This window comes from Centropristis striata, chromosome 6 (assembly GCF_030273125.1).
Source record: "Centropristis striata isolate RG_2023a ecotype Rhode Island chromosome 6, C.striata_1.0, whole genome shotgun sequence".
NCBI lineage: Eukaryota > Metazoa > Chordata > Actinopteri > Perciformes > Serranidae > Centropristis > Centropristis striata.
The window spans coordinates 27912991-28056781 of NC_081522.1; the positions used below are offsets into that span (position 1 = coordinate 27912991).

Consider the following 143791-nt stretch of genomic DNA (forward strand, 5'->3'; position numbering starts at 1 on the left):
TGTGTTTCCAATGTTCTGGACTGTTCTCATGAGTTTTTAGTACATCACTGCAATTTTTCCAGTCGTTTAGTCCATCACTGATTAGCTTATATGTTTTCTGTGAGAAGAGCTTGCAACAGAAGCAGTATAAACTGTTGTTTTTAATGGAATATACCATCCAACTTCTCTTGATCTTTTCTCCATTGATTAACTGTCTATGGAAGTAGTGGTGATGGCAACTTCTCCCATCTTCTTTTTTCGGGAATTCAAAGTCAGATTTTAGCTGATATGGCCCTCTGTGTACTAACTCTACCCTCACCTTATCAGACAGGGAAGGCCAGTCAGCAGGGTCTAATGGTGCTGCCCTGAGAGATTTTTCATGGACTTCAGGATGTGTTGACGGGCCTGGGGTGTCCTCAGGCTGTGGAACAGTACACGCTGTGCTTGTCCCTTCACCTGCAAGAAAATCAAACACACATGCAAATATAGATATTAATCCTTCAGTATTAGTAAAGTCACACAATGATTTACAAATTACAGGACATCAGGCAATAAATACATCTGAAGTATAAATTAGGAATAACAGTTGTATTGTTCAGTAATGTGACTGCAACATTTAATTACAGAACTCACCTGCTTCATGCTGACTTGCAGAGGTTGGTGGTGTGGTTGACGTGACGCTGCTGCTGCATGATGCCTGACTTGTAGCTGTATTTAAACAGAGTACATCCATACTGTCACACCACTGCATTAAGTTTGTTGTGTCAATCTATTTCACTTAATAAATCACTTAATTTTAATTGACTAAAAATTACATTTACTGGCATTACTAACAAGGTTGTACCATTCAGTAACAACAATAACAATAGTAGTGTGTCAGAGACCACAAACAATTGGATAAACTTACATGCTTCAGAGAGTGGTGTTTCTGTGGATGTGTGATCTGAAAGCCCCTCTCCAGAAGCTGTTTGAGGTGACTGTAAATATTTTCTGAGTACATCTAGACAGACAGTAAATGTATTACATTACAAGCAAAAACAAGTAATAAGAAGAAAAATTAAAAAAAATAATACTTTAATAAAATAATAATAACCTGCAGCTTGCATTTTCATCACCTGGCTACTGATTTTCAGCACAATATCAAACGTGATAAGACAGTAGGAGAACTAAGCACCAGCAGCAGCAACTGTGTCAGTCAAATTAATTTAGGCTACTACTCGACCAAACATAATGATGACGTGATGAAACTGAAATAAAATACCAAATCAGACGGGACATACAGGCAGAGATGATAACTGTGTAGAAAACTAATGAAAACTCATCACAAACATAAACAGCGCCGATGCACCGCGCATTTCACATTAAACACGATATAGCTAGCAAGCAGAAATATGTGCTAGCGAGCTAGCATAAATAAAACGTCTACACACAAAACGGCAGAATTTAAAAAAATGGTACAAGCTAATGTTACCTTTATATTGCAAATTCCTCTTCTCTTCCTCCTTTCTTCTCTTTCTGTTCTGCGCACCCGAGGGCTTGGACAGCCTTTTCATCACGTAACGTTAAATAGGTAACGAAACCACCACCTGTCTGTGACCTGACCTCTGATCCCTCTGACCCCACTGCGCACCCGTCATGTGATTCAGGCAGTAGCAGCACATTTTAGGAACATCATTGTTTATTCATTTGTTAATATTTATCATTTTCAAGAGAGAACACACAAAGGAGGGCGACTGGGCATAGAAAATAATCTAAATTTTTATTGTTTTAAAAAAAAAAAAAAAATTCCCTCGAGGCCAAGGGACGCTGGCGGCGCCCCTCCAGCAGATGGCGCTCTAGGCGACCGCCTATATCGCCTATGCCAAGAGCCGGCCCTGCATGGACACTCCACGTGATATAATCAAATTGCGTTGCACCGAAAATGTATTTGTATTGTCGGCGAAATTCACAATACAATGCCCTTGTATATTCATTCATTCAGCCTCTCTGCTTATCCGGACTCGGGCCGCGGGGGGCTGGAGCCGATCACAGCTGACGTTGGGGGAGAAGCGGGGTACACACTGAGCAGGAGCCGCTGAACTGGCGACCCTCTTGCTGTGAGGCAAGAGTGCTAACCACCACACCACCGTGTAGCCCAGTAAATATTACATTACATTAAAAAATAATCTGTTTCCAATCAATAATTCCAGTCTAATACCGGAGGACCTTGGGTCTTCTCACTCACAAACTCGCAGAACGTGTCTATGTGGAATATCAGAATAAAATGCCCTTTGATATTTACTGTACAGTAATTATCCAAGCGCATTTTATTATGAATTTCGCCGACACAACAAATACATTTTTGGCGCGTCGCAATTTGATTATATCACGTGGAGTGTCCATGTAAAGTTAACACTTCATCTCCTCTCTGCAGGTAAGAGTTTTATACTGCAAAGTGAAAAAGAATGACAGTAAAGTGTTTATCCTTCATGTCAGCTCGCTCTGGACCAGCTCAATGAATTTACCATAAATATCACGGGCGCACATGGGCGACTGGTTTTTACTATGGAGAAGTGAATGACGACAGGAACCAATCAGGAGGAGGATCAGTGTCCAATATGTACCTACCAATTGCTGGCGTGTTGTGTGAAATGCTGGCGTGTTGTGGTGAATTGCTGGCGTGCTGTGTGAATTGCTGGCGTGTTGTGGCGAATTGCTGGCGTGTTGTGTGAATTGCTGGTGTGTTGTGTTTCATTACTGTGATGAGGACGGAAACCAGATTGAAACTTTTCATTGAGGGAATTGTGGGTGAGATGTTTATGAACCTGTGCAGCAACAACTTTCTCTAGTTTTATATGACATTGATATATGAAATGAACCATTTTCATTTTATATGTTGATTACAAGCAGAAAAAGCTTCATCCCATAAAAAAAACTTTTTATTAATCCATTTTAGAATTTTAAACTGAAATGGGTATTCCATAGTTTAGTTAGGGTGGGTTAGGTTTAACAGGTTAGGCTTAAAAAACACTTCCAGAATAGAAGTTACAACAACAGGACACGATCATTGTTCTCCAGCTTGACAGGGTTTTAACCCATCCACCACACCTCCCACCCATCTGACAGCCAATCTATGTGGCTTTGAACGTTACATTGCTTTGTCACCAGTAAAAATGTTATGCCATGCATGGTAATGTCCTAGTGATTTTAGCAACACTGTGTGAAGAGTTTCAAAGAATGGTGTTTTGAACAAAACAAAAATATCCAGCCTCGTCGTATTGATGGAGAAATGCCTTGTTGATTTGGAAAATGGCAAGGTTCACATGAGGCAGGCTACAAGTATGCAAATAACAGGCCAGCACAATAGCGTAGTGATTAATGACTTTGGAATGTGCAGTATAGGTCATTTAATTTCAGCACCACAGACAGCTCTGGAAGCAGCAAAGCCCAACGCTGTTAATGTCAAATTTTCTATCTTTTTATTTTCCCCAAATTCAGCCTTGCAATGTGGCTTTTGTCACACCTTTGTTCACATGACACCTCCTTTTCAAACAAAAGTTTTTGCATGAATAATGTATAAAGAAAGGTGACATACTGTGTGATTACCAATCTTTTGGCCTGTTTCATTATTTACTGCCCCTGTGTCTGGCATAACTGATGATTGCATGGTAATATTCAGCTACAATAACGAATGATCCCATTGGTGAATTCTTTGTTTCTTTAAAAAACAGCAAATGACTCACGTCTGAAATAAGGTCCGTGTCTGCCATAAACAACTCTTATTTCCTGTCTGAGAGTGGTATTGTATTTCTGATTCGGGTTGAAATGCCCTGGGCACTAATTATTCTGGAGATAAGGAGCTTATGCATAAGTCTTTTTTTGCATGTGGCACCCCATTGCTCAAAGGTAATAGTGTACTTCTGAGAATTTAAGCCTTTTCTTTAAATATGATTTTTTTTTTAACCATTCTGCAGCTCAACAAGCTTTATATACCACATTGACATATTATTAAACTAGCAAACTGCCAGCAAGCAGTTGCTAATTTACACATCCAGTAGGCATGGCTTGATTAATATTCATATGGACTCATGTATCTTTCCACCTGATGAATATAAGTCCAATATTCACTCTGCTTTTAGGTCTTTTTTGTCTCAATCAACTCTAAAGAGAAATATCTTTAGCTGCTGAATCCTCAACTCAAACTGTGCTGGGCAGGCAGCACACAGTTGGTTGCTGTTGGAAACAAAGAAAATGAGAACTTTGAGACTGAGCCTTGATATTTAAGTTTGTGGGCGGTAAAACAAAACACTGCTGAAAGATGCTAAACTGGCTGAAACAAACAGTTGAGGGAACTGTAGAACCTGATGACAACTCTCAGTCAGAGAACTTCCACTTGAGAACTGTATCCGTGTTTCCATCAAGGTTGAAGCAAATTTTGAAGCGATCAACTGGTTTAGAGCAGGCGGCAATCTCCAAGGAGGCCAACCAGGAAGTGCATTAAGCCTGCAATTCACCGAAAATTCCAGTAGGGGGTGCTAAGTTTGGCTGCAAAAAAATCTGCCCATTCATTTCAGTGCAAAATTTGAAAACTTCTCACTTGATTTATTACCTCAGAACATTTTTTCAGGACATTATGGTTTCAATCGCTAGTAAAAAATCATCTTCAAGACAATTTGATGTCAATAGTTCTAATAATGGCCCCATTTAGAAGAAAATAGAAGATAATGAATCATATGATTTGGGGCGTGGCTACAGGTCACTGACAAGGCGAGCCGTCACCAGGAGAGAAGCAGAGCAATGCGTATCAACGGCAACGTGTCAATAAAGTTATATATAACATTATATAGATAGAAAAGAGGACGTTTACCAATTTGGTCTCATAACTTTGACCCTTTCACACTGTATTTTCACTCAATGACAGTTTATTTGAACGTTTTGTTCAGTAAAAATGTCTTGTTCAGCGTTTGGTTGGACTAACAGACACTCCAAGGAGTCGCTGCTCAGTTTTCTGAGGTAAGAAAGATACATTTTGTTTTTGTTTTTTTGCTAGCCAAAACTAACATCCCAGTTAATGCTCCAATTAATGCTAACATGAATTAGCAGTGGCTTCTCTCAGTCGGGTTGCCGGTGTAGAGAGGCTGTAGTCAGTGTCGTCAGATCCCTCGCGCTCCGCCACAGTCCAAATATGGTCTGCTCCACGTTGTATCGGAAACAAGATGGCGACGCGAGATGGCGACGCGAGATGGGGAGGAGTATAACGCTGAACTCGAGGCTTCCAACGGGCAGTCCACAAACCAATGGGTGACGCCACGGTGACTACGTCCATTATTTATATACAGTCTATGGTTTAGAGCGAATAAACAAAACTGCATAAACGTACTTTGGTCAGAAGATGGCAGTGTAATGTACTGCTGTAGGCTAATCCGTCAGTAAACAGTAGAAGGAGTAGAGATTGCGCGAGAGAGAAGAAACAACAACAAAATCTGACAACTTTTTTAAAATATTTTTTGGGTATTTTTCATGCTTTTATTGAAAGTGACAGATGGGGGTGACAGAGGGGAGGACATGCGGCAAAGGGAGCTCAGGCCGGATTCGAACCCGGCTCCGCCGCAGCAAGGACTCAGCCTTAATGGTAAGCGGTGTGAGCCACCGGGACGTAACCAGTGTGAGCCACCGGGACACCCCACAAAATCGGACAACTTTGACCATGAGAGAAAATGGGGAGAAGTCTTCAGGGAGTATATTCAATTGGGCAACTTCTAACTGTTCTTTCAAATCATCTCACCTTGACCAAGCAGAGTGGAAACAGCTGATCAGTCTGTTCACTACGTCAGAGCTTATTCAGAAAAATGTTTCTATCTCCCATTTAGGGAGGGCATTTAATATCTTTTTAGAAAAAGACAAAAACCACCTCAAGCAAGTGTAAAAACTTGTATGTCGAAAGTTTTATCAATTTTTGGCGTTTCCATCAAGCTTTTCTCATGTCATTCTTAAAACCATGCATGGAAATTTGTTCATGGGAACATGACTAGTGAGAATGAACCAAAACAGTAAAATTTGCAAGCTGGAAAACCAAAACAAAGCTGAAAGATGCTAAAAGCACTGAGCTATGGGGAACTGGGTTGAGTGATAAGTTGAGTGACTGCATCAAAACAAACAGAACCCTGTGGGGGCTGAGAGATCAAAGCTGTTCAAACTGGCCAGCTTATAGGCTTGTCCTCATCAACCCATCAGCTCAGATTTGCCAGCTCACTAACGACCTGCAGAAGTGGAGGAGAAAAAATCAACAGCAGACACATAGGAGGGTTCATCACCTGGAATAAGTGGTTTTCACATTTGCCAGCAAGAACTGTCAATAACAGGCTATGAGAGATGACAAGACGTGACAGGTTGAAAACATTCAGCATTCTTTTGGGAAGTCTACATTATTAACTCATATTTATTGGAGGCTTTATGAAAAGACAGGTGAGACAGTAGATGATATGTCTTGCATCGTAAACCTGTTTAGAAAAATAGGCTACATATTGATATGCTTGCATAAAATTGCTTAGAAAAGTTCTCTCTTTGAAGGATTAACCTAGTTGTAGTCTTGTTATGTTTGGTCCAATTACATCTTCACTAGCGGATGCAAATGTGGAGGAGACTAATTTGCTTTGAAATATAAAGGAATGGAAAGGGTAAAGTTACTGACAGTGGAAATGCTACAGTGCATTTCACTTGAATTAAACCTAATTAATTTCTATACCTGGGGTTGACTTGGCATTCACCTTGGCTTGCTGCACCAGGGAGCGTTCTGGTAATTAAATTTTTAAGAGTGGAACCACGGGAAGTCAGACGACCCACAGAGTGAGAGAGAGATGGATGAAGTGGAAGAGAGAGGGAGAGAACAGAGAAGGTCAGAGAGCATTTGTGAAACAATACTAGGAACAAGGCACTTTGGCACACAGCAGATATTGTACATGTAACCGTATTAAATGGGAAAGATAAGGTGAATTAGACTGAATCGGATGCGTAGAGAAGAGTATAGAGGGTAGAGTAAGTCTGTAGTGGACTGACCAACCAACAGATCAACATTTCTATCTCCAGATCCAGAAATATCTGTCTGATCTGCCCACAAAACCTAAACAATGATGCATTGGTATACAGATTCTTCCACATCCACTGGAGTCATATACTCATGCTTGTTTTATCTTTACTAGTTTCTTAATTTTCCCTCTTTCCTCCTGTACAATCCCATGTATCTCCTCCATCCTCCTACCATATCCATCTTGCCTTTAGCCCATCTATCTATGTCACTTTCCTTTGCTTGGTGCTGTTACACCTTACTGTGTCTATGATCTTTAACTCAGCCAGATTAATGTGCATAATTTGTCTGGATTGCTACACAAGGTATGATCAACATTTTAGCAGCAGGGTCCACTGCTGAATTGTTTACTCAATATGGATTAATAACACTGTCAAAACATGATGATTATATCATCGACATTCAGCTATTCAGTAAAAAAGTGCCAAGGTTCAAGGAGGGTGCTAGGTGTAGCAGGTGTCACTCATGTTGTGTTGATTTTTTAAAATTATTTTGTGGACACAACAACGACAGGATAGTTGTTTATTCTGCCAGCCCCTTCTCTTCACTCTTTGTTCTAAAGATCCCAAAACTAACAGAGCGAGTACAACGCGGAAAAATAACTTATGTCCACAACAGGAAAATCCATTTCTTCAACTTTTTACAAGGGCAAAATACTAACTTAAACGTATTAAATTTAATTACCTCTGCTTACAAAAAAATGATACAGAAGATATTTTCACAGCAAATTAGCATGACAGTCCTTTGTAAAAATATTTTATTTTTTACAAAGGACTGTGATGTTAATTAAACAGGAAGAACAGGAAAAATAAAATAAAAAACAGGAAGTCACCCCTCACAAATGCAAAATCCAACATGCTCAGTTTGCTCCTTCAAAAGTTCTCCACACTTTCCTAATTAAAATCAAAATAAAAGTTTATAATATAGTGTAACAGCATATCTCTGCTACATAAGCATTATGTCACCATACATCTGTCTAGATACTGTGAAACTTTGCCACCATGACCACGCCCAGCCCAATCAAAACTTCATTCATGTATACGTTATCCTTCCCCACTTATCTGATTTCAGGCCGTTTTGGGCTGGAGCCGATCCCAGCTGACATTGGGCAAGTACACCCTGGAAAGGTTGCCGTACTATCATAGCGCTGACACATAGAGACAGACAATCATTCACACTCTCACAGACTATTTTTGCTCCAAAGGGCAATGTAGAGTCACCACTTAAACCTAAGCTGCATGTTTTTGGACTGTGGGAGGAACTGGAGGACCCGGAGACAACCCAAGCTGACACGAGGAGAACATGCAAACTCCACAGAAAAGCCACGAGCTGGATTCAAACCTGTTGCTGTGAGGTAAGAGTGCTAACCAATACAACCACAAATGGTGGTGATAAATCCCAGCCCCATTTAATACCACTGCAATGCCCATTCCTTTGTTGATCCCCAACAACACAAACGTTAGCTTAAATGTCACACATTTGTCGGGTTTTGTCGCACATACATTTACATGGTGTTTTATTGTGTTGAAGCTAAGCTAGCTATCTGACCTGCAAACATGACATCAGCTGTGCACCTCAAATGTTTGTTGGTTGCTTGTTCAGCAAGCACATTGTGGTCATGTGTGTCAGTAAGAGAGGAAAGAGGCTTTAGCTAGTCCTTATGTAAGTCTGGCTCTTGGGCGTCCCGGTGGCACACACTGGTAGAGCGCATACAATGAAGGCCGATCCCTTCTTGCTGCGGCGAACCTGGGTTCGAATCGGGCCTGAGGTCCTTTTGCTGCATGTCTTCCCCTCTGTCTCCCCCTTTCTATCTGTCACTATCTAATAAAGCATTAAAATTTTCATGTTATAACGTGATATGTAGCGTTAATGATTAGCGGCTTATGTTAGCATGCTATCGATCGGCCACTAACGTTAGCACGCTATGATCATTTTAACATTGAAATTATTATTATCTTGTAATAATGTGATAATTTTACAAGCATGTCCAGGCATGTGCATCACTTTTAAGTGTCCTCTGGAAACACTTCTGTTGTGTTGTGGTCTTTGCAGCGCTTTTACTTATTGTGTTGTGTTGTGGTCTTTGCAGCGCATTTTCTAAACGATGCGTCTGTGTTTTAATTGATGAAGATGTTTTCTCAACTTGCCAGTGTTTTACTGCGGTGAAGTTAGTTTGACGTTGGATATTCGACAGACATTCGCTTACGGGTAAATCTCTGTTTTGCTACTGCAGTCTAGCCAACTGCGTTCATGCCAGCGGTCTCTTCTTTTTGCTTGGTCAAGTCAGCCGCTCCTACATTTCGAGTGCGCCCGTATTGCAAGTTAATCGGTAGAGACGGCGTTATCGCTGAGAAAGTACAGTGCGTAACAACTTCCGCTTTTCAAAATAAAGTGTTGAGAAATGAACAACAATAAAAATAAATGTCAGTGTGATCCAACACTGGTTATGAGAAATTACGCCATATGAAATGTGTTTTTTAAAAATAATATAGAATATGGACAATGTTAAACTGTGTCCCATTCAGCCAGTGTAGTGTACTATGAGCCAACACTGATTTTGGGTCATTAGGTCACATGACCTGGGAGCTATTGAAAATACATTTTTGACATTAAAAGATTAATATAAAATATGAAGAGTATTAAGCTGCAATAAAAAGAGGTGTGTCTCATGCTGCCAGTGGAGTACTATGATCCAACACTGATGTTTAGTCAATTGATGACATGACCTGGAATCTATTGAGCTAAAATGCTAATATTTAGATATAAAAATTAATAAAAAAAATATGAACAGATTTCAAATGTAAAAAGAAGAGGCGTGTCTCATTCTGCCAGTGGAGTACTATGTTCCAACACTGATGTTGAGTCATTAGGTCACATGACCTCGAATCTATTGAGCAAAAATACTAATATTTATATATAGAAATTAATATAAAATATGAATAGACTTAAAATATTAAAACATGTGGCCAGTGGAGTCCATCAGGGTGCTATTAAGTACGACCATCCTCATTGTGTATCCACCACATAGTCCAGGGGCCAGACCAGATTTTGGTACCACTCAAGGTGGCAAAATCTAGTAATATTTTTTGAAAAGGCACATGTCCATAGATGACATTTCGGTTTGAATGCGTAACTTAATGACAGTTATCAGCACATAAAGTTATACACCCCCTGCAATAAATATTCCTCTAAATGCAGGGGGCATATCCTGTTTTGTGCTCATTTGAAGATCTTTACTCATATGTTATGAGGGCATGTTTGCTGTACAATGCTAGCTTTCATTGAGACCTAGTTTTGTGCCCATCTTAAAAAAAAATAGAAAGGTCACAGGTCAAAGGTCAAACTGCCAGTTTGGACAGTTGCTGTTGGGGGTGCATCGGTGCATCACATCTAGCCTGTGAGGAGTATTGTGAGGTGAGTGGCCAACAGACACATTTTTCTTGACAAATGTTGATATATTAGTTATAAATTGCCTTTTGTCAATGTTTATCTGTTTTCAATACATACTGGGATTGCCTCCATCAGATATAATGCAATTTCTTTGCTTAGCTAAATGTTTGTTCTTTCTAGGTGGCTCAATATGTGGTAAATTGAATCCTAAAATGAGCCACTTACACAATTTACTTTTGATGTTTTCTCTTATTAAAATCATTAATATATGAACTTGTGAATATGTCGTCTACCTCTTAAAAGTTCCCTCCTAATTATGTAGCCCCAATATTTGTATGTACAGTATTGAAGCTTCAGTGCAGGACGCAGCGTCAGCTAAGCACACACATGCACACACACACACAGACACAGAGATTCTGTGCTGCTGTTTGATGTCAGGTGCAGGTGCTACGTTACCTGTCCACCACCCTACAACTTGACTCATTCACAGACAAAACACTAACACAGGCACGCAGGGACACACAGGCACACACACACACACACACAAACATTAGGGCAAAATACAAATATTTGTATGTACAGTATTGAAGCTTCAGTGCAGGACGCAGCGTCAGCTAAGCACACACATGCACAAACACACACACACACACACAGACACAGAGATTCTGTGCTGCTGTTTGATGTCAGGTGCAGGTGCTACGTTACCTGTCCACCACCCTACAACTTGACTCATTCACAGACAAAACACTAACACAGGCACACAGGGACACACAGGCACACACACACACACACACACACACACACACAAACATTAGGGCAATATCATTAAAAGGGAACACAGACACACAAATGCATGAAATCTGTACATCACAGCAGTGTTGAACTCATTAGATGTATTTATTGTGTTTGCAGGGGATGCACATCACAGAATAGAAAAGTATGGCAGAACAAAGTGAGACACAGCCAAAGTGTCCCGTGACAGAATGTGTCATACACTGTTCAAATGATAATTCAAAGCTTGTGCCCCCAGCTCCAATGGCTGTCAGAGCTCATGGCATGCAAGTGTGTAAAGACCTGTAGGCTTCCAGGCTGTTCCTGCCTCACCAACAACTTGAAGTGCACAGAAATGTGCATACTTCAAAAATGCACAAACCAGAGGGTGGAGGAGGATGAAAAAGTTACCTTCACCTTGGACTATGATGATGATGGTGATAATGATTAGGGCAAAACTAAATAAAAGCTCTTTGAGAAATACCAAAGAATTAGTAGTTATTGACAGTTCTCGCCTGGGCCCATGTTCCACTTTGAGACAGATATTCATCCCTCATAGTAGGATCTTATGGGAAGATTATACATTTCCTGAATTGTTACAGTCCTGTGAGTATTTTAGTTTTTGTTATTTGTGTCAGTGCTGTTACTACATTTCACAGTGCTATAAAAAAGGCAACAGTTTAGGCGAAAATAGTTTTAAAATAGTTGTTAAATAATTTGACCTTTGACCTGTGACCTTTATATTTTTTAGATAGGCACAAAACTAGGTCTAAATGAAAGCTAGCATTGCACACTTTAAAATGATATCAAACATGCCCTCATAACATATGAGTAAAGATCTTCAAATGAGCACAAAACAGGATATGCCCCCTGCGTTGTGCCCCTATGCTGATAACTGTCATAAAGCTACCACTTAGGATGGGCTATCATACCAAAATATTATCTATGGACATGTGCCTTTTCAAAAAATATTACTAGATTTTGCCACCTTGAGTGGTACCAAAATCTGTTCTGGCCCATAGACTATGTGGTGGATACACGATGAGGATGGTCGTACTTAATAGCACCCTGATGGACTCCACTGGCCACATGTTTTAATATTTTAAGTCTATTCATATTTTATATTAATTTCTATATATAAATATTAGCATTTTTGCTCAATAGATTCAAGGTCATGTGACCTAATGACTCAAAATCAGTGTTGGAACATAGTACTCCACTGGCAGAATGAGACACGCCTCTTCTTTTTACATTTGAAGTCTGTTCATATTTTTTAAATTAATTTTTATATCTAAATATTGGCATTTTAGCTCAATAGATTCCAGGTCATGTCATCAATTGACTAAACATCAGTGTTGGATCATAGTACTCCACTGGCAGCAAGAGACACACCTCTTTTTATTGCAGCTTAATGCTCTTCATATTTTATATTAATCTTTTAATGTCAAAAAATGTATTTTCAATAGCTCCCAGGTCATGTGACCTAATGACCCAAATCAGTGTTGGATCATAGTACACTACACTGGCTAAATGGGACACAGTTTAACATTGTCCATATTCTATATTCTTTTTTTAATGTAAAAAACACATTTCATATGACGTAATTTCTCATAACCAGTGTTGGATCACACTGACATCTATTTTTATTGTTGTTCACTTCTCAACATTTTATTTTGAAAAGCGGAAGTTGTTACACACTGTACTTTCTCAGCGATAACGCCGTCTCTACCGATTAACTTGCAATACGGGCGCACTCGAAATGTAGGAGCGGCTGACTTGACCAAGCAAAAAAAAGAGACCGCTGGCATGAACGCAGTTGGCTAGACTGCAGTAGCAAAACAGAGATTTACCCGTAAGCGAATGTCTGTCGAATATCCAACGTCAAACTAACTTCACCGCAGTAAAACACTGGCAAGTTGAGAAAACATCTTCATCAATTAAAACACAGACGCATCGTTTAGAAAATGCGCTGCATTACCCGTAAGCGAATGTCTGTCGAATATCCAACGTCCAACTTCACCGCGGTTGTGTACCGTGTATTTGCATGTGTTTTCTAATGTTGCAGCACTGTGAGCTCTCAGGGCCACCGTAGACGTGCCAACTCTTTGACTACTGTTTGGCATTTTGTCCATAACCATGTTGATTTTCAGGTAAATCCTAACGCTAATTAGCTTGCCGTGTTAGCAAGTTGTAAAAATGAACAGCCAACTCCTCAAATGTTTATTGATAACCTTCTTAAAGTGTTTTAGTAACAACATTCTTGAGAGCATTACGACATTCTTAAGGCAATTCATTTCAAATTTTTCTTCATTCTTTCATTCAATTTTGCTTGTTTGTTTCCCAGAACGTTCTTCTTTAAGGTGAGATAACAGTCTCCTTATTAAAATAATTCTAAAAACGTTTGGTGATAACCCTCATTAAATTTAAAAAAAATATTTTAACATTATTACAACTTCTAGGTAATGTTAGCAAATGTATTGGGGTTTGGGGAATGTTCCCTGTTAACTGGGGTGTCTTTTACTGAACGCTGAAAAATACATTATTATGTGACTAAAATGTTAACATTTACTTTCATGAACTGAAAACACACTGTGAAGAGGTTCAAGTTCAAGAAAACAGACAAATCCCCAAATCAGACAACACTGTAGTAGAGCCTTCTCTGTCACAAAGTGGCCACGCCCAAAAGTAAACCCTGCTTTATCGTCTATTTTACTCTATATGGGACCATAGTTTGGAAAAATGAACATCATGCTGTATTGAAGAAAACTTGAAACTAGCAACTGAGACTATTATCTCTCTCGGAAATGCATTTTCTCATCGATTTCTATACAATTGGACTTCTTTTTTTGCAACCAGTGGTTGGTTGTGGGCTGCTGGCCATTACAAAGAATGTAGGCTAAAAGCTTTGGCTTCACTTTTGTTTGTGTAGCTGCTGACAGAACGCTGACATTACTGCTTTGTGCAAGATTTGATTAACTGCATTGATATAAGGTGTCCATCTGCATAGAAGGGAACAGGAACTGTCGAATTAACACCCAAAAGGGGGTGCTATTATGAAAATATATATTTCTCATACATTTCTGTTTTTTTCTCACCTTATCCTTGGCTTCATCATAACAGTGAACAAATCTGCATTAGTACGTTTTAGATAAAAACATCCATATAAACAGCGAAATCATATCTTTCAACACCATGTTCATGTAGTAGTAAGCACCTCTTTCAAATTTCTGTTTTGTCAACTAAACCACCACCAAACCTCTGTATATTTACACTCCATTCTGTGCATATTTATTGTTAACTCTTGCTTGTTTTAAAAAATGCAGAAATTCCCAATTGTGACACTGAAAACCTCATTTAATTACTTGATGACCTCGATGAAAGACTTATGCCAGGTGAGAAAAGAGGTACATTTGTATTGTAAAGACTGTTGTATGATTTCTCCTTTTTGGTTTCTGTTTCTTGTTACAGGACGAGTAATTGAGTGTGAGTGACTGTGTCTTTTTTCCACTTTCTGTCCTCCACACCATTCAACCTCTACAGAGTCAGCTGGCATTAAAACCTCATCATCTGCCAGAAACAAAGACTGGCAGGAAAGGTCAGTGATGATGTCAGATTCCCAAGAAATCACTCACTCAAACAAACACACACACACACACACACACATCCAATTACATCCACACAAATACACTTTCATAAATGTAAACACATGTACTACCATGACCTCATCATAACAGTAAACACATTTGCAGTACAGTACATATTACATAAAAACATGCATAATCAAACTGAATGGCATCCATATAAACATAGGTTAAAAATGTACACACACACACACACACACACACACACTCACACAAACACGCACTCAAAGAAAAACAAACGGGAATACAGAAGTAAATATGAGCAAACATGGACACATATTGTATTCATGCTCATAGGTACAGACTCAAGTAGAAACCCTTCCATCCAACTGCACACACACACACACACACACACACACACAGAGAGAGAAAGCTCTTGGGATTATTGCTGTCAGTCCTGAAAGTGAACCCAATCGGATGTCTTGCTGAGACTCTATGGATATTTTATAGGTCTCTTCCACAAATTATAATGAATCTTTCATGAGGTTACATCTCATTGTGTGTGTGTGTGTGTGTGTGTGTGTGTGTGTGTGTGTGTGTGTAGTGTGCAGCATTACAAAGTTGTGGTTAAGAGTAATTTGATCAGATATAACAAGACAAAATCCTTAACTTACCTTACCTTTCAACAGGTACGTACTCTCTAAACACCAATGCTCTGTATTGGGGTAAATGAAATACAACCAGGGAACAGTCAAAATGCACAACTCCTCCACACTATAGGACCCCATATGTTGCTCTAATGCAATAGACGGGAGCATTTCTAAAATTATCCAAGATAGCATCCAACATCAAAATACTTAAATACATACATGGTGGTGTAGTGGTTAGCACTCTTGCCTCGCAGCAAAGAGGGTCACCGGTCGCCTCCAGAGGCAAGGCCAGAATCCTTCCTATCACCGCTATAACACACAAATGGAACAGCCTGCGTCATTGCATAATTGGACGTTCTGCTTAAATTCAGCGCTGCATTTTCAAAATCAGTTCACAACCTGGATGTGGATTTGGCATCAGCACATATTTGTGAAAATGGAAGAAGATCCTCTAAGGTTGAATCTCCACAATTTAGCAAGTAAAAGCCACAAAGTGGATTCAGCCTGAATATTTCACTGATCCTGATGGAAATGTGTTCTGTGATTTTTTAATTTTATTTTACAGTACAGTACAATTACAGTTATTTATAAATAACAATAACTGATGATAGCGGACTGTCAGTCTGTTAACACAATAAACAAATGTATAACTTTCTGAATGGCATAGCTATATATACTTTACACATAGTAAATCGTCATCTGACGACACTGGCATCTCTTTATGCATATGTTTTTGCTTGACTTTGAATACAAGTTTTGTAATAACATATAAGTTGTGATAACAAATATCCAGCATAAACTGAAAATACTATATTTAAATTCATATTGCGCCGCCAGTGTCGCTGTTTCTTTGCTCACCATTTCTAAATCTCCCGGTAGACAGCTGTGCGCAAGGCTTTATGGGTACTCGGGGCGCACGGAGGATACACACATGCATCCTTGGAATTTGGGCAAAAGAAGGACTCTGTCCTCCGGAGGATCCTGGACATTGGGACAGTCCTTTGGCGGATGTCAATGATGTAGTATCCTTCAAACTCAGCTGTTTGAATTTCCTTGACTTTGGGATACAGCCAGTGTGATTGTTTGTCTCTATGTGTCGTCCCTGTGATAGTCTGGCAATCTGTCCAGGTGTACCCCGGCTCTTGCCCAGTGTCAGCTGGGATAGGCTTGTAAAACCTGATAATGTAACAAATTCCCGATAATGTAATAACTCCGATAATGTAATAAAAATCTGCACTTGAGTCCATTGAAAATGTAATTAAAACTGATAATGTAATAACTTCCTGATAATGTAATTAAGTGCATTTCCCAATAATGTAATACACTTTTTACCAATAATATAATAAAGTATAACACCAAGCACATTTAGATTTCAAGAAGCTGTTGAATGCATTCGTGTGTCATGGATACTTTGTTTGTGAAAAACGGATGAACGGGTCAAATGTTAATAAACATTCAACTTTGACCTGTTGGTGGCGCTAGAGCTCTTGAGCTAGTGTTGCCTACACAGTATCACCACTTGAACCCAAGTAATGGGTGGTCTGCTGTTAAATTATTACAATATTGGGGAATTATTACATTATCAGGACTTGCAAAATGAAGGCTAACCTGATAATGTAATAACTTCCCATTAATGTTATACTTTATTACATTATTGGGAAATGCACTTTATTACATTATCAGGAAGTTTACATTTTCAATGGACTCAAGTGCAGATTTTTATAACATTATCGGGGTTATTACATTATCAGGAATTTATTACATTATCAGGTTCTACAAGGCTACAGCCCCCCACGACCTGAGTGTGTATAAGTGGTTAAGGATAATGAATGATGGTTTACCTTTTAAACATGCCATCAGCATTGTGATTCAGTCAAAGTTTTGGTTCTGTCAACAAAAGACCATGCTTAATGTAAGTGCAATAAGTACATGGTGAGTATTACAAAAGATAGCTTTAGGAGTAAGATAATGCACATAACTGCTGGAAGTGAGGTAATAACATTAGTGACGGAAAGCGTGATGCACTGAAGTAAACTTTGCTTAAAACACCATTATTTACATCTGTGTTTATTTGACACATCCACCACCACTTTTCCTCCCTCCCTAAGTGAACCTTGTCATTTGTTATGATCAGTATCCTTTGCTACAAGGCGCGTCATTACTGTTGCTTTGGTGTCCTTCATAATTACTACGCCAACGAGACGTTCTGCTAACTGCAAACATAAATATGGGTTGTAATACGCTGCTATACAAACAACTCATTGTGTTGTATTTTGAGGAGGATGATTCACATCTCAGGACACTGTGACCACATTTGTCTCGCAGCAGTGGCACTTTTTTACTCATTACATCAAGACCTGAAACAGCACTAACAGCAGGCAGCATTACAATATTTATCATGTATTTATTATGTATTTAGCATAAACCAAGATCCCATTTAAACACAAAGGTATTTGTAGTTTACTTGGGTATTTCCATATGTAACTTTGAATGATTACACATGTTAAAAAGCAGTGGATTAAGTAGTTAAATAAGCCCAACCTTGACGTCAATAATAAATGCATCAATATTAATAAACTAATAATATATTTGGAATATATAAAACAATCTGAGTGGGGAATACTTTTACTTTTGATACTTTAATTACACTTTGATGTTGATACTTTTGTACTTTTACTTACAATATGAATGCGGGACTTTTACTTGTAGTGTAGTCATTTCACAGTGTTGTCTTAGTACTTTACTTAACCCTCTTGTTGTGTTGTGGGTAAAATTGACCCATTTCAAAGTTTAAAAAAATAGTTTAAAGTATTTTTTTCATAAAAACAAAAAAATTAAAAATGTAAAACCATTGTATTTTATATGTAGATCTTTCCAATGTACATAAAAAAAAAGTTTTAAAATGCATTTTTTATGAAAAAACGAGTGAGTTATCCTTATTAAACCATGATCTGTGAGAGGTAAAGAACACAATTGCACTAACTACTGATTGAAATGGTTAGTAATAGAGTTATTAATGAAATAGAAACAATGTTTATTGGGATTGTTTAGTTTCTGACACTTTTGGATAATTAAACATGCCCCGGGTGAAATTTACCCAAGAATGATATTGCTGTTCCTGAGAAATTAACATAACAGGAAGGTTAAATAAGGGATGTGAATACTTCTTCCACCAGATATGGTGATATGTAGTAGTATTCTTCTTGTGATGTGGCTCCATCTAATGGAGAAACCTGGTAAAATGCACAGTCCTGGTGACAAAAGATAGGATACTAAAGATCACAACAGTAAATGTAAAATAATGGGGAATATTGTATGTTGCTTTGTCTTATCCTCTATTATCCTTGCCCTGTTCACATAAAGTTGCTTCTCTAAGCAAAGCTCTGTGTTTGATATGCACCAGATCTAGTACAGTGCTGAAAGCTGACAACCAGATGTTGTCTGTCATAACAAGAAAGCCCAGGAAACAGACCCAGGTGGCTCTAAAAAGAACCAGATGGAGATTAAAGCTGTCATCCAACAGCAGCAAACCAGGAATTATCTATAATGGCAGTGACAACTTTTTGGACCTAAATCAGTCAGAGTATCATCTGGATCACCACAAATGGTAATAAGGCCACAATCCACACTGCCAGAATCTTCAGACTTACATTCTATAGTCAAGTGTGTTCAGTTTCTATTTTAACATATCTCTATTGAGACTAGTTAAGCCTTCAGTCTCCCCACTCAAACTAATCGCTGCTTTGGGAGGCTATGGTGATATTAGATAATAACATGTCTTTCACAATATAGTCTAGAATTAGGAGCAAATAAAGTACAAGGCAGACATAAAATATTTGCTTTGTGGCGATATAATATCATGTCAAAATAAAGCCTATAATCCTGCCAGTGGAAACACCCTTTGTGTCTCGCAAGATAATCCAAATACTCGTCTTGTGAAGTTTTAGTGTGTTATAGGTAGGTTTTCGCATGTAAATATGACCAAGTGTGTGTGTGTAGTACTGATTCAGTTCTTGTATACAGCTTAGTTAACAACTTGTTGCTCTCTGTGTGAACTGAGGACGTGTCAGTGAGCCATCTGGAGAGTATTACAATACAAAAATGCAGGATCGAAAAGAAGGGCATGAACTGTATTGGTTAATTCTAGTGTTCTCTCTCTCTCTCTCTCTCTCTCTCTCTCTCTCTCTCTCTTTCTCTCTCTCTCTCTCTCTCTCTCTCTCTCTCTCTCTCTCTCTCTCTCTCTCTCTCACTCACTCTCTTTTGGCTTTCTTTCTCATACCTCAGCTCCAGAAAGGTGAAGAGAGAGACTGGGAGAGAGAGAGAGAGGGGCTGGGAGGGACTGTGGGTGAGGCGCACTTGGCTCCACTGGAGCAACAACTGTTTAGAGAAACAAGACAGAACATTCTGGAGCTGCAACTGTCACTGGACTGAAACGCTTACAGGAGAGAAAAAAGAAGAATATTCAGGCATTAAAGCACCATTAATGGTTTCTTTCAACTCAGTTTTTTAAACTGAGACTGAAGCCATATGGATTGATCCTTTTTTCCTTTGGCTGATTTTCAGTGTGGTTTGAGTGGGCTGTGCTCTGCAGGAGAACATACAGGAAACGCTCTCACCGACTTCTCACACACAGAGAAGCTGTTACTGCAGCAGCAGGAGTTTTAGCTGTGACTTGTCGACCGAAGTAATGATGTCAGGCAGAGTGGTTCCTTTCCTTCTCCTGTCTCTCTATGTGACTGTGGGTTCAGTCCTGGGCCAAGGTTCCTCTCAGGATACCTTTATAATCCAGTACCTGGAGAGGAGACTTTCTCAGATGGAGGTAGGTGTTTGCTGAACTTTTTGTGACATTAGGTGGCTGCAGCTGTCAGGAGACATCAGAGCACTATGAGCTCCATCCTCACAGTTAGAAACATCAGACCTTAAGATGAGTTACAGAATATGTTAACATGGACAGACAAATGGATGGATGGATGGATGGATGGATGGATAGATAGATAGATAGATAGATAGATAGATAGATAGATAGATAGATAGATAGATAGATAGATAGATAGATAGATAGATAGATAGATAGATAGATAGATAGATAGATAGATAGATAGATAGATAGATAGATAGATAGGGGGAAGAGAGAGGGAAAGAGAGAGGAAGATAGATACACTGCAAAAAGGGGGTGTATAATTATCTTGCTGCATGGACAGATAATTTCACTTGACAAGATTTCTAAATATTAAGAAAATTAATTAATTGTTAAATCTAGAAATAAGCATGCTGTACGCTTGAAATAAGAAATTAACTCTTATAACAAGAAATTATCTGTCTATGCAGCAAGATCATTTCCCTCAGATTTTGTGTTTTTATCTTGTTTTTAGATTTTTTTGGAGTGTAGAGAGGAAGAGAAATAGATAGATGGAGAGAGGAAAAGATAGAGAGAGAAAGAGAAAGTAGGAGATGGATGGATAGATGGATGGAGCTCCTGCATGTGTGTACTTTGACACTCTGGCAGAAAGCCCTGAAGGGTTAGAATTGGGCTAATTCTCCCAGTTATAAATTACTTTGAACCAGGGGATTGCCATACGCGTCTCATGTGAAAGTTATTTTTCATTACCTACACCCCTTTAACTCATGTAATGTAATAAATTATAAGCAAGTTACGTAATGTTACGTTACAATCATACTTACCAAAGCAAAATCTTAAACCATGATCTTCTTCCAAACCAAGTAGTTGTGGTGCCTCAGGCTAAGACTGAACTTTGTAAAACACTTTGTGTAACTTGTCTGTTCAACAAGAATTAACTGGGACCCTACAGTAACCAGTGGTGGACTGTAACTCAGTCCATTTACTTAAGTACTGTACTTAAGTACACTTTTGACACATTTGTACTTTAGTTGTACACCATATTCTTCTTCACCATTACATTTAGTGAGACTAATAACAATATATTATTTTACAGATTTTAGATTATGACTACACAATAACAATTTTTCTGTGTCAATGACATCAGGAGCGTCTGAATCAATGCGAGCAAAAGACAGTGACTGTCACCCAGAAGACCTATGACATTTCCTCTGAAGTCAGAGGTTATGTGTCCACTCTAAATGCTCTGAGGTAAGTCTATCTGAAAATCTACTGCCTTAATGAACTAGAGTAGTTACGTACTTTACGTAGGTTGGTGAGAACTGTGAGAATTAAACTGTTCTGCTCTGTAGATCAGAGGTGAAGAACCAGGTGGACAGTGTGTCTTCACGTGTAGAGCGGGTGGAGAGAGAGTTGGAGTATCTTGAAAACAAGATCCCCACCCAGACTGACATCGAGATGGAAGAGGCACTGCTGGAACAACAGATAAAGGCTGCTGAGCTGGACCTGCTCAAAAACAAAGCCAAGATCCTAGTGGACAATGGTAGGAAGTGGGCTGGTACAGTGTGTGTGTGTGTGTGTGTGTGTGTGTGTGTGTGTGTGTGTGTGTGTGTATTTGGATGGCAGGGTGGTTACCAAATGTTATGTTACCTGCTAATGCTAACAGTAGCTAGCATGGTTTGCAAGTTGTTTCCGTATGCCATGAAAACTGTGATATTAATTGGACTGCTAATTTTGGCTATGACTCAGTTGGTAGAGTGGTCACCCACTGATCGGGGGGTTGGTGGTTCGCTCCCTTACAATGGCAGCCTACATGTCGAAGTATCCTTGGGCAAGATACTGAACCCCAAATGGCTCCCGATGCTGCGTCCAACGGTGTGTGAATGAATTCCCAATGGTGGCAGTTGGCACCGTTTAGGGTAGCCTCGACCACCAGTATGAATGTGAGTGTGACCGGGTGAATGTCCACAGTCTGTAGTGTGAAGCGCTTTGGATAAAAGCGCTATATAAGTGCTTACCATTTACCAAAACATATTAGGCATGTTTCCATTGAGCACTTTTTGAGTATTTTTTGGAAAGCGCCCACTAGTTAGTTCCCCTCAGCCTCTGTTCCCATACAGGTACTTTTGTAGCGGCTAACCAACGGAGTTCAAATGTGATGTAAATAGTTCTGCGAGACTTACGTGATTATTCACTGACAATTTTGACCGTGACGTCAGTGACGCAACGCTGAAAACAGGCAGACACGGCAAGTCCAAACAGTCGAGACATTCTTTTTCCTTTATATCATCTTCTCTCTTTTTTGGTTTCTCGTTCTCAATTCTCTTGTCTCAGTCTGCTCTGCTTATTTCTTTTAACAATGGCGCTGTTATGTTGTGGTTGTGTCGAGTTCTACTCACGTCATATCCCGTCTAAACCATATCCAATCAGCATTGATTAGTTAGTAGCGGCTCAGAAAAGTACCTACCCGAGGCAGGTACTGTCTGAGCCGCTATGTGAGCCGCTAACCGGTGAAGTTGGGCGGATCCTCTCTCCCAAGCAACACCCATAGCAACTCACTAGAGGGAAAAGTACCTAATGGAAACGTGCCCTAATGTATATAACAGGAAAAATAAACAGTGTCTTTTAGTACAAATGATGGCCAAACAAGTAATTTAAGCAACCAAAATGTTACAATTAATGAACAATAGACATAAGACCATAGATATTCATTACCAAGTTGCAATCCTGACACTGTCACTGTGGCAGCGACTTGTCAATCACAAGTTCGCCATTCCTTAAAGCATACCCTTCGCTTTATCACCTATTTTCCTCTTAATGGGACCATCATTATACAAAATTACTATCATACTATATTGAAGAAGACTTAAATTGAGACCATGAACTCATTAGAAAAATGTTTACTGAAGTAATAAACCAAATGAGAAGAAGGGTAATTTCTCATAGATGTCTATACAATCTCATTAGACTATACAATCAGACTTATTTTTGCAACTTATGGAGTCTGTGTTGCCCCCCAGTGGCCATTGAAAGCATTTCTGCACTTTCATACAGTCCATGAGTGGCACTGACAAAGATTACAACCTTTATCTGTTGAGTCTGTTAAGTCAGTAGAAGCAAAGAGATAAAAGAAAAGAACAATTACAAAGTGTACTGAACGGGACATTGTGATACACTTCATTCAGTCTTCTCTCCAATGCCACAGACTGCAGCACAGCCCTGAGTCAAATCAAGTCTCTCAAGATTGTGAAGAGGGCAGGAGACGCCTACGGTTCCTGGTTCAAGGACCCCTCGGAAGGATCAGCAAAGGTCTGGTCTTTTCAAAGATGACATAACTACAATAATAAAAGACTGTTTACAGTTGGAGGGACAGCTGGGCAGCAGACTGTGCTTATCTTTCTCTGGGTGGGGCTGCTGGATCTAATTTAATTGTACTGTTCTGGGGTAATGCACCCAATGACATTCATCAGCAAGGAAAAAAATGTTTTTTAAAAAAAGGGAAAAAAGGGCAAGTTGCCAACAGCATGAATACCACAGATCAATATCATTATACAGTCGTGGAAAAAAATATTAGACCAGCCTTGTTTTCTTCAATTTCTAGTTCATTTTAATGCCTGGTACTGGTATTTGTACCTGGTATTTATTTAAGAGCTGATATCTAGCCATTTTCCATGGTTTTCTTGATAATGATTTTGGTTATTATCAAGAAAACCTTCGAAAATGTCTAGATGTCAGCTTTTAAATTATATAACTCTTATTGGCTATTTTTGTAGTTATCATTATATTTGTCCAAACAAATGTACCTTTAGTTGTACCAGGCATTAAAATGAACAAGAAATTGAAGAAAAGGAGTGGTCAAATGTTTTTTTCCATGACTGTATTTAAACTAGGAGTGAAAATCAAACCCGAATTGCAAAAAAAAGTTTTTAACTCACTTTTAATCACTAACCCTAAACTGGTCAAAACTCTTCCAGGTCTACCTGCTCAGTGGAATCCGTAACAGCACCCTGCTGGAGTATGTTTCTCTGCAGAGTTTCACAGAGAGGACCACAACAGCACCAGTCAGGGTGGTGGAGCTGCCTTTCCCCTGGCAGGGGACGGGTCAGGTGGTCTACAATGGATACCTCTACTACCACAAGGCAGACACTACCAACCAGATACTGAAGGTGTGTGATACAAGCAAAAAAATCAAATTCTAATATTGTGTACTCGTGTTTCTCATCAGTGCATTTCCTTGTTGATTTGCACCATGTGTGTACAATATAAGACATTAAATAGAACAGTTCATTCTGCGGTCACACTGAAGGATCACATTGCTTGGCAACAGTTGCTGAGAATGGTTTGTCACTGCTGATTGCAATTCACTGATTGAGACTTTGGTGTTGTTGATGTTAAACTGGTGTGCAGCTTTTGGCTGGACTTTATATCGATTCAAAGGAGTTTAGTTTTGGATTGATGATTTTGTCCTATTTTCTGTTCGCTGAGGTTAGTGAGCAGACCATGCCAAAAGACAGTTCCAGGGAAATGACTTGTCCCAAGATACTCACAGTGGTTTGGAGCAGATGTACTTGCTACATAAAGTTTACTGGGTGAAGGGTATGTTAAAAATATAACAGATAAATAACACAATTGAAACTACAATATAATGCCATATACAAAAAAACATTTTTAATTTCAAGTTAATTTTAAAAACCATTGTCTGAAATATCAACTCCTTGATGGATTGCCACAAAATTTTGTACAGACGAATATTATCCCCTATCTTTTCATACAGCACCATGATCAGGTCAAAATTCTCATTTGCAGTAATACTTTGGTTTATGGCCATATAAAGTGCTGCAGGGACAATGTATTTTTTGGAGGTTAGCGTTGCACTGACTGCCTCGACAAAAAGCCCAGATGAATCATACTGAATTTTGCATTATTGCAGGAAATAAGCTCTGTTGTAGACAAAGATGTACGATACTAAGTCTTTTAGCAAGATGATATTCAGATATGAACACCACTTTTATGATTCTTGAATTGTAAATGCAACTGCCAGAAGTAACATGAACCCCACCATGGTCACACGACTACGATTTCGGTAGTTGATGCAAAATAACAACATTAATTTAGGATTACATCTGGGGCACGGTCTCTTCTCCGTGTCTTCTTTTCCCACCCATCCTAAGTGGATCTTGGTGCTGTCAATATCATATTTGTTTAAAAATGATGGTGGGTTTACTTTGTAGCTAATGGAAAGCCTGGTGCATCTCATACAGAAGCTTAAGGGTGTACTATGGATGTCTGATGCCAAGGGCCTTGACGAAGCAACAGTATCTGATGAGTTGGGAGTGAGACCTTGCTGAAAAACCCATCAACTTTTATATAAGGGAACAAGAAGTGCAAAAATGCTCACTCATACCTGGGTTTTAGAACTTATTCATGTACTTATTCCTTCCCATCAGCCTCAGCTGTTATCAATGGCAATAGCAAATGACAGCATGCTAACAAGCTTAACTGAGATGATTAACATGATAAACACTACTGGCTTAATATCCACATGGTGGCATTTTCATTATGTGCATGTTCGCATTCTGCCATTACCATTTAGCTAAAAGCAACAGCGTGTATATGGACAGCCTAACACTAGTCTGATCCAGTGGTAGAATGAAACTAAGTACATTTACTCAAGTACTGTACTTAAGTACAATTTGGAGGTACTTGTACTTTACTTGGGTATTTCCATTTTATGTAACTTTATACTTTCTACTTCACTACATTTTGAGGCAAATATTGTACTTTTTATACTACATTTAGCTGCCAGCTGCTTAACATGAAGAAATCAAACAATTTAAAATGATTACACATGTTTATAAATTAAACTACATAACAGTGTATCAAGTAGTTAAACAAGTCCTACCTTGGCATCATTGATAAATGCATCAATATAAGTAATCTAATAATATATTTGCAATGTATAAAACAAGAGGCACCATTCTGCATAGGGAATACTTTTACTTTTGATACTTTGAGTTCATTTTCATGCTGATACTTTTGTACTTTTACTTAAGTAAAATATGAATGTAGGACTTTTACTTGTAGTGGAGTAAGTGTGGTAGCTGTACTTTTACTTAAGTAAGGGATCTGAATACTTCTTCCACCACTGGTTTGATCCAATTCTTTGGTTTAAAACAACTGAAAATAGATCAAAACTATAATGACAGAATTTTTTAACTTTTCTATTTCCATCTGTTTCCATCACACAAAGGTGGAACTTTTGAATGGTACAGTGATGGACAGCACACTGCTACCAGGAGCAGGCCGTATCCCAGTCTACAGTCTGAACCCCAACACCTACCTGGACATGGCTGTGGATGAACTCGGCCTCTGGGTCATTCATGCTGACACTGAGTATGCAGGAAACCTGGTCATCTCCAAACTGGATAAAGGTAGAGAATACAACATCTGTATACCTACTCTGCATGGATTGATTGATTGATTGATTGATTGATTGGTTGATTGATTGATTGATTGATTGATTGATTGATTGATTGATTGATTGATTGATTGTCTTTATTTCGAACATGCAAGCAAATTAAAAAAACAAGTTTAAATATTAATAGATGAATAAATAAAAAACAAAACAAAAAAGCAAAAAAAAAAATTGAGAAAACAGACACTTTCTGCAAGCTCGAAAGGGAGTAGGAAGAAGTAAAAAAACGTATCGAGTCCTACCCCTTAACAGGTCTCTATATCTATATACATATATATATGAATAATCAGTATAGTCACATACAAATATTATAAACAATTATATATATATATATATATATATATACTATAAACAATTTATATTGCATTGTAAATACCTATACATGTATATTGTAAATTACTATATAAATATAAATATTATAAACATAAATACAATTACCATGTGTATTACAAAACTACAGTCTACATATGTCCATGTTACAGAGGCTTTTCTAAATTTCTGTACTTTGTAAAGATGATGTCTTTATATTTGTTGTTGGATGAATGTAACCTGGTCCATATTAATACTGTTTTATAACAGGGAGTTTGGCAGTGGAGTATACCTGGGATACACAATGTAGAAGCCGTGATGCTGAAGGAGCGTTCCTAATATGTGGAACCCTTTATGTGGTCTACAACACACGCTACGGAGGTCGCTCCACCATACAGTGTCTCTACGACATCCATGACACCATCCACAGGTTGGATTACACACAGACAGACCAACAACTTATTTAACCTATTTAACAACTCTAATTTATTGAGATGCATCTGTATGTATATATATATATGTCTATATTTTTTTATTCTTAATCTGTTTTCTATATCTATTTGTCTGTATCTTGAGCTGCTGCATTTCCCCACTGCGGGATAAATAAAGTAATATCTTATCTCTCTTAAGATTCAGTTTCGCCTACATACTCACATGACCATGAGTTCTAATAATAAACCATCCACATGTGTATTCAAAGGAAAACTTGACACAGGAAACGTCACACATACTCTGCATATACAACAGCTCAAAGTGATGGCCTAATGTGATTCTTCTTTTGTTCTATCCGTCTGCAGTGGGGAGAGTCCGGTATTGTTCTTCCCAAAACGCTACACCAGCCACAGCAGCATCCACTACCACCCTGGGGACAAACAGCTGTACGCCTGGGACGACGGCTACCAGACGATATACAAAGTGGAGACAGCCAGACATCCCCAAGTCACTGCAGAATGAAGACGATCGAGAGTGTTTATGCTTTCAACATAAATTTAAATCCAAAACTATGCAATAAACATCACTTATGAAAGTATTAATTAGGGACACCTATAAATAAATAGCTTATAATCGACTGTTGCTCAGTATAGTGATCCTTTGCTGGCAATGGATGCTACCTTTATCACTCATACTCATTATAGACATAAAGATCATGTCCGAACAAAGGCATTTTATACATTAGACTTTTTTATACTTTGTATTACTTCAATAAAGATCATTTAAGAGTCATGTGTCCACTTTTGCTCTAAAAATGATTTAAGAGGTAACACTACAGGTGAATAGGGTTTCATTTTAAACTAATAGATATAACCATGAATCCTTTCCAGTTAAATACTTCCATTCATTTCATTTAAAATGCAAATGACGCAAACATGCTAATGTTCATACATTTTCAAAACGAAACATTAAAGCCAGATTCAAAATCCTTGTTTCATTTTGTTAACATATTAGACTCAAACTTTCTCGTATCAAATCGGTATGAATTATATATGAACAAAGCTCTCTGTAAAACCTTCAGAATAAAGAGTAGATGGAATGAAATTGGAAAGTTTGGTGTATGTAAGTGCTACTCAAGTGCAGATTTCTGGCTCGGTACAAAAAAAATATGCATTGTAAAATTCCATACTGATTGCAAGAAGCTATAGGTGAATCTGGTAAATATCACCAGCAAACTTTCTCAGTCAATTACTTACATTCAGACAATTCCTTTTTGTAAAACAATATTTGTTAAATTTGATGTTTAAACATGCAAATAAGATATTATCTAATAGTTTGTCAATCTCAAATATGACATGTTATGGAAGCAAAATGGCAAAAAATCGTAGAATTAACCAGTGCATGAAAAACAATGTTTTGGCCTGCTAAAAATATTTGCAGTAGGGTAAAAGATCTGCATGGTCCATACAATTGCCGATTTTTAGGCTCATCAAATATATTATCACATTTTTGACATACCTGTATTATATGACATGTACCACCGTCTGGTTGACTCTCTCTCTAACACACACACACATAGAGTATCATTTTGTAGTACATGTCTGCTGTTACTTTAAAGTTGTCATCCTCCCCATTTGATGTATAGATTTTAAATCAACAAGCTATGAATTCTATACTATAAAATAACTCTATGAAGAATTTTATCACCAGCTAACCAGCATACAGAAGATGCCAGACAGCAACCAAGCGACAAACAAGAGGAACAGTAAACAAGTACATGAGTCATAAAAACAGTTAAAAATGAATCTTTAAAATTTTAAAATCTTTGCTTGAGAGTCGTCTGTATAATTTAATTTTAAAAGTGCATTGAATGAGTTATGTTGGGATTAGTACTTGGCCTGTATCTTGGATAGATATGTTGTAATGTAGGATAGAATAGTATAGATAGATAGATAGATTACTTTATTCATCCCCGAAGGGAAATTCGGTTGTCACAGCAGTCCGGTATTCAAGTACAATAAAATACAATAGAATAAAATACTGAGGTAGCATAAATAAAAACAACAATAGAAAAAAAACACAGAATAGAACAAGGACACTTTTAAGTTAAGAAAGAACACCAGTTGGTAGGTTGGCAAGATGATGGTAATAATTAAACTGGTGATATGATGGCAACAATGCTATAGTGACTAGACGGTATATAATAATAATAATAGTACAGTATATAATATATATAATATAATATGTAATAATAGATAATAAACAATATAAAAATAAAATGAAAAATATAAATAAAGTAATTAGAAGTAAAATAATTTAATATATAATAATAATAATAATAATAAATAGGGCTGGTAAGGCCGGTATAATAATAATAGTAGTATATTACAGTATATAGTAATAATAGTAATGGCAGCAACAGTATATATAATAATAATAATAGTAATAATATTAATAACATAGCAAAGTGTCGTGCATAGATTTAGTGCATAGATTTTAGTGCATTTCAGTAATGTTGGTTCTGGCAGAGGTAGATGAGTTATAAAGTCTTATTGCAGAAGGAAGGAACGACTTGGAGCAGCGGGGTTGTATGAGTCTGTGGCTGAAGCTGCTCTTTAGCTTATAGTATAGTATAGCAAAGAATAGAATAAAGTAGAATAGAGTAGAGTAGTAGAGAATAGAATAAAGTAGAATAGAATAGAGTAGGTTAGGATAGTATAGAATAGAATAGAGTAGAATAGATCTTTGTTGTCCACTAGGATAGAAATTTTTCTTTGGCTCATCAAAAACAGGAAATGTAAACATAAAAAGTAATCAAGCAGTAAAAACAGGCACAAATACAAATCCATACAGTAAATCAGTTAATTTGAATGTCCATGGTTAACATTTAATCTGTCACCTTGTTTGATAAAGAATATTAATGGTACTTGTGAGGAATAACTTCTAAATACATTTTTAGTTGTCAGAGGGACTCTATGGCGCCACCCGGAGCTCAAGAGCTCAAACTGGCTGAAGGGAGGAGGGGAGCTACTGCATCTGCCAGGATACTCCTTTACACAATCTCAATCTCCACTCTAAAGCCTTAAGCCCTGAAACTCATGGATTTAACTGACGTCAGCTGGTGCAGCTTCAGTGTGAGAGGCTGTCAGGGCTTAAAATGGTACAAATAGGAATGGGATAGTATGTATTGTTGTGGATATGACTCCACAAAACACACAAAAAATATACATACTTGTGGATCATGGTACACATTTTTTGTGTGTGAGTTACAAATAATAAAGTCCAACAAAAACTTCCATATACTTGTTTCAAACTCATTTGGAGATTAGGATCCGGCCCTTGCTTTCTTCCTCATCCTTTTCTCTAAAAGTTTGTGCCAAGGGCTTTGAGGGTTTTCCAATTATTTTATCTTGTTATTACGCAAGAAAGTATATTTTTGGACTTGCAGTTTAGGTGATGGTACTAGGCAGGAAGGATTACTGGACTGTGTGCTATAAGATTTAAACAGGTAGTTTGGAAGCTTTAACAGTAGCCTTAGTCTTTACCTTAAACATCATGAGATGATTATTCCCACCACTATGATAGAGAGAGTGGTGGTGATGAATACAACATTTGTCATCAGTGACAACACATTAAGACAAATTTCTCAGGAGTGTATATGGATGTCTCAACAAGAGTCATTCTAATGGCAGTGAAGTCAGAGACACAGCTAGGCTCAATATAGAATATATGCTGATTTGCATTTAAAATCTGTGATTAGGAAAAATATCTGGAAAGTGTTTGAAAGGCACATACTTTAGTTTTATCAGGGTTTTTTTTTTTTTAACAAACTTCATAGGAAGCCCGGGTCAGGTGACTATCTGTCTATTATTGTGTTACTTTTTTTCAAATTGACCTGCCATACCTAATAGTTTTGTTATCTAAATCATTACTATTAGGGTACTACATTAGAGTATTAGGTAAAACATTTATGTTCTGAATTTAAAGTCAGAACTAAAGAAAAAAAGTTATTCACAGAACTACAATATGTGTAGACCTTATCCTCTTCCATACATAACAGCAGTGGTGGAAAAAGTATTGAGATCCCTTACTTAAATAAAAGTACTAATACCACACTGTGAAACTACTCCACTACAAGTAAAAGTCCTGCATTCAAAACTTACTTCAGTAAAAGTACAAAAGTACAAGTAGACACCTTCAAAATAAAGTGTTACCACATCTTGCTTAAGTCACAAAGGCATGTTCAAAAAGTCAATTATTTCTGTTAAGTTACATAATTTACACACAGTGTTATTACTATGCCAATAGCCATCCTTTTTGAGTGAAATGATCAATAAATGTCATATGTTACACTTTTGATGAAGTTTTTTGTTTCTTGCAAAACTTGAAAAAAATGAGTTAGGCGATTATTTTAACAGGGTGACGATAATATAAGCCTGCTAGGGTTGTTAGGTTGTTTCCATGGTGTAATGTATCTCTTTTGCTTTCTATTCTCTGACAAATCTCCCCATCTAATGGCTCCACAGCTGATATCCACTCTTCTTTGTTCAAAGGTCTCTGAGTCATCCCGCCCATTTTCAGTTACTGATGACGTAGTAAAAGGGGCGGGTCTAATGCGACCGTTGAGTTTGACAGCAGCGGCTCGCTCACCAACACAGTTCATTGTTGGCTGCTGTGGCTTTTTAAACGGGCGAACTTCCATCTAAACAACTGTGTTTTATTAATGAAAAAATGAGAAGGAGAAACAGTAGTAACGCCAGCAGGAGAGGCTCAACTATTAGAAGACGGAGTGAGAATTTACGTTTTGATGAATTCGGCTTTGCTCTTACTAAACGAAAGGACCGAAAACTTCATCATCGATGTCATGATTACAGGTGCGGGACAGGGTCAACGTTGGGTTAGTTTTGACGGTAGCTGCTAAGTTAGTTTTAGCTTTATCTAGAATTGAATTGTCATGTAGTTAAAGTTAAAGTAAGGCATGTTTCCAGTACGTATTCACTTATTATGTTTAATTTCATTGTTTTCATTGTGTTTAAGTTTATCAATAACAGACACCGCCAGTACAATTGTGTTGGTGTAAACATGAAGTTAGTAATGTGCACGCGCTTTGATGCAAACCCTTGTTTAGTACACTGAAAAAAATGTGTGAAATTTACTTAAAAAAAGCTACACTGGAAAAAATCATCAGTCATCTAAATAAATTCTACAACGAAATACGAATTCAGTGCTTTTACTTTAAGATAGCAGTTTTTCATGTAGTGCATTACTTAGTGAATGTTTGTTATCATGTTTCCTCAGTTTTTATGTAAATTGAATCATTCGTTCCAAGTAATATTCACTAAACCAATTCATTGGCTTAATTAGTTGATATTTCCAAGTAAAATGTAATTGAGGGACATCAGACCACTTGGACTATTATGGTTACAATGTTGGCAACACTTGTTCTAGTTTTTATTCAGCATGATATGTGTTCAATAATTCGGTAGCCAATAATTAAAATGACAATAAAAATGATGCTGAATTGGTTCTTTGTTGTCAGTGTAGACAAAAAAAACTTTTAGACAGCTCATGGACTGTATCTGTGTTACAGTTGAATTCTTTTAGGTGGATAAGTAACTTTCTAAAGTAGCTTTTGTCTAACTTTAAGTTGTATGTGGTGTTGGAAAAATTAAAATTACGTAAAATTACCAACCCCACACTGTGAAATTACTCCACTACAAGTCCTGCATTCAAAAAGTACAAAAGTATCAGCATCAAAATGTACTTAAAGTATCAAAAGTAAAAATACTCGTTATGCAGAGTGGACCCACTCAGACTGTTTTTATATATTCTGAATATATTATTAGATTATTTTTATTGATGCTTTTATGTAAGCAGTGTTTTAATTTTGTAATGACAGGGCTTATTTAATCACTTAATATACTATTATAATATTTAAAAAAAAAATCTAATCACTTTAAATTAATCATATATTTGATGTTAAAATTTGACCTGTAAAGTAACCAAAGCTGTCAGCTAAATGTAGTGGAGTAAAAAGTACAATATGTGCCTAAAAATGTAGTGGAGTGGAAGTAAAAAGTTACATAAAATGGAAATACTCAATCACAGTACAAGTACCTCAAAATTGTACTTAAGTAAAGTACTTGAGTAAATGTACTTAGTTTTCCACCACTGGTTGTATGTAGTGTTAACCCCGACCTTTGGAGCAAAGTCCCCAACACCAAACTGGAATAAGGGCTGCTCAATTGTGTCAAAATCATTATTTTTCACTTAACATTGAGATCATGATTTTTTTAACTTGATTTCTCATTCACTTTGGAAACATCATGCTTTAATTGAGAAAAATAATGTCCTTTTAACAGTCGATTTTCTTTGCTTTAAATATAACTCAACTGAGAAACAAATGCAAAATACGTTTATAATTATATTCAACACATTTTGTCAGTAAATCAGCTAAACAGGCAAAGTGCACCGCTGCAGACGAAGGCTCTTGATTTACAACCCAACACAAAACGAGAGAATCATGTGGACAATATTTTTCTATCTTGATTATCTTGTTTTCATAGTCGCTGAAAGCCTAAATTGTAATTGTAAAAAAAAATTGGATTTACTTCCAGCTGTAACTAGAAAGGCTTCAGCAATCACATGATGAAAAAAACTGATGAATCAGTCCAAACTCACCCTGTTGTGTTCTCTCTGTCAGCTACTCCCAGCTGAGCTCAGTGAGGGTGAAAGAGCTGTGTGAGCTGCTCAGCTACTGGAATGGAGCCAGTTTTATTTGCAGGAGCCAGGTGAGACTTGTCTAAAGTACAAACTACTTAACAAAAAGTTAAAATGTTGATAATTTACCCCAATTTTGCAGTGCCATTACACAGTATGTTTACTTCACACTATTTCAGATTGAGCGGTTTATCAGGATGGGTATCCCTCCAAGTCTACGAGGGAGAGTGTGGAAGTGTCTTCTCACCATCGACGGTCTGAGAGAAACCAGTGACTTCAACTACCAGGTAAAATACAATGAGATGCACTGGAAATGACTTTTGCTATACTTTTATGAATAATATTGATAACTATTTACTCACTTTCATACAGCTTTTTGTTTTGTTGTTTTTTTCTAATATATTTTTCCTTACTTTTAAGGAGTTAGATATTTCTATAATTATGTTAACATGATCGCAAAAACATACTATTTTCAACAGCCCTTCAGACATTTGTAGAACAAAAACTGCAGCAACAAAAAAAACCCATTTGAAATATTACCATGTTTTATGTTCTTAATTGTGAGGATTTGATGCTTTTGTTTGTTCTATTTTTTGTAAACCTAATACTGTTTTGGTTTTAACCATCAAAGGACAAAGAAAACTTTTTTTATCCCCAAGGGGCGATTTTTTTTTTTGCAGCCATCACTACACACACACACACACACACATCGCAAACAAGATTCAATAACAATAAATACAACCTAAACAACCTAAATACAACCTTGTTTTTTTTGCTTTATTTCATGCTGAATGACTAATTTCCAAAAAAAACATCTCTGGTAAGCACAAAATATGACTTGGTTCTTTTGCATTATTCTTTGCAGAGACACTCAGTTTTACAGGTCTGACAACTCAATCAAAAATTAAAAATGTATTTACTTAAGGAAAGCCTTACAAACGATTAATCGATTAATCAGAAAAATAACCTATTAGGTCTCATTAGGCTAGTCTTATACCACAGAGGCTTTGGGCTGGTTTTGTATAGGATGTGCTTGTCATTCTTTTGAGGGCACTTGTATTCTAAATTTCAATTTGATCACGTGTCTTAGATTTCATTTCCTGTCAATGCAAAACCAAGGTTTGGCAAGCAGATGTCACCATTTTGGCTCAGTACTTCAGAAAGCTTCATCACTACCCATGCGTTTATTGTATTTTAACTAGTCCAGGCTGGCTGTACATTTATTTGCTGCCTTACCAAACCTGGTCATTTATTCCAAGTAGAAATGTTACTGATTGATTTCCAACAATGGAATGTGTTGGGCCTTCTCCAACAGAAGTGTTTGTTAGAGGTGCGAGGGCCCCTGGTGGATTTGGGAGTCAGTGAGTATGGCATCCTGTCGGCAATCACCACACTGAGCGAAACCCAAAACGATTTGGATTTGAACCATCAGCAGTCCTCAAACTGCCCCGAGCCCAGATACTCTGTAGACGACATCACACTCTTCAGACAGATCGCCCTCGACCTACGTAAGTTCAAACAGGGGAACAAAGTTGTGGTTACAGAGACAAATCCTTCTCACTGTGCCTTTAAAATGTTGTATAAATGGGTCATTTTTGTTGTTTATTACATGTGTTACTATACTTTTTTGTTGTGCATCATACAATGCACTTCTTTTCTGGTAGTACACCATGTGTAAGGTGTCAGTTGAAGTTTTGTAGTGACCATAGCACAGCTTAAGAAATGTCAAAAGGAGACACAGATAATATGTCTGGGAACACCAGGTACAACAGTCCTTAGGTCTATATTTGGAGAGAAAGTGGAAGCATACAATGGATTAATTTGACCTGTTTTTTCCAGAGCGTTCCTTCCCAACCCATCGCTCTCTGATGGGGGAGAGTCCAGAAGCCATTGAGGGTCAAGCTAAACTCTTCAGGGTCCTCATCGCATACGCTAAATACAGCCCACAGGTTGGATACAGTCAAGGTAATTGATACGTTTTTTTTAATTTATATGACACGCATGGTATTCTATAAAAACTGCCTTAAAATGGTGAACATTGCCTAATTTTTTTTTACTGTTGTTGTTTCCAGCAAATAATATTGAAGTGCTCATTATCAGGTTGTCAGCTTTGTTCGAAATGCCTATAGGGAAGACTTTTATTATCATTTAAGCTTCATGGTGTTTTCCTTACTCATGTTTTTTCCACACACCTCTTCAATAATTAAATGAGGATATCTGCAGTACTTAATGTAAACACTTGATGGCAGCAGAGCACTGTTAATATAAAGAGTCCCTGCATCATTCTCTTCATTACTCAGGAAGTCTCAGTGAAATGAAACACATCTTTTTCACATTTTTAATCACACATGTACTTATTTATATACAATAATTAGATACAATGCTCTGGGCTTATTTTAATAAAGGTGTAAATTGGGTAAATTTATTTGCTGTCACGATGGATTGTCAACAGCTGTGTGTGTGTGTGTGTCTGTAGGTGGAAAAATCAAATAAAATTGCTCTTTACCTATTAAATAATATCCAATTCATGGTTTACAGTTCCACTGATGCCTCTCTGCATAACAGTGCGTCTTGCCCTGTATACTGCTTCCATAGGAAATGTATTGTATTTTGGAGAAAAGAAGGCAGATATGCTGAGTTACACAAAGCAAGCTGAAGTTATGCTCTAACATCCTGCTAAGCAGCATATCCTAATGCTCCTTCCAATAAACTACAAACTACAGCCGTACCATAAAACATGTTGGGTCCTGTATCTTAAATGCTTCTAATTTAGTGTATCAAACACTGTGTGTAGGTGTGTTGGCCTAACTTGGGCCACCTCCGGGAAGCATTTGAGAGTAAAGACCAGTTAATAGAGGACCACTTGGGGACAAAAGCAGTATCTCCAATTTGAGAAAAGTGGATTTTTGTGTCAGTTGTTATGGTTGGGGTTAGGTTAAAGTTAGTGTTAGGGTTAGGCATGTAGTAGTCTCTCATAGCCAGACCTATCTCCAGTGCTGACACAGCACTTTGTGACACTCTAGGGGTGTAACAGGGATGTCTTACATAGCTGTGGTGCTACTGATGCAGTTGGGAGGGGAGGAGGTGTTTTGGGCTCTGACAGCCTTGTCAGATAAACTCAGTATTATGTGTTGCACCCATTATATTCTGCTTTAGCGGAAAGACACTACTTCTTGTTTGTGTTGGTTTAAACAAATCACAATCTTCTTGGGTGGCGCCGAGCCCAGCATGCAGCAACAGTACCTCTGTGAAATAGATAGTGGCGATAGCAGAAGGGAAGGGAGAATGCAATCTGAAATAGGCGGCCAATGGTAAGCTTATACCAAACTGTCTACATCCGGTGAGTAAGACTGGGTCAGCAGTGGTTATGGTTAGGGCATCTACAGGAAATTAATAAAAGTCAATATAATGTCTGCAAAAGTGGCCTGAGTAATCTCATGTGTGTTTGTGTGTGTTCCAGGGATGTCCTACATAGCTGCTGTGCTGCTGATGCAGTTGGGAGAGGAGGAGGCGTTTTGGGCTATGACGGCCTTGTTGGATAAACCCAAATATCTGGCTGAACTGTTTGACCTCAGCCTAACCAAGTAAGCATTGCCTTAAAGTATAATAAATAAAAATGCACACATATAGAGCTGTGCAAAAGTCTTAGGCAGGTGTGAAAAAGCCAGGAAGAATTGATGCTGGTTTGATGGCAAAGGATGGTCGCACCAAAAATGTACTTGATTTAAATGTTTCTTCTGTTCACTCACTTTTAATTTTATTTATTGATAAAAAATAAACAACATTTCTCATTTTGAAAGCATTCTTATTTTACAGCATTTTTTCACACGCCTGCCTAAGACTTTTGCACAGTTATGTATATTAATAGATAAACATATAACTCTAAAGTGAGAAGAAGTTTTAAGGATTTAAACTGCTGGAGAAAATGTACCTCTTAATTTACTAAAATAAACATTCAGTGACTTTTACACTTTTATTCAGTTTTTATGATGCTCCATGATGCAACTTTAAGAAATCATTACCATGCCTGATGACTAAACTCAAATACTCTAATTGTCCTGGACTGTTGGTGTTTCATTATGCAAAGAAAAGTTACCCTTTCTTCAAAAAGTATGAAGAGGATATTGGAAAGTGAAAAGCCAACTAAAATATGTATCTTAATTAGTCAGGAGAAACAGCAGGGCAACTTGTAGAAGCATAACCTTTGCATGGAGTTCATCAGAAAGATCTTTATTTTAATCCTTTGTACTAACACACACACAATTAAAAACCCAAAAGTAAATCCAACTCTGGATCCGCTCAAATTGATCCCTGAAACAAAATAATTATGTTAATCCCAAATCCTGTTGCTATTTTCTTGGAATAGGTGATCTTTCTGGCGCAGTTGCACTAAACAAACCTGTTATTTGTGGTTTAATCAGGGTCCAGCATCAGGTGAAGATGTTTGACCAGCTCCTGAAACACAGGAAGCCACAGCTCTCTCAGCACATGGTAAGTGTGTTTGGATTTTCATCTCAGGTCTTATTTTCACTCCCTGGGTTTGTACGTAGCAGGAAAGACTGATGATGCACTTTATTTCTCTGTAAAACACCACAGCTGTCTAAGAAATACTCTGAAAACAAAGGAAAATGGTCCAAAATTTCCAGTAAAAACACAGGCACACTGAGAGGGAAAATCCTCCTGAAAAACACGATGACAAGAAGGTGTGTGTGTGTATTTGTGTTTCAGGCTAGATATGGCCAAGTGATGAGTAGTTCATCTGCGAGGGAGAGGCCACTGTAATGTATCCATCAGCAACTGGGCCCCTTCTGTCATTCACTGTATAAGGGCTCTAGGCTTTGGGGGTGGGGTTGTTTCGAAACCACAGTTACTCTTAAAGTTAGATTTTCTCAATTCCAGTTTTCAATATAGTGAGTCTTCCTCTGACCATTCTTCGTAGCCGTGTTGCACTGTTCAAAAGCATCAATCTAAGTGCGTTCACACATTCACTGCAGCCATTTGTGTTTTTCAAGAGATTGTTGCACTTCACGTCGACTCAGCATGTCCGAGAGGAAAGCTGCCCTTTTGGAGCCAACACACACACATACACACACACACACACACACACACACACACACACACCACAGGAGCTTATTGTAAGCACAATAGTTACCCGCCCTTACAGTAAAAGCCTATTACAGATCAGAGGTCAGCATTTCCTCTGTAATAGAGCCGTTCATATAGTTAAGACATGCAAGCTGTAGACAGATTTTTCTGCTTGGGCTGGTGCCCCCAGAAAAAAAGCAAACACAGACTGAATGCATTTTCAATGTCAAACGTGAAGGACCAGAATAATATAATCATGTTATGTAAGACATGTGTTTATCCATGATTACAAGTTTACATTACACAGCAAAATTTGTCTGTAACACCATTTAAGAAATTCATCAAACATCAAAGTTTCAGCATGAAATAAATTCCATACATCTTGGATGGATGTTTGAGCTGGGGGGGGGGGTCAGCAGAAGTACTGCTGTCGGAAACTGGCAGAGAAACAAGTCTTGAATACATGTTTGCTTTATGTCAAATCAACTGTCCCTGCCCCCCCCCCCCTGCAGGAGTCAGTGGGAGTCTTATCAGTCCACTTTGTGATGCCATGGTTCCTCACTCTCTTCACTTCCCTGCCCTGCTGGGACTCTGTCCTGGCTGTCTGGGATCTCATCATTCTGCACGGTGCGTATGCACACATGCACAAATGTACCAGCAAGCCGACAAAACATGGAAGTTTAAAAATTGTGATATCACAAAATCTAATTTAACAATAAACAATAACAAAAAGCAAAAATCTAACATTGTGAGTTCATGTGCGCTCCTCAGTACCCCTGGGAAACCATGATTAACTCTGTTGAGGGAAAAATCCAGTGAAACTTAGACTGAACTGAGGTTTACACATCACAGAGAGGATAAAACGCAGTATGTTAACCTCCAAAAGAGATTTTTCAGTTCACCCTACTTCTAGCCATGAAAATGCTGTTTCCATAGAGGTGCAGGTTTGTAAAAAAAAAAAAACGAGGCCAAAGTCAAATGTGATGGGAGCAAGCAGAAACAGGAGCAGGAATGCCCTGAAACTGCTTGGGGTTCACAGGGGTTAATACATCATATCAGTAATACTTTAATTGTAGTTTTTCATCCTCTCTGTCTCCACCCTATGTCTTTTACATTGTCTTTACATAACAAAGCATTTGTTCTGTACAGCAATAATTTTGGAAACCATGCTGTCTGTCCTCAGGCCTGTCAGCTGTGTTCCGTACTGCTCTGACCATCATTGAGCTCCTGGAGCCTCAACTGATGGACCTGAATGATGAGGGGGCTGTGTTACCCCTGCTGTTGAGAGTACCTGTTGATGTGTAAGTAACGTGACATTGAACATGGAACGGCTTCATTAATCAATAATGTCTAGTCTGTAGACATAGTGTTCTGTTAGCCAGAACACTTTGTGATTACTGTTAAGGTGATCAACTACTTCTATGGATCAAAAAGCATGGGACAGAATCATTCCTACACATGCTGCTTACACAATCACTTATGACAACATACAGGGAGAAAAAGTACATAAACCGTTTTTAATTTTTATACTAGACAATATGTACTGGAATTCTATAAGTTTTGACCTATTTGTTGTTTGATTTAATAGGCTAACGCTTGAATTTGACTTCCTATGAAATTATTTCAGTCGCAAATAATTAAACACAGATATCGGAAGGTACACGGTGGGTACACGGTGTCAGCTGATATCCAAAGCCCAGGTTTTATATCATTATCAGGACTTGAATTGATTAATGCATCCCGAAGCAAAACTTGGTGTTCCTCAGGGTACTATGTGTAGTCTGCAGAAAACTAATGTGCACAAGGAATTAAGATTTAAGATTTCCTTTATTAGTCCCACAGTGGGGAAATTTCATAATAAATAGTAAACAGTCTTATAAACTTCAGGTTTATGCACCTGTTGTTAAAGCTGTCCTCATCAAGTGGATTAATAATGGGCAATCAATGCCCCATTTAAAGTCAAACTTTGCTAAACCATTTCAGGCAGTACATGCAGAAGAAAAACCTACCTACCTACATGCCAATAGCGCCCGGAGCTCCTCGCTCGCGCACCAGTATAATGACTTTTTTTCCAGCCCGGTCATCCTTGGTCCTCAGCCTAGATTGGAGAATCGTTAGCAGTACCTTGGCCAATGAAGAGAAGCTATAATGGGAGTAACATGCTCTTTTCTCTGTACCACTCAGTTTTCTATAAATATGCAACTGTGGCTTAAATTTATCAACTTAATTCTCTCATATTTGTGTGGCCCTAGATAATCCACATTTTGTTTTGAACACTATGAGATGTGTTGTCTGAGACCGGCACCCATGAATATTGTCCCAGACCACCCCGGTGAATATGTTGAAAGCGATGAGTCCTTCTGAGGAATGTGCAGAACAGTTCTCAGAGCTGAGAACTCAGTTTTTCTACTTGATCCTAAATAAAAACCCCAGGCAGCTCATGAATATCAATCAGCTCATCAGGACTGGACATATTTTGACACCAAGCATTCCAGGAAAAGTAGAGTGTCATTGTTTTGCTGCGGTTGTCTTTGTACATGTTTGGATTAAACATCCTTTATGCTAAATTAGTTTCCTTCAATGACAGCCCATGCTGCTTTCAGTGGGACCCCTCTGTCTGTCCCTCACTATGTTGAATATAAACGTCACACCCAGACGGGCATGTTTTGTTGACATGGAGCTGTAGTTATGGCAACTCAGCAGGGTCACTGGGTTTTTGTATACAGCCACTGTTTGTGTGACGGACTGGTGCACAGTTATCCAGTTTATCATATTTGTTTTAATAGATAAGCTCCCTTCAACTACTTAAATTTCATGCTCATATGTGCTTCTCATTGTCGAAAAGGTCCCACTGTTAGGACCCAAGTCTGTTTACCTTGGACAAAGATCTGTGCAGTAGACTCTGGATAAATGGAGGCTATACAGCCAAGTGGTTTCCATAAACGTAGCTGTGTCACAGGCAGTGATAAAGCACTTTATCATGAGCCAGAGGGAGAGAAGGCGTGCTAGGTACGGACCAATGACTTGCAAAGTGGATTATGAAGGACAAATCTTTGGAATTATGGTGGGGAACAGCTAAACTGTTTAACTGATCTTTTGTTTTTTTATGCTTGATTGGCAACTTTTTATAGCTATCTTTGATAACCACTTAAAAGCACAGTCAGGGTGTTATAGTAACCTTTTGTGCTACAAGGGAAGAAACAACACATTTTGATCCATGTGTGAACCTCTTCTCCCGTTTGTATATGCATGCATCAAGGGCAGCACTGACAGTCCCATTTTGTTCTAGCTCTGGTGTTTAGTGGGCAGCCTGCCACCACGTCACATTGAGAAGTCCTTGTTGCCTGCTTGGCATCATTATGAAAGCCTGGTCAGAAGTCAACACTAAGTGGTCTGACTGTCTCCCAAGGCAGGATCCCCTTACACTGGGAAGATACTGTTGAAAAAAATAGGTGAAGGGAACGAGTGTGGTGAAAGAGAGAAAGGAAGATGAATGCAGGGTCAGGGAGAGAAGTGGCTAGAGACAGAACTATTGGGGAGGGGGGTTGAAAGAGAAAAATGGAGGGGAGCAAGGCGAGATCTTCAACCTCCCTTAATTTTCCTTAAGGGTCTCTGCTCTTTTACTCTCTGTGAATGATATAAATAGAAGTTATCATGCACCCATAAAGCCCATTCTGATTAATGGTTGGTTGAGAGGCTCATCCATCTATGTCGGTCTACACTGGGCTGTCAGTCAGCTGTCACCTCAGTCATAGGTTGCAACAATGACTCCCAGCACAGCCTACGTCAGCATTCAAAGAGCAGCTTCACACTCCATGGATGGGTTCATTCAGTGTCTGTTCGCCAACACTTTGTTGATATTTCTGTGCCATGTGACTTATTTTAACTTTTGGTCTCAGTATAGATCAGTCCTTTTTATAATGTACTTTTACTACTGCTCCTTAACTTCCGTTTCCCCCTTTATTCAGTGATGGTCCTGCCTTTTCCTCTTTTCAGCCATCCTATCAGTGTGGCTCTGTGATGGCGATGTCTGTGGGTAAGCGTAAGGTTGTGGTCCAGACTGAAATAGCTATTTAATGGATTTTGCTAATCAGTTTTAAAATCATATGTTAAGTACGCATTTAAAATCTCTTTTAATATCTATGTCAACCAAGTTACCATAAGAAAGCGCAGATGCATTCAGCTGAAAGTCACTTGTTTAAAGGGATAGTTCGGATATTTTAAGAGGGGTTGTATGAGGCACTTACTAACAATCAGTGTATTACATGCAGTAGTTTATGTGTACGCTATATTTAGAATATGTCCATCGTTTTTTGTTGCCATCCACAGCCATTTCATTCTGCGCTACTTTTTCTCAACCGTAGAACTTCCATGTTCCTACACATAAGCACACTTATATGCTTTGCACAATGCCGCAGATCAGAAGGGTAGGAACTATCCCTTTAACCAAAACACTGTTATTGACGTTGGCTGTTAACTTGTTTGGTTGATGGCAGGGGAAAAACTGGTTGTCCCTACTGTTGGCTTGTTAAGGCCTTATTGCCTAATGCCCAGAAACTAACACACACTACTGCATGCAGCTAAAGAGAACCACCAATGCCATGTTTGTTTGTTTATTGTCAGTAATTAATGGGGATGGGACTTTGGATCTGTCAATTTTGTACTAGTTATGAATGAGTCGCAACTGAAAGCATATTAGCGAAATTACTACAGATCACAGTGCATAGTGCAAGAGGAGTAGAAGATACGCTGTGATGTTGGCGGCAGCAGAGCATACTGTGACTACTCTGAGCAGCATCTATGGGAATAAAATAATTTTTGTTTTTTTAATGGTCTGAATAAGTTGCTAAATTTGTTGCTAGTCACTTTTTAAAGCCGCTAAGAGGGTCTGAAAAGTCACAAAATCTGGCAAAGTTGGCAGCATTGTTCGTCAGTTATCCCTGCTATACGACTTGAGTACGATATTTGTATTGATGTCATTGAATCTGGTACATTTAATTTGTCTCGGGGGCTAAACAAGCACCTAACTCAATAATGAAATACAAATGAAATCATACAAGACGATCTTTTTCTAAGTTGTTTTTATTTAACTTATACAAGTTTGATGATAAACCTATGAAAAAAAACTCATATACTTTTAAAGGGTAATAATAAATATGAGAAAATCCTAGATTCCCTAACAACCTACAACATTCACTGCCCACTAGAGACTTATGTTACTCTCACCACCAGTGTTTTATTGTCTCTTTTTCAGTGTCCATATCTCCTATGCCCAGTCCTGTCTCTCTCTGTCTCCCTCTCTATACCCTCATCCTACTCACTCTCTATGCACACAGTTTTTCTTAATGCCCTCCACCAGTCCTATCTCTTTCTCTTTTGTTTACCCCCTCCTTCGCAGTAGTCAATTCCCATAAACCTCCCTGGGCTGTCCCTCCTCCCCTGTGTTCTCATTTACTTTTCTGCGCCCCCTCTCCTCCTATATGCCTCTTTTCATTCATTCATTTATCCTCATTGACACAGTGACACCCTCGTTCAGAGAGACGGGTCCACACATCATTTGTTTACTTCACGCTGACAAGTCTGGCTTCAATAAAGTCTCTGCTTTAGTTTTTTCCTTTCTTTCTTTTTTCCCCCAAATGCACTTAGACTGAGAATCAGTGGGTCCCTCTTGTGTTTTTTATTCTTTTGACATGATATAAGATTTTTTTTAACACAAGTCCATGTGTTTTTTTAGCAGAACCTTTGCCTAAGCAACCTGATAAAAACATTGGTTTAAGATAGACGGAACCTTATCTGTTTAAACGTCTTCTTATGTAAACCTACCTCTAAGCTGTACAAAGCACGAGTATTTCTATAAAAAATCATTACAAAGAGTCTGTGATTCATATGATGTGTATACAGTTTTGTGCAACAATAACAAAAACGAAGTAGAATGACCTCCAACTGTTGCTTGCATCTATTCAGAAATAGTTTAATGTTTGTTGGATTTTGACCAGGAGCACCTGTGAAAAGCTTGCTGGGATCTTTTTAAACGAGCTGACAGGACACATCAATTATTCTTCTTTTCCCATCATTCTCTCCCAAGCACCCTATCTATTGCTGCCTACAACCATTTATCATTATATACCGGGATGGTTAACTCAACCATGTGATCTATCCCAATTACATTACACTTTTATTACCTTCTTTCACTCCTCCCTCCAATGTTTACTCACCAGCCATTTAATTAGGTGCACCTGTGCAACTGCTTGTTAGCGCAAATATCTTATCAGCCAACCAATGGCAGCAATTCAATAAATATAGGCATGGAGACATGGTGAAGATGAGCTGCTGAAGTTCAAAGTGATCATCAGAATGGGGAAGAACGGTGATTTAAGCGACTTTGAACTTGGCATGGTTGTTGGTCGTGGCCTCTGCAGCTCTGCAGTAAGCAGTGTAATATGTGTATGTAATTGAGGAATAGCAGAGGTATTCAAGTGTACTTTCATCAAATCTGTTTTTTTTAGTCAAGATTAAGTTAAGTTAAGCGTCTAAAATAAAACAGACACGTAATTGTTGCGTGGCCGAACATTGAGACGCGTCCGTGACGCGTCTGAAACGGAGCACTACGGAGCCGGTGGAGGTTGATACTTTGACTATAATGGCAGCGTATTACTTGGGATGACGCGACACAGACGGGCCCGGTGGAATTTGGGGGTCAAAGCAGTCACGACCTTAACTATGCAACTTTAAACCTAAATATATTTAAGTGTGTGACTTTAAATTGCATTTGTAGCTATTTGAAGCTAACTATATGTTTTTTTGTACCAGCCTGTAAACATGGTAATTTCTGCTGTAAAGTTGGGTATTTTAACATAGGGGGTCAATGGGGGATTGACAGTGGAAGAACTGCTGTTTTTGACATTCCACATTTGCTTACATTTTTCAGCTCTAAATGTTGCTGCTTGGTTGTTACTCCAGTTCCAGTTAGCATTAAACGGTTCTCATCTCTCCATCCTCCACTGCAGAGCACAGTACACCGTGTTGGTCCCTGCCCTGTGGAATACTGAGGTCCAAGACTGGGAGCTTAAATGTATGAACAGTCTGGTGTTGGACGAGAGCCACCATGGACCTAATACAGGTACCAAACTCACCTACTCACACACACATCATATACACAAAGCAGTTGTTCTCAAGCAGAAGCCGATAATGCAAAGGGACACTGGGGACCACTCAGCACACAGTCGCTCAAACTCTGCTAACTTATTCAGGCTACATCACTTAACCTTGGCACACATGCTGATCCCTTTTCCACTCATACACACACACACTTTTGTTCTCTGGTCTTAATGTCAATGTGTATAGTGGTTGGGCCTTGGGGAAGACATCTCCAGCTTGTTCCTGAGAACTCTGTAACAAAAGGAGGGAACAATCACCCCTTGTTCACCTCCTTCCCCAAGTTTCGTCTGTTTACAGCCTGCTAAATGTTAAACTGCCTGGTAGTAGGGCTGGGCGATATGGACCAAAAGTCATATCCTGATATATTTAGGCTGAATATCGATATACGGTATATATCCCGATATTTTCATCGTAAATTGAGAGCAAAGTGAAAGTCAAAGCCAAGTTTGACATGTCACAAGTAGGTGTTATTGAAACAGTTTATTTTAGTGAACATAAATACTGTATAACAACAGTAGTACCTTTTTTTTTTTTTTTTTAAATCAAAGCTCCATAAAGTGCACATTTAAATAAAAACAGAGTCTATGAAATAAAATATGCCTTTTTTTCTGAAATAAATATATTTATATGAGAAAAGAATAACGAACATTACAAAAGAACTAAATATGACAAACCCTAGTACTACATAAATATATGCGATATGGTCTAATTCCATATCACATTTAAATCAATATATTTTTATATTAATATATCGCACAGCCTGGAAGTGTGCTTCCTTTTCCTTTTTTCCCCATTTTTTTTTTAAAATAAGCATCTTTTCTTGTACGCTTTCTGTTTTAATTTAAATATTTTTGCTAATTTACAAAAAATGAGAGAGCAAAAAAATGTGTTTATCAGTAGATACCTAAAGGACTAAAGTTGATACTTGACCATAGAGTGTTCTAGCCACCAATTTGGAAGAAGTGGGAAATAGTTTTTGGATTCTGTTTAGACGTCTGAGGACCTAAATGGTGTCAAACTTGTTAAGTTACTTCAGTCTTGCTTATAATTATAGGTGGACATTTAAGAAGCTGCCTTTACTTTGGCTGCAGCATCAGTTGACAATCTCCAAAAGCCTGTCAACTTCACTGTGTGCTGATGACAAAGTTCATGTGTGTGTATGTGTCCATGCCGACAATAACTTGACAGATCAAAGGAGCTTTTAGCTTTTGAAGGTTGTTCGGATATCAGCTCCTCAAGATCTGGCAAACCCCTCACCACCAGAGTCTTGTCTTCACAAAAGAATGGAATGCAAAACCTGATGTGCATGTGTTCGTGTGCGTGTGTGTTAGAGTTCATGTCTGTAACTGTGCACATGTGCTTGTGTCTGTGCGTGCTTCTTGACAGACTCAGAAAGGTAACGAGGATGAGTCACAGGTTGGTGGCTGCAGGGCTGTGTTTGTCAGTGCAGCCGGGAAGGAAAAAGAAGAGGGGCAAGAAAAGAGATGTGTGTTTGTGTGTGTGTGGGAAAGAGAGAGAGAGCATGAAAGAATGGGCTGTGTAAGTGAGAGAGTATTTGCGAAAAGGGCAGAAGAATCTGAGAGAGCGTGAGAGGTTTTCTTTCATGGCAGTTGGAAGCCTCAATAGCATGTTTTACGGTGGGAATAATCCATCACCTCGTTTGTGTATGTGCGCCCACCTGTGTGTGTGTGGCTGTGAGTCAGGATGAGTCATCCTTATTTGCTAGCCTGTCAGACTGTCTAGCCCTCAAGGCAGCAGGGGAAACGAGCTGATTCATTCAGGGACTCTCTGACACGATCTAACGTCCCTGTATTTTCTCTCTCTAACACACTTTCACTCACTCTCTCTGCCATCGACACTCAGCACCGTCATGATGTTGTTACAAATCTTGTGGCATGTCTTCCAAAACTCTCATTGACAGTTCAGGACCTCTACTCCTGAAACCAAATGCATGTTTTTATCAGTTAATTGGAGTACTATTCACTGTAAGAGCTGTTGCTGGAGAACATTTCTGTTTATGTGGCATTTAGAGATGCTCATAGATGATTGGGTAAAAAGATCTTTGCTGTAGAGATTGATGCTAATATCAGTACTGTGGAAAAGTCTTAGGCAGGTGTGAAAAAAAAGCCTGGAAGAAATTATGCTGGTTTGAAGGCAAAGGGTGGTCACACCAAATATTGATTTGATTTAGATTTGTCTTCTGTTTACTTACTTTGCATTTTGTGACAAAATCACTTTAGGGAGATTTGTACAAAGCACCAATTCCTTTCACCTTTGCCAGACCTCAGTACCTGCTCCTCCTCTCTGGTAAGACTACGCTAACTGTTGCTAGCAGAACTTACAGCAGTCCAGCTGCATTGTGGGTCATGTAGGAAAGTTTTGACAAGGATGAACCTTCTCAGAACCAGTTTGCTTTTCCACAGGCTAGAGTGACACATCATTATGTCACTGTATACGTCTATATACGATATTGATTCTGTATTCGAGATTAGGCAGCTGCTCCAAACCGGCCCACGTACTGCCTTGGTCGAAAGGTATATGTACGCCTTAAAATTCACCATGGCAGTGTTTTACGGAAGAAAAAACAATCACCAAAGCATTGCCAGTTGATTAAAACCATCATCGCTTGTCAATTAAATCGGCCATTGGCCCAAGCCTTGACACTCGTAACACCAGAGGTGGTGGACTGTGCATTTATGTGAAAATGGCTTGGTTGGTGCACTTTGGTATTTCACTTCTTTTTTATGTGACAATTTATACTCTCACGTCAAACAAGGAGAAGTAACAAGTATATTCAATATACTGCTCACTTCTTATTTCTGCAGTTTACTATTTGCATTTTGTCCTGCCTCCTGCATGCTTTACCCAGGTGCTAGCCCTCGCCTAAACCAAATAGATGTCTCTGGGCCTTGTCTGGAGTTCATATGAGAAAGCGGCTTTAGTCTATTAGGGCTGATTTTAAAAATCATTTTGTAGAAAAGATTTTGGTCATTGATTAAAATAAAGTTGACAGCAAGAAGTATTATTATTAGTATCGGTAACATCAATGTTTTTTTGTGAATACATTATATTCACATTTTGACATGTGAAGTGTTCATGGTGGTGCAAGTGACTAAATAGGTTTCATTTGGTGCATTGCCCTAATAGGAGAAGGTGTTGTGAATGGTACTGTTGAAGAGTGTTTTAGTTGTGACAGCAGGGTCCCTGGGGCGCGTCCAACTGCAGGCTGAGTCAGCAATAAAGGACAAAGTTGAAGTGACTTCAGGTTATGCTGAGTCAGGCTGAGAAGCTCTGAGAGCAGTAGATGTGTCCTTTCTATGGACTACTTTCGCCTTGCATTTCTCTCCCCAACTCCCCTTTTTCTTTTCCCTACTCTCAATACCTTTCTCTCCCCTCCCTGTCCTTCCCCACATCTACATTATTATCTTTTCTAATTCATCCTTGCTTTACTTCCATTGTTTCTTCTTCTCCTTTCATTCTTTCCGCATTCTTCAGCCTCGATTTTTTACGTGACTCTTTCGGTTTAGTTAGCAGATGCCAGTGTCCTGTTCTCCTCGGCACGCTCCCATGATACCTACACTGTTTTCTTCCTGTCCGCCTGCTGCTAGAGCCTCAGTGCAGTGACTCAGCATTCATTTTTTTTCAGTGCCCCGAAACAACCCCCTACAGCCAGTGCTGCTTGCATCCTTAATACATAGTAGATTTGAACTTTATCACAGTTTATTGTGTGATATTAGGAAATGCTGTATGGCAGAATAAATCTGTAGGATTTGTGCAGAGCCATACATTGATGTGTTGGACTGGCAGGATGACCAGATAGATAGTTAGGTCATCCAACGTTAAGTTCCACTTTTCTTAAAAAAGCAAAAAAACGTATTCTGTATTTAGTCTTTAGCTTGCCAGACTGTATGTGTGTGTTTCACTATTCTTCCCGTCAGGGAACTCTATGTCCATCTGGTCTCAAAATATCTGGTTTATCCGCTTGTTCACACCATTTCTGACCTTGCTGTCCATCTGCTATTTGGCTCCAGCTCCAGCAAACTCATTGCAGTGTGTGTGTGTGTGTGTGTGTGTGTGTGTGTGTGTGTGTGTGTGTCTGTGTGTCTGTGTGTCTGTGTGTCTGTGTGTCTGTGTGTCTGTGTGTCTGTGTGTCTGTGTCTGTGTCTGTGTGTCTGTGGCGGCGGATCAAAATCCATTCAATACTTTGTGAAAACAATGACCACACCATTTCCCCTCTCCCTCTAGTTTCTTGGCTTATGATAATTGGATCAGGCACAGAATACCTACTTATGCCTTGTTCAAACTATAGGATTTTCAAATCTTAACTGGTTTTAAAAAAAGGTGGGAACCAAAGACCCAAATGAAAGCTTTAACCAACTTTTTTATATTTAAATCATAGAAAGGAGCACACCAGATGATTAAGTCAAGAAGCAGGACCTCACACTTGCGTATTCAGTGATGTTTCAGAGTGACTTCAGTTAAAAATATACATTGACTATCATCGGCAGTCTGTGCTATGTTTTGCAGCTCCCCAAAAAATCAATATGTTTGATATTTACAATCAAAATCAGGAGGAAGAATATATCACTCTATATCACTGATTTTATCAACTGATATTGGTCACTGCTGTATTGGCATATGTTGTGGGGTTGATATTTCCAATATGAAAAACTATGTTTTAAAATAAACTATATTTTACTATATTTTTTTTATAAAATATAATGTAGACCAACATGCTCGTTTGTCCAGCAGAGCACTCCAACTAACAATCTGGTGGCAAGCAGCAAGAATAAGAAACAAAAAAACTGCTGTGAGAGATATCAAATCAATAGTTTCATTCAACACAGAGGAGTCAAGAGCTTAAAGCTGCTGTCACTCACTAATGGTTAAAATTGTAAACAAACACAAAAATTACATAACGAACAAGTCACCATGTTATAATCATACACAACTCTACCAAAAATTAACTTTGACATTTTGGAACATATAATGACAAACTTTACTTTGTACTGTACCCATTTTGCCTATGTTATAGATACAGCCTAAGATCAATATTTGCATCGGCCAAAATAATTGGTCGAACTATATTTAATTTATGTAAACACATCATACTACAGGATCATTTGGAGAGATAATCAGTCCAGACAATCTTTGAATCAGGAACACCTCCACAAGTTGAACTACTTTTTAAATCAGTCATATCCTCAAATGTGGGGTTAGTATTAGTGACTTCGCATTAGCCTGGGCAATTATATGATTGCGAGTAGTGATCGCGATAAATTTCAAGTCGATTATGGTGATCAGCTGTGTGCATAATTTATCGTTCAAACATGTCTGAAATGTGCGTGACAACAGCCAATCAGTCGACTTTTTCCTGCTCTGTTTGTAAGTTGCCGGAGAAGTAAACAGGAAGACTGAACGTGGAGCTAAACACGGAGCTGAGGGAAGAGAAATAGATGTCAGCCGTGACTTGGAGCAATAAACCAGGGAGGTAAAGGTGAATGTTGAGAAAAAGTAAAGGAAATTACAATCTATCCGCCGCTGAGAAAAGTAAAGAGAAAAGTAAAATTCACAGCACAGCAATTCACACACAGGTATGGTGCATTCAAAAGCGTCGGAACGACTTGGGTGCATTCAAGAATGTGGGACATATGAATACTTACAGATAAACAAGTTATTACTGAATGGAACTTAGTGCAATAAACAAGTTAGCAAAAACAATCACAACAACTAATCTCACAATTATTTTGGGTCTTGCATACCTGCAACACACTCAGGACTGTTAAGTAGTTCACTGTGTTATTTTATTTATTTTTCTACATTTGTTGTGCTGTTGAGTAATTTTTTTTTTCTATGTGCATCTCATTTAATTTAATTTGCTTTGTTATTTACTTTGTATGTTAATAAAAAAAATTGAACAAATATTTAGTTTCTTTAGTTTTCAGTACAGATGCTTTAAAACTGGAAGTTTAAAAACAATATAAAAAATTGTGATAGCAATGGAAATTGGACGAAATGAAAAAATATATTGTGATCTTTTTTTTTCCACATTGCCCAACCCTACTTAGCATAATGCATCCTTAATGCTTTTGCTTCCATTTTTCCATAAAACAACTTGGTTAAAGATGAATGGGAACAGGCACTGAGGGAAAACTGGTTTTAAAAAATGGGGCAGATAGTCCATGTTGAAACAAGCAAGGTCAGGTTAAGAAGGATGGTCAAAAGAAGTTGGCCAAGGTTCAGAGCTGGAGCAACCACATAAACAAACAGGTTACAAGAGAGGCAATGAAGTGTGTTTCAAGGGTCAGTCTGTGGACTTTATGACCTATAGAAGGTGTTCTCCTTGTAACACTACTGTTTGCACCCTAAGGGTTGGTGCAAGGGGTCATGAAAACACACAGATACACAAGTCACAGATGACTGAGACAAAGTCAGAAGTTCTTTTAAGTTTAGTTCTGAGGTTATACATTATCCTCAGAGCCTCTTACATGGCCTCAGCATCTCAATAAAGTGTATTTGTCAAGACAGAGTGTAGTAGTCGGTGTGGTAAAATGCTTGAAGATGTTTTTAGTTGTAACCAATGGTAATCCAGCCTAATATATTACATAACCTTTTACATTGTATATCTAAAAATACACTGTGCTCTGTGATTCTGCAATGTGACTGTTATTAAATTAATTTATGGTTCAGCCAACCTTGAATTGTTTCAATAGACGTGATGTATTGATCAGTGAAAGTCACCTTTGATAATATTACATTGATGACATATATTATGCTGTTCATGTCATGTGAGATGGGCCTGTGTTTATATTAGGGCTGCAACTAACGACTATTTTAATAGTCGACTAGTCACCGACTATTGAAACGATTAGTCGACTAATCGGATAATTATTAATTTTTTCTTAAATTTAGCATGAAGTTGCTTTAAATATGTGGCAAATGATAATAAACACAAGAAATATGGGTACTTCAATGAAAAATGCATCTTTTGTTCAACAATTCAGCTGCTGATTCATACAAAAAATAAATAAACCTCTGTCCATTTTTTCTGGACAGGAAAATGTGTTTTATAAAACTATTTTTGCTCCATCAAGTGGGTGGAACTGGTTCTGGGATCTGGATGTAGTCTGGGTTGAACTGGGCTCACCTGTTGGAACCTCGTATCACGGACCAGCACCAGTACTGACTTAGTGAGGAGCCTGTTGCTGCTGCACATCTGCTTCTTCTGCAGAAAGCCTCCATGCTGGCTCTCTGCTTCAGACTGCATGCATTTAATTTAAAATACGTTCGTCAGACATAACGTTAAAGCTCTCTTTTAAAGTGAAAAAAAGCGCTTATAAACAAAACGTATCGGCTGAATGTTACTTGAATCTTACCGAGGCAAGTCAGACTCCGTTTGGTTCAACTGCCCGACGTGCTTTCTATTTAAATGCTCGTGCATCGCCGAGGTGCTGCCGTGATACGCAGGTCTGCTTTGCAAACCTTGCAAGTCATTTTTTTATTGGCCGTATACAGGCTAAAATGCTCCCAAACTTTCTAAGTTTTGGTATGTGTAGCTGTGTTGGACGCCGCAAGCGCGTACGTTACCGCTCGCGCTCGGCAGAGATTGTAAAGAAGTGAGATGCCTCACTCTGTTGGAAAAACACGTCTGGCGACAATAGTCTATTATCTATTAATATTATCGATTTTTGTCGACAACGTCGACGAATCGTTGCAGCCCTAGTTTATATTACAGTTTTATTTCTAATAAATGCATCTGCAGGCTTGGCACTAATCAAATTTTTTTCTTTCTTTGTGATGAAAAGGAAAATATATTACAAGTGGTAGAAATGGTGTATTTGCTCGTATGTCCTGACCAAAATAGAGGTGGTAGAAAATAGTTGGGTCAACTTTATCATGGTCTTGTGGTCAGAGGCCATTGTTGGGGCTGGATTGCATATATTAGTCCCGCAAGAATGTCACCTTTCTAACCTGGATAAGGCTTCTTAGCCATGGGCACTTAGCCTACCTATGACCCCTTGGTTGGAGCTGCTTTTTAGTAAGCTTTGTTCAAGTTTGCTGTAATCCTCCCTCCCTCTCCATCTCCATTTGTCTAATGGTTGAAGTGGAATGCCACCTGCTTGGTCAGCCCTAGGCTAACCTACACCCCTCATTAGACACCTCTCTTGTGAGTGGGACCTTTACAAGTATAATCTGGCCACAAACCGAAGTACAAGGAGGCCTTGAACAGGTTCCATTTCTTTTACATATAGAGTACCATACAGGGGTATTTATCTCCCTGTGTATGGAATTCCTTGGCCAGGTTTCTGATAGATGAGGGTCTGGGTGCTTGTTTTGTAGATTATTGTACTTTTTCCACTAACCTCTCTTTAACTCCTGTGGGACAGAGAGGTCATGAGTTAACCTTGTTTGTGTTAGGCCCTCCAACAATGACTTAGATATGGTACGTCCTAAGTTCTTTTGTTCAACTTAAAGTTGTCTGGCAGGTTGCAGGAAGTGGGCCAATGTCCTGAAGGCTTGTCTGGCCACTCATGTTGACTGACTAGTAGTAATTGTTGTGTTGTTGTGTTTCCAACCCCCTTTTTTATTCAAATGTCAAATTACATTCTAAAAGATAGACTCACAGTTCAGTACATGTGTTCCTCTTACCTCTAGTGCCATTTATCAATCTAGATTGTTTTAGTTTGACTTGCTGAATGTTGGATAAATCGACTGTAGAGATGTTAGCCTTTTAACAAATATAATCAAACTAGATAGCACTTCCTACAGTACATTAAACTGCTCACAACAAGGTCTGTGGATTACCTTGAGTAACCAAGTCATGATTTTCCCCTATTAGTCATTCAGTCAACTAATCTGTCATTTGGGGTTTAGTCAACTCCTTTAGTCCTTTCGTTATTTTTTAAATGTTTTTTGTTATTTTTTAATGTTTTTTGTTATTTTTTTAATCAGCAAATTTCTGGTAAACACAAGTTGTGGTGCTTTTGCATAATTATTTGTGGAGAAACTGATTTTACAGATCTGTTAATGAAATCAACAAATCAATTAGCGGTCAAAATTGTATGAGTGCAAGTTGACTAAGAAGTTCTTATGCCAAGGACAGCCAGAATGCTGAAAAGAGACGTTGCTGTTTAGTTTTTAAAAGCCAAAAAAAAGCCACATTCCAGCTTAAGTCATAAAAATCCAGTTATTTACATTACAGTTCTTCATTGTTTTTTTTCGATTATTGGATATTTGCAAATCCATCTTTTCAGTCTTTAAGTAATGTGTTTGTGTCTGAACAGCCAGCTGTTCAACCAGTCAGCATGCTGTGAGGAGCTTCTGGCAGCTACAGGCATCGTTTAGGTGTGTGATGACCAGTAGGCATGAGGCAACTTTTCAAACAAAAGGCCACAGTGACATAAAAGATGATTGACAGATGGCTCATCCAATCACCTGCCAAGTATTTTTTTTTTTTTTTTTAAAGTGTCGTTTTCAAACAGTTTCCAATGTCTGCTTCTCAGGTGCTTCTGTTTAACAAACCATCTGGCAGCATCAGCTTCAATTGCAACAGATCTTCTTTGTAAATTAGGAATTGTCAAGAAGTAACATAAAAGGGACTTTTTTAACAGGTGAATTACTTTGGTAAAAATAAGTTGAACAACGGTTTGCATGTCCTCATCTCCCCTCATTTAATAAGAAAAAGGCAGCTGGTTAGGGATTCTGTGCTTGTTTGCATATGGTCCTTAATTAGATAAAATTAGGAGTAGAATTAATTATTTGTGATTTGTGTATAAATGTGTGAGACGAGGGGCTTACAAGCCGCAGGTAGGAGAGGAGATGAGAGGGTAAGAAGTGAAAAACTGATCTGTTTAGAGGGAAAAGAAAGTAAAGCAGTGTTGGCACAGATCCTACCAAGCCCCTGAAGACTTTCCTCCAGGGCTGGACCCTGAAGGCTTTCCTGCCTGCTTGCTTTCCTCTGTGCGTGTGTTACCGTGTGCATGTTCACACACTCCAGCTCTTGCCTTGTTAGTTTCTCAGCACTACCCTCTCTTCCTCTTGCCCTTTTCTATTGTTGCACCACGTCAAGCCCCTGTGGCTATCCTGGAGTGTATGTGTATTGCTGTTTAATTGAGGTAAAGGGAGAACCTATTGGGTATGTGCTGGATATTTGTTTGTGTATGTGAGATAGAGAGAGAGAGAAAAGGTTCGGTTTTGTGTTCATGCATGTGAATAAAGCCGCTTTTTGCTCTGAAGTAGAATTCTCCTCTCCAACTAAAGCAGGGGAGGTGCGATCTTCATAATTAATAGATTTCCTTAATCATGTTTACTTCCGGTAAAATCTGGGGCATAATTTGTTAAAGAGGTTATGATGATTTGCATACACTTAAATATGGGTCGTCCTTTTCTTGCCAAAAAGGCAAAAAGAGCTTTTTAGCTGCACTTTTACTCTACAATACTAAAGAAAAAACAAGCATGGATGACGAAGAAGGCCTATTGTTAATTCTTTGACAATGTGATTGAATAAAGAAATGACAACAGGGGAGTCGGAGATTTAAAGTTGGAATTTAAAAAAAAGAAAATTGAAGACATAAAACAAGTAAAACCTGAGGAAAAACATATTTTCATTGTCTTCTATCCTGCTCTGTTAGACAGACACACACAACCTCGGGAATCTCTCTCACACACACACACACACACACACGCACACTGACCCACATAAAAATTTGAGGTCTGGTCTGATAGGCAAACACAGAAGCAACAAGCTCAACTTCATCTCACTGTGTTTAACCATAACATGACACAATCAAATATTAAAGTGGAGTTTAAATTAAAGGCCCCAGACTCTGTTTAGATTGCTCATCACTCTAGTTTTGACAGCTGTAATTACAGGTTTGAAAGTAGAGATCTGGCTATTTTAGTTCCATTCCTGTCCTTCCCTCAGTCTCTCTTCCTCTACCCTCCATACGCCCCTCAATCCTTCTCTCGCTCCTTATCACTTGTCTTTCTCTTTCTGTCTTAGGAGTATTAAATCTGCGACTTTGCCAACCTCCACCCTTCCCTGTCTTGTGTTATGTGTTACTTATTGCTCAGCGCACAACTTCATGTACCCAGCCTCTGGAGTCCTTGCTGGACCTTCGCCCTCTGGGACTGAACTCTGACCCTGCAGCAAGCCTTAAGGCGCATTAAGAGGCAGGCTGTGAATGACAGGGTGTGGTAGGGGTCAAAGCTCACAGGTCAGTGGGGATCAGGGGCAAACAGGCCCACTCCCTTCCATTCTGCCTTTCTCCTCTGTCTTCTCTCCCACATCCCTCTCTCTATCCCCTTCCTACTTTCTCTACTTCACTTATGCGCTGTTGTCTTTGTTTTGTTTTGTTTTTGCTTTAATTTCTCTTCCTATGCCTTTATTTGAAAATATTGACAATCAGGATTTCTTTTTTTGTTGAATCTATAATCCTTAGGATTTCAGTCCTGTCATTAATGTGTCCTGTTCCAGATTAGACATGGCAGTAATAACTCCTTGAGCAGAAATACAACAGAAGAGATTCAATTACATGAAATCACTCAATAATTGGCCTTATTCAGTGTTGATATCAACTGCGATGTGATTGAATGCTGCGCACAGTGTGAGTAGTTTTTCACACAACACAGTAAAGGAATTGGAGGTGTGAGCCAGCAGCTCACTGTGGCTGCCCCTTCTTCTTCTATTTATAACTTTGATATTGAAAGGAGCTCAATATTTTCTGCATATTTTATTTAATTATGAATCTTGTTGTGTTCATGGTCAAACCACTGGAACTAATTCCAATCCTGATACACTGTTGACTTATACCCACTTCTGAGCCTCTGTCCTCTCCCTTTCTGCTCTCTCTGTCCCCTTTTCTCATCTGCTGCCTGGTCTTTGTCTTTTCTTTGCAGTTTTTTTTCTATCTTCCCACACTCCCTCCCTGCTCCTTCTATTCTCCTAACCATGCCCTGTCATGGCCTCCACACTCTTAAGCCATTGATTTACCAACACACTAAAGGGACTTTTCATTTCTTTGAGCTTTGTGTGTGCGAGTGACTGAATTTGTGCATTTTTATTCCTATCCTTGGCTCAGTGTCTTTCTCCGATTGTCATCAGACACATGTTGACTGTGGTGTGTGTTCCCAACCACCAATTAATACACAATCCTCTTAGAGCTTTTACTGTCAGCATCACGCACACATGCAAAGCAGCAAAACAAACAAAAAAAAGCCAGACAGCAGAAAAAATTTAGCTGCTGTCTGATTAATGACGATGTATAGTCTGTAAGATTTGATGTTGATCCCCTTGGGGACGAAAGTATTACAACAAACCCAGACTGTAGTAACAAATAGCGTGGGTTTTACTCAATGTCCGTTATTCAGTTTTTGTGTGTTTACTTTGGAGGACTGCTTGAGGACATGGATATTTGCAAGTGGTTTGAACAAAGTGGTTTTGAATTATTTAACTTAATGAGTGATGATTGAGCACATTTGTGGTGTAATACTCATGAAACAAGATTAGATATTGTAAATACCTTTTGCCTTCAAGTTACTCGGAGCAAAACTCAAGATGGGAACTGAGTTTAACAGTACACAGAAGCCACGGTTGGGTTCAAGCCATAGACTGAGTTCAGCATTAAACTTGTCGCCATCTTGTGTCGCCATCTTGTTTCCGATACGGGGAGCAGACCATATTTGGACTGTGGAGGAGTGAGAGGGATCTGACGACACTGACTACATTTTGACTAGCAAAAAAACAAAACAAAAGTGTAGGTTACTTTCTTCAGAAAACTAAACAGCGACTCCTTGGAGTGTCTGTTTATCCAACCAAATGCTGAACAAGACATTTTTACACTTATTTCACATTTATATATATATATATATAAATAACTTTGTATATAACTTTATTGACAGTGTCGGGGATACGCATTGTTTTGCTTCTCTCCTGATGACTGCTCGCCTTGTTAGTGACCTGTCAATCAAAGGTAGCCATGCCCCAAATCATACGATTCTTTATCTTCTATTTTCTTCTAAATGGGACCATTATATGAACTATTAACATGAAATTGTCTTGAAGAAGATTTTTTACCAACGATTGAGACCATAGTGTTATCCTAAAAAAAAGGTAGAGGTAATAAATCAAGTGAGAAGTTTTCAGATTTTGCATTGAAATGAATGGACAGATTTCTTTTGCAGCCAAACTTAGCGCCCTCTACTGGAATTTTCGGTAGAATGCCGCTTAAGGCACTTCCTGGTTTGCCTCCTTGTTCAGACCCGGAGGTTGCCGCCTGGTGGCTCACAGGTGCAGGCGGGTCAGCGAGGACCTCTGGGGGCTGCCATCTGCATGTATTGCCCTGCTGTAATGACACAGAGCTGTGCTATTGCTGAGGAAAAAGGCTATTTTGACTGCATACATTGACACAGGTGAACATGTCAGTACTGTCAGTATGGATATTGTTATTGTGCCCATTAAAGTGGTTGCAAGACTTTTAATATCCAACATATGACATTATTCCCTGGAAAGATTGTTAGAGAAAGGCGTTTTCTTTTGCAAGTTTGTTCTTAGTTTGGGTGCTTTAAGTGGACCACAGACAACAGTGGAAATCCCCTTCCTCTTACTCATAATCTCTTGTCTTCTTTTGTCTTCATCCTACGTACCGTTTTTTTTTTCTGTCTGTCTTTCCCTCTTTATCAGTGCAGGCTAAATAAATCAGTTGTAGTTCATTGCAAGTTTACACCACCGTGAAGTCTAAAACACCCTAATAGACTCACCTAAGACCTAAAGTATTCAATAAACCAATTTACTACTTTTTAATTCTCAGAATAAACATAGTAGGTTGTTATTTCATGCCAGTCAAATCAAACAATAGGCTGGTTCATTCCCCGTTGTGATAATTTATCCTCTGTTAGTTTTGAGGGTTCGTAGGGTGGCTGCTGAGGGCTTTGAACTCTAAACAACTTTGATGTTGGTGATGAGCCAGACTGATAAAATAACTGCATGTCCACACCCTCAGCCTCTATCTGTTGGTACCTGGATAATCCTTGTTAAACCCAACTGAAAACAATACCTTTGTTCAGTGATTCAACCTCTGCTTCCACTTAGCGACCTACACTTTTTAATAACATGAATGAAATGAATCTATTACATTGCTCTTTGAAGGCGCACACTTTTGTGGATATCTGCGCAACAACATCTTCAACAACAACATGCTTCTTTTTGTGTACTTAAAGTGCGGGGGCAGTTATCTCACACAGAGAGATCCTACTAATCTTTGTTTTCCTTTTTGTCAAGTTATCAGCTTATCTCTAACTACACAAGACATCTGGAAATTATTGCACCATTTTTCTTATATACCATCTTCCTTCCCTCCTGTACCTCTGATCTCTTTCTCTCACACTTTCTACTTCTCTGTCTGATATGATCTTTTCTTTTTCCCTGTGTTTTTCCCCTCTGCTCTTTATCTTTTTGCAGACTTTACCCAGTAGTAAAGGTTAAACAGTCCTTTGTGCTGTGTGACCGAACAGTATGCAGAGGAAGGACATGTGGCGACTGGAGGTTGATCAGAGTCATGTCCAGTAGGCTAAAATAACAAATAGCTTGACTAGCTCTCACTGTTGTCCATTGTTCTGTGATAAGGACCAGTCAAAAGAGGACCCCCCCCAGTTTATCATTGGAGAATCATTGGAGTTGGGCATCAGCATGCTTACTTTCTTTCCACTGACTTTAACAACACTCATAACCGATTTAATTATTGGTTTGTGTTCTTTAGAACAAAAGGGGACAACAACAATTGATTCCTTTGTGTCACTTTGTGGTTAACACACTGCACACACAACAGTGACACCTTACAAGGTTGTTGTGGTGAAAGCAATCATATGTGCATTCCAGCAGATTTATTGCAACATTAGCATTTTTTAGCCATTATGGCCATCTAAAAAAACGTCAGTCCAATGTTAACTCTCCGTTCAGCTCTGTTTTGGCCTCCACAAACTTCTAAGTGAAATATCTGTCTCTTTAGTAGTTTAATGCTCCACTATATTCACCAGGGAGTCGTAAACATTGTCTGTCGTTTGGTCCTGGGCAGGTAGCATATGATAGGTGGTTTCTCACGATAGAAATCCTGAGAGAATGTGATGTCACCAGATGGTCAATCCATCTTGTCAGTCTTTGGGTAATTAATTTGTGTATGAACCACAGTGGTTTGGACCAATCAGCACTCTTTGACAAGCTACTGAGAGGCTACTCCTTCAAAACAACAATGGTGCCTCTTTAAGATGTTAGCATAGATGCTGCAGGAGCTTCCGTTATATCGGCACTGGAGAGCACTTCTTCATTAAAAGAACAAAGAGGGGCATGCTGAAGCTAGTATTCTCTTATCTGGCTAGCAGTGGATAGTGTGTGACAATATTGGACAGATGGTTCATCCAATCACCTGCCAGGCATTTTTTGAAAGTTCCTGACTTTTTTACCGAACAGTTTCCAATGAGGTCAGTGTCAGATTGATTGCCTGCTGCTGTGGGAAACTATGTCCATGAGAACTGTGAGGGCAAACCAAAAGCTGAGTTTTTTGATAAAAGCTATCCATTACCCTGTTTTTTTTTCTTAAAAATGTTGATTAGAGCAGCTTTAAGAGGACTATTATTCCACATTTTCAGACATAAAAAAATACCAGAATTCAGCAAAATGTTGATACTGCTTTACTGTGTGCCTTAGGACTAATAAATTGCAACTGTTTTCACAGTTTATCATCAGTAAAGCTGTAATTAGTTCTTCATTGCAATTAACAAAAGCATCCAGTTAATACAATTGTTCAACTAACTTCATCTTAATGCAGTTATTAAGTATTCAGCTGCCTGAGACTGTCGCGACTAGAGACTGCCTCTAGTGGCCGTGGTAATTATGAATGACACAAAGGTCAAAGCGACGGTATGGAGTCTAAAAGCAACGGCAGGAAGTTAGGATATGTGGAAGAAAGAATGACAAGGTCCACTTATGTGGCGAAAGTGTCAAACGAACCGGAATTTCATCCAAATGTGTTTGTGTCCTGTGTGAAACAAAAAGTCAACGTTGTTATCTTAACTGCCGTGCCTAGCCTCTGCATAGGTTTGTCACGGCTGCATAACGTTTTATGTCATCTATGTAACTACCTCACATCTGGTTATTAAATCCATATATTTTACTTTTTAAAAATCTTTTGCTAAACCAAGTAGTTTTGTTGGCTAAACAAACCAAACTAAGGCAGTTTTACAATGTTAGCGACACGTTTAAAGCCGCAACCGCAACCTTAAGGTTTCAGAACTGATGTCCTGGCAGGGGGTGCTAATTTAGGAAATGCTCCTGTGGGTTATAATTGAGGATAGGAACAAACAACCTATGTGATTGTATGGTTTGGAGGACTTGTTTGTGTGCCTCTAACATTCCAACATGTAAACACTTTTTACCAGACATGTCGACATGCTGTTCTGATTAATTCTGAGAAGTGAAGTTATGGCGTGACTGGTCAGTCAATCACTTAATGAGCTGACAGATCCTGACTAGATAAAGGGTGCCAGCTACCACTACCAGCAACTACTTTCTAGATCAGTGGTGGGCAATTATTTTTTCCATGGGGCCACATGAGAACCAAAAAATATTGAGAAGGGCCGGGGCAAAAAGCTGAACTCAATTCTGCATAATATTAATTATATGTTTTTTTAATAAAAAGCAGTAAATAGCATTGTTTTGACAAGCCGGTAAGAGTAGGCTGTTATAATTAAGCAATGAGGTTGTGAGGAACCTCACTTCCAATGAGAAAGTGAGGTTGCCTTACAAAAAAATTAATTTATTCACTCAAATTTCCCAAAGCAATGGTAAACAAAATGTGAACTTTTGTGAAACCTTTTCTAAGCATTTGTGACTTATATTAGTGAACATTTTCAGTCACATTCACTCCAAAACACATTTTGAGTTTCAAATACTGTTGGAAAGAGGTTCTTAGCATTCTACAGACATCACAATATTGCTTTTGTGCTCCAAACATTAAGCAAGATGCATATTGAACTAACTGAACTGTGTCCCAGTTCACTGCTAGTTGGTGCCTTTACATGCCTACATGTGGGCGGCTGTGGCTCAGTCGGTAGAGTCGGTTGGCCCCCAACCGAAGGGTTGGTGGTTCGATCCCTGACTGTCGTAGCCTACATGCCGAAGTATCCTTGAGCAAGATACTGAACCCCAAATTGCTCCCGATGCTGTGTTCATCGGTGTGTGAATGAATTCCTAATGGTGGCAGGTGGGACCGTTTAGGGTAGTCTCTGCCACCAGAATGAATGTGAGCGCAGTCTGTAGTGTAAAGCGCTTTAAGTGGTCGCAAAGCAACTAGAAAAGCGCTATATAAGTGCAGGTCCATTTACCATTTACCATTTACATTTGTAGTCTAACCACTTCATTTGCTGTTTTTAAGTTATGTTTTCTTGTTCAGTGAGAGAAGTCTCTGCTGGGCTTTAACGAGTGCATTAAAGTCAGGTTGAATGTCTGTGGTGGAGATGCGAAGCACAGCTGACAGATGATCTACAGTGAGAGAGGATCTATACCTTGATTTTGTAAACTTAATTGAAAATGTTTGTTCACATATGTAGGTAGAGCCAAAGAGAGCCAACATCTTCTGAGCATGTCTCCTCATGTTTGGAAAGTTCTCCTCCTTAAGACAAGAGTAGAAATCAAGCAGAGATCCTGACTTAAAGTGCTCTGCCAGTACTGCATCAGACTGTAGGTCAATGAGTTCCAGCTGAACATCACTGGGTGCATTTTCCACATTGTAGGTAAAGCGAGAGGAAATCATGTGCATTTCATCCTCTTAGTTCTGAGGTCTAAATCGCCTTGACTCACAATGCAATGCTCCTAACATGGATGAGTACCTGCGGAGGTGATCAGCTGATGGAGTGACTTCTTTGTGAGTCACCATGTGAGTGAGAGTTTTGCTCTCCAGTTGGCTTGAAAGAAATTGCATCTTTCTCATGAAAGCCTTCACCAGGCTGTGCATTTCATGAACAAAAAGGCCTTTGCCTTGCAGTTTGGTGTTCAGTTCGTTCATCAGTGCCGTCACGTCAACAGCAAAAGCTAAATCTGCCATCCAGTCCTCATCTGAGAGCTCTGGGATGTCTCCGCCTTTCGTCTCACAAAACTCTCGGATCTCTGCTTTCAGGTCCCAAAATCTTTTTAGCACTTTGCCAAGGCTGAGCCATCTGACAGCTGTGTGGTAGCTGATGTCACTTTTCTCGGTCTCATGCTCCTCCAAAAGTGAGACAAACTGTCTGTGATTCAATGCCTGTGCCCTGATGAAGTTTACTGTTTTAGCAACAACATCAATAACATGGTTCATTTTCGACTTACACAACACATGTTGGTGTATAATACAATGCAAAAAAAGTCTGACATTTTTCCCTGTATGATTTGGACTACTGTCCGTTGTGACACCTGCCAGTCTGTCCCATTTCAGTCCCAGTGTGTCCATGCAGCCATTAACCTCCATAAACAGATCACTCCCTGTCGTCGTCCCCATGGCTGCCAGCTCCTCCGTAATCTTGGAAGTCCGTAATCCCCCGGACAAATATGAGTAGTTGGGCTGTGTTGTGGACATCACAGCTCTCGTCCAAAGCCAAGGAGAAAAAGTAAAAACTTGCCACTTCATGTTGCAGCTGAAGCTCCAGATTCCTCGCAATGTCTTCGATCCTCCTCGTCACTGTTCACCTGGACAGCGGGACTTGCTCAAATGCGCCTTTTTTTCAGGGCATATTAGTGCTGCAGAGTCCACCAAGCACTCTTTCACAAACTCCCCCTCCGAGAATGGCTTACTGTTTTAGTGATTTTGTGGGATATCACAAAGCTGGTCTTGGTTGCTGCATCCCTGGATGTGTGAAGTTTGCTTAAAAAAACCTTGCTGCTTTTGCAGCTTAGCTAGCAAAGCTTCCAATGTCTGCGCCCTTTCAGCATCAGTCAAGTTTTTGTATTTCTCCGTGTGTTTCGTCTCATAATGCCAACTCAAATAGTAGTCCTTAAAGAAGGCGATCTGCTCCCAACAAAGTAAACACACAGCTTTACCTTTGACTTCGGTAAACAAATACTTAGAAGTCCAATTTTTGTTTAAAATTCTGCATTCGGCATCTACCTTTCTTTTTTTACCACGAGCGGACATTTCTGAGGGCTAAGATCGTCTTGTGATACCATCCAATCCTGCGCACTTGTTGCTATACGTATATCGTCATACGCGTCAAAATAAAAGCGATGCAGCTTTAGTCCATGCATGAGGTTAAAATGAGACAATACGTTTTTTTTGTAATTTCCATAACCTTACATGGGCCAGTCAGAGTCAACCAAGGGGCTGGATGTGGCCCGCGGGCCGTCTAATGCCCAGGTCTGTTCTAGATGAAGGTTCAAACAATTCCCTCCAAAATTCTTGCTTAAAAAAAGGACTTGTTTTTCCATCATAAAGTCTTGTTAAACTCCTCATATTAACTCGCCCATAATCACCACAGAATCCAAGTAAATTTAGTACTTGGGCTATAAATTGATAGATATACTTATAAATCTAAATATTGCCTTCACTGACCATCACTACAGCATTCTCTCTCCAGCCAGCATAATTGGTAAAGGTATCATCTTTTCTGAGGTCATTCTGGTGGCAGTCCTGACAAAACAAATACAGTCCATGAAACCTAAGCTCAGCATGATAGACTCGTATTACAGTGAATAAGACATAAAACACTGTGGTTTTCCTTCAGGTCATAATATTACTCTAGGTTTTGGAGTCTTGAAAACTGCTGAGTAGCATCTTGTCTCCTTTCTGCAATACAATTTTATGTTTCCTGACTTGCCTCTTGTATTTAGCCAAAATTAAAGTCCCATTCTATAGAAATTGTGAACACACTTCTTTGGGAGAGCCTAGAGGCCATCATTTGCAGTTGTCAAATTTGAGTGGTGTGAATGTAACCCGGGTAGGAGTAGAATATTTATTGTTTACAAGTTTTCCCCTCTATTTTCCCCTTCTGTATTCCTTACTTTAGGACATCTTCACAGAGCCTTATTTAAGAAATTCTCTCAATTGCCTCTATGTATTGCATGTTTGGTGCTACTGTTAGTATACTGTTCTGTATACATATTTTTTTTCTGTGTGTGTGATGCAAATGTTGTGTATGATTGAATATGATGGGCGCTGACACAGTTTGATGCATATCTTGGTATGCGAGGTTAGTATGAGAGGAATAGCTCAGTGCATAGCGTGGGCGAAGCAAGTGCGCAGCCAAATGAGAGAGAGGGATGGTGATGAACTCTGAACAGACAAGTGTTGGCAATCAGAGCATAGAGGAAATAATCAGTGAAGTTGTCAAGTGGTAGTATATGTACAGTGAAGGCTTCAGTTTGTCCTTGAATAGACACTGCAGCTCCTCAAAACCCAAGTAAAGTTCCTCACTGTACTCAACTGCTGGGCACAGTGAAGGAGGTCAGCCCTAAAGTAAGGATCAACATTTTCCATTAGGCCTTACAGTTGAGGATTTGGGTATGTTCATAATTACCTAGAGTCTGGAGGGCCACCAGACTCTAGGTAGGCCGCGCACTGAATTTACTGAGCTGCCCACCCCTTTTCTCCACTTCAAAACATGACAGAGAAATCTGCTTACCTGTCTGTATCAATCCCGACCCCACATGATCGCTAAGTATGCATATGCGCGCGCCGAACTAAATACTATCAACCTGTACGGGCCGGTCAGAGGTCCAAACACACTGCTGCAATATGCCGTTCGTTAGCCCGCGAGCTAACATTAGCTTTTAAAGTTGTTTTAATCACACTAAACTGTGACTTACTGTTTTTAATAACTTCCTGTCGCTAAACGCATGCAGCTTTCAAAATAAGAGCACAGTGTCGACCACAGAAATACAAGACTGTCAAAATATGATGCCTTAAATAAAACATACAAGAACCCTTATTCTTCATTAAAATAACTGCTGACTACCCCGGTAACTATTTGTTCACATATTGACCTTGCACAATCAGGCCATAGACTAGGTTTCTATCCAGTCTTGTTTCTGTCTACTTTTTCCTCCTCCATAAATGTTCAGCACTTCAAAGCTGCCATTGAGCAGTGTCAGTAAGCTTCCAGGCCACAGGATCTGCTGAGCCCAGCCTTACATTAGAGCTTATTCAATCCTGGCTACAGGTGTGCTGCCCCGCCAACTCCCAGAGGACGGCAGATGCTTCAAACACACCAAAACACAACCTTCAAAAGGCTGTGTGTCATCAGCATTAATTCCTGGACACTGAAGAATCAGCAGAGTACTCTGTCATCTGAAACTGACTTTGAGAGAAAGAGGGAGAGACGGGGAGAGAGAGAGTGGGCAGTAAAACACACACTGTCATTCATACCTTCTAATTATATCCCTGAGTCATAGAGAAACCCCGGAGCTGAGCTCACCAACACCGACATTCTCAATGGTTTGTGTGTGTGAGTTGTGATGTGGACCATATGTTTTAATTTAATAGCTTAAAGTTACGACATCACTGTTTGTGTTATGCCCTTTGTTTTCATTAATTTGCGTGTCTGTGAATTTACTCTACATGAGCATGCATCACTCTATCTTAAAACAGACTACAGCAGCTACACCTATTATTACAACTTAGACTGTCTGACACAAACTCGACCCTAACCCTCCAAACATAGCTTTATTGGCTTATCCGTGTAATATGTTCAATTACTGTATGAGCTAATGAAATATTTAGAAAACACGTTACAACCTTTGCTTGTTGTGACCTGTTTGCAGTTGATCTCATTGATTATTGACAAGTTATCGTTGGCTCAGAGACTATTTTAATGTAATGCTACATGGTCGCTTATCCACTCGTCTCTCTCTAAATCTGAAGGTAATTTTGGCACAGAATTTAAGAAAAATCGTCCTCCTGCCCCAGTGGTACCCTGCGATGGCTGACAATCCCATCCCCCTCACAGCTGTCAGATGGCCCGACATTGCAGACATTTCAAAGCCTAAATATGACATGTGATGGTCAGCCATATTTCATAGAGCCATAGTTACGTATGTAACACTCATTTTTACATCTCTACTACTTACAGATAATTTTTGTAGTAAAATAGTAGTTGCCTGCTTACTCTTAGTTTCTGCAAGAAATAGGCAAAACAATAACAGAATCTTCATTCATATTTGAGCTTGGCAGATTCAGATTCAACTGCTTTCCATGCTAGGCTTTGTTGGAGGTGTGTCCTAGTGATTATCATAGATTTTTCATGGATTTTGGAAAGTCAAGAGGAAAGAAATTACTGGTTTCTCTCTAGAAATAGGCGAATCTTATGTTGCAATAAAAACTGGGACCAGAAGCAATTTATTATGTAATAAAGTGACTGTTAATGTTGTAATAATCAACGTGTGGATTTAATGTTACTCTTTAAATTAACAACAGTCCACAGTCATGCTAATAGCTCTGTGAAAGTATTCTTATGCACAGAGGTGCTTTGAGCAAAATGCTAACATCAGCATGCTAACATGCTCACAATGTCAATGGTAATGCTCTCATGTTTAGCAGTTGTAATGTTAGCCATGTCCATCCTAGTTTAGTGAATGTAGGCATGCTAACCCAAACCAATGCACTGGACAATTTTTTTTTTTTTTAATTAAGCTAAGAGGATCCCTCAAGCTGTATCCAATCCATCCAATGTATTGCGGTCGAGGTATTCCACACAGATTTCAGCAGATAATAGAGAAGATGTACCAGCTTGGGGCAGTACAGAATGTCAGGGGTTCCCCAAAGACACAGGGAGTTGCTCATATGTGGAAATCTATCCAAAGTTCGTCGAGATTTTTCAGTCTGGACCAAAATGGTGAATACACTCCTGCCAGCATTACAATTCCTAGAGCTGGTTTGGCAAAGGCTTATGATACCTCATGTGATGTTGTATTGTCAATGGCTTTGCCCAAAAGTCTTCAGCCCTGTCATTACAGTATGAGAATAGGGAGTCTGTATGTTGGTGTGTTTTGGCATCTATTATTATAGTCTTAGTCTAAACCTTTGTTTTGTCATCAGCTGTATAAAGTGAGTAGCTGAAGCCCTTCTTTGGCAGACTTAAGTGATTGTCTGACAGCTATATAGGTAAGCTGGTGATGTGTCGCTCTGTTAATAATTCCAAAGACGCCATTAGGACCAAAGCTCTACCTGGTTATTTTTTTTAGCTATTTGCCCTATAAACTCAATTTTAAAGGCTGTATTTAAAGAATAAAAAAAGACAGAACAACCTGTGCTACAACAAGCTGCGGTTGTTTGAAAGTGGCAGTTGAACGGAGGCTGAACAGGATCCAGGATTATTTAATTAATAGCAGTTGCTTTGATGCCAAGCCCATTTCAGTTGAATAATGAGTAATAATTTATATTTGCATGGCAGCCATTTTGAAAGCCAGTAAGTTGTGATGCAGTGCTGGAAAAACTGGAGCAATATATTTGATTGTTTTGGGCATGATACTAAAACCTAAATTACACCCGATGGCGATGCCATCAGTGTTTGAGTGTGTTTACCTTACTAATGAGCAGGTCACAACTTGCATGGCAGCCTTAGCCTTGTTGGTGTAAAAAGCACTCTGAGCGGTCGCTAAGACTAGAAAAGCGAGATACACCTATGGACGATTTTAGCAAACACTATTTAGGCAGCATTTGTAGAGAGCTGGATTGAGTAAAATGTGACCATCTCTGTTCCATAAGACACGTGTGAGACAGAGGACTAAAAAATCTGCTGAAACATCCCCTGGGGGACTTCCAATCAAAGGTTACAGGAGTTGCTCAGTGACCTCTGATTAGAGGGCGTAAACATTTTTTTTTGGCCGACCACCGGAGGTCAGCCCTACACACGGGTGTGTATGGCTGCGTAATCTGCATAGACAGCTGTTATAAATAATTCAGATGTACATGTATTTTGAACGTATTAACCAAATGTTAATTGATTAAACAAGTTTCCGAATAGGTTTAATCTCTGCTTCATGGATAAGAAATCAACAATGTTTGTATAAATTGATTGATTGATTTTATTTCCCTGCCCTCTGTAGTGAGTGAGGTGAATCTGCGTGTAGTGAAACAGACACACAAACAGACTGGGAGGATTGTTCAATCAATGTGGATGCAGTTAATATATTTCAAACGCATAGACAACAGAATATCTGTGTGATTTAAACCGCTGTCTATGTAAAAATAATGCTTCACTAAATGCCACAAAAATAGATTTGATCCATAAAAACATGTGGGGGGTCTCAATGGGACGCATGTCTCACACCCGCAGTGTGGACTGATACATTTAGTTGAATGGAATCTTATTTGAGACACGAGTGAAATATGAGCCATTTTCAACATATAAAATGTTGACTTTTATACATTTGGCAAATATGTCAATACCAAGGCCATCATTAATGTGTTTTATGGCAGTACACATATATCACTTAGTTTACAACTCAACAAGCATGTTTAGATATGCAGTACCTTTTCATAAAGGGTTTGTTATCGGTAGATGAGACACACATCTCCCACCTTCTACTGCCGAACTTGGATTGAACTGATCCCAAAAATTAGATTTAAGTAAAGAATATTGCTATCAGGAGTGGCATAATTCAGTGGTCAGCACTGTGACCAGAATGTGGACCCACATTCACTGGCACCAGGGTGTTTCCGCCTCTCACCAAGTGTGGTCTGGGATAGGCCGTGGCTCTCTGTGAGCCTGTACTGTATAGAGGCCTATGTATAATTATTACATGGGAATAATATTCATGCCAAGGGATGCCTAGTGTCCCTGTGCTTACCCAACACTTAGTCCGGCAGATAATGTGAACTCAATGCACTGCAGCATGGAGTGAGACTCGGCTAACTTTGCCTTTAATCCAAACAGAACACATAGGTTGTATTTCAGTCTGCATGTTCCTTTTTCAGCCCAACAAACTGTTGGCAAGTACCAGAAATAGAACAGAGTTCTGAAACAGAGCAGCTAATGTTGGTAGTGAGAGCAACAAGTTTAGGGAGTGCTGCGTCATCATTTCTCTGTGCTCTGCAGCTGGGGAAAATACAAAGAGTTATAGATGTAACTAAAGTTCTATGAATTCTCTTGTTTTTGTATTTGAACCTGGTATCAAATTGGTTATCAAAAAGTTGCAGAATTTCACTGGATTTGGTATCAGCTGTTTACATTGCGTTTCGTCAAAAGCTCTTTGTTTAAAGAGCATCTAGATTGTGTGAGAATGCAACTGACTGCTGGGTGGCAGCTTCAGAAAGAGTAGCAGAACCTGCACAGGGCTGAGTTCCAGCAATAAATCACACACACACAGTCATTCAGACCTTCTCATTACAACCCTGAGTCATACAGAAACTGCGCAGGTGAGCTCACCAGTGTTATACTTCCGTAGTGTCTTTGCATGTGTACATGTGTAACTATGTTGGCACTATGAAAACATTTTTATTCCTAAAATGAAAGTAAAGTATGACGCTTATTGTGTGGCTTTGCATTCAATAGTCCAAGAAGGATTTGGAGTTGCTGAAAGAAGTTTAAATCTGAACATGTGTGCAGTCAACAGGATAAAACATTGTCAGACCTACGAAACCTTTCTAATTTCCCCTCTTAATCGGTTTCATAATGCCATATGTTCCTATCTAGTTAGTCTTTGGGTGGCTAATGGGAGATGTGCTGTGACTTGTCAGTGTTTTGAAGTTGGCATTTGGGTGTGGAAGAGAACCTTTCCTTCACCGATGTCTGACAGTGATTGAGATAGATCGGGCAAGGGAAGGAAGAAGAGAGAGACATGAGGCCGAGGGAGAGAGCCATGGGCTATAGCAGAGGGGGGCGGGTGTGTCTGGGAAATGGAGTTGTTTTAACATCAAAGATAACCCTACTCAGGACTCTGCAAAGACCTCCCATTAGGGCCGGGAGACACTCCACTTTATCATCGGCTCTTCCTGTTTGGCAGAGCCCTTATCCTTGAAGCTTGTGTTAAAACACTAATATGCAATTTTACAAATTAGAAGTCAACATCACCTCCCAGCCTCTCAAATGAAACAACCCACACACTGACTTGTATCATGGCACAGGGAGTTAAAACATACAAACTGGACCAGGCATTTCCAAAATCATTGATTCTATGATTGTAAACTCTGGTCCAGTGACTTGCTAGTTAATCTGACTTGACAAAAGCACACAGCATGATGAAGACTTAATAACTTACTTTGGCCAAATGGGAAATGATCAACTGTAAATCAAAAAGTATTTGATAACTTTACAGTATTTACTGGTGGTGGTAAATCTCAGCTTTCATTGTACATACCACAAGACAGCAGATGGTGTTAGCCATTATGTGCAAAAATGGATGGACAGGATGAACAGTCTTCAGATTGCTGTGTGCTCCCAATAAAGGGGATCTAACATAATTGCCAGAGTCAGGAGTGGTGCAAAACAATGATTTATTACACAAAATTAAACGAACAAAACAACCCAGAGGGAATCAAAACTAAAAAACAAAAGGTCTGGTGGGCTGGCAAAATCGATAAAAGAAAGGGAGACTCTTGGACCAACCCTCAATGGGCCGGCGGATCCAAAAGAAATCCTTCTGCCAATGAACTATAATCTAAGAATCTAATCTAATAATCTAAAATAAGAAATCGGTCACCAGTCCCAGCAGAAAACAAAGGGGAAAAACAAACCAAACAAAAGGCCTGATCAATACACATACAACATGGCCTCCAACAGTCCAATAAGAGATTTTTGTGGTTAATATAGCCTTGTGTGTGAAAGATTGTGGTGGTCTCTTTTTCAGAACAGGAACTAAAGTCTGCACTGCCAACCCAAGTCAACGGAGGTGAAGAAAAGGAAAATGTGCCAACGCCTTCTCAAGGAGAAAAGACAACTGAGAAAGGTGAGTGTGTGTATGCTCTGCCTATGTGTAACTACACTTTTCTAACATCCGTCTCAATCTATTTTTGGGGGATGGTAAGACAAAATTAGTCTATGTCGGGTCTAGACGCCCAACATCCATTTATCTTAGCCTGACCGGTAAATGGTCCCAGCTAATACAGGAAAAAGATGACACTGGTACTAAATCACAATCACATGCGCAGGTTCAACATAGGGCATATTTGTTGCAAGACAAGTACTGGCCTGCATAATAGTGCATTACATCACAATTCTGTCACAAGACAATCCTTGGTAATATTTTAACTAAATTGCTTCTCATTGGTTAACTGAAAGACTGGATACCTTTAACAATACTTAAGCTGGATACCAGAGAAGTTCTAGTAAACAAATAGAGCATGCTTACAGTTTTTCCACCATAATAGATCACCCCTTACCAAATATGCTGTAAACTCTCTGTGTAAACTGTAAACTAAGCCTCTGTCACATACAGAGAGCATATCCAATACTAGTGTGTTTTAACCATATTTACATCAGGTAAATCAGAAGATTTTGAATTGGCCAGAGTTACCATGGTGATTATTTTTTATAGACTTTGTTCATAATGTAGAAAATACAAGTTTGAGGCTGTTGTGCATGATGTTTTATTGCTGAGTTTTGTGTATTTTAAAGGCCCATCTAGGGACAATAGATGCACAGTAGTTGAGGCTTTAAATGCTTGACCCCATACAAATAAACACTGAAAGATAATAATTAAAAACTATGAATAAGGAAGTTATGTGTTTGTGGGCAAATCTAATTTAATGAGCTTGTGTTATTTTAAGAAATTGTTTACAGTAAGCTCTTTACTATTTTCAGGGAAATCTGTCTTCAGGAACACATTTAGGTAAAAGCACTGTGAACTCTGACTCTATTGCGTCAAAGAATAAAAAGGAGTTATGGACCACATTTATAAATAATATACTGCACAAAGTGAGACAGCAGAATTTTTTTCAATTCTAAATCAGTGTTCAAGTCTGATTTGTCATGTTAAGATCAGGTTTTCTTTTCAACACACAATGAACAGTAAAGACATGATCACATCAATATCTTGCTTTTCTTGTATGATTAAACATGAGATACAACTTCATTGTGTCCGTAAGTGATAGTATGCATGAGCGTACTTGCACACAAACACGGACAGTATATTGTATAAGTGGGTCTTTGTGTTCACAGCTTGCCTAAGCAGGCAGATTCGGCCCCCTGAGTAAATATGGTGAGCCACTGATAACATTAATTTGTGTAACAAGGACACATTCACACACCAAACACACACACATACACAAAGGCAATTCAGCTGGGCTATGCCTGTAGTGGAATGATAACTTATTTTGTTACTCCAACATGCACAGCTTACAGGATCATCACAGGATTTTGTAACTGAGTGGTGCTCAGGCCCTGGAAGTCTGCAAAATGAGTGTGATTATGATAATATGCAGTTTTACAATTTCATATGCTCTTAAATGACATGTTCTACTTTATTGGGCTTGTAACACCTGAAGAAATACTTTGTTGATTTCTGGTTGAGAACCAGAAAGGAATTTACAATACTGACTCATTGTTTTTACCCTCAGACTCAGTTACCGGAGCTAAAAGTGTACTGACCCGGGTGATGCGCCTGGCCCAGCGATACCTGTTGGACCCAATGGGGAGACAGAGGGCAGAAGTTAAGGGTCCTCAAACACAGGCCAAGCCAAGACAGCGTAGTCCTGCACCTGGACGGGTGTTCAAGAGTCGGACCTCGACTTCACTAACTCAAACTCAGGTAAAGTTGGTTTGTACTGTGGCAATTATGGCATGGGACCCCCTTACACAGTTTCTTTAACCATAAACATTATCTCTGCAGCTTATTTTACTCACAAGCTTGGAAATAACCTCAGTCTGATGGGAGAAAAATCACAGGCTATTCTATGTGATCTTCTTTTGATAACTAAAGTAATAACTGCTGTCATGTTTTTGTCTTTTACTTACTGAGCCTCCCCTGAGACTGTATTAGCCCCCCTAAGAAGGTCCGCCCCCCATTTTAAAACCCCCAACTCTAAAGTAATTGATTTTATTTTTCTCCTAAAGAAAATCATGACTTTTTAGTTTGATTTCTGTCCAGCTTGTTTGGTGACAGTGAGTGTTAGTTGATGCAACACAGGAAAATTATGATTGTAGTAGTGTGGGATTTATGTAATGATGTACACACCTGATATTATTATATAGATCACTGTTGCAAAATAATGATAGGCAATTATTATTATTATTATTATTATTATTAGATAATATGACAGGACTTAATAACAACATAATTACAACTTTAAAGCCACATCATACATCTTTTCCCTGCACATGTATTTAATATATTCTTATCTTAGCACTCTGAAGCAATAGTTTGATATTTTGAAAAACTAAACTCATTTTCTTGCAGCGTTACATCATAAGTTTGATACTACTCTCATACTGTATCTTTACATTCAGTACATGTGTAAAGCCGCTTGGCTTAGCTTGGCTTAGCTTAGTTTAGCTCGATGTCAAGACTGGTCACACCCGTTGACACACAACAAGTAGAGAGCCAAGAAGTCACTGCTTTAGGCCAAGATATAGTCTAGCTCTTAACATTCTATAAATCCACAACTTGATTTTTTTACACTGTGGTTTTTATGCAGATTAACTGTTCTGTGTTTAGGTGGTGCTCAGATTTTGTTAGTTTTGGACAGAGCTAGGCTAGCTCAGGGTTGCCAACTCCCAGAAAAATAAATAAGGGACACCTCATTGCCAGGGCCGGCCGACCCCTTTTTTGTGACTGAAGTGCAGTCTGTGGCCTAGAGGTTAGGAATCGGGCTTGTAACTGGAGAGTCGCCGGTTCGAATCCCGGTACTGACAGGTATAGGACTGAAGTGCCCTTGAGCAAGACAAAGCGCGTCCCTTTTCACCTCAATAAATGACGGGTGCTTTTGTTTCTAAATACGGGACGATTCCTTTTTTCAAGGGATGGTTGGCAACCCTTGGCTAGCTATTTTCGCCCGTTTGGCCGAGGCCTTATATTTAACAGACGAATGTGAGGGCAGTTGTGATCTTTTCTCCAAGTCCCTGCAAGAAAAGAAAAAAATATATTTTTAAAAATATTTTTAAAAAATGTAAACTTTTACTTTAATTAACCACACAACAATATTACTCCCCTTCCACGTGTGAATTGTTTCTTCACACCTCTTACTTTGGTGAGTGTTTTTTGTACTGCTTACAGCTTTGATCCTGTCCTTGATTTTTAGGAGGACAATTGGGTGCAGGCAGGCTGTGATTGGCACAGCTTGATAATGATTAATCACTTTACTCTTCAAACTATATTCCACTTAACCCTACACTTGTGCCCATACACTGTGGCTGGCAGGTGTGCTGCAGTAAGGTATTCTTACAATATTCTCCATATGGAGTTGCCTTTAACCTCGAATGCAATTCTCAGGAATGTTGATCTGTACTCTCTGCCATCTGGAATTTCTCTCACACTCTTCCCAAACAGTATGGTTTTCTTTAGCCTTTTAAGAAATCTGCATCCACTGAGAGCTAGCAGTCTGAAAGTCTCAAACAAAGGACCAAGTGTCTGACAACCAGAGTTTCAACAGCTTAATGTAGATGCCAAATCCCTCTGCTAAAACCAGACTGGGCAGCGAGGCTCACTTAGTTGGCATCTAATGTAACACTTCTGAGACAACGGGGCTTATCTGTTTTTATTGCATTGAGTTTTCATAATATTTGGTAACAACGCGTTTCTGAGTGTTTTTGTTCTCAGTGCCAACACAGTAGCAGCTATTTCAGAAAGTAGGGGTCAGTTTGACAGGGTTTAAGGGTGATATATTATATATATTTATACTATATGCACAGAGTTTGAGCACACCACTGCTTCAATGTCCACCTTAAAGCACACAGTAAATGTCATTTCAATCTCCCTGCACCCATTTGTCGTCCTAAAAATCAAGGGCAGAATAAAAATGTCAACAATTTTGTTTTGCCCAAACACATTACTTAACTGCAGCTTGCATTAGCAGATAGTAAACAATGAATGGTATCCCTCAACTGTGCTTTTAAGAAGATTCCATTGATGGCTTAACCACAGGTGTCATGACTGAGCAGCAGCTCTATACTAACTCTGTCAGCATCCAAACGGAAAACAGAGCTTCAACAGGTCAATTTAGGAAATATCTAGAGATGTCTTAGAAGATTAAGATTCATATGCACAAACTGACAGGTCAAGGACTGAAGTGCCCTTGAGCAAGGCACCTAACCCCCACTGCTCCCTGAGCGCAGTAATCTGCTGCCCACTGCTCCTAAGCATGGTGTGTTCACTGGTGTGGGATGGGTTAAATGCAGGGGACAAATTCACTGCTTGCTGTTTTCAGTGTGTGTGTCCAAAACTCAATGTTTATCTGAAAGAAAATATAATTATACAGTAAGTGTCAAAGAAAGAGCAAAAATATGAGCCACTGTAAATCGATCCGGTTTTCTGGGGACAGATGAATTATCATTTTGGTAGACTTCAAGAAAAAATACAGATTTAAGTATTTGTCAAACAGTTAAACCATGATAAATACACCTTGATCACCCTATTTTTGATGTATATGATTGTATAGTGGGAACTTACCTTCACAGCATTGTTTGTTGTCTCTTGGATGGACCAGTGACTCCTGTAGAAAAGTACAACTGGGCCCACACCAGTAGTCCCATTCTGTAAGATTTAGTAGAAAACACGGTAACACTTTACTTGAAGGTATCGTCATAATAGTGACATGATACTGTCATAACTGTGACATGACACAGTCATAAACGTGTCATAAACATTATGTCAATGTCATAAACGTTTATGACTGCTGTCATTAAGTGTCATTCGGTTTTTGTCATGACAAGTTGACATTCCTTGGGTTGTCTTGATTATGACAACTTGACTTTAATCAAAGTGACATTACCAGAAAATATCTTTGTCATGACAACTTGACATTAAATTTGTTTGGGATGTCCTTATTATGACAACTTGACTTTAATCAAAGTGACATTACCACAAAATGTCTTTGTCATGGCAACTTGACATAAACAAAATATGTTTCTATATGTGTGTTTATGGCAAGCTGGCATAATGATTATTATAATTAGATGTGCAAGGTTACAGACCAATTCTAGCACTTGGTCTTAGATGTTTGACAGAATACCGACAAGATACCCAAAACTGACTGTCATGACACCATTATGATGTTGTAATGAAGATATTATTTGACCTCAAGTAAAGTGGTAGCATTTTGATTTGTCATTAACATATCATGGAGTATAAACTGATTGTCATGACACCATTATGACGGTGTAATGAAGATATTCTTTGACCTCAAGTAAAGTGGTAACATTTTGATTTGTCATTAACATATCATGAAGTATAAACTGACTGTCATGACACCATTATGACAGTGGAATGAAGATATTCTAACACCTTATAATGTGCTGTTAGAAACTTTGTCAAGACAAACACTCAGGAAGTTAACAATATAGCAGTTTAATACTGTGACAACATGCTCAACATGCATAACATACTGACATCCAACATAATACAGCATTTGTAAATGTCAGAAATTCCAATATTGTTGAAAAAACAACAAATAAATACTGGAAGAAACAATGTGGTGTTCCAGCCTCTTAAAACATTATTAAAACAATACAATAAAAACTAATGACCAATTAGTAAATTGCTGTGAACATGGAGATTTTTTCATGCTCATCTCTTGACAAACTCTTAAATACATCGGAGAAACAGATGTAGAGCTCGGCGATGGAAGCCGTCCTTGCAATCGTGTTGCGGTCAACCCCCAAGTGCTGGAACGATGGCCTTTTTGGTCTTCGGTTGCATGCCAGCCTCATCTTCAGATTGAGCATCCTGAATTGTCACTACCAACAGACACACAAACAACATTTAGTCAAACTTCTTACTGGGCTTGAAGTGGGATATGAATTTAAATATTACCCAACATTTTTAGATGGATTACTGAAGTGCAAACCCCTCTGGCCTTCGATCTAAGACCATGGAGAAATCAATGTATCTAATTAAATGTAAATCCATTACAAGACGTTGCCTATTGTTATCCATGACATTGAAGAAACTGGGACATCATGTTTAAATACATGTAATGCCATCTATCAGGGAGAGGCCTTAATGAAATATCTGATATTTGTATTTTTCTAATCTGGTTTACTATATAGAATGCACAAAAGTGTATGTGCTGCCCAGATGATCCCACTTTTACATATACACAATACACAAGGCTTCAATATTATTATATAACTATTTATTTAATCAATTACTTATTCCGTCTTTAAACTCACAGTCTATGAGAGGAACACTGGTGAGGTTTTGACGTAATGTCTTTGGTCCTGCCCCCCCATGCACCTCTCTTCTTGCCACGAGTTTCCATCTAGACCAGCATTAAAAAGGGGGAAAAACACGACCACTCCATGTTAAAACCAAATCAAACGGTTTAAACCAAGCCATTTACATCTCACAATCTGCTAATCAAATCTATAATAGGCTATACAATGGGACAAGTTTGCAGACTAGCTAACGAGAACGACTTTAACCTGTTCTCCTTACCAAGCTAATATTAGCAGTTTAGTAAGTTTCTACCAAATACTGAGCAAGAAAGTTGCTAGAGATACACGTGCATTTACACAGAAATTCAATTATAAGATGCTTCGTTTGACTTACCCCTTCTTTCCAACTTTGCTCCAGTACGTTTCCCTCCTCTCGTCTCCTCTTCAACAGGTGTCCTCCGGCTCTTGTCTCGCGGTACAGCCAAGTAGTGCCTATTACCGTAATACAGGTAATAGGCCAGCGTGCAGTGCAGTGCATATTTCATGCCGGCAGGCATTGTATATTTACAACATTAAAACATACTATGCATCCAATCACTAAGAGAAGCAAAATAGGAAAGCATTCAAATGATGTATGATGCTTGTTATCGTGCCACTCTTTAACATTTCTTCAACAATTGCTTCTTTTTGCTTCAGTATTGGTGTAATTACGGTAAATCTTCATTACACCGTCATAATGGTCAGTTTTGGGTATCTTGTCATTATTCTGTCAAACATCTATGACCAAGTGCTAGAATTGGTCTGTAACCTTGCACATCTAATTATAATAATCATTATGCCAGCTTGCCATAAACACAAATATAGAAACATATTTTGTTTATGTAAAGTTGCCATGACAAAGACATTTTGTGGTAATGTCACTTTGATTAAAGTCAAGTTGTCATAATAAGGACATCCCAAACAAATTTAATGTCAAGTTGTCATGACAAAGATATTTTCTGGTAATGTCACTTTGATTAAAGTCAAGTTGTCATAATCAAGACAACCCAAGGAATGTCAACTTGTCATGACAAAAACCGAATGACACTTAATGACAGCAGTCATAAACGTTTATGACATTGACATAATGTTTATGACACATTTATGACTGTGTCATGTCACAGTTATGACAGCATCATGTCACTATTATGACGATACCTTCAAGTAAAGTGTTACCGAAAACACTTTTCAGGTTTGCTAGTGCCATTTTTTGAAAGCTGTCTACCCTAATTCCTTTAAAATGTGATAAAAGAATGAATCATTTGGTTGGTGTAGTTCACTGTGTGTGTTTGTTTAGTCTAGCTGAGTACAGTAAGTTAATTACTGAAATAAATATGCAAGTGCCATCTTTACTGTTTTACTAGAAGATATGGGATTGTGTTGTTTTGCTCAGATGGGTTTGCTTTCTCTGATCATTTGGGGGAATGCTGCTCTTAAGAAATGTTTCTCCTATGACCCAGAGCAGTTCTGTTCATATTGAAAAGAAAGAAAATATTCTCTCCTACCTTGCCATCTCTTACGTCACATCCATTGATATACAGCTCCACAGACCATCAGTTAAAAATAATTGGAAGATGCGATTGGAACATTGCCCAGGGGATTTTTCTTGGGAAAGGAATACATCTTGTAGCATCTTGTCACAGTGACTAGAGCCATCACTGGTTGACAGCCTTTGGGGTATGGTTCTGGGTAAAGTTGGTCCACATTTTAGTCCAAATATTTCCTCCTCTTTCATCCTCTTCCCCTTCGGGCATTTGTTTAGTCCCTCTTCCATTGAGACATCCTGGCTCAGGACAGGCCAGTTATAACAGCTTTTCTCATATGGGCCGGGTTTTATACGATGAACTGTGGTAAGAGACCCCGGGGTCAACCAAGAACACACTGGAGGGACTATGTTGTGGCTGGACAGAGGGATGCCTGGAATACTTGACCTCTCCTGGTACCCCTGCGACCCGGCCCCATATAAGAGGATGGAGAAAATGGATGGATGGATGGATTTTTATAGAGGCCAGCACTGGAATACACACACACACACACACACACACACACACACACAAAGGGGGAATTAATAAAGACATACCATAGGGTATGTTTTTTTTCAAGGAAAGTAAGTGGGATAGAAAGTAAACCTCCTAGTATAGCTTCAAGTGCTTTCCAGAGTGCGCGCACACATACACACACACACACACACTGGGCTAAGTCCTTTCAGAAGCACCTTGTTGTTGGTTGTTGCTGGTTAACCACAGACTAAGTGGGGAATGTGGCTCAGGAACAAGATAAGAATTTTCCTTCTAACTATGATTGGCCACCCAATCATCTGGTTTATGGTCAGATACATATCTACTAGAGCTTCATTCTTATTCCAACTCCTTTACCCTCTGTTTGTTTCCTCCTTCAGATCAGATCAAGGAGGCGGAGCCAGCAAAGAGGTGTGGCACAGCAGCCAGTAGTCCAGGGGAGCAGTGGTGATGTCACTGTGGCCCCCGTCACTGCGGCCCCCGTCACTGCAACAGATACAGCTGTGAAATATGACAGGTGGGGACAAAGGTTAACATTGCACTGCTCTCATGAACACAAAAATGTTTCATTAAAAAGATTGGATCAAATCCTGACCTTCGAAATTGAAAGTCAAATTGAATTGTGGATTTGGAGAACTGTGACAACTTTGCAAAGCAAACACTGCATAAAACATGATAGAACCATTTACAATATGAAATGCGGTATATTAACCCATTGACGCCGGGAAAGCATTACCGCATTTCTACCATTAAAACCGGGAGCGCTGTTGCGTCACTCTACCATTAAGGCCGGGACAGCGGATATGTCATTTTGTAGTATTTGTATTTTTTTCCACCTATTTTCGGTCTCTTGGCCAATGAAATGCATCAGAATCATGACCAGAATACATGCGGGAGTGTCGCAATGCAACATTGGACTTTTCCAGAACTTTGAAATCATGACGGAAGACGACTATAGCGGAGGAGCTCAGCAGTAAGTGACGGAAGCGATCTGATGCAAACAGCAGATGATTTAATTGCTGATCCGGACTTTGAACCCTCGAAACCAATCGACCGGCATTTATGGATGAGGAATATGTTTTTCGACAACATATTTTCACCGAAGAACAGACAGATTTGTGGCCATCTGGAGATAATAATAATATTATTAATAATATATTAATATCAATAATAATAATAGGCTAATTGATTGTGATGATGATATAAGAAATCATGACTGTTTATGTCTTATATTACTTTATGCGTCGTTGAGTACCCTGAAAAGTGCAATATATAAAATGTATTATTATTTATTATTATTATTATGATAAAAAATTTTTTTATTACAGTAGGCTAATGAGAACTATGTCTTGTTCTTCCAGTGGTCATATCATGTTTGCATCTTGCTAATGGGCATGTATTAGTATTATGCATAGGATTTTTTATTCAGTCAAATGTAACATTTGCTGTTTGTTGATTTTTAAAAAAACTTTATTGAAGGTTAGCTTCGTATGAAAGCCATGGGTATAAGCTCTCTAATACTTTTTGAATTTCATTTTTATCTGCTACAGAGGCTGAAAAATCTATTTAGTAGGTGTTGAATTTCCAGAAAAACTTCAGGTTTTAGGGGGTCATTTGAAAATCGCCCATAGGTTTTCCAGGCATTTTTTTCCAGGCGCTTTAGGCCTTAATGGGTTAAAAACTGATGGATTGGTGCAATCATATTCAAAATTTTACCAGACAATTTAATTTTCTTTTTTCTATCATTGTTGTAGTAATTAACTATTAAAAAAACACAAAATGCATGGTGTTGTGTGTTCACGTTGTGCTGCTCTGAACAATTCAGATTTCTGCAGGAGCACTTGGAGACAGCCACACATTTCCTTAAAAGAAACAAAACTATTTCATAGGATCTTAGATTCCCACAATCATTTGATCCCTTATCCCCCTGCAGCAATAGTCATTGGGCTGCAAATGACACTTTGTGTGTACTTGACTCACTAACAAATTTGAATCTAAGTTTATTATTTTGACCTGAGGGTTTCTCCAATTAGCAGACAATTTATCATCAGTCCCTGAGCTTGAGACATTTTTATAGCAAGATGTGATATGTGAACTGATTCCTCTTCATTTTAATGGGATTATTCAGTGAACTTGGCTTTAATCTTTTAGGGAACTCTCCCGTGCATACTTGCACACACAATTGATTTAAAGCATGCCCGGCACACATTTGCACATGCATGTCCAAAAGTTTCTCTTTAACCTCGTTTATTTTCACGTACAACGTCAATGTGCACAGCAGAGTGGGAAAGACAAGCTATTAATGTTGACCTGTTGCTCACAAGCTGTCACCCACCAGATGGTTACATACTGTAAAGTGTGTGTGACATCTGCATCTTATGTGGAACTCCATTCTCTTTTTTACCAATTGAAAGTTCTGCTATTTCAGCATATTGTCAGACATTGTTTCTGTGTAATAAAACCAACTGGTCCTTCAGCAACACTTAGAATTTCACAAAAGTCTTCTAATCCTCTCATTGTAATGTTGTTTTTTCCTCTGTCAGACACACTGCTCAAAACAAAAGGCTGTCACTCTCGTGTTAGTGCTGTGTGTGTGCATGCACGTGTGTGTGTTTGCATGCCCTTTCCTCCATACATTTACATGCACGTGTCTGTGCATGTGTTTCAAGCATACTTGTCATTCCTCACAGACTTAGTCATTGTGTTTAGTGGTTTAGGTTGTTTTAACCAGGCTGTGGGTCACTAGGGGTCGTCAGGGGTCACCAAAAGGATTATTGTAATTGGGTGGCAAATAAGTGGAAGAGGATGGAAGTGGACAATGCTGTCCGCCAGGTGTTGAAAACACACATAATCTTAACAAGAATAAAACCAAACAATGACACCAAGACAAGTTGAATGAGACGTGGAACACTTCAGGGCAATAGATAGAGAAATACATTAGACTTAAAAAGTTGAAATGTACATTTCAGTCGTAATCGCCTTCAGACATAGAATATGTAATCTTACTGGGTTTATCCATATGTTATGTAGACAGCTTTTTGTAATCTTCCACAACTTTATGAAAAGAATCACAATGATCGCACAATATTTGGCCCCTGCTCAGGAGAAAGCAGTGCTGAGTGCTGAGTTATAATTATAATAGAAAAAAAAGAAAGTCACAGACTGCATGACGATTTTAAAACTTATTTTGTTGTTGGTGGTAAATTCATTCTTTGATGAATTTCAATTCTATTTTGAATGATTATATCTCCATGGAGAGAAGTCAATAACTGGAAATTTTTCAAAATTCAATTCTCAACATTATGATGGCCATTCTGACCTGGCTGAACGTTTGTTACTGCAGTGCTTGAGACTAAAGGTGTCCTGATGAAAATGTGTTTGGGATGAACAGAGATCTACCCCAGGCTTAGTACATGACTAACTGAATGGAGCGGTGACTACAACGGAGCGCGTCTTCTCATGCTGTTACTATAGTAACTGTCACTGGCAGAAGACCTAGTTAGTTCGCAGCTAGCTGTCAGTGCACAGCAGTGTCTGACAGCTAAATATGCAAATGGAAACTGAGCTTAGTGCCGACTACAACAGAGCTCATCTACTCATCCTGTAGGTTAACTAAGGGGAGAGCTGGTATGTTGAAAAGTTAGTCTTGGTCACAAAGAGAGAAAATAATAAATAAAAAAAACCTTTAAAGCATCAAGATCAATAATGATGAATCACAAATTTGCCGTTAAGAGGCTTTACAAACTGTACAACCCAGTCAAACATCAAAGAAACAACTTGGAAGACTTGGATCATATCAGACTGTGCTAAGTGGATCCTGCTTCTGAGGGGTCAAAGTTCAGGCCTTGTTGCCCTTACTGAGCCTTAAGGGTCACACTGCTTAAATACCACGGTCACTTGGCATTATACCATGACCATGTGACATAACTCTTGCTGTACAATATTGTCTAAGCATCTTGGCTATCTCTGTGTCTTTGTCTCTCTTAGAATTATTGTCAGACATGTTGAATTTGTTAAGAAACTGGTAGACAAAACATGAAGTGAGCTACAGGAGGGGAGCGTTCAAACAATAGTAGGATTGCTCTGCGCTCCTTTGTGGCATTTGCCTTTTTCAGAATTTCCCCTGCCCTCTTGCCTGCCTCAGCACGTTAACATGCACCCTGTGCACTTTGATAGTTTGACAGCTGATAGCTTGTCTACAGTTCAAGACCCCAAATCTGTCTTGGGGTTTTCTTTATGGCATATGGTTTTAGAGTGCCAAGATCATATCGCTTTATTACTCCTTCATGTTCTCCCCACGGATATATAAGGTTACAAATATAGCCAACATCACACACATTTGTCTTGTGATAGAACATAAGACTACGCATGTCCCCACTCATAAATCATGGACACAAATTGTTGAGTTTTGATGCTACTTATTTTTTATCCAGAATTGTCATGCATTGTGTGTACATATGCAGCTGGAAGTCTGCTAACCTCAAAGTGGTTGTTTTAATAACGTTAATAAAGCACCTAACAAGGATCCAGTGGTTGAATGTTACTAAGTACATTTACTCGAGTAGTTTACTTAAGTACACTTTTGATTTTATGTAACTTTATACTTCTACTCCACTGCATTTTAGAGGAAAATGTTGTACTTGTTACTCCACTACATTTAGCTGACAGCTTTAGTTACTTTTCAGGTCGAGATTTAACAAAAAAACATGATCAATTTAAGGTGATATAGGTGACATTCTTTTAATAAAACCTCATAACCGTATATAGTAGTTAAAAGAAATTAGCTAACTTAAATGCATCAATACAAATATTCCAATGATATATTTAGAATATATAAAACAATCTGAATGGGTCCATTCTGCATAACGAGTACTTTTACTTTTGATTCTTTAAGTACATTTTGATGCTGATACTTTTGAACTTTTACTTCAGTTTTGAATGCAGGACTTTTACTTGTAGTAGGGTCATTTCACAGTATGGAATTAGTACTATTTACTTAAGTAATGGATCTGAATACTTTCCACCACTGCAAAGATCAAGTAACGCGTACAACCTTTTGTACTATGCAGATACAATAAAGTACATTGTATCTTGAAATACTGAAAATACATGCAGTGTCTTTGCATGTTTTTCATCGTTTCATACTCTTTCCCTGCAGTGTTTTACTGGGCATCACTCATACTCATAGACCTGCACCTGAGAATAAAGGGTACATCAAAACACTGTGGAAAAGCAGCTTTAATACACTTAAAATTCTTAATTTGATACATTCTGTTCATTTTCTTTCCAGAGCAGAGCAAACCTTCAAAAGGGCAGGTACAGGACCTGTTGGCAAGGTGGCCGGTCGCCGTAGCAACCACAGCCTCATCCAGCCATCCATCAGGCTCAAGTCCCTTCGTCTTCTACGAAACAGCAAGAACCAGCGTAGCCAGACCCCTCCCTCCTCCTCTATCCTCCCCTCATCGCTACGTTCTTCTACACTTCCTCCGTCTTCTTCCATCCCGTCTTCAAGTCCTCCATCACCCAGTGCTCCTCGAAACGAGGATCAGCAACAGCAGCAAGACACACCCAGGACAGCTCTCATCAAGTAAGAAACTCCTGAATTTAATTTGTCATATATATTGACATAGTAAGAGCTTTCTCACACAGATAATGAAAGTTATGCCTTTAAAGGGATAGTTTGGATTTAAGGTACTTACCCACAGTCAGTGTATTCCCTGCAGTAGATCATGATCTGTGTGATCCCATTTTGGAGAACCAGACACACGCTCCAGACAGGAACTTAATAAATGTTTTGTACCACCTAAACAAAGGCCCACAAAATGTATCCATTTTGTGCAAGAATAGAAATTAAAGTTCTTTTCATATTTTTTTTACTTAGCTTTAGTGTATAATTTATGTTCAATCTGTTCATATATCTACAATCATGGCAGAAAATATTAGAACACCATTGTTTTCTTCAATTTCTTATTCATTTTAATGCACAGCTTATATTTAGCCATTTTCCATGGTTTTCTTGATAATAACCAAAGTCATTATCAAGAAAACCATGGAAAATGGCTAGATATCAGCTCTTAAATTTAACTCTTATGAGCTATTTTTGTTGTTATTATTATATTTGTGCAAACAAATGTACCTTTTAGCTGTACCAGGCATTGAAATGAATAAGAAATTAGAGAAAGCAAGGGTGGTCTAATAATTTTTCCATGACTTTAGTATGTTAGAACCTTGGCGTAAATTAACAAGATCAAACTTGTTAAATATGTCCTTCTATTGACAGATGAGGGATGTAGAAGAGAGCTGCGGTCAAGCTCAAAATAAGTATGTTAAGAAGAGCGAACCACATAACACAGCATATCAAGTTTCACACGATCAAACCAGCAACTTGTACGCCTATGTTAATCTGGTCTGAGGCTATGTTGGAAGGAAGTGTACCCCACATCAAACATCTTCTTAATGAACAATCCAAAAGCTGCAAGAGAGTTATTTCTTTTTACTTTTAGCTTTGTGAAGCAAGTAAGCTGATGAGAATCTATTGTGTCATTTAGTAATAATAGTAATTTATTATTTGTAAGAGCAAACATTTGATCTGTCCCCATTCCACATCCCACAACACACGGCTTTACTATATCAAATATCAATTATATAACAAGACATTTTCCAGCAACACATACCAGTATACAAAGCCAAAAGAAGAACTAGACACCAAACACTCACAGAGTACAACCTAAAGCCATGCCCTCTCTAGCATTATTAACCAATGTGAAGAATACTTTTTTGTTGCTGCCCTGTGATTTGGATCCGCTCCAAATGTTAATGGATTCTGTCTTCGCCCATTCTACACCCTTCTACCAAGTTTCATAAAAATGTAGCCAGTAGTTGTTTCTGCAACCCTGCTGACAAACAACCACAACCCAAAACGTAATCTCCTTATTATGTTACATATTTTCTTAATCTCTTTTTTTACATTTTTTTTTTAAGCTTGGAACATTTGACTTTTGAAACTCAGTTCTGTCAGCCAAACCATTTCTATTGCTGACTTTTTCTAATTAGGTTAGTCTTGTCTTGTCTTCAGGTCCCCCCATTACCTTGGTTGACAAAGACATTGTTCAGTGATAACTGAAAACTGTCAACCTGCTGTCAGTGTGTATTACAGTATTAGGACACACACGTGGGGAAATATCACCACATATTCCTTTTTTCATTTGCTTAGTTGAAAAGCAACCTTTTAATCTGTCGTCACATTAATGTTGATGGAGCAAGACTGTTGACCACATATTTTGTCTAGTCATAATAGTTTTATTCTAATGAACGTTCAACATTGCTAAATGTCATATTTTAACCACAAAATCAAAACAGAGAACCACAGCCAGGTTTCCGGCTGATTATCAGACTCATTGGTTCTTGTCGTGCCTGGGTTGAAACACCAATGGTAAATCACACTGATGTGGTAATGGTCCCTCTAATGGCTTTATGAGATGAGTATGTGTGAGTGACTGGGAGACAGACAGACAGAGTTAACCCATGCTGTTGTGTTTTCCGTAGCATTTCACAGCAGGGCAGGGTGGGGACACCACAGCATAGCACAGAAATAGACCTGTAGTTTCCTGTTTAGTAGGTTACACACCTTCTGTACAATATGTCCCTCCCAAGAACCGTGTGGGAGGTAAACATATTTCAGCTCTTGATACAACAATTTTGTTATGTTTGTGTATATTTATGCATTCCTGTTAGGCAGTTTATATCGATAGACTAGTTAACGACTGAGTGAGTGATGTCCCTGTGTGTGTGGGAAACAAGGAAATACTATGACATGCACAGGAAGATGAGCTAAGCTGTCCTGTTTTCACCACCTCGCTGATGGACAGTATCTGCCTGCCGGAGGCTCCGACACACCCAGCCTTAAAATTACTTTTCCACTTTCTGCGGTTTCCCTCGTGCAGGAGGTGTGAACTGTTTTCCTCCACCATCCAGCCAAGCTACAGTTAATATCCATGTCTGCTCAGTAATAATAATAATATAAGATGTTGCTACACATTTTCATGCATCCCACACATCATCAACCCTTCAACACAGAAGAGCACTGACAGCAGAGGTGCATTTGTTTGTGCCGAGTTCAAATTACAGCAATGTTCAGAATCAATCACAATCACTGATTCCACCTTTAATTGTACAGATGAAAGAATCAAAACAAAAGAAAGGATTACATACCGACAGTAAAAGTTACAGCATTACGATTACATGCAGCTGTATCACTACCTTGAAATCCTTGAAAATTTGTGTAGTTTCATTATATCCATTAATAATAATAAAGATTTTATACTGGACATAAAAACAGTCATGGAAAAAATGATTAGACCACCCATTGTTTTCTTCTTGTCAATTTTAATACCTGGTACAACTAAAGCTACATTTGTTTGGACAAATATAATGATAACAACAAAAATGGCTCATAAGAGTTTAATTTAAGAGCTGAGCAGGCATCAAAATGAATAAGAAATTGAAGAAAACAATGGGTGGTCTAATATTTTTTTCCATGACTGTAGATATGGATCGACGGGATTATACATTTTGATCTACAGGATTATATATTTTGTGCAAGAAGAGAAATCAAAGTTCTTTTGATATTTAATTGAGTTCTATGCAGTATTTATGGTGGAGCAGGTTTCAGATGAACTATTACATATATATATATATATATATATATGAAATAGTTCATCTGAAACCTGCTCCACCATAACCTCACTGACCCTATTATTTTATATCTTGTTGTGACCGACTGGTGAGCAGGCAGGAAAACATTTTGAAGTGAGAATCACAGTGCTGATTAGTGCTGGCACATTGCCAGGTAACCTGCTCAACCAGTAATCTGCCAGTCATAGAGACACACATACACACAGTTTTTTACATTTGAACACACATTTGCACTGTAATTATGTAAGCATTTTCTATATCACATGCAGTGTTACATGTTCCATGTATTTTCTATCTTGTACATTTTTGCAACTTTGTCTTTTAACTCTAAGTTGCATGTATTTGTACTTGAGCTTTTACGTTTTTTTCTAAGACGCACCTTTGTAGACACACTGGCAAACAAAAGTCACACAAACGTATAATCTCTCTTTGTCAGCTTTTCAAAGAAAAGGGTGTGTAAGGCTTTTTAATTAAATCAAACCACGACATGGCCCAATTATTAAAGAATGTTAAAGGATTTCTTTTTAATCTCTTTCGTATTATAGTACAATAAGACAGCAATACTTATGAGATATAATAGCTTGTAATTTTGATCTCACCTTTGGGATAGATCTGGCTTCAAGGTTTTGTTATGTCTAAAGGTTAAGTTTTGGATAAAATTAAACTTAGTAATCCATTCATCATTAAAAAATACACAGATCAATCGGGCAGGGGGCAGCAGGTGAGTAGGCGTTCCCTAATATGGACAAGAGTCACATAACCGTTTTCACTACTATCTGAATGTGGACACATTATATCCTGAACCACCTCCAAATATGTTTTTTGACATCTGATCTCAATGTGTCCTCAATGCGTCCTGACAGTGTTTACACCTGTATTTAGAGCCCTCCACTTTATGTTCGGATCACTCAGACCACATGTTACTGCTAAATGAAAACGGGGTCTTAGAGCACTAGAAGTGTGCGGCAGTGCCTGTATCTGCAGAGACATTTGAGCTGGTACTGGTACCTGCAATTCTGTACAGGTACCCAACAGTACCTTTTTTCTAACTCTGCAATGACAAAAATGTAATTCCAGTTGAAAAAAAAGTCCAGCATTCTCAATTTCATTGACTTATTTATTTGGAATATATTTCACACGGCACAAAATTAAGCTGCAATCTGCCTCCCTCTTCCCTCCCAAACCCTCCAGCCTCTCACAGTCTGTCACCAGCGCTTAGCATGAGACTGTCAAACATGTTACACTTTTCAGCTTTTGAGCAGCTGTTTCCACATGTTAGATCAGTTACCCTGGCAAGCTTTGCATTTCACATTTCAAATATTGCAGCAAGCATTGTCTGTGTCAGATTTAATAACCGATTTCCACCCACCATAGCCCTGCCTCACTGACCCTCTTTAGACTTGGTTTTAAAATGCGTCTTGGGCGATCAGATGACAAGTGGACAGATGACACACATCGCCATTTACCCCTGTGTGTATCATGCATCTCCAAAGACGTCCAGCTGACCACTTGTGTTCAGATTTTGTTACTACCTACACCACTTCCGCTAGAGGGTGAAATTGCCCCGCACACATTTATTACATTGGATAACAACAAGAACTCAAGTTGGTAGTTGCTATCTTGAGAGCAATTTCCTCGTAAACTGCCCGATTACGATATGTTCTCTTTGGTCTGACTCTACTGCTCAAATCGAGATTAGACATCTGTTTCCACTTTCACTCTAACCACATACATCAGTGCTCCTCTCCATTTTTTTTAACCGTTGGCGCTCTGTCAACAAAACAACCACCACATGGCTGCATTGTTGATGTAGTTTTCTGTCATGTCCTTGTCCACGAAACACCAGGACACGTCATTGTTTACCCGTCAAAACTTAATTTGGTCAAATGCGTTCTAGACCGCCTCGGCCAATGGTTTGAGTGATCCTATCAGAATACATCTTGGATCCTGTTTACACTTTATTTAGCACTGAACACTTGTGATCCAATCACCGAAAAATAATTTTAAAACCAAGTGTAAATAGGGTCCCCGAACTTGAACAAGCTGCAGGGGTGACGTTGTCTCAAGCTGTCTCTTTCTCTCTACTTTCAGCACTCTCTCAACCGGATGCGATCTCACCAAAATTTGGTACCACTTGATTCAACGCAACTGTGTTCATATGAGACAATGTTGATGATACAAAGCAGTGTTATTTGATGATGAATAGGTTGTTACATCACTGTGTTTTATGCAGTGGTGGAAGAAGTATTCAGAAGTAAAACACACCCCAACATTGTTCGGCCAACTTTTAATGCTATGTGTTCCAAACAGCCACTACTTCCAACATATTTTACCTTTAAGGTTCAATAGTTGTTTGGCTTCCACTTGTGAGGACACTGGTAAAAGGTGATCATTATGTGCAGTAGTTAAGTCATAGTGTGCCATACTGTGTTGGAGCGGCAGAACATATGCGACCCCTCAGGCTGCCAGAAGCATGTTAACTCAGTGCAACAACGTGTGTGTGTGTGTGTGTGTGTGTGTGTGTCAAGTGTGTTACCATTTGGGATGCATGTGTGAAAAAGCAGCAGGGAGGTTAAACGAGACAAAAACATGATAAATGTCTGTGCATACTGCATGAGCTTGTGTGTGTGTGTGTGTGTGTGTGTGTGTGTGTGTGTGTGTTTTTGAGCGTGTGTTGGCTGAAGCTTGTCATCTGATCCTCTGGTGTTGCCGGCTGTATGTTCAGCAGTGTGGGAGCCGATCTCCCATCCTGTACTCACCACTCATCTCCTCTCCCTGGGGAAATGTTAGTGTATACATGTTTTACATACATGCACACACTTGCACAAATCCATATTATGAGTCCATATTAACTTCAGAGACATTTAATATGTGATCATATGCTTTTATAACCTGGTTCTTGGTGTGTGTGCTGATGTGCCTTTGCGTGCTTAATGTGATAAACACGATGCAAAATAAATCCTGGTTCTGGCCATATGCATGAAAAATTCTGAATCAGGCGAATTCAAGCACATGCATGGATGTACTAGATACACACACACCACCTCTGTCATTGTTAAGGGAATTGTTAAGATGCAGGTGTAGTGGTGTTATGTAACAGGATAGTGAGGATACAGGACGGGTGAGTGATCAAACACACACACACATAGCTCATCCTATTTAAGGAAACAAAGGGACAGTAAAAAGCTTACTGCAGTGTTTGGTGCTCAGACCAGCCATGTGACGCCTTCATTCCCCTGACTACCACAAACAAATCAAGCTGGCTTCAGTCACTATTTAATGTATCAAAGTCATGAAAACTTATAATGAGATGACAATATATTGTCCTTTATTATATAATCTCTAAAAGTTTCTTTTCACACTGCATAATGTATAACTAACACACTGTTTAAAAAAAAATGATACAAACAACTACAGGAATATGGATAGATAAACATTCAACACAATATACAGTGCATTCTCTTGACTTGAGTTCAGATTTGCATCTACACTGTACCTGGAAAAGAAAGTTAAACCACCAGTTTTAGATAGGGGCAGGTACTTGGTTATGCACTGTGGATCTGTCTGTCTCTCGGCATTTACATTTCCTGAAGATGTTTAAGCTGTTTGTAAAAAGGAGACTTGTGGGTATCCATAGATGTCATTTACATTCAGATATCCTAAGGTCAGAGGTCAAGGGATTGCTTTTAAAACGGCCATGTCAGTTTTTTTCCTTAATGTAATATGGCCGAACTTTGGAATTATGTCACCTCCTTCCTGACAGAAAATCATGACAAGGTACAAATGGATTTCAGATCTTCTAGTTTAATATGGAACTGATATCTTGTCTGTAGTAAAACTGAGTCCTCTACAGTCTCTGAAAGAGAAAAACTCAGAGCCTGACTGTTGGAACTGGAAGGGATTAACGTACTTCAAGTGTGCACTGTGCTGCTCAATTATCTTGGAAAATAATATCAAATCTGGAATTGGTATCGGAAGATACTCAAAACTAGATGACTCGGATTTGAATAGACATTGATGCTAAAGAAACAGAAAATGGACCCATCATTCAACTCAAGCAGCCTCTAATCAGCTGCACTTCTAATTAGTGATGGGGGCCTTTTAGAAGCACTTTTCAGAAGATATGTGATGTTGATTAGCTCTAAATGACTGTGATATTTGGTACACCCTGTTCTTAAACCCTAAAACTTTTTGGTCAATATGACATACAGTTTCATTCAGCAAATTTGCATGTGTGCTCTCCACTTTGTGTTGAGTACTGTTCCCCTGACACACTACTCCACTCTAATATTAATCATTCACGACATCACTCCAGATTTCCCAGCAATGCCCATCTGTTGTTTGGTGTGCCTGTGTGTGTGCCTGTGCCTGTGCGTGCGTGCTTGTGTGAAAGTTAACATTCCTCAGGTCACATACGAGTGAAAAAGCAAGACTCACACTGATATCTCACACTCAAAGTCTCAAGACTCACGTAAACACACACGCACTATACTTATTCAAGAAAGTGTCAACCTTAAGCCTTAAAGGTTAGAGAGAGAAATACAATAGCAGAGGTAGATTAACTGTGTAAACTCTGGCTGAACTTGATTTCCCCTGTAGTTTTGGCATACATCAACTACTGTTTGTGGTCTAAATGTCCATTTTTGCTTCCAGGTCTTTTATGTTTGGATTTATCACTCCAAAACTAAGGAACCTCTTGTTATACTGTAACTGTAAAAGTTATCATTACAGTAATTCAATTGACTTTTAGGCTGTCTTGACCCCCTTTTAAACTCCCAACTAAAATATTTCTACTTTCATTCAAACATAACCACATAAGTTTGACACTGAGGGGAAGTCAGCCTCAAGGCAGAGGTACTTCCTCAAGTGAATGGCAGCTTTGGCCCACGCCTTGCTGTTTATCTACAAAGGTGAACAAAAGCTAACAGGTATAAATGTAAAAGTGAATGAACCATGAATGGACCACACCTCCCTGTTTTTCTAAGTGCTGAATGGAAGGATTTCTCCTCCATGCCTGCAGTGAAGGGAAGTGATAAATTGAATAGATTGAAATAAATTGCTCCGTGAGCTGCGCTCATAGTTTTTCTTCCAGTGTAACAAAGGGAACTGTCATTTCCATTCAGTTCAAAATTAAAAATGTGTGAAAAAGGTTTTGAGATTCCACCAAGAAATATTACAGAAGTTTTTGCTTATCTACCATAATATTAAAAGGGTTGGTTTGAATGCTAGTCTCTCCAGTAAATGGAAAAGGTCAAAGTTAATGACTGTAAGGGAAAGGGCCTCCAAGGTTAAATATATGAAAGTGAATAGAGCAAGGATAAAAGGACAATGCCAGTTCTAAGTCTTCTGATCCAAAGGGAATAAGGATGTTTTGTGTGGAGACATCCATTCAAGATTCAAGGATTTATTCCTCACATACTCATATTTCTCAATAGGTGCAGCATTTTGCAATGGAGGCATACTCTAGAGAATTTCTCAAAAGGTCAATGTTCAATGATGATAATTAGAAAATAATCTATTTAGCAACTTTGATCACGTCCCAACTGATAGGACACCTTGTATTCTTTCACATCTTTGACAGCAAGTCTTGCGAAAGCAGCAACACAGCTGCTCAAAGCAGCACAGATGAGCCAGCAAGCTATGATTATGATTCGGATGTTATCGTACAGTTACTATGGGGATATTTTTGTTGGCAAGCATTGGTATGAATCTTTTTATTACTGAAGACTTATTGATGTTGTCAGACCCGTTTTTGGAACACATTCCAGCCGACTACGCTAAGCAATGTTGACAAACGTCCTGATAGGGCATTCATACATGACATCTTTGGTCACAGCAGTTAACCGAACTAGTCATGGTTACCTTAACAAAGACGCCAGTTGGCCCAGTTTTCGTGAAACTTAGTGGCTGAGGGTAGCATGGGACAAGGGAGAACCCATTACATTTTAGAGCAGATCCACATCGCCAGTTGGATACAAAAATTATGTTCGATTTATGTAACATTGCAAGATATGGCATTAGTGTTGCATTCATGTGATGCTGGAATAATCGTTCCCAACTCGAAAAAGTCACATAAACGACCCCTCAAGTGCTTTTTCCAGTTTATATTTTGGCAATAGGAAGGTGAAGCCTGTCTGACTTTCAGAATGGTGGCAGGGAATGGAGAATCACAAACCCGCAGTCTTACCCCTCCAGTGGGAAACATGATTCTGACAGCCTCTCTTTTCTCTTTGTCACTTAGGTTACATGTTGACACCTAACTCGCATTCATTGGGTTAAGATGGAAGTACAGTCAAAAGCTTTGGAGATGTTAGCATGCTATCACCCCCACAACAAAATGTTGAACATAGTAGCAGGAATTTCCATAATGACTGAACTGATAAGAAAAGGCACAAACTACAGTAAATTAAATATTTATGGAACATCTGATGAGAGACATATGTCATTGAAAAAACTGAACAGTGATGAGAAATTACAATAGCTCATATTGAAGTATTATAGTACAGGAATTCTCCTCTGACTCCTGGAGTTCTTGCAGTTGAGGGACTAGGAAAATAAGTGAATGTGCTTCTAATGCCCCCCATCTGCGTGTGCTTATGTAAGAATCTGACAAAAGACTGCCATGTTGCTCCATGTGTCAGCAGTCAGCAGTAGTGGGAGAGGTAAAAGTGGATTTGCTTGTGATGTCTATATCTTATTTCAAATGTGATGAATAAGGTTTTCTCGACAGGCCTAGGGCTGTAACATTGGAATTGTAGTAAAAGTAGAATTAAACTACAACGAACAATGGAAACAGTCAAAAGATCCACTCGCTCAGTGCCCTTATCTATATTTCACTTGCTTTGAATGAACTGCGTGTGAAAAGTCTTTAGTGACTTCCCAGCACTTCCTACAGCCCGTATCTAAGATAGTATCTGATGTCTGCTGTGTCTTACTATGAACACCTGCCGGGGGCAGGATGAGGGAGATGGGGCTGTAAAAGTTGGTGGTGAATGAGTCAATTGTCTACATTTGGGAAAGGTAGAGCTTGTCACTGAGTTGTCAAATGCGCACATCAATGTTAAATAAATCCAGATAGGAAGGCATTGACGGCACATCAAAGAGCTACAGCCTCAGTTAGTTGTCTTTCTTACTTATAGTATTGTCAAAGAAAGACTAGATATATGTTAAAAAAAACCTGCTTTAATGGTAGAAAAACCTGTCGAACCGCCGTTGCCCTCTCACAGAGGATGTTTAACTTCAGCCCTCACCTTGGGTCATTTCTTCACTCATTTGTTGTGTCACTTGTTTGACATTAGCTCAGGTAACATTGGCTTCTAATTTCATCCTGTGATGTTATCTATCCATCTACAGTAAATCCATGGTACGTTAATAGAGCTTGACTTGTATATTATGAGTGAAATGCAAGAGGTAATTATCTAGGAAAAACACTTTCTTGTGCATAGCCATTTGAGTTTTGTCATTGAAGGTTAAGACATGTATACAGTACCTCTTTTCAACCAAAGCAATTTCAGGGCCTGTTGGAGCCGGTGCTAGAGCTGGTTGGCAGTCCGATTAACTTGTGAACCGTCTCAGAACCTGTTTGCTTTCCCACAGGCTCTAGAGTCACGTCATTAATTCACTGTTAACATCTATATATGTCTCCTTCTTAGTATAATAACAACAGCAGACTACATGTCTCTACACATCTGTGCTGCTCATCTTGATCACTACGGACGCCAAATATATTCTTAACACTGAGCGTAAGATGTTGATGTTGGGCTTTGTTGTAAGCTAATGCTAGCCCGCTAACGTTAGCGCGCTAGCTCCCCCGTATCAATCACATTGCAGTTAAACAAAATCAAATAAATTAATGTAACACGTTTTAGATCTCTCCAACGGCACTGAGTTTGTCTTGTTGGTCAGATAGCCCCGCCCCCAGCCCCTGATGTAGGCAGTTTGCAGTTCAAGACCAGCAAAGAGTTGGTGCCGATGTGGGCCCACCCTGAACTGGCTCTGGTCAAAAAGCCAGCCCTATTTGTGGAAAACGATTCGATAACAGATTAATTGTTGAAGTCGTTCATTAAGTTAAACTGCCAAATGTGTGATTCAAGGGGAGACCAATGTGAGACTTTGTTGCTCTTTAGTTTGACTCAGTCATAGCATGACTCCATGGCTGGCAGTGTCCACACCAAAATATCTCAACATCTACTTAATGGATTGGCACTAAATTCATGCTTCATAATGACTTTGATGATAATCAACTTTTCCTCCAGTAATTTAGTACAGTAGGCATGTTCATCAGGATTAATTGTGATAACATTTATTGATACTCTCTTCATCAAGCGCCATCGTGAAGTCAGAATTCTAATTTCTCCCATATTTTGGATTATGACCAAATCCCTTATATATGACATTGTCGCCAGCCCCAGTTCCACTGTTGTTCACTGCTAATTTAGTGTTAGCAATGCCTGACATTTGAATCAGATTGTGAATAGGGGTGTTGAAAATAATTGTATAATTGACACATCGCAGTCCAGATGTGGATGATTCCGCATCGATGCAATAACAGTCCATAATTGATAATCACACAGATAATGTGGGTAGTAGACTAGACCTATACTATTTATTTTAGTTTACAGAAATGTTGGTTATCAAGAGTGTCCCTAGAGCAGTAGGAAGTTGTTAATAGTTACAACTTGACTCCAAAAGTTGGCTATACATTTTGTAAAGCACAAATAGTAAAAAGTGAACCCACATTTATCAGACTAGTAGTCCTTGATGAAAAAGTAACCATGTGTTGTAATATAAAAAAATTGAGGATGTAACGCATCGTGATGCATCGGGGAATCGAATCGAATCGTGGGACCAGTGAAGATGCACAGCCCTAATTGTGTACATGTCAGCATTTCACTTAAAGCTCTGCTGTGCATATGTACAGCCTCACAGAGCTGCTGTGGTTTTGTAACTACATCGCTTATTGTTCTGGACTGTTGTTCAGACTGACATTTTTATATGTAGGTGTCATTTTTGCCCACTATCATCCAATTTTTACAGACAAAACAATTCCTGTTTATCAGTCTTACCAATATGGCATGGACAGGCTTAGAGTGCCATACCACAGTTACACATTGTTCCTCTGAGGTGCATTGGCCACTGGTGTCAGGTGTCACTGATGCATCTCCCTCTGCTTAAAAACTTAGTTAAGGCCGGCAGAGCTGAGTAACTGAGCCCAGTTGGTGTGAGTTGCTGAGTCACTGCAAAGGAAATGGTTTTACTGGTGCAGCAGATTATTAGTGCCTGTGAGTCTCTCTCCAATTTCCTTTTTCTCCTCACAGTGTAATTGAATTTGAATTATGCATGCTAAATGTCTGCTGGAGCAGAGAGGTAATAATCACTCTCTTTGTTCAGGTTTTTGTGTTTATGCATATTGATACACATGCATCTTTGTATCTAATGTAAATGCTGTATATCTTTTTTGTGAGAGTAATCATGTTTTATATGTCTGTGTGTGTGGAGGTGTGTGTTAGAAACAGAAGCAACCTGAGCTTAGTTCAACACACGGTTGTTACCTGGCTAACACTTACCTATTACTGTACCAGGCACACAATAGACTTTACATGACTGGGGGTGAGCTCCGTTCACCTGACTGTGTTACTCAGCTGCCTTTGTCTAAATTATTCCCAAGCCGCTGTAGCATGGTCCCAACTTGACACCCAGTCTAAATGTTTTAGCAGTTCCATTGTGCCTCTTTATGACTGGAAACTACTTTAACTCAGCAATTTTGTATGACAGGGAAGAAAACTATTGTTAACTCTACATAAGTGGCAAATGTGGGACCAGCTGGGATGATAAGACTCATGTCAGGCCTCAACATGTCAAGAGAGCTCATTGCAGTCATTGATAGTGAATTTTCCCGTGATAAACATGAATGATATCATTGTCATTGTTTTTTTAAGGCCTGAGATTTGGGGGGGGTGTTTTCAACAGATGCATCCCAGATATGAATCATGACTCCAACCTCAGTAGAAGTCCATATCTCTGGTTTATGATTGTTATCAAATGTTGTCACAGCCCAGTAAATAATCAGTGGACAATATCTTAAAGCTGAAGTTGTTATGAATGCTTTTCTGGAAACGACAAGGTCACATATTTGGGAGTGCCTCTCTTTATCTATTGCATACTGTGCATACAGTCGATTAAGGTGAACTTTTTGTCAATCGGTTTCTTGTTGGTTGGTTCGGCTTCCTGGCTCAGAAGTCAATGCTGAGCTCGGAAGAACAACAGCAGCTTGCCCGTCAGTTTATTTGAGTGGCTTTATTTCTGACAACATTCTCTTTCTTTCTCCCAGCCACCGACCTGTTTTGCATTTAATTTGCAGACATCACCTTACTAACATTATTTCATATCTTACGTTTACAATGGATTCTAATTGTTCAAGTGTCACTCATTTGTGATTTCCTTTTTTGTCGCTGAGTTTATGATGAATTGTGGGTTCATCCAGGATCTTAACCCATTTAGGCCTAAAACGCCTGGAAAAAATGCCTGGAAAACCTATAGCCGATTTTGAAAGAACCCCCTAAAACCTGAAGTTTTTCTGGAAATTCAACAGAAGATTTTTTCAGCCTCTGTAGCAGATAGAAATTAAATTCAAAAAGTATTTGAGAGCTTATACCTGTGGCTTTCATGAGAAGTTGAGTTTATTTGTCCAAACCTTCAATAAAGTTTTTTTTTTAAATCAACAAACTCAGCAAATGTTACGTTTGACTGAATAAAAATCCTATGCATAATACTAATACATGCCCATTAGCAAGATGCAAACATGATATGACCATTGGAAGAAATAGACATAGTTCTCATTAGCCTACTGTAATAAAAAAAATCATAATAATAATCATATTCATAATAATAATAAAAAATAATAATGATTCATTTTATCAATATTGCACTTTTCAGGGTAGTCAACGACGCATAAAGTAATATAAGACATAAACAGTCATGATTTCTTATATCATCATTACAATCAATTAGTATTATTATTGTTATTATCTCCAGATGGCCACAAATCTGTCTGTTCTTCAGTGAAAATATGTCGTCTAAAAACATATTCCTCATCCATAAATCCCGGTTGATTGGTTCCAAGAGTTCAAAGTCCGGATCAGCAATAAAATCGTCGGTGCTGTTTTTTTTTTATCAAGATCGCTTCCGTCACTTACTTCTGAGCTCCCTCCGCTATAGTCGTCTTCCGCCATGATTTCTGGAAAAGTCCAATGTTGCATTGTGACACTCCCGCATGTATTCTGATGCATTTTATTGGCCAAGAGACCGAAAATAGGTGGAAAAAACTACAAATACTACAAAATGACATATCCGCTTTCCCGGCTTTAATGGTAGAATAACGCAACATCGCTCCCGGTTTTAACGGTAGAAATGCGGTAATGCTTTCCCGGCTGAAATGGGTTAAACCAGGAGCTCTCGTACCCAAAAGCTTTCATTCAAAAACCACATGTCAACTATCGCTACAGAAAAAGCCAGGAGATCACCAAAGTCAGCAAGCTTCGTCCTCTGGGGACCATGAATGTCTGTACTACATTTTTTGCCAATCCATCTAGTAGATGTTGAGATAGTTTGTAAGATTAGTAAGAACTCTGACCTGCCTGTGGTGCTACAAGAAAATATATTGGGGGTCACGAGGGTTCATTCTGTACCAAATTTCATAGCAATCCATGCAATATATGATTCATTCTCTGGGGGCCATGAAATCCAGTAGTTGTATAGATAATTCACTGAACCATAGTGGTAGACAGATGGTTGTAGGTATTACTGGCATTGCATGATGTTCATGCATTTTTTTTTTTTATTATCGTGTTTCAGTGCTCAGTTTCATCAAATAAAAACAGCCAAAAAATATTAGTGTTCTAGTTTTGTTTTGGAGAAGGTCTAAAGATTGAATGCAAGAGATCAAAGTAAGTGCTCAATATATGCTATATTGAGCATCATCACAAGAACTTTTCTTGTGAAAATGGCTGGTCCCGAGCTTGTTGGCTCGGGACCAGCCAACACTATGCCTCACTATGGCATGCCTAGCAGAGAGACTGCCTGACAGAACCGACATGGCTGTCCCTAAAGCCATGCCGTAAGCATGGCTCAAAACCATTTGTTTTTAAGGGGAGTTGTGTGCTGTAACTATTTCTTGGTGATTGACAGCCAGCTAGGGTTTTTGTCACCATGAGGGGAACTTTTTGGTACTCTGTCTTGTGCCCCCGGTGTGAACACTGCAGAGTTCAGTGCTGCTCATTGCATTTGGCTATTATTCTTTTTAAAAAATGGTAAACTTTATTCAGTCGTTTTGAGTCTTTTGTAAAAACCAAGTATAGAACAAAAGAACCGGGCAGAGTGCAGGAGGCTTTAAGTTCTGTACCTGACATAAAGGCATGTGAGTGGTGTAAATATTCTCATAGCTGAAACAGTCAGTTTACAGTCAGTATTGTTTTTCAGTTAAGTGCCTTTTCATGCATGAGTCGGAACTGTATCGAGATCAGAGGTAGATGCTGCAAGAAGAGATGGTTATTGCTTTCACAAGTCTAGATTTCCCCCATAACGAGAGGAAACTGCATCTGCCTCACACCAATATATGCACACACGTGTACACACACTAAACAGATCATTACCCATGCAGGCCCTGCTCCAGTGATTGTGTGAGAGCATTTCTATGTGCTGGTGACAAAGGTGTCTTTTATTTGCTCTTGTTTTGTAGCTTGTGCGTGGGTGGCAAGGGGTGTATTATTCTCCAACTGGTCTTTGGTACCATTCAGATTTCTCAGACTATCCATTTATTTAGGTGCACTTTAATTTCTTTAAATTAGTTTCTTTGGGTTGAAATGGGATTATTCGAGCTCACTTAAAGGCTGCGGACTGAATAGTGTGGGGCCCATCTTACTGGTTTCTCCACAGGCTTGTGCTGCTTTACTGGCAATGACTGACTCGGCCATACGCTTGTGTTGTGTGGGGCTGGTGTCAAGGAGCCCCATTACCATAGTGTCAATTCTTCCATTGAATTACCTCCATAGACTTGTATTGTGGGAAAGCCAGACTGAAGGCTGGCTCCAGTGAATGGTTGTTTACCATCAGGTTGGGTTTGTCTGCAGCCACACGCAGCTAAAGCCACCGTGGCTAACCTGCTCAGGGTAATCGCTTCACACTCACAGAACTCAAACACACAATAAAAATCAGGCCAATCAACACTGACTCCATCAAACACACACTCAAGAAGCAACATACTCCAACAGACACATCATATCTTTCTCTCAGGCACATGTGCTTCCCCCAGACATTTTAATCCAAAGAACAGAAGTGGTGTATTGTGTGGAGTCGAGGCACGCTGGGCTGTATAAGTGGTTAATGGAGCAAAGTAAAGCAGCACTGACATTAAAGATAAGGTCATTTTGAGTCAAACAACAACAGTCATGTTGTGTAATGTTGTGAAATGAGCAGATTCAGGGGTCTGTAAGCACACACACCCACACACTTGCTGCACAAATGGAGCTCTTAGATAATAATCAAGCATTTATCTCACATCTTGGAATATGAATTGTGGCTGTTTACTGCCCAAGAGGCACAGGGGCTGTTCACCTATGAAATGTTTTTGTGTGAAAATTCAAACTCTCTTAATAAGTAAACCATAAACAAGAAGAGGATAGCAGGTGGCATCTGGAATATTTCAGAGATTTCAGCTGTATGTGTGTTTTCTTTCAGGATGTTTGTATGTGATTCCACATTGCTGTTGTGCTACTGATGGATTCCATTTGACAACTTTAGGGCGTGTTCATGTTTATGGTTTATTGCGACTCAAGAACATTTTTACCAAGTCGGTTGGTTTTGGCAGATGAGCAGAATGTAATTCAGGCTCATGGGAATGTGCATCTTGGTCCGGTTTCACAAGAACTGTGTTATAGAGAGGAGCGAGGAGATCATCAGAAACAAATACAGGAAACCATAACCAATAACTAAATGACACAATGGAAATTTACAGTGGTTTTCAATGGTATGAACATCAGAAAAGGGAGATTATGAAAAGAAAATATATAAAATTGCTTTACTTATTTTGGCCCAATTCACATTAAACACCCACACATTAAAATGCACTCAAGTCAGTCAAATTACACAAGCTGCTACAGATGAGTGGGCCAGATTCAAGAACATGTCAGTGACTTTGTTACTGTACTGCTTTGTCTGCCACCTTGGGTATTGAGAACCAGTTCTGAATTGATACCCATTCAACATGAATGCAAGGATTCATTAAGAACCTTGAAGTGTCGACCTACTGCTCTCTTATCCACATTGCCACACAATACACACATCTATTAAACAAAAAAGTTTCATAAATGACCTTCCTGATTACACGTTACACAAACTTAATCACTGTGCAGAAAAAAGGTCATGCAAGGGAGGAAGTCTATTTAACATAAAGAAGTATTCCTGCAGTGTTTGTAAAATTGCAGTATTTTTTTCTGTGCACAGGCATACTCATAATGGTCACATTGGCTTGCCTTATTTTGGGCAAGTGAGTTTTTTTATTCAACACCATACTCAGAATACGATCAACAGTCTTGTCATGTGGCTATTTCTAAGACTGTTTCCCTCAAGCTAAAAAAAAATAAAAATCGATAAAATCTAAATTATATGTGACCATATTTTACTGTATTTCTTCCCTAAAGCTATTCATTTATTTGCCTTTTTCCTTCAGGGAGTTGACCAGCAGACATCAGACCAGTGTCCCATTCAGGAACACCAGAGAGTCTACGCTGATCTGACACTGAAGAAGAGAAAGGAAGATGACGGAACAAGTGAAGTAAAAAAAATGCACTAAATGTTTACATTACATACAAAACCACAACAGTTAGTTATGTAAATCAGATGATCTTGTTTGTTTGTCTGGGACAAATAGGCTAACTACCTTACATAAAGACCTAATTAGATTGCTGCATATGTCATGTGGGGGCCCCTGTGCAGGGTCCATACCAGCATGATCATCTGGAGTTGCTGCTTAGATCCTGTAGAGCTGTAAAACCAGATTTCCACTAGAGTATTAAACTAGAGTATCTTTATACTGCTTATGTTTTTAATATATTGTATGAGCGCATGCATGTGCATGTAGCCCACATCTTTTTTGATACTACTGTGCGCTGCACTGATGTTGTTTATTTTTCCAGTTGGAACATAAATGCTTAACCATGACTCTGTTTTTATTGTCTTACACAGTTCGCACTAATAAAATATTGATAATTCTTTTTAATGGTGACTTGTTATTTATTTAGCAGGATGTCTGTCCTGGGCTGTAGGGCCACTGTGCATAAGTGGGAGTGTGGTGGCATGTGTGTGTGTGTGTGTGTTTGTGTGAGTGTGTTGCTCTATAATGAGTCAGTTTTTCATTGGGCTTCCAAAACCACACTCATATCATGTAATTATCTGGAGTCTGGGCTGAAACTTCTTGTATCATATACGTCAAAGCTAGATAGTGTTGACATTCTCACGGTCTGTTATGATTTTTACATTTCAAATAGTGGCAATGTTTTATGGTATCAAAATTCAAATGTCAGTTGGGTTTTATCAGTAACGCTAAAAAATAAATGACAGTAGTATCTAGTTCAAATGCCTAAAATAACCACAATTTCCTGACAAGCAACCTCTAGGAAACATGCAAATGCTGACTCTCCCAGAAGCAACAAGGACTGAAGTAAAGATGACAAGGAAAACATTCCTAACCTGACCTTCAATAAAGAAATGCAGATGTTAGTCTATTTTTTCTAATTTAATATAGGAAGTTTCAACTCATACTTAAGATGTGACAGTCCTTAAAGTGCTCGGAGTGTAGAATCTGTGAAAACTTGGTAAAGTCCGAGATGAATGCCATGGCATATGATCTAAATCTCAGAACAGCCAGTAAACACACTGACTGTTCTGTGTGTGGAGTTCTGACTCTGACATCAAAACTTTCAGTGAACTCCCCCAATCTTTCCCAAGTTGGAACACACACACTGACACATCTCCGTCTCAGTTTGCACCTCCTGAAGCAATTTCCTGTCTACTTGGCTAACCCTTATCAATTGACTTTATTGCATTAGCGTCGCGTCGGGTCTCACATTCACTTTGTGCTCTGTCTGAACACCTCCTGGATCACTTAAAAAGACATTCACCATTTTGTCATTAAGGTATGTGAACTTACATTTAATTCATTGCTCTGTGGACTGCCCATTTGAAGCATCAAGTTCATTACGGCTGTCGCCATCATTGAAACCAGGAGAGCGCATATTTGGACTTGTGAGGCGCAAGGATGGGGGTAGCTTAAAGTAAAATGTAAAAACAAAAATGTACAATACTTACCGGAAAAAGTGAGGAGCTTGCAGTGTCTTTTAGTACAACCGAACACTGAACAAGACATTTTTGCATGAACAAAATGTTCAAATAAATGTTCATGAACTGAAAACACACTGGAAAAGGGTCAAAGTTCAGAGACAAAAACACAGCAAACAAGTTCACGGCTATTTAGATGTACACAGTGCTGTGGCACTGTGCAAGCATTGTTTTGCTTGTGTTGAGTGTTAGCAACCTGTCAATCAAAGGAAACCACGCCCCAAATCATACCCTGCTTTATCATCTATTTTCTTCTAAATTGGACCATTATTTACACAATTAACATCATATTGTCTTGAAGAAGACTTGAAACTAGCAATTGAGACCATAATCATGCCAGGATAATTTTTTTCTGAGGTAATAAATCACTTGAGAAGTAGTCTCATTTTGTATTGAGATAGATAGGACCGGAGTTCCTCTGCAACCTCTGTTGGCGACCCCTGTGAATTTTGAAAGAATGCTGGCTTAAGGCGCTTCCTGGAGGTTGCCGCCTGGTCTGCTTAAAAGACGACAAGAACAAAGTGCCGATTGATGAGAGCTTTACAATGCAAAAGATTCTCAACGCTGGTTCGCAACATGGTGTCACACGAATATCTATATTTCACTTCAAATTTACCTGTTTTTGGTTGACCTTGTATGTAATAGAACCGTGCAAAAAAAGGAAATTATTTGTCCTCAGTGTGAACGCACCATACGTCTGCAACCTGTCCCCTCCTCCCCCAGTCACCCTGGTCATCAACACTATTAGCTCTGTCAGCACGGTTACCCTTGTTAGAACTGTTAGCGCGGCTACCAATGCTACCTACCCCTGAGCATTTCATGATAACGTGTCGTCAGAGGAGAGAGCCATGTGCAGGCAATCTGGACTCAGGCCCTTAATGTCATTTATAGCACCTTTAATCACATGTTAGCATTGTCTCTACCATTACACTACTATTACATGCTATTCAAACTGCCTCTCCCTCCGTTTCTTTATTATCTACAAACAAAGTGTCCTTCCTGTTCATTTACACAGTTGCATTGCCATGACAGGAAAGCTTGATTTACTGCTGGTATTAATCTGCCAAGAAAGGAACCACGGGTAACTGGATTTGCAGTGGATGGAAGAAGGGTGTGGCTTGAAACAAGCACACACTGATACTTGGCTAAGTGATACTAAAGGTTGCAGGTGCAGATTATGGGAACCTTTTGGTCTAATTCCTCCCTCTTCCTCAACCTTCTTCCCCTTCCTGTAATTAACGATTTTGTTCATCCAGTGTCTCTTTTTCAGCGTGGTAGTGACCTATTAACGCTGCAGAATGTAGAGAGTGGACCCTCTGACCTTGTAATGGTTTGACTCGGTAGTTCAGGATCAAAGACAAACTGCACAACCTGGACGGAAGCGTGGGGGTGGCCAGAGGGGTCACATACCTCTGTTCACTTAGCCTGCACAGTTTCACTGCGTCACATTATGAACTCAGCACTCACTGTATGAGAAACATTAACCGACCTGCTTAGACATTTCAATTTGTTACACTGACTGGTTTACACAAAACAATCTATTTTGAGGTATGGTAGAGTGTGAAACAAAACAGATCACATTTCAGTCAAACATTAACACTGCTCATATTTCCCTGAAGTCCCTAAAAATATTGGTATCCTGCTTTGAAGATTTGGATTTATTTTAGGAGGTCTTAACACTACAGAAGCGCACCAGTGTGATCCGCAGAGCTGCTATTTGTATTATTTTGCTAATGCATGATAATTATCAAGGGTACAGTTTCAGTTTTCAGTGCCATAAAACATAATGTCTTCTCCAGGAGGATTTGTCATCATGAGAAAGGTTTAATGTTTCACATGAGCAATCCAGTAAATTGCTGTTTGGGATGTCCTGGGAGCTGAAGGATATATGGCATGTAGCGTATTATTAGTTATTGTTCCTGTCTGTGTGTTTACATGCTTGGCTTGTGGTCTCAAAAAGTAGTCAACATGTTTAAGTGAATATACAGTATGTGGAAAGTTAATTCATGGACCAAGGATGTTATCACAAGCACATGCCTAAAGGCGATTTCCTGTATTACTAAATACTCCAGAGCTGGCAGAAATAGACACAGACTACAAATGTGGCAGTTTGTTTGCATAAAGTGAGGAGAAATTATTTGTTTTTTGATTAATTTGCTCATTAATTCTGAATTTGTTTCCTTACAAACAGTTGCTAAACTTTCTATTATAAGTTTCAAAATAGAGTACTAACCTAGTAGATACAAGTCTCATTTTGAAATGTTGAAATATGGATTTGATCAAGATGCAGATGACAAATTTCTTGTTTTGAAATGTAAAAAAAAGAAAATAGAATTGGTTGGTGTATCTAGTTCTAAGAACATGAAAGCAATAAAAAAAATTGAGTCTCTTTTCTTATGTCCTTTTTGCATAATTTTTGTGTTTCCTTGTTAGCATTGTGCACGAAATGTACATACTATTTAAACCGCATCCTTGTATGAACTTCACCTCATCTGCACTGTTGACTTCCATTATTTGTAGTCGTTAATCTGTATGCACTGCGTACAGAACATGCCACGTGAGATTAAAGCAGCAAGTAAAAAAATGTGAAGGGGAGAAACAGAATAAACATTTCACAATCGGAGAAAAGACAAATTTATTAGGAATTCAGAGAGAGTGTGAAATCCATAGCTGGATAGCAACCGGAGGTTAATGATTGCCTCCTGTTTCCTAACATCCTCCCTGTTGAGCTAATCTACAATCACATTCTTTCATTGTCGGGGAAAGTGGAGGAGAGTGCCTCTAAACCTGATACCTCTGCAACGCAGTATGAGCAGGATGATGAACTTACCTGGGAGTGTCCTACTTTAATTAAAACTTAATCCTGGCAAGCTTCATACCTAATGATAACGGCATAAATAACCACTTCAAATGTGTAAACATGGTTAGTTCAAGTACTGGCACGACAAGACACAAGTGTATGGCAGAGGCTACAGAAGTAAAAAGACAAACGTACTGTAAAATTACATTAAAGGAGTTCTTCTGAAGTGATTTTAAAAGACAACTCTAGCCATGCATGGATAGTTCTTTTCCCAGTTATTCAAGTCACTTTGTTCTCAGTCCATGCATGTAAACATCATAACTGGGTCAGAATAACCAAGTTAAACTCAGATTGTGAGGAACACTGTGAAGATGTCTGATATAGTACAGCGATACTAAATGGACAAAAACAAGTGAATTACAAATGTGCTGTGGCTGCACACCATTCAGAATTGTACCAGCTATATGAACATCAATCCCCACATATATATAATCATATTTGTATAATAATGTATTCAATGATTTTAGCGCCATTGGGTCCAACTTCTCAAATGCAATTAGGTTTTTGAATGGGTTTTTGGTTAGATGCCTGAAATAAGGTCTGTGGTTAACACAAGCTGAAGAGATGTTCACGTTTTGTTGTACAACATAAAATAAGTTTAAACACCCCCACTTGTGAGTTTTTACGTGGCCTGAAAAAGGCTGTTGCTAACAAGTGGCTAAAGGAGACTACAGTGGTTGTAGGGGACATTAAACGTCATCACGCCGGACACGGACGGGAACTCTCTCACTAGTCAGCCTCACAGCCTCTAGTCGCGTTCTTCAGTGCTCTTGCAAACTCTTGTAGATTGTAAATTATGTAAATAAACTATTTATTAGGCTACGGATTGGCTAGCTTGTCCAAACCGCTAGTCAGCTTCAGAGACCATCTGACTTGTACAGCTGTGCCTTTCCATCCATGCAACCATGGAGTAGTTAGCTTTAGCATAACGTTAGCTTTTTACTTCTGTCGGCTGCATTAACACTTCAAACATCATGAAAATGGTGTTAATTTGTGAAGATTATCCTGCTGAACAAAACCCATAACCATCAGAAACGTGTGTATGTCACAGAGCTTATTTTCTCCAATGATCCAGAATCCAATGCAAAAATCCCATAGGCCAATTCTCAATAGACCCCATGGTGATGCTACTTCCGGGTTGACCTACAAAAATACATTATTTAATTTGCGCTTTATTACATGGGGAAATGTATAGGGGCAAATATGCATGAACTAGTTTCAGAGGTGTAACCTTTTTATTTAGCACCTACATTACTTCACCGGTTGCAAAAAGATGTCTGATTGTATAGAAGTCTATAAAAACTTAACATAATTCTCACTTGATTTATTACCTCAGTAAATATGTTCCTCATGATTTTATGTACTCCACCGTTAGTTTTAAGTCTTCTTCAATACAGCATTTAGTAAATTATGGTCCCATTTAGAGTGAAATAGATGACAACGTGTGTATTATTTAGGACAAAGTTACCTAGTGATTGATAAGTTTAATTCAATGTTTTCTTCTTACAAAATAAATTCCAAAAAAAGTTAGGATGCTGTGTAAATGATAAATAAATCAAACTTTTCTTTGATAGAGAGGGGCCAATGTTGTCTGTTTTCTTGTGTTTTTTTGTATTTTTTTAACAATATCTTTAGGGTCAGTGATTTGAGATTACCCATCCTTCCCACATTTCTATGCTGACGAGAGCAGAAAAGGAAGTTACAATGTGTTACGCTCTCACACACTAGTTTCATGAACACACACACTGTGCAGAGGTAATAGGAAGTGGCAAACAGGAAAGCAAAATGCAGCATCTGTTTCCCTCTATTCATCTGTTGGTGATGGTGATGAAGCTGCAGTCAGAGTGAACATCCTGCACCCTGCTTGTTCATATCGCCTGCTCTCTCTCTCTCTCTCTCTCTCTCTCTCTCTCTCTCTCTCTCTCTCTCTCTTCTCTCTTCTCTCTCTCTCTCTCTCTCTCTCTCTCTCTCTCTCTCTCTCTCTCTCTCTCTCTCTCTCTCTCTCTCTCTCTCTCTCTCTCTCTCTCTCTCTCTCATACTCATCATTCCTCTCCAGATGTGCAGCCTGGCTGTGGCCCCTGTTAGCATCATCTGTAAAATCAGTGATAGTGCTTTGTGCCATTTCTCCAGAGACCACCACCATATAATCTCACAGAATTTCTACCAGATATGTACAGTTGGTTTTCATTGGACCAAGTCAGTGCACAAAAGTTTAAAAAAAATATTTCAAATACATGGCTTGCCTTGCTCAGTCCAAAGGTCTGCCTACCAGCACCTTTAAAGCTTACTAATGCATCATATCTGTGTTGTTTCATCTGTACAGAAACTTAAATGTAAAAATCTACAAGTCTTTATGCAAAGTTAAGCTTACCAGCTGCTGTTAATCCCTTTATCTAAGTAAGAATGCTATTTTATTTATTTCCCAAAATGTCAAACTATTACCTTGAATTTGAGGCATTTGATTGACTTAAGTTTGCAGAGCAATTTATAAGCAATTTGTAAGCAATTTATAAACCTTATTAAGATGGCTATTATAAAGCTGCAGCAAATGCTTGTAATAACAATATAGTTAATCAGTAATAAGTGGTTTATCGAGCATCAAGTTACATTAATTTGGCCTCATTACATCTTTTATTGGTGATCTATGAAAAGTGATTATTTTTGCACTAATAATATCCATCCAGTCATTACCCTTAACCGAGTCATTCATTTTAATTAATTTATTTAGGTGACAATAAATGTCTCTAATTCTTGTAGAAGATGATTGATTGACTGTGGAAGTTGTCAGAGGTTACCTCTGGTACCACCCGCCTGTGGGAACTCGTTTTTTGCGTGTACACACACACACAAACACACACACACACACACACACACACATAAACACACTCAAAGAATGTTGTAGGCAAGGCAAGGCAAGGCAAGTTTATTTGTATAGCACAATTCAACACAAGGTAATTCAAAGTGCTTTACATACACATTAAAAACAGCAGGACACAATTGAAAACAATAAAAACAGTCAATTAAAACAGGGAAGATACAGCAGGATAAAAAAAAGAGATAAAATAATAAAAAGCACAAGTCAAACATTGTGTAGTTAAAAAGTAAGGGCAGTAGAGTAGAGCAGATACGTGTTAAAGTTAAGAGTACGCTTCAGTAAACAATAGTGTTTTTAGTCCTGATTTAAAGGAGCTGACCGTTTGGGCAGACCTCAGATCTACAGGTAGTTTGTTCCACAGGTGAGGAGCATAATAACTGAAAGCTGCCTCACCCCGCTTAGTTCTTGTTTTTGGGACACGCAACAAGCCAGTTCCAGATGACCTAAGGGGTCTGGATGCTTCATAGAGAGGGAGCAGATCAAGCATGTAATTTGGTCCGAGACCATTCAGAGCTTTGTAGACCAGCAGTAAGATTTTAAAATCTATCCTCTGACTCACAGGAAGCCAGTGTAGTGATTTAAGGACCGGTGTAATATGGTCCAGTTTCCTGGTGCTTGTGAGGACTCTGGCGGCAGCGTTCTGGATCAGCTGCAGCTGCCTGATTGATTTTTTGTTAAGACCTGTGAAGATGCCATTGCAGTAATCTAACCTACTAAAAATAAATGCATGGATAAGTTTTTCCATTTCTTGTTTGGACAGAAGACCCTTAATTCTAGCTATGTTTTTCAGGTGGTAATAGGCAGATTTAGTGATAAGCTTTAGATGGCTGTTAAAGTTCAGGTCTGAGTCAATAATTACACCAAGATTTCTGGCTTGATTTGTAGCTGTCAATGACATAGAGCCAAGGTGAGCGCTGATCTTAGATCTTTCGTTTTTAGGGCCGAAAATGATCACCTCTGTCTTCTCTGCATTTAGCTGGAGAAAGTTCTGGCACATCCACTCATTGATTTGATGAATACAGTTACTCAATGAGAGCAAGGGACTGTAGTCGTGTGAGGACACTGAAATGTAGAGTTGTGTGTCATCGGCATAAGTATGGTAGGAGATGTTGTGATGTTCCATAATCTGAGCTAGCGGTAGCATATAGATGTTGAATAGAAGCGGTCCGAGAATGGACCCTTGAGGAACCCCACATGTGATCTTAGTTCGCTCAGACTCATGGTTTCCAATTGACACAAAAAAGTCCCTATCTTGTAAGTAAGATTTGAACCATTGTAGCACAGTGCCAGTGAGCCCCACCCACTGTTCCAGTCTGCTGATTAGTATGTTATGATCAACTGTGTCAAATGCAGCACTGAGATCCAGTAAAACCAGGACAGAGGATTTGCCTGCATCAGTGTTCAGATTAATATCATTTAAGACTTTGATAAGTACAGTCTCAGTGCTGTGGTGTCGCCGAAATCCAGACTGAAATGTGTTAAAAAGATTATTTTGCATCATAAAAGCATGAATTTGCTCAAAAACAACCTTTTCAATGATTTTCCCCAGAAATGGCAGATTTGATATTGGCCTATAGTTACTAATTGTTGTGGAATCCAGATTAGATTTTTTTAGGAGAGGTTTTATTACTGCAGTTTTCAAAGTCTGTGGAAACTGTCCTGCTTGGAGAGAAGAATTTATTATCTGCAGTACATCCGGAGCTATGCAGTTGAAAACAGTTTTAAAAAAGTTTGAAGGCAGAATATCAAGGCAGCAGGTTGTGGGCTTTAATTTTGAAACCGCTTCTGTGAGTGTTGTGTAATCTAGGAGGCTAAAATGTCCTAGCTTGACTAGAGGATGGGAAGGCACCAGTGTTATCATTCCTGAGCTGGAGCTGCACACTGCTTGTCTTATCTGTAATATAGCTCATCAGCTCTCTTTTTTCTGGTAATATTTTCAAGTGGGGTGAGAAAAGCACGTCAGGCTTTCTCATACGGTAGTTACTGTTCTCTATGAGGAATGCCTCTAACACAGACCTGCTAAATATCATATCCTTCACTGTTTAAAAACTCCTGACAGGGGCAGGTCTATTTGCCTTTGACAGGACCAAGGAACGTGAGGTCAAGGCAGCTTCAGGCAGGTTGTGTTGACTCCTGGTTGATGTTTAATCTAAAGTTTACATTACTGCAAAGGGTGGAGCACCGTCTCCATACCTGCCAACACACTCTGACCAGTGCAGGAACGACCTCACCAAACTGATAAACACTGCTGGAAGTATAATGAAACACTGTTGGTTCATCGAGATTGGAATCACAGTCTGACTGACTTTCAGAGCAGGTGTCAGTATAGGAGAATTATGTCAAAAATGTGTTTTTACTGGAACTAGTCCCAATAAAAGTCAGATATCTCACAGCTGAAAGTCTTTGCATGGCTAAATATCTGTAGATAAGAAAATGTGATGTGGGGGAACTCACAGTAACTTCCTCATATATTATATTTCTTTCATGAATTCCACAGGATTAGATTTTTTTGCATCACAAATCTGTTCCTTTCTATTATCCTGATGGCGATACCTATTGTTCCACTCTGTGTGACCCGGCCCTGCCCATCTGGAAAACTAATGACTGAAATAGATGAGTGCACTTCCTCTGTGATGCTAGTGATGTCAAGATCCCACCAGATTAACTGCTCTGATGTTTGCTGCCAGTTTTTTACTATGCTTCTTTGTCTTTCATCCCTTGTTTTTCCAACAGATGATGCACCCACGCTTCATCCAAATGTGTCCCTGCTACCTCGGGCCTTTCCCTTACCCAAAACACACGGCCGACAGTTCTGAATCAGTGAGTCCTCAGTTGACATTTTCTGCCATGCAAACTTTACTTTCAGTTTTCTGTATTTAAAAAGAATTTAACAAGCTGAGGACGGAGAGCTCAGCTGTGCAGAAGAGATGATGCAGTGCAAATAAAGGCTTGATATTACTGTTAACACGTGTCCAAGACCAAACCAACAATGAATTGATCCTACAAGCAAAATATTGTCTATGTGGTCAAAGCTTTATTGATCTGTACAACAAAGCTCCACTGTCATTCAAATACTATTAAGAACAAATTAAACTTTACTTCAATACAATGAACACCGTATATTGTTTTGAGATAATTTCCCATACACACAGTCATAAATACTCACTAGCAAACAATATTTGTGTTAATCTACAGCTGAAAAGAATCCCCAACAAATGCACTATTTACATGTTTGAGTAATGTTTGCAAAACCTACCGTCAGTCCGACCAACCGACCGACCGACCATCTATCCATCTATCCATCCATCCATATACATCCACTTATCCATGGTCGTGTCATGGGGGCAGCAGGCTAAGCAGAGAATAAGTCATCCTTCTCACCAGCAAAATTTTACCATTTCGTCCTAGGTGATCCAGAGGCGTTCTCAGGCCAGATAACATATACAGTATAGGAGACACATCATCGCTGACACCAAATCGTCTGTCCATCTGACACTCCATTGTATCCTCAATCGCCAAAACAACCCAGAGACACTTGCTTCACTTAGGTCAGCAACTCACTCAAAATGCAGAGAAGGCAATCCACTATTTCCCTAGCAGAGAACCATGGCCTCAGACTTCGAAGTGTTGCTTCTCATCCCAAACAAACCACTCCAGAGCGTGTTGGAGTTCATGCTCCAATGAAACAAACAGAACCACATAATTTTTGTTCGAAATTCTGTGGCAACCCATTTTATAGTTGTTAGGATATTTCAGTCTGGACTATAGTTGTAGACCAACAAAGAAACTGAAAGGCAATATGGAGAGAATTATGAGATAATATTATAAGAGGCCACATATTCATGACTCAACCCAAGCTTAGGGATCTATCATAGCATAAGGGGGGCAGTTTTATTCCTCTGTGGTTGTTTAATGTAAATTCCAGATTTTAGCTTTCTTATTTACTGAAGGTATAAACATTAAAGTGATTGTCTGGATGTTTGAAGTGGGGTTGTATGACGTATCCACAGTCAGTGTATGACCTGCAGTAGATGATGGTCTGCATTTTTTTTGGAGAACCAGACGTGTGCTCCAGGCAGGAAATTAATGAATGTATTGCTGCAGAGAGGGACTCACACAAAACATATTTTAACCACCTAAACAAAGGCCCACTCTAAAATTGTTATACCTGTTTATGTGTATGCTTTGTTTAGAATATGTTGAAGATATGTAAGATTTTTGTTGCTATCTGTAGCCATTTCATTTGGCAGTACTTTTTTTCAACCACAGAACATCCATGTTCCGATGCAATAGCGCACTTAGGGCACTTCTTTCACAACCCAAAGTTTAGTCTGTTTCAATTGAACTCTGGTGCTGTTAAATCCTTGTTATGGTTCTTTGGTTGCTTGTGAACGCTCCAATCGTACTCTGGTGTGGACCAAAACAACCAGTCCGAGACCACTTGCAGAGAGGGTCTCGGTCCGTTTCCTAATGGACCCTAGTGTGATTCGATTGCACTGTTAATGTAATCCGACCAGAATCCGACCCAATTTAAGGAAATGAACCAAAACGCAGTGGATTGTGGGCGACCTGTGCGGGTATTTTGCGAGATGTACACAGATAATAGCATAAAGATTAAATGTCCTTCAGTTTCACTCTTTAGGCTACCACTGAGCTAAAGCTCATTTGTCATTGCAGAACTTACAACATATTTCTGAAAATAAACAATATTTACCACGTGGTAGAAGCATCAAGGTGCTTCTCTGATTATATAGGTGTCTGATCACAGCACGTCGGAAAAATGGATCAACACATTATCGACGACCCAGAGCCAAAATGAACCAAATGTATCAATTTCACTCTGATTCGGTTTAACCAAACGGACTTGGGTTATGAAAGCCCCCTTATATGCAGATAAGCTTTTATGGTCAGAATACAGTTGAGTTTTACGGTTGAGAAAAAGTAGTGCCAAATGAAATGGCTGTGTGAAGCAACAAAAACCAGTGGACGTGTTCTAAATATAGTGTCCTAACTATCCCTTTAAACTTTCTGAAGCATGAGGAACTCATTTACGCTAAGTAAAAATGGAAGCACCGCCCTTCATCAAGTACAATACAATACAAAGTACAATACCAGCAGCCAAGTCATAACTACTGATTGAACTCTTCAGATTACAAATGACATCAAGGAACCAGCAGCAAAGCTCTAATAAATCTAAAATAACCACAGATCTTAAAACGCCCCTATTTTTCATCTCACAGATTGGTAGAACTCAGACGTTCTTTCTTTAGCTCTGGAGCTTTCTGTGTCTCTGTTTTTTTCCCTGTCTGTGACATCACCACCGCCACTCTGTCTGTCTGGCTGGGCTGCTTTTGTAAAATATTGATAATCTCTCCGCCCTTCCTGCTGGCGCTTGCTTTAATTGACTGGCAGGCAAGTGCAGGAGAGCCGGAGAGATGATTGAAGTGACGAAATAAAACGGAGAGAGACAACAACAGAACCGGCTCATCAAGTTCATTAACTTCAAGGGCTGACTCCTTCCCCCTTCCGCTATAAATCACTGTGTTTCATTCCTCCTGTTTATCATCGGTTCTCACACTCCTCTCTCTCTCTCTCTTTCTGCAGTTTCTGCAGCCTTTCTCTCTTGTTTTGATCTTGTTCCATCCATCGCTGCTTTCTGGGTAATGACAGAAAAAATATGCCAGGCCATTTTATAGGGACTGGAATAATTCTATATATATTATATGATACGAATGGGTGTCCATATTTCAATGTCTAATATGTAGCATGTTCTATATATATAGTGTTGAGTTGTGTACTTACATTTTCCTAAGACATAAACAGAACTCAAGAACATATTGTCATGCCCGTCAATGGTGTCATCCTCTTAGCACATGCATCAGTGGGATGGTTGTCTGTTCCAGTTTTAAGCCACGTTTTATACTTTTTATATCTTGGTCATTTTAGATGAAAGTTAAAATAGTTATTGGACATCTGGATCTTAAGTTATCAGAGAAACAAGCTGAGCAAACCCCTCAGCTGGCGAACCGAACAGCATTGGAGAAACGATGATTTTGAATGTGAAACGTATTTTTCAGTGTTTTCACTGGTTTGCATCATCTGCTCCATTTGTTTTGGAAAAGAGGATTCCTCTGTGGATTATTTGGCTTCTAGTATAACATCCTGAACGATTAACCTATTCTAACCAGCAGAAACTGACTGCAATGGTTTATTATATGTATTACATTTAAAGCTGCACTATGTGAAAGATCAACAGGTGTTTCCAACTCAAATTCCAACCTGGTAGAGCATTAAAAGCGTCCCATCGCCACCGTTTACCCAGATGAGGTCTTGCTGCGCAGTCAGGAGGTGACAAATTAATGCACAAAGAAATACTTTAATATTTTTGGAAATACTCCTATTTGTTTTCTTTCCTAGAGTGAGATGAAAAGATAAGGAACAAATCTCCTCAGCTTCCTCTCAGAGCTCTCACTTTAAATAGAAAGCCCTCATGATAGACTTTGTGTTTGTATGAGGCTTCCTAGACACAGAAAATCTCATCACTCATTTTTACCTCTGACACACAGCATTATGTTGAATCCAGCGTCACCGGGCTGAAATTGTGTATTTTCATCCCTTCTCATAAAGGATGGCTTACTTTTTGATGAGTGGAAAAGCTTGTTTCTGTTATTAGCAGTGTCACTACTCTTTCCAACTACATTAATCAAATTCAGTAGTATTGTATTGTAAGTATTGTCCATAGCATTTCTTGGCATTTGAGAAACATAGTTGTGAGTTGGCAACATTAAGAAAATGCTGCAAGTACGCACCTGTTCTTTGTGATAGTTAAAACACATTATGTACAACAGATATCTCTCTATGGCTTATAGGAACTAATGCTCCTTAAAGTATTGATACATAAATATTGAATAAACAATAAATACTATAAACACATTAGATAAGGACAGAAGATTTCTGAAGTACAATCCAAACAGAAAAACGACCCGAGGCTGGAATTTTAGCTGCAAATGTCAATTAAATTTTGAATGAGGTTTTCTTATTCACATGGAAATTTTTGCTCTCTGTTGGCAACTTACTGGAATTACATTACTTTCCTAATTGCTCAATAGTCACATCAGTTACTTATTGCTCTACTTTTTTAACCAAGCTTAGCTCTATCAAAGTTGCTTTTAAATATTTAAAACATGCATTTTAAACTGTAATTCCTTTCTTACCGTTACTTAGAAAGGTAATGGCATTACAGTAATACATTTCTAGATAATATGTTACTGCTCAAGTACAGTTTAGTTTAAATGTTGCTCAGAAATCACCTTCCTAGAATAAAGCCTTGGCTATCAAACCAGTGAGTAAAACAGGACAAAATCACATGATGGTTTTAATCTGGAGCTGCAAAGTATTCAATGTCTTTCTCAGAGACACCTCAGCTGAAAGGACACTTAATTTAATGAGTTTTAAAACCATATCTTCATGTAGAAATGTGTATACCACACTGCTGAAATGACACATGCTGTCAAAAATAATGTTCTACTACTTTCTTTTTTCCCTGCAGCTCTCTTATTTGCCCACTAATGCGTTTTGACTTGCTCATGACTGTTGTCACCACATTGTGATATTCTAAGTAAAATGTATGATTATATTCCATCCCTGCTTGCCTCATGAGTTCCTGTCTTAATGCAGCTTGACAAAGCAGAACAGCAGCTCTGGCCCTACAAGCTGTTACTGCTTCATTATTTATGAGCTCAGTCTCTTACTCACTTGACAGTGTTGGTATATTTTATAGAGGATGCGGATTTAGACACATTCTGCCATGTGGTAAAAACCAAGCTAAATAATTAATATTACTGACAAGCTCTATAAATCATGATCTAAGTGACCTGTTACTCAGGGGTCAGCTCTCTATGTAAGCTTTGATGAAATGTTAATGATGGAGGGGGTTCTAATATGTCACGGTCCCTGCACAATCCTGCTGGAACATGTGATCGACACCTTTTTGTCTGGATGCTGTTTTTGGTAGACATGTCACTTAGTCCTTTTTTATTTTTTTACGTAACTTCCGTGGCTCACTTCACCCTCGTAACTACTTCACTTCCAGCATTTACCAACATTTATTTGCTTTTTAACTGTATTTTATAACAGTTTACCAAGAAGTTTTTTGCCCTAAACCTTGATCAGTGGTTTTGTAGGCTAAATTCACTGAAACTGCAGCCATTTTTTCCACCTGCATGACGTGTGTGCTATTTTTTTAGAATGCTCTGTTCTGTACCGGGAGCCATGAAATGCTCATATGTGTCGTTGTGGGTGGTACTGACAAACAGCCTATTCTGTTGAAGTAAAAGTACAAAAGTATCAGCATCAAAATGGACTTAAAGTATCGAAAGTAAAAGTACTAGTTATGCAGAATGGCTCCACTTAGATTGTTTTATACATCCCAACTATATTATTGGATTATTATTAGCCTATTATTATTATTATTATTATTGATGAATTTATCTAAGCAGCATTTTAATTTTCTCTAGGTAGGACTAATTTTATCTTGTTAATATACTGTTATGAGGTTTCATTTCAACATATATCAAATCACTTTAAATGTATCATGTTTATGTTAAATCTTGACCTGTAAAGTAACTAAAGATGGCAGCTATGTAGTGGAGTAAAAAGTACAATATTTGCCTCAAAATGTAGTGAAGTAGAAGTATAAAGTTTCATAAAATGGAAATACTCAAGTAAAGTATAAGTACCTCAAAATTATACTTAACTACTACTACTACTATACTTTCCTCCACTGTTTGTTACACAGATTTGGTACTAAACTGACCACCCAATTATGTATAAACAAAAAAGAAAAAGGTCAAAGATCCCTCCACACATTTAAACACCAATTTTACCGTACTTTACAAGTAGTTGACCAACGAGATGATCCCAAATCCTGGGTGTACTCCTTTAAGCTGAGAGGAGCCTTTTAAGAACGCAGCAGGTATAGTGTGGCTTTCACTCCTATCATGAGTTGATCGCGACTGGGGGAAAAGCTGCTGAAACACATAACACATCATGTCAACCAAAGCGGGCTATAGAAAATAGACGCAATATCTCCTCTTTTGTCTGATATGGTCATAATAAATCCATTTAAAGGGCCTTCCTGTCTGGTTTTAATTTTAACTGTGGCTGAACTCCTGATGAGGTGTAAATATCAAAACAACAAAAATGATTAATCTGCCACCAGCTGTGTGACCGACAACTGTCCCTGAGTGTTGGCACTCACACACACACACACACACACACACACACATACACACAAATCCTTGCACTTCTATTTTTGTGAGGACCCTACATTGACATAAGGCGTTCCCTAGCCTCTAACCCTAACATAACATCTCATCCAAATATCTAACTCCGGCCTAAGACCGACAAAAATGTCCTCACTTTCCAAAATGTCCTCACTTCTCAATATGTCCTCACTCTGGTGGTCAAAACACACACTGGTCCTCACTATGTATGAAGTACAAGTACACACATAGCTTAAAAGGGCAAATGAGTGCCCTACTGCATCGTTCTCGTTTATCTCTTTCCTTTAAATCGCAAATTTAATGTTGATCAACTGTCTGAAGTGTGACTCAACCCATCAGATGTGTTGTGACATGAACAGAAAGTTCACTGGGTTAATGTGGAGGAGTAGAGACGGAGTGTCTGCCTAAAATGCTGAGCCACCAAAATGTCCACTGCCTATTTTGAGGTTTTAATTTGTCCTGATGATGAAATGCTGGTATTGTTTTTTAGTATAATGCCAATGATGCCAGCTGTGTGAGTGATTTGGAGGACACGTAAACCCCTGGAGCAGCCGTCTCAACCGGATCACACACACACACACACACACACATGGACACGCACGCACGCACACACACATTCTCTCCTGTCTGCCTGTCTGCAAGCTCTTGTTAGGGATTAACACTGCACGTGCACACACATATTCACACACCACCTCTTTTATCCAAGCTGGACAGCTGTTTGTGCATTCACCTCTTCAGCCTGAAGCACTCAGGGAAACTCATTTATTTAGTTTGCTATTTGTTTCTCATTATGATTTTTCCCCCAGTTCATTCTATGTAACAATGTTGCATCATTCTTACACACCACTGCCTCTGTAATTACTTGGACACATACAGACACATTACTTGGCACATGCAGAACTGCTGCTTTGTATGTACACACACACACACACACACAAACAGAGAGAGAGAGAGAGAGAGAGAGAGAGATTTAACGCATCTTGAACAATATTGGAACCAAATAAATATAAATAAATTACTCAATTAATTAATTAATTAATAAATATATAATTTAATGTATCGACAATATTAGAAATAAATATATGCATTCATTAATTGATACTGATATTTTTCAGTTGCTTCTTTATATATTTACCTTTGTCTTTATTCCTTTATGTATTAACATTTCTGTTTAATTTTCCCTTTTATTTATTTATATTATTGTTGACATTTATTTATTTATTCATTTTAGTATTTCATTGTAGTTCATTTTAATATATATTTTAAAATATATTCAAAATACTTATTTATTTATCTATCTGTTTATTTATTTGTTATTTCCCTTTGCATTTCCTTCCTATGTATTTCCGCAAACATATTTTCTTTATAAATATTTGTAAGCATTTATTTTTCATGATGCAAATGATAGGAGTCTTTTTGGCACACTTCAATTAATTAATACCTACATTTATTTTATTTTTTTTTAAAGTTGGTACATTTATATTTTGTACATTCGGTGGTATATACATTTATTTATCAAGTCATTTATTTATTTTGTATGTTTACAGCTTCCATCCTTTCAGTAGCAGCTTGTGAAGACATAAGCTGTGAATTAAAATTCTTTGCTGTATCCCAAACATAAAAGCACACACACATTGTGAGTTGCACACAAAGCAGATCAGTGCTCACATATTATTGCACTCACATATTTTGTAAATGTCTGTGCATAAGCTGTTGGCTAAGTCATATTACCAGTCAACCGATGTTCAAACACATACAGCATGTGTGTCCATGTCTGGTTATATAAACTGTAGAGTTTCTGGTAGAAAGATGTGCGCATCTGCTGCTAACTGGCCCTTATACCACCTCACACTGTTTCTGCCAAACACAACACCAGGGGGTCCAACACTCACACACACATGCACACAAATACTCTAACAACGTTGCATAACCAAAAACCATGTCGCTCTCTCTTCCTGTCTCTTTATCTCTGTTTGTCTCTAGTTATCACACACACACACACACACACACACACACACACACACTGTTAAGTTCCCCCTGAAGCCTAGATGTCAAGTTACATAAATTCCACTGTTTTGAGTAAAATGAATGGTCTCACATTGCTTATGCCAAGTAAGACATTGTAAGGTCCAACACACACACACACACACACACACACACACACATACAGCCCACGTAACTCGAAGCCATTTGAGAATAGTTAAAGTCTTTTATATTACAGCATTTTGTTTGCTTGCTGGTCCAATACTTTGTTTCATTTGAAATGTGTTTTTCACTTTTTGAGGATCTGGTGGTTGGAACATTGTGAACTTCTCCTCAGAGATGGGTGGGTTATCCTGTAATAGTGGTTTAAAAAGTTTCTATGGATGTTTTTTGTTTTTTTCAAGTTTCTACAAGGAGTTTTTAACTGGTTATGAAACAGTCTCAATTTAGTACTGATGCCTCTGTGTGACCTTCATAAACAAACAGGATCATCAGCAAGAATATTGGCTATTTCTATCTAGTTGTTCTTCTAGTCCCTGCGGTGCATGTTCTATTCTGGCAAAATCCGATGAATCATGCAGGTTCACCAGGAACTCCCTCCACCGGTGGATTCTCCTCTGGCAAGGAGCAGAGGTTCTCACGCACAACACTGAAAGAAAGAAACTCAAGATTTGTTAAATGTTGTCACCATTACTCCAGCAAAGTGGGGTTGAGCTGCCTGCTGAAAAGATGGATAGACTGGCTCAAGCTAAGCCACCATGTAGGGCTGGGCAGAAATTCAGTACAATAATTTATCGAGATATCGTGATACAAAAGTACATTGTCTAATTTGATTGGGTATATATTGGGTCATAAGTAGGATCTCCCATCAAAATAGAAATAATATTTGAATTGTTTAAAAAATCCTTCCTTGTGCTCTTCAGTCTCTCTTCAGTTATTTTCCTTGTTGGTAAGTTGGAGGTGGTGCTGGTTTGCAGTTGGTTCAGTTGGGAAATTTTTTCCCATTTTTTTAGTCATTCTATTTGTATTGCATTGAATTGTAAAACGTCCTTGGGTTTCTTGAAAGGCGCTTCATAAATGTAAGTTATTGTTTATATTATTATTATTATTATTATTATCATCATCATCATCATCATCATTATCATTATTGTAATTATTATTATGTTGTTGTTGGTCTTGTTGGTCAGATATTCCCATCCCAGCCCCTGATGTAAGTGGTTCTTGGTTTAAGACCAGCAATGAGTTGATGCAGCTCTTGAACCAGTTTTCCTGGCCGAGAGCCGGTTCTTTGCCAGTCGAAAAGTGAGAAACTGGTTCAAGATTAGGCACTGGCTCCAAACCGGCCCTGGAACTGCTTTGGTTGTAAAGGTGCATCACTCAGCTGCTGAATGGTGCATTAATCCAATTGGATTGGTCAAAGTCAAAGTAAATTAAGTTTATACATCCTACACAGATTTAACCTGGATATGGTCCATAGATAAGCTTTTTCAACTAGAGCCGGTTCCCGTCCAGTGCTTGTGTGGTTCAACTTGCGAACAGGCTCAAAACCTGTTTGCTTTTCCACAGGCTCTAGAGCCACGTCATTATGTCACTGTAAACGTCTCTACAACACATCAGGTGCTGCCCATTTTAATCACTATGGACGTCAAATATATTCTTACAATGAACGTAGGATGTTAATGTTTGAATTTGTTATAAGCTAACGCTAGCCCGCTAACATTAACATGCTAACATTAGCACGCTAACGATTGCCCGCTAATGTTAGCACGCTAGCTCGCCTGCATCAATCACATTGCAGTTAAATAAATCAAATAAATAAATGATACATATTTTAGTTAGTTTCTCTTAGCGGCACCGAGTTGTTCTTGTTGGTCAGATAACCCGCCCCCAGCCCCCAATGTAAGCAGTTTGTGGACCAGCAAAGAGTTGGTGCGTGCTAATGTGGAACCAGTTTTCCCCAGAACCGGCTCTGGTCGAAAAGCCCAAAGAGTGGTATTGATCTGCACATTGAACTCTCTCTCATTGAAAGAAAATTTAGATAATAGATAACTGATGGTCGTTTTAACACTACAGGCCTTCAGAGGGTCAACATGTGAGAACCTGTTGCTTGTGGAGGCTGATAAGAAGAAACGAAGGGTGAGGAAAGCAGACAGAGAGGAGAATGAGCAGCCTATCAAATGAACCCGGCACTGTAACTGAACCACACTCTGCCACTGAAGACACAGGAGAAAGTGGGTGTCAACTGCCAGCCTGAATCACTCAAACATTAATACAGTTGCATCGGTCCAAACTGGATGAACTCACAGGCCAGTGAAGCTGTCGAAGCCACTGATGAACAACAATCTATAAGACTGATCTAAAAAGCAGTCGGTGTGGAATGAAATGGATAGTATCAGAATATAACTGGCCTATAGAGTGACACATTTACATGAGGCAGAGATCTGCATGCTGGCAGTTGACTGAGCTGTCAGACGGCCCCAGAGGGGAAACAATTTCCCCACAGATGATAATGTAAAAGTTTGAGTCAGTCTTAGACTCTCAGGTATTTTCTGTGTTGCTGCTACTGCTGCAGCCATGGAAAACACACCATATAATGGAAAAAAAGTATTAGACCATTTTTTCATAAAATTGTCTTGTTCATTTTAATGTCTGGTACAACCAAAGGCAGATTCGGTTGGACAAATTTAATGATAACAACAAAAATAGCTCATAAAAGTTTAATTTAGGAGCTGATATCCAGCCATTTTCCATGGTTTTCTTGATAATAATCAAAATCATTATCAAGAAAACCATAGAAAATGGCTAGATATCAGCTCTTAAATTAAACTTTTATGAACTAATTTTGTTGTGATCAATCTATTTGTCCAAACAAATGTACCTTTAGTTGTACCAGGCATTAAAATGAACAAGAAATTGAAGAAAACAAGGGTGGTCTGATATTTTTTTCCATGACTGTACCTATTATTATATTCTTTAAATGGGAGATTATACGTCTTTCTGCATGTTTTCCGGACTCCTCCTGTTAGTATTTTTCTACCACTTTCCTGGTATTCCCCAACTGATGCTTGTAATGCTCACAGCCTGCTGGGTAAATGTGGTCTTCTCTCTCAGCTTTTCCCCAGTGGATGTAGATATAAGGCTTATTATGTAGACACAGCTTCGTATATAATGCTATACATGCCTAACATAGCTCAGAACACCAGGGTGTGGTTCAATCATCAGAGAGGTGCATCACAGAACAAGGAAAACTGGCACAAAATTATTACCTTTGTTTGGAGACACGTTTGGAATTTGATGGTGTTGTAGGTTTGACTTGTCAGTGACGAAGACGATTAGAGACAGGAGTTATCGAATGGGTAGGCCTGGGACTATTGGCATTATGTATATTGATAATTTTTTCTGGAGGTTGATCATGCGTTTGCCTGTGTGTGTATCTGTCCATCTGTCTGTCTAATCTCTAATACTACTGGACCAATCAACCTATTTGTTTTGCACATTTATGACTATCTGCTGAAGGATCTCTCGTGGAACCTGTTTGAGATGCGTCTTGGGCGATCGGCTCACAAGTAGACAGATGAGACACATCGCCGTTTACATCTGTGTGTATCATGCGTCTCCAAAGATGTCCAGCTGAACGATTGTGTTCAGGTTTCATTACTACCTACGTCCCTTCTGCTAGGTTAAATTGCCCACGCAAATTTATTACGCCTATTAAATAACTTGATTCAATCAATTGACGATATGAGTTGTCAAGTTTTCTTTGGACTGAATCTTCAGCTGAAGTAAAAGTACTAATACCACACTGCGAAAATACTCCACTACATGTAAATCTCCTGCAATCAAAAATTCAAAAAATCAAAAATGCAATTACTTGATTTAAAGTACGAACGTATCAGCATCAAAATGTACTTAAAGTATCAATAGTAAAAGTACTTATTGTGCAGATTGAACCCACTCTAAACCCTAACCCTAAATTGTTAAACATATTTCAAATATATTATTGGATTATTATTATTGATGCATTTATATAAGCAAATTCTCAAGATAGGACTCATTTAAACTACTTAATATACTGTTATGAGGTTTAATTAAAAAAAAATTGTGTCATCACTTTAAATTGATCTGTTTTTTATGTTAAATCTCAACCTGAAAAGTAACTAAAGCTGTCAGCTAAATGAAGTGGAGTAAAAAGTACAATATTTGCCTAAAAATGTAGTGGAGTAGAAGTATAAAGTTACATAAAATTGAAATAATCAAGTAAAGTACAAGTACCTCAAAATTGTACTGTACAGTACTTGGTTAAATGTACTTAGTTACATTCCACCACTGACCTAAAAACATTTTGTTTTGTGTCGAGCTGTCCTCATAAATGGTTCATATAATTTCCTACAGCATTAAAACTGCACTCATCACGTCACATTTCATATTGAATATCAAACAAATTGTGCTGCTAAAGTTTTTGTGGGAAATCATACAATCCCTAAATTAGAATGTAATGATTTTTTAAAATTCTTATCTATCACTTTTTTTGTATAAATTGATAATTTGCATAAAACAGGTAGTTGGAAATGCACCTAGTGTTTCTAAAAGACAATGGATGGTGCTGTTAAATGAAATGTCATTAATCATTACAGTAAGCACCACAAACTAGATTCCATTAACCTTCATTAATTTGGCTGGCTGTAAAAACATCAAACCAATGTCTATATAGTGAGACATCAGTGCAAGTGGGTGAGAAAATTTGGGGGTTTTTTGTAATTTGGGTGAACATTAAGACATCACCTGAGGAACCTGTTGAGGTATGTGTTACTAAACGGTAACTGGAGCTGTATAGCCTCACTCTGTTCATCAGGTCTCTGTTTCATCCTGTCATAAGTAATGCAGGAGTTCATGCTAGAGCGATCAGGAAGCAGCAATTAAACACAAGTATGCATGACGAGCGTGACGAGTATGACAGGATAACAGGAGCTCTAATAATACGAAAACACACAGATTCACACACACGTTTCACTGTCTGCGGTGCTGCGGCCTGGAGGTATGCAGACTATCTTTCCATCCAAAAAAAACGCACATGAAACGCAAAGCTATGTGGATAAGGTGTTTAGCCGAAGGGGGAAGCCGTCTTTTAACTGAGGTGTGAAAACACTGAGGTGCACACACATAAAAACACTCTCAGACACGTCGAAGAAACCACAACACAAGCCACATAGGTTTTGCTCTTTATTCATCACTAACAGTCATGTGTAATATTGTGCTGACTGGCGTTACGATGCAGCCACATTGCATCTGAGACTCTGGCTGGAGCTTTAAAGCTGCTGATCTGAATGTCACAGACTGAGAGGCTCAAACTGATCGAGCAACATAAATTACACACAGGTCATTTTGGTATTTGGATACGGCTAACAGCTAACTCCACAGTATCATCAGTTTACAGTCATGGAAACATTTTTTACACCATTGTTTTTTTTTCAATTTATTGTTCATTTTAATTCCTGCTACAACTAAAGGTACATTTGTTTGGACAAATATAATGATAACAACAAAAATAGCTCATAAGAGTTTAATTTAAGAGCTGATATCTAGCCATTTTCCATGGTTTTCTTGATGATAATAACCAAAATCATTATCAAGAAAATTATGGAAAATGGCTAGATATCAGCTCTTAAATTAAACTCCTATATAATATATATATTGTAATAATAATATGTACTTATATATCATATACTACTTATATCATTATATTTGTCCAAACAAATAAACCTTTAGTTGTACCAGGCATTAAAATGAACAAGAAACTGAAGAAATCCAGGGTGGTCTAATCATTTTTTCCATGACTGTAGGTGTTACAGGTTTATTCATTCTCATCACTTCACAGCTAAACAAAGTCAACCGTGTTTAGATTTGACATCACAACAGCCAGACAAACACAGAGAGAGATTTCAGATGATTAGATGATTATAAAATAATGTATTCTGTTGGCTCCTGTTTGATTTTATGTTTTTTTGTTTTTTTGCAGACATTCTCGCAGCTTTTCATTTTAAATAGCATTTTACTTATCTAATTATCTGTACTTTGAATTTGTATTTCTGTACTGTTTGTAAATGTACTCGTCGTCACTGTAAATGAGGGAAACCTCAGTGCCTTACAAGCTTAAATAACGTGTTATATGTTGCTTATTGTCTATGCAGTTCCTGGAAGAGCAGAGCAGGAAGCTAAACCTGCTATGCAGAAACTTTTCCCAGCATGTAAAAAGTGAACTCAGGCTTAAAATAGTTCCAAGCGTTCAGAGATACAGGGACTGTGGGACTGCTAAATAGGGTCATTTCTCCCAAAAGCGTCTTAAAATCCAATCTTACAGGTGCACTATCACGTGGACTTAAATGTACAGGTCTGGCAACACTGTTAAGACCTAGATAAAAAGGATGCATTTATAAAAGAAGTTTCTGTCACACTGGAAATGAGAATTACTGCATCTTCAAGTGAGTTAAGGAGGCCAAAACCTGTGGCTTCAGATGCAAATCTTAAATGTTTTTGGCTTGTGTTATATATGTGCAGGCTCATATTTGTGTTCATTTTACTTACATAATAACTTCATGTTTGATAAACCCATCCTGATGAATTAATTCCTTGACTAATTGATTATGGATGCGTAAAATGCTTTTGAGAGAAACAAGCCACCATCAGAAGAGCCAAACTAATGTGCGGTGTGCTTGTCATGAGGGGTAATACTCAGCCTGTGAAAACAGTTGGATAATTTGTTCTGAGGCTCTGGAGGGAGCACTCCAAAGTTTGAAGAACCATCAGTGTTATCTAACTGACTTTAGATTTAAAGCAACTACAAGGAGTTTTTAACTGGTTTTGAAAACAGTCTCAATTTAATGCTGATGCCTCTGTATCACCTGCGTACGCAAACATGACCATCAACTAAAATTAGCTATTTTTTTAGCTTTTTCTGACACTGGTCTGATTCCGCATGACGTCAAACAAATTGATTTACTATGTCACTTTTGTTTTCCCAGCAGTGGGAACTACTCACTGAGTAGTACATTGGCTAATTAAAAAGGGATGGTGATAGAGGATGGCTGAAAACATGAAAACAACCTTCATCGGGCGTTAAACAGATGAAGGGGAATTATGGGATTTGTGGATCCTGAATTGGCCCTCCTCCTTGACAGATTTGTGATATGTCTTTTTTTTTAATTTATGAGATACATTTCAAGACCTGGTTTGAAATCAATGTATGAATTTGCATTGGTGATGTAAAGAAAGTTTCATCATGGTCATATTTTACTTTTTAATCTTACAGAGCTACAAATAGATATATTACTTAAATGCTATGCATCCTTCCAACAGCTGAGATTAGGGATGGGCGTTTGGAAGAAACTTGTCAACTCAAGCATCTATAACGTTAACGATCGATTAATCGATTGATCGCTATGTTTTTGTACATACTCCAGTATGTATAAAATATGCATACATGGGTAAAATATAAGGTTTTCTTTTTACAGTACTATGCAAAAGCCTGTTTTGATAGTGGACGCTTTTATTTTGAAAGGACAAGAAAGAGACTTCCTGTCGATAGTAAAACTAAATCAAGTGAGGTGATACTGTAAAGATAACGTCAAGGAGTTCAAGGAGCCCCCGAAGAGGCATGAGGTTAGTTTTCACAGTCATTTTGCATATTTAGGTGTATTTTGTGTTTGATTAAGTTTTGGATGAAAATAAACCTAGTAATTCATGCTAGCAAGGTTTGATACAGTAAGCTAGTTTTGCTCAAATTAATACTCTTGTATTTCTGTGTGTTTTATAATTGTTATTGCAACTTTCAGTTTGCAAACTGTAGCTTTATCAAACTTAATTTTCAGCTCATTGGCTTATTTAAGTATGGCTGCAGAACTGAAAGCTCGGCCGTGTTTCAGTTCAGTGAGTACTGATGCGCAGTCAGAGATAAGATTAAAAAATCCCTAGCTGGGTGGTCCGTAGCGTAGTGGTTTACACAGGCGCCCCATGTATAGAGGCTACAGTCCTCGCTGCGGTGGAGCCGGGTTCGAATCCGGCCTGAGCTCCCTTTACCGCATGTCCTCCCCTCTGTCACCCTCTTTCTATCTGTCTCTCACTTTCAATAAAGCATGTAAAAATGCCCAAAAAAAAAAAAAAAAAAAATCCCTAGCTGAGATAAAAAAAAACAGTTGCGTCTTTTTTCACTTGGTTCAAAGACAAATGCACGCACTAGCAGGATCAAGATCTTTCTGACATGATGGAAACACAAGCACTTTTGTCCGCAGGGGCTGCCAAAATCAGCACAAAATGTTCCTTGCAGTTGCTTTAATATTTTTTGCAGAAAGCCTACATTACAAAGTAGAGATCTGGAGTTTGAAAGAAATGGGAATTCAGGAGGCAAAGGGGTATCACTAAAGAGTGCATTCTGGGACATGTAGTTTTTGGAGCTTGACCCATTCTAGGAATGCTGTTTGAATTTCAACCATTCTTCTTTAATATCTATCTGTTGGGAGTGAAATACTAAATTGGTGGAATGACCCGTTAAACAAGTGATCTGATCTCTCTGTGGCTGTTTGATCAAGAAGATACCCTATAGTGAATCTACGCTGAATCTGCTTTAAAGTTCAAGTTGAATTCGGGACCCCCTACTGTAGTCAACATATAAATCTGAGAGATTGTGAGATCATTTAAAAGTCAGAGGAGAGCAACAAATTAAACTAATTTGTTGCTGTCCTCGGATTTTTAAATCATCTCACAATTTCTTGCATTTGTCCATAATCATTCAAATTAAACTATCTGGGTGATAAATCACTCTTTGCTTGCTTGAAATGCTCACAGCTTATATAAACATGAAATATATGTTTTCATGATGGGTTGTGAGTTGACATTTTGTAGTTTTGAAGGGTCACAAACCAAAAAAAAAAGTTGGGAATCACTGATTCAAACATCATTGAAACAGCCTCAAAACAGCTGTGATGACAAAAAATATCAAATGTTTCATGTTTAAATGCAAACCATAAAAGTTGACCTGTACAGGACATGGTGCAGCTGATGAGCCACCATACTGTTAAATAAATAGGATTTTTTGTGCTTTAAAGACACACACGATTTCTACTGAGGACAATATCAAGTGATCTACTCTGCTTAGCCAGCAGGATATGGATCAGGGTTTCAACTCCAACCCACAATGTCTGCAGTTTTTTTTTTTTTCAAAAACAGATAAAATTCAGAGTAGTTGTACTTGTGGAAAGTCATTTGTCATTTCTGTAAATGTCAATCTTCTTTAAGAGCGGCTGAGATGAGCTGATCTAACCTTAACCGTGCATTTATTTGACTGAAAGAGCTTTCATAGCAGGTTTGAAGCTGACCTGACATTTCTTTACTGTGCATGGAGGTGCACTTGATGATGACCTTTAAAGGAAACCTGTCTGTTTATGGCCATTAGGCTGTCTTACTGAACACAACACTCAGCCTTTACTTTCCTGTTGATTCAGCAAAAATCCTGACAAAAGCAAGCTGCTATTAAGTCTTTGTTAACCTGTGATCATTTTACCTTACAGTTAGTTTCTTGTTGAAGACTACAGATAATAAGTGGCTTATAATAATACTCATCTAGGCTATTTCTCTTAGTAAGTGGTACTGTTGACTCTCCTCATAAGAGGTCAAAGGTCAGCTATGGAGCAACATGGCCTATAAATCCTCTCTAAGCATGCCGTCCCTCCTAGCTTATTGTGCAACTACATATAGGAATTATTGCTATAGAATTACAGTATCCGTGAGGTGCATTTTGGGTGGGGAAGACCTTTCCCCAGTATTGCCAACACTGATTCTCTGCCCCTGAGTTTGTGGCTTTGCATTGCATTAAAGTCCAGCATGCTTCCAAACAAAGTGAGTCTATACCAGCGACTCACACACAGGAGGGTTGTCAGAGTCCTGGCTGTGCATGGAGCTCAGGCCCGTGTCTGAGTCCTCATCGTTTGTGTTGCAGGCCTTGGAAAGACCTCTGGCCTGCTCCACCCACACGCTACTCTTCTCCGCTGAAGCGGGCTCAGCCTCAACGCTCACTGCCCCCAGCTCTGCCTTACCATCATCAGTCAGTTTACTGTTCGCCTGCTCTATCTCCATGGTCTCAACTTTGGCCAGTAGGTCCAGTAGTTCGCTCTCCCTGGTCTCCCAAAGTGCCAAACTCAGGTCCAAGTCCCCTCCAATGGAGTCCAGGTCTGTCTTCAGCCGCAGGCCGATGTACAGACTGGTGTCCAGCTGCGTTTTGATCCTCTCCTCCTCCAGCGTGAACTCGTTATCAGACGAACTTTCCACATCTGCTTCCACAGCTGGAGCGGCAGACGCTGCCAGGCTCATCTCTTCCGCGACGCTGTCTGTGTCCTTCGCCGCTTCCGCTCCTCTCTCCTCCCGCCGCCGCTTCATCCACCGCCGGTTGAGCTCCTCCTGGATCTCCCCGGTGATACTGTCCACGAGAGCCTCGCGCTCCGTCAGCTCCTCCTGCAGCCGCACCACCTCCTCGCACCGCCGCGCGTACTCCTCGAACTGCGCCACCGCCTCCGCCGTGCACCGCGCGTCCTGCCGCTCCGCTTTGCGCTTACAGTCTGAAGGCGCAGAAGCCTCCGAGGACGCGTCCACCATGTATGTGTCCTGCACATAGTTCACCCCGTGTCTCTTGATGCGGTCGAAGTGCACTTTGGCCTCGTACCGCTCGATCTCCCGGTCCAGCTCTTTGATCCTCTGGATCTGCTGACGGATCGTGTGGTCCTGAGAGATCACCAGGTGAACCAGCGTCTCCATCTTCTCCACGGAGCCCTTATCTTTAGAAACAGTCTGCTCTTTCTTTTTGTTCATCTTATCCAACTTTCTGAAAGCCTTCCTGACTATGCGCCTCTGCTTCTCCTGGGACAGGTTGGCAGCAGCGGCAGCGGCGGTCCAGCAAGTCCTGGCGGTGCCCTTCAGCACGCCGCCCGGACCGCCGCTCTCCCGGCTCTGGACCACCCGGGCCTCGGCGCTCCGGGGCCCGTTGTTGGGCAGCGAAGCCTCGTTCTTCACAAGCACGAAGCGGACATTCTCCTGCTCGTCCCCCCAGGCGCTCCACAGCCGGAGGATTTTGGTCTTGTTGGGTAAAATCCGCTCGAAGCCTCTCCATTTCTCCACCACGCAGTAGGACTGCGGGGTGCCGGACAGCATCGCCGCCGCGGCGCCCTGCTGCAGGTTCTGGTCCTCCAGCAGGACTTTGACCACATCGGCGCAGGTGGTTCGCTTAGTCAGCCCAGAGACCAGCTTCTCCTCCCGGCAGACCCACACAGAGATCTTCCCCTCCTCCGGCTCCATCTCCGCGTCAAGAAAAAAGTTTCTAGTCGCAGCGTCACTTTGTTTGTGGCAACTCAGAGTCAAGAAGACCAAAAGTAGTCTTTAGATTTCTCGCAAAATTTGAAGATGAATCAAAAAAAGTAGTCCAATATGGTATAAACTGAAGCAAAACATTCATTCAGAAACAAATCCTCTGCGCTCCCGTCGCTTCTCATCAGATCTCACTTTAAATGACTTCAGCCCGATCATATAACCTCGTTACAATTACATCCATTCGTATTTTCCCAGCGGTGTGTCCCCGGACTGCCTGCCGGGTCATCATCTCTCTCTCCCCGGCAGATTGATCTCAGCCGTGCGCACTGCTCCGGAGAGGGGAGGAGAGGAGAGGAGAGGAGAGGAGCGTCCTTGCGTCAGGACAGGCTGCTCTGCTGTGTGCGGGACAAAACAGGAGGGTGCTGTAACGGCTGGGACACGCCCCCCTCCCTCCTCTGTCTCACACACACTCACACACACTCTCTCACTTTTCCTACACTAGGGAACCTGGCCTGAGAGTGAAACAAACATGCAGTCTTTGTGGAGTTTGATGTCAGTGTGAAGAAAAGGTCGACTCCTGTGAGATGCTTCATTTACAATGACTGTGTTATTTTACCATGTGAATCTGAACAGTAATCCAAAATCTGATAGTTTCTGCTTTTAATCTCTACACATTTACCACATGGCTTGTATATACAGTCATACAGTCAAAATTATTAGACCACCCTTGTTTTCTCCTTGCTTTTTTGTTCTTTTTAATGCCTGGTACAACTAAAGGTATTTTCCATGGTTTTCTCGATAATAACTAAAATCATTATCAAGAACACCATGGAAAATGGCTAGATATCAGCTCTTAAGTTAAACTCTTTTCATCTATTTTTGTTGTTATCATTATATTTGTCAAAACAAATGTACCTTTATTTGTACCAGGCATTAAAATGAACAAGAAATTGAAGAAAACAATGGGCTTATACTTTTTTCCATGACTGTATTTAAACATGTTGACAGTAACCTACAAAGTGATTGGATTTGTATCAACAAAACCCATATATGTAGTGTCATTAAGTGCAGTTATTGAAGTATTGTAGGTAATTGGGACATCAGTTTATTAAGGTTTTACATCATGGGCTCTTATATTACCAGCCAATCACCAAACATGTTGCTGCAGCGGTTCTACAAATGTATTTTACATGAAACATTCATTTTGTTTGGTCTGAGATAACTATAGGACTTTAGTGGCAAAGATTAAAAAATCAGATCTCAGACCTCCAAGGTCAACAATGTGCCATGTTGATTTTCTCTTCTGCAGCTACCAGGAACAGTTGTAGGATGTTGCATTTTGTCAACTGTTTGACTTATAATCAAAATATTAGACAATACACTTAATAGGAAAGGGTTTTTAGTGTAACAAACCGTTAAAATTTGACCAAAAAAATAAGCTAAATGTGTTATAAGGATACCATGTGAAAAAATTCATAAGTTACGATACATTTGTGCCCCATTCTGCCATATTACTGACATTTTGAGTATATTTATCAGCCACAATAGTCCAAGCATAACCCACATCTGTGAATACTTACTGAGCTTACATTAGTGATTTAATGAATTATTGATTGACTTGATGAATAATTTAACCATTTAAAGACAAAAAGAACATGGAATAAAATTGTTCTTTAATTAAGCTCAGTTGTTTGGTGTCCCATTTTACCTGAACATGCCACCAGAGTGACTTCGGAGTTCCTGATGTGTTCAAAGGTTTAATGTTTCTATAGTAAAGTTTCTTGGCAACATATTTTCTTTGTAGAAATATAGTAGAGATCCATAACAAGTTTAACTCATAAGGAGGTCTTCAGAATGAATCAAGGTACACTATATTGTCCTTTATACTTCTACTCCACTTCATGTCATAGGCATTTAATGTAATTTAGTTACAATATGTTACTACATGTTACTATATGTTACAACAAGTTACTCTGGACAATATAATGCATGTTTATTCATGTAAAGTCACAAAACAGACAAACCAACACGTCCTCAAAACAGGGCCTTTGCCAGCGGTGACCAAGATTAAATTAATGACCAGTTTTAAATACTTGGTTAGCTTTGTGAAACAGAAGTATTTAGTGAGGTTAAGGGAGAAAAAAAACATCATGGTTTGGGTTAAATTAGAAACATAAGATTATCTGATGAAACTTAATAATGGAAGTACATTATTTTAGTTAATTTAGATACATTAGTAAAAATATATAACATTGACTTTTGGTGTCATACGGGACACAAACAATGGACTTTGTCGCTCTTTATAATGTCACCTCCCTTCTTTCACTCCTGTCATAATTACTACGGCCACTAGGGGTCCCCGTCTAACAAACAGAAATATGGGTCATTTTTGGTGAGGACGGTCTGGAAATAATAATAACTTTATCTGTAAATACATAAATCTTTCAATACTAAAAACCCTCTTAACACTGGCAGAAAATGTGTGTTCATTTAGACCCCACCTCTAATACAGGTGCATCTCAATAAATTAGAATATGATGGAAAAGTCCATTTCCAGTAGTTCTTTTGTAATATTATTTTTTTGAGACAGTGAATTTTAGGTCTTCATCAAATGTAAGCCATAATCATTATAATTAGAAGAAATTAAATTAAGACATGAAATGTTTCATTCTGTGTGTAATGGATCTATATAATGTGTTATTTCCACTTTTTGAATTGAATTACTGACATAAATCAACTAATTTATTGAGATGCACCTGTAGATGAAAAGCTAATATAGGAAAAATCGTTTTATGGTCTTTTCGTGGAAGATATCAGTACGTTTTTCACCTATGTGTATAAACCATACTTTAGTCAGTACAAGAAAAAAGGGATTCTTTATTTGTTTTTGTTTGGCCTTGACATAGAAAGCCCACAACCCCTGATATAGCTGATGCCCTCTGAATTTTTAAATTAATGTTTTTTTTTGTTTTGATGCAGAATTGAGCCATTTTTTGTTACTTTAGTTCAATGGATGTATCTAATAGTATTTTTTCATGATGTCCTACACAAAGTAAAACTAATGAGTCTGGGTTACAAGCCAAGAAGAAACACAAACTAAAGCTAAAACACAGATGAAGCTCTTACTCAGCAGTGTTGCACTGCAGTATGCATTGTTATACAGCTTCATCTTCATAATCCCCACGCAGCTGAATGTCTCAGTATGATAAAGCCCGGCTGGATTGATCATAAAGCAGGAAGAATCCATCTATTACACCCTGCAAGGCTCTAATATAGTATCTGGCCCCATAATCTGCTCTTTCAACTATTTCAGGCCAGAATATGGTTTCCGAAAGTCATGACAGGATTTCTGTGCACTAAGCGTGTGTTTTTGTGTGAGTATTACATTAATGGTGTGTTCATCCCCAGCAGCCACCATTAGTGTGTTTGTGTGCTCTAACCTTAGCTCAGAGTGATGCATCAGGGCCACATTTGTTGGTAAAATAACTGCTTAGGAAACCATCTGGGAATGTGACCACACGCTAATGCATGTATGTGTGTGTGTGTGTGTGTGTGTGTGTGTGTGCACATATCAGAAACAAGCACACAGTATTACTCACAGCAGCATGTGCTCCCACGTTCAGAGCATGCATTACAAACACACTAGATTTGGATAAAGAGGATTGTCTGTGCTGCGTCTGGGATGTGAGATAACAGAAGATTTTTATTATCTTTGATCTCATTTCCTGTGAGGTCACCACATCTGTCTGGCCTGCACACTTGTTATTGGTTGTCAAAGGGGGTTGGTACTTCCAGTGTGAGCACAATACATATGACCATAAGGCAGGTCTGTCTGGAGCATCATGCACTGTAGCATTTTTCTGCTTGCCACTGCCTTTTAGTAATACTGCACTGTAACTTCAATTCCTTTGGTATTTGATATCTGAAAAAAATATTTTATCAGCTCTCTTTCAATTTCAAAATTTTATATTTGAATGTACTTTTATAATCCCCCCCCCCAAAAAAATGTTTATCTTCTCATTTTCAATTTTTTTCAATTTTTTCTTATGCTTTTAATGTTTTGTGTAAAGCACTTTGAACTGCCCTGTTGTGGAAATCTGCTATACAAATAAACTTACCTAGCCTTACTTACATTACATTTTTATCCAATAACAGCCCTCTTTTGTGAAAGTGTTGTGTGAGTCAGGTTAAGTTAGTTTTTTGCCTTTGTGATTGAAAACACTTTTTAGTCAAATATACTTAGATGTAGTAATATTCTGTTTTCCTTTTTAAGATTAATTTTTTGGTATTTTTCATGCTTTTATTGAAAGTGACAGATAGAAAGGGGGTGATAGAGGGGAGGACATGCGGCAAAGGGAGCACAGGCCGAATTCGAACCCTGCTCCGCCGCAGCAAGGACTCGGCCTTAATGGTAACGTTCTACCAGTGTGAGCCACCGGGACGCCCTATTCTGTTTTCTTAATGACAAATTAATATGAATAATGTTGTGTGTGTAAAATTATGCTTTTTGTTTGTTATAAATGATGTTTCTGCAAATGTGGAAATAAAAGTGAGGCTTTCAGTTTATTATTACATTGTTAATAATATAGAGCTCTGGTAGAAGTGTTGGTGGACTTCTTTGTGTATTGCTCCCTCTGGTGTTCATAATGAAAACAACACCAATGGAGTTACATTCACTTTTCTTTATACAAAATTAATTTATGACAAATTGTTCATTTTTTCTCAGTTGCTTTGGCAAATTTCATAGATGCATTACTCGTTGCTTCTACACAGAACTTGAAGGGTTGACATATAATTAACTTCAGTTGACCAAGTGGTGTATTTAAGTGTCAGTCTCATTTTATGTCAAAGAGATACCCAAAGGCTACAAAGAGACAAAAACAGCTACAGAGATGCCACAGGAAGATGCTTAAGACAGAAAAAACAACCATAAAGAGACACTAAACTACAACAAAGAGACACAACGTGACTACAAAGACACAAAATGACTAGAAAAAGGGCACCACAGACAAAAGAAAATGGATACAAAAATATCAAAACACAAAACAACTACAAAGAGATACAAAACAACCACAAAGAGACACAGAACAACTACAAAGAGACACAAAACAACCACAAAGAGACACAAAACAACTACAAAGAGACACACAAAAACTATGAAGAGACACAAAAAACCCACTAAGAGACACAGAACAACAACAAAAAGATACAAAGATAACACAAAGAGATTTACACTATAAAAAGGACAAAACAACCATGAGGAAAGACAAAATGACCACAAGAGCGGCACCACAGATAAAATAAATAACTACAGAAAGTCCAAAACATTCACAAAGTGACAAAATAATTACAAAGAGATACAAAATGACCACAAAATGACACAACGATACCACAGAGACTTAAAATGATTAAGAAGCGGGACAAAACAACCATAAAGAGACACAAAATAATTACAAAGAGATGCAAAGCAACTATAAAAACATCCAAAAAGAACCACAAAGAGACAAAATCACAACAAAGAGACAGAGCAACTAAAAGAGAGGTAAAACAACCACAAAGAGACTCAGAACAGCTACCAAACGATACAATGATAATTCAAAGAGATTTAATATATAAAAAGGACAAAAAAACCATAAGGGGCGACAAAACAACCACAAAGAGACACAGAACAATTAAAAAAAAATACAAAGATAACACAAAGAGATATACTCTATAAAAAAGGACAAAACAATTACAAAGAGATACAAAATGACCACAAAGAGACACAATGACACCACAGAGACTTAAAATAATTAAGACAAGGGACAAAACAACCATAAAGAGACACAAAATAACTACAAAGATATGCAAAGCAACTACAAAAACATTCGAAAAGAACCACAAAGAGACACAAAATCACATCAAAGAGACACAGAACAACTAAAAAAAGAGGTAAAACAACCACAAAGAGACACAGAACAACTAGAAAAAAAATACAAAGATAACACAACAAGATATAAACTATAAAAAGGACAAAACAACCATAAGGGAAGACAAAACAACCAGAAAGAGACACAGAACAACTACATAAAACATAAAGAAAGAGACACAAACTGACAACAATGACAGAAAACCAAAGAGAGTTGTGTAACAACTACAGAGACACAAAACAACAACAAAATAAGGAAAGGAATTATAAAGTGTGTCTTCCTCCTGTGTTGGAGAGTTGGTTGGGCCTTTTGTCTATGGTCTGTGTCCATCGTCTCATAACCAACCCAGGATGTAGTCTTAGTGGTTAGACTGGGTTACGTTGCATTGTACGCTGTGTAAATCCTCACATGCAAAATATTTCAGCCAGCTGTCACATCCTTTCAAACAGAAATGTGTCATATAATGTGGTGTCTCAATGCTGCTGTTTTAATTAACAACTCAATAATGTCACCTGTAACACAACATGGGACTCACATGTCAGATTTAGTTTACATGTGCAACTACAGACATCATTTTTTAAACACATTTGCACATGCAGTGCTTTCAGCCTCTTGTGGCCAACATGAGCATAACAACAACAAACAAAAAGATCCAGACAAGCAGCTCAGACAAAGCAACTTTCCTGGCAAAACCATTTCTAACCTTTCCTGTCCTTAAGCTATAAACACAGTAGGAAAAAAAACAATTAGATCAGTCTTAGAAAATGGATCATTAGAATATTGTTTCTCTCTTGTCTCTAAAACCAATGACATTGTGTTACCAATATAAAGCAAATGTAGTGAATTTTACTTCATTTTTCCAGGTATTCCAAGGTAAAGACATTAAAAACTAGAGGTGGGGGAAAAAATTGATACAGCATAGTATCACGATATTTTGCGTGGCGATATTATATCGATATGCTGGAGTATATACTGGAGATACTGATATCATATGAAACTAAAAGACCTAAGGAATCAACAGGCAATTCAGAGCAGTGAAGCTTAAAGTTGTAGGAAGTTTGAGAAAATGCTGCAGTTGTTGTCGTCCATACATGTTTGATATCAGTTGAGTTCAGTTTAATAAAAAGACTGAGGTGAGATGAATAGACTGCACATTTTCTCCTATTTGACAAAACAATTCTTGATTGGATTTAATTTGGTGCACAAAATGCATTTAAACAGTTAAATCGCAATATATTGTATCGCAATAATCAACATATCATAAAATGCTTAAAATTGCAATAATATCGTATTGTGACTCAAATATCGGGATAAAATCGTATCGTGGGGCCTCTGGGGATTCACACTTCCATTACAAACATTACATTAGGGGCTGCTATTCAATGCTGCATTTCTGTGAATCCTTTACTGCTGACCTTGGGGAACTTTAAGCAGCATGTGTTGAAGCCCATACACCAGTTCTATCAGTGTAGAACACAGATTTAAAGAATTCTGTCAGTTGTGTACATGTCACTAGACGAGCAGCTCTGTTCATCACCCATTGAATGTGGTCTAACCCTGTCTGATACACTGCAGTGCTGAGTGAATTTACATTTTTTTACATTCTACATTTTTTCAAAGAATGTTACGTAATTGATACATACTGTGAATAGGAAGGTGAACTCTGACATTAAGAAATCTGACTGTGAAAACTGGTGATTAGAAGTTATACAAGGTTACATTAACAGCAGGTTCAAAATTCTTGTTTCATCTTGTTGACATATCACAGTCACAATCACAGGTTTTAAGGAGGAAATTTGGAATCTGTCTTTTTATTAATCTATAGAAAATACAAAAAATAGAATAAATAAAATAAAAATGTTTTCAACATGTTTTTATTAATACTATGTTCTATAAGAAGGCTGTGAATTATATTTGAACAAACCTCTCTGTGAAAGTCTTTAGAATACAGGTGGGACTGAAACTTGAAGATCTGGTGTGTTTAAGTGCAGATTGTTTGAGGGGGGAAAAAACGTTTTGAGCAAACGGCCTCAGATGTATTCAGATGTATAAAATTCCATTTTTTATTATTTATTATTTATTACATTTTTTCCCTCTTACCTGTAGTCCTATCTATCAATCTAGATTGGTTTTGAATTGCCTTGCCATGACATGGATGAGACTGCTCACAAAAGCTTTTGAGTTTTTTCCAATGTTCTTTTTTATTTTATTTTATTTTATTGTGTCTTTTGAGCACCACAAGTTGATTGCCATCTAGTTCCATTATCTTCGAGAGAAGGCAGACATCTCTAGAGACAACATCTCCAACACTCAGCAACTCACCCCAAAACAATCTAGATTGAAAATTCAGAGAATAACTAGGAGCAAAAATACATATTTTAGGGTGAACTGTGTCAGGGCATTGGGTGCCTTGTTGAAGGACACTTCAGTCCTCGACCTGTTAGTCCTGGGATTTGAACAAGCAACCCTACTGTTTACCATTGTACCATTCCTAACCTCTAGACCACAGGCTACCCAAATGACAGAAATTATAGAAAAACACCATCCATCCATACATCCATTCTCATCCGCTTATCCGGGGCCGGGTCGCGGGGGCAGCAGGCTAAGCAGGGCATTCCAGGCGCCCCTCTCCCCAGCTACAACGTCCAGCTCC

At 38.8% G+C, this 143791-nt stretch overlaps 3 protein-coding genes and 1 long non-coding RNA gene across 4 annotated transcripts; 3 read left to right on the plus strand and 1 right to left on the minus strand.

The window, feature by feature from the left end:
• Positions 1-14165: 14165 nt before the first annotated feature.
• Positions 14166-19756, plus strand: LOC131973488 (uncharacterized). The gene is made up of 3 exons (XR_009394571.1): positions 14166-14595; positions 14744-14798; positions 19719-19756. It is a non-coding gene; the product is annotated as an uncharacterized LOC131973488 (long non-coding RNA).
• Positions 19757-19795: 39 nt separating this feature from the next.
• olfml1 (olfactomedin-like 1) lies at positions 19796-28300 on the plus strand. The gene is made up of 8 exons (XM_059335495.1): positions 19796-20253; positions 21440-21543; positions 21645-21835; positions 23498-23601; positions 24267-24458; positions 26543-26723; positions 27347-27506; positions 27874-28300. Exons 1-8 carry the CDS (start codon positions 20122-20124, stop codon positions 28028-28030), a joined length of 1221 nt encoding a protein of 406 aa, XP_059191478.1. The 5' UTR covers positions 19796-20121; the 3' UTR covers positions 28031-28300.
• A 3851-nt stretch (positions 28301-32151) lies between these two features.
• si:ch211-266k8.4 (carabin) lies at positions 32152-105760 on the plus strand. The gene is made up of 15 exons (XM_059335467.1): positions 32152-32382; positions 34212-34299; positions 34408-34515; positions 35544-35736; positions 36068-36193; positions 37689-37812; positions 38650-38719; positions 39826-39940; positions 40497-40614; positions 46321-46433; positions 73275-73373; positions 74983-75173; positions 82173-82309; positions 87083-87379; positions 105212-105760. Exons 1-15 carry the CDS (start codon positions 32240-32242, stop codon positions 105276-105278), a joined length of 1989 nt encoding a protein of 662 aa, XP_059191450.1. The 5' UTR covers positions 32152-32239; the 3' UTR covers positions 105279-105760.
• A 26271-nt stretch (positions 105761-132031) lies between these two features.
• rassf10a (Ras association domain family member 10a) lies at positions 132032-135569 on the minus strand. The gene has a single exon (XM_059336145.1). The coding sequence runs from the start codon at positions 135215-135217 to the stop codon at positions 133775-133777; it is 1443 nt and encodes a 480-aa protein (XP_059192128.1). The 5' UTR covers positions 135218-135569; the 3' UTR covers positions 132032-133774.
• Between the last annotated feature and the right edge of the window lie 8222 nt (positions 135570-143791).

Coding starts and splice junctions, on each gene's coding strand:
- olfml1 (XM_059335495.1), top strand. CDS start 20,122: ATGATGTCAGGCAGAGTGGTTCCTTTCCTTCTCCTGTCTCTCTATGTG. Junction 21,544..21,644: donor TCCACTCTAAATGCTCTGAG/GTAAGTCTATCT, acceptor TCTGCTCTGTAG/ATCAGAGGTGAAGAACCAGG. Junction 23,602..24,266: donor CCTCGGAAGGATCAGCAAAG/GTCTGGTCTTTT, acceptor AAACTCTTCCAG/GTCTACCTGCTCAGTGGAAT.
- si:ch211-266k8.4 (XM_059335467.1), top strand. CDS start 32,240: ATGAGAAGGAGAAACAGTAGTAACGCCAGCAGGAGAGGCTCAACTATT. Junction 36,194..37,688: donor ACAGGTTGGATACAGTCAAG/GTAATTGATACG, acceptor TGTGTGTTCCAG/GGATGTCCTACATAGCTGCT. Junction 37,813..38,649: donor TTTGACCTCAGCCTAACCAA/GTAAGCATTGCC, acceptor TGGTTTAATCAG/GGTCCAGCATCAGGTGAAGA.
- rassf10a (XM_059336145.1), bottom strand. CDS start 135,217: ATGGAGCCGGAGGAGGGGAAGATCTCTGTGTGGGTCTGCCGGGAGGAG.